Source organism: Glandiceps talaboti, chromosome 23 (assembly GCF_964340395.1).
Source record: "Glandiceps talaboti chromosome 23, keGlaTala1.1, whole genome shotgun sequence".
NCBI classification, from domain to species: domain Eukaryota; kingdom Metazoa; phylum Hemichordata; class Enteropneusta; family Spengelidae; genus Glandiceps; species Glandiceps talaboti.
In genome coordinates this window covers 8,678,576-8,822,754 of record NC_135571.1, presented here as the reverse complement: position 1 = coordinate 8,822,754, position 144,179 = coordinate 8,678,576, and the positions used below count along the sequence as shown (strand labels likewise).

General features: G+C 36.0%; 5 protein-coding genes across 5 annotated transcripts; all 5 read left to right on the top strand.

The window, feature by feature from the left end:
- Positions 1-37,632: 37,632 nt before the first annotated feature.
- Positions 37,633-40,681, top strand: LOC144452691 (tenascin-N-like). Its single transcript, XM_078143836.1, has 5 exons — positions 37,633-37,738; positions 38,340-38,591; positions 38,974-39,258; positions 39,647-39,910; positions 40,383-40,681. The coding sequence occupies exons 1-5, from the start codon at positions 37,633-37,635 to the stop codon at positions 40,679-40,681; spliced, it is 1,206 nt and encodes a 401-aa protein (XP_077999962.1).
- A 3,171-nt stretch (positions 40,682-43,852) lies between these two features.
- Positions 43,853-49,061, top strand: LOC144452690 (collagen alpha-1(XII) chain-like). The gene is made up of 4 exons (XM_078143835.1): positions 43,853-43,970; positions 44,818-45,087; positions 48,317-48,567; positions 49,044-49,061. The coding sequence occupies exons 1-4, from the start codon at positions 43,853-43,855 to the stop codon at positions 49,059-49,061; spliced, it is 657 nt and encodes a 218-aa protein (XP_077999961.1).
- A 1,129-nt stretch (positions 49,062-50,190) lies between these two features.
- LOC144452689 (fibronectin-like) lies at positions 50,191-55,197 on the top strand. The gene is made up of 7 exons (XM_078143834.1): positions 50,191-50,308; positions 51,117-51,374; positions 51,791-52,072; positions 53,207-53,470; positions 53,788-54,051; positions 55,035-55,151; positions 55,187-55,197. Exons 1-7 carry the CDS (start codon positions 50,191-50,193, stop codon positions 55,195-55,197), a joined length of 1,314 nt encoding a protein of 437 aa, XP_077999960.1.
- Positions 55,198-55,650: 453 nt separating this feature from the next.
- LOC144452688 (fibronectin-like) lies at positions 55,651-61,542 on the top strand. Its single transcript, XM_078143833.1, has 8 exons — positions 55,651-55,678; positions 55,717-55,872; positions 56,090-56,353; positions 57,666-57,947; positions 58,485-58,754; positions 59,515-59,790; positions 60,469-60,720; positions 61,229-61,542. The coding sequence occupies exons 1-8, from the start codon at positions 55,651-55,653 to the stop codon at positions 61,540-61,542; spliced, it is 1,842 nt and encodes a 613-aa protein (XP_077999959.1).
- Positions 61,543-68,991: 7,449 nt separating this feature from the next.
- Positions 68,992-137,310, top strand: LOC144452687 (uncharacterized). The gene is made up of 82 exons (XM_078143831.1): positions 68,992-69,019; positions 69,451-69,738; positions 70,119-70,379; positions 70,769-71,029; positions 71,715-71,990; positions 72,745-73,014; positions 73,442-73,708; positions 73,961-74,248; positions 74,847-75,116; positions 75,523-75,807; positions 76,473-76,733; positions 76,903-77,184; positions 77,830-78,093; positions 78,632-78,904; positions 79,453-79,725; positions 79,857-80,138; positions 80,850-81,107; positions 81,998-82,276; positions 82,665-82,925; positions 83,597-83,878; positions 84,928-85,182; positions 85,648-85,938; positions 86,493-86,750; positions 87,267-87,533; positions 87,662-87,916; positions 88,682-88,981; positions 89,241-89,495; positions 90,077-90,355; positions 91,102-91,344; positions 91,685-91,957; positions 92,506-92,772; positions 93,798-94,082; positions 94,410-94,670; positions 95,156-95,446; positions 96,206-96,463; positions 97,355-97,639; positions 98,107-98,385; positions 99,093-99,371; positions 99,521-99,790; positions 100,557-100,847; positions 101,446-101,709; positions 102,093-102,380; positions 102,735-103,028; positions 103,646-103,915; positions 108,914-109,201; positions 109,998-110,258; positions 110,749-111,018; positions 111,693-111,956; positions 112,384-112,668; positions 113,119-113,376; positions 114,198-114,473; positions 114,973-115,251; positions 115,419-115,685; positions 116,078-116,344; positions 116,761-117,030; positions 117,677-117,946; positions 118,321-118,590; positions 118,941-119,207; positions 119,437-119,706; positions 120,122-120,385; positions 120,847-121,113; positions 121,803-122,072; positions 122,353-122,625; positions 123,156-123,434; positions 123,832-124,104; positions 124,360-124,632; positions 125,294-125,424; positions 125,816-125,929; positions 126,286-126,520; positions 127,383-127,605; positions 128,116-128,186; positions 128,496-128,583; positions 129,220-129,480; positions 129,925-130,006; positions 130,483-130,573; positions 130,974-131,044; positions 131,486-131,620; positions 131,888-132,016; positions 132,296-132,444; positions 132,809-132,950; positions 133,294-133,396; positions 135,450-137,310. Exons 1-82 carry the CDS (start codon positions 68,992-68,994, stop codon positions 135,518-135,520), a joined length of 19,824 nt encoding a protein of 6,607 aa, XP_077999957.1. The 3' UTR covers positions 135,521-137,310.
- The last annotated feature ends 6,869 nt before the right edge of the window (positions 137,311-144,179 follow it).

The window sequence follows — 144,179 nt, the reverse complement described above, 5'->3', positions numbered from 1 at the left end:
GCCAACGGAGCTGATCGCTTTTAAAATTCGATAGTTATTAAGCTTTGAGTTGAAAGGTCAAATTTTCCATTTAATGCCATGACGTAGTATATGCAACATAGTCAAGTCATGCGGGAATTTTGACTATCCTCCCCCCACCCCCCCACCCCCCCACCCCCCCCACCCCCACCCCCACACACACAGGGATAGTCAAAACCCGCACACGACTTGAATATGGGCTAATGGAATTAGATCATGTTAGGTTGTGTGTGCGTTTTCCTTTATTATTATTTTTTTTATTTTTTTTTGGGGGGGGGGTATGTTTACTTGTAAGAAAAAGAATTTCCTCATTTCAAAAAAACATGATTCACTTTTACAGGTGAAGCAAGGAAATATAGGAAACTTATAAATCGGTAAAAACTGTTTATTTATGTTGACACAGAGACTGTCCGGTCCCTACTTAATAGTTTTAGGAACCCTATATTCCAACAAGGATGCTAGCCCACGTAGGAACGTGCAATATGTATGAAAATAATACGTCCGTGCAAGTTGGTACATTACTTAAACGGCCTACGCTTTTATCAGTAGGGGGTAACGTTGGTGGGGGGATCGGCACACCCGGCTTTCTGACACGTGTTAACATTACACAGTGTTAACCCTGATTGCTCTCTGCCCCAGTTTAATCATTAATGTCAAAGTAAATCAAAGTTTTTTCTGACTTTACAACTCACTGCATTTACTTGCAAATGGCACAGCTCTCAAATACAACGAAAGCTAGTTAGCCTGAAACAGAATGTGGTCTGGTTCAACCAAGATCTTGTTAACATTGCTACATTTCATTGTCTGGCTTGTCAAAAACCTTGCTACATTTTATCGTCTGGTTCAACAAGAATCTCACTAACTTTGCTACATTTTATCGTCTGGTTCAACAAGAATCACACTAACTTTGCTACATTTTATCGTCTGGCTCAACAAAAATCTTACTTATATCATTACTCTTTATTGTCGGGCTAGACAAAAATGTTACATTTTATCGTCCAGCCAGACAAAACCATAGTTGTATATACTTCGTCTATCATTTCTACTTGATTTTATCATCTGACTCAACATAAATTTTACTAATATTGCTACATTTTATCTAACTGTGGAAAAAAACTAAGTAAAATTGTTACATTTCATTTCTTTTACAGTGATGGATATTTTTGTGACGCCAAACGATAAAATGTATAGTAATATGTCAGAAAGATTTTTGTCCACCCAGATGACAAAGTGAAGTAATGTTATATTTTTTTTCTCGAGTCAGACGATGCTGAGTTTCATGTCACTTCTATTGTTAATAAAATGACTGACCCAAAGTATTTTCGATTTGTTTCTTGGAAATGTTTATTGTTTGTTGAACATTTCATTTAAGTACCCGTCAATTTGTAATTTTCCAGACACCTTCTAATTCCATTGAGTGTGGAGACAGTTTTTGTTACTCCGTACCATTAAGTGGGAATTTCCTGAAATACGAACCTTTCCCATTCATGTATGTCTTCCAACTTCCGTGTATTTATTGATTTTGCGTGACAGAATACAAGGAAGGTTTTTGTTGATCCAGACGATAAAATGTAGCACTATAGTAAGATTTGTGTACAGCCAGACTATAAAATGTAGCATTGTTCGTAAGATTTTTGTTGAGTCAGACGATAAAATGTAGCACTGTTGGTAAGATTTTTGTTGAACCAGAAGATAAAATGTAGCACTATTGGTAAGGTTTTTAAAATGTAGCACTGTTGATAAGGTTTTTGTTGAAACAGAAGATAAAATGTAGCACTATTGGTAAGAATTTGCTGAGAGATTGAACCTGTAAGTTTTACACCAACTATTGGAATCGATATCGCTTCATATTTGTAATATCTCAATTCTGACACAGACATATTAACATTGAAAGAGAGTGTTTTGCCCGAAACGTCTACAGAAACTGGTTTAACGAACTATCACTATCACAAAGAAGGAGTGGTGTAACAAAAATAGGACTGTGGTTTGATTTTAGTCTAGATGCTAATAGATAGGTTATAATGTGTAACATATGGGTTGAAACTTGAACTCAAAATGACCAGGGCGGATTGTATTACTCTGGTAATTGAGACTAATTCAGTTCACATAGACACAAACCACAACAACTGTCGCAACGTGCTGATACAACAGCGATAAACTGTTGAATGGACGTTGGTTTAATTATGGCTCTCTGAAAGCTAGTTCCATAAACTTGCAGTGTACTGTTTTGGGACTTCCAATGTTAATATTACCTTGTCACATAAAATTCGTACAACCTCATACCACTACAACAAAGGAACCAGTGTCACCCATATATTACACAAGCGGGTGACACTGGTTCCTATGTTATAGTGGTCTGAAGTGTATCCAACATCAATAGCCATATCTCAGATAAGAACAAGAAGGTATTACTACCCTACTCGGAGTGACAAGACCCCTTAGGTCACCCGTAATTTCCTTGACTGAAACAAATAGGGATAACTTAACATCGTTCATACAATTGTGTATTTGGACCAAACGTTGAAGAAACTCTTAGCAAACACTTTAAGTGAATTTATGCATACACACGTAAAAAATGCCAGCCATCCGTTTCATATTCCAAGTGATAAATTCTGACGACGTCATTAACGTAGTGTTAATCGAAATTGTCTTAACGTTATAGTAGTAATTATGTTTCATTTAATAGTAAAAAAGATGAAAAAATGTGTGCCTATTTTGGTATTGATGAAAAAATCATAATATTTCTGTTTATATTGCACTATTAAATATCATTCTGAAACTCTATAAGTATTACAAAACGACGGAAATTATTGCAAATTATGCTACAATTATCAAAATCTAACATGATTATGGGGCTATAAAAATAATGATGTGTTTAAAACGATTGCAACACATACGCCACGCTCAAAAATGTTGATACCTGGAGATAAGATTTGGTGGAAAAATTAAAGTCTTTATCAATAGCTAGCAGTTTCCGCATATTTCAATTGTATTTGTGAAAGACAGTAAAATCAGTGCAAAAATTTTTTTTCTCGTCAAGTGCATCGAAAGCACTGTAACCACACTTTAATTACCTACACAAGGAAATAAAACCGAAACTTCGTAGAGAACAGGGCAACGTTGGCTTGCCATAAATTGCGCAATTTCATCGTTAAGATATTTCATCCTGGTTTCATTTGGTGTTTACTTTCAATCGTTTTCACGTTTTAGACTCTTAAAATACCATTTGACATTTTGGCAACAAAATAGTATCTGCGCATGCGTTGCACTCGTAGGTATATACAACCCGGTCACATTACTTTAGCACCTGCTTAAACAAGCCTGCGTAAATACTATAGACTCAAAAAGTAGTCTTGGTCCAGATATCGCTGTAACATCAACAAACACTTCTTTGTGGAAATGGTAGGCTGTGTTCCACAGAGTGCAAAAAATGTCCAGACTGTCGACAATGATCACCAGAGAACAAAATATTGATTTAATCTGGGATTGAACCAGACGCAGAGTAACTTATGCTGTTACTTTATTCAAGAAAACTCAATTCCTTTCTTAGTTAAAGTCAAGAAAGAAAACTGGGGTCATTTTCCTTTTTTTAAACAGTGGTCAAAGTGATGATATCAAAATCAAGCCATTTTAGAATCCAATCCTGAATACTACTATCACGTAGGGGGAAAAGTTCATTGAAAACAAGGCACGAATTTCTTTTATAATTTCAAAAGGCCACTTTCATTTTGAGACATTTTACATGGAAGAAATTTGATTTTTAATGAAAATCTGTCTGCTAGGTGCATCCTACCTTAGAGGGGTACAGGAGTATAAGTTGAAAATATACTTGGTGGGTGGAGGGGGGGGGGTATATATGTCGATCATTAAAATACCACCTACTGAACACTCATTCTTAAAGTGGCCATATGGGTATTTATTTTGGATTTTTAACTTATAAAACAATTTTATTATGGCTTCCTACTTGAAAAATAAATGTGAAACAACATTCACAAAGTCTGTTTTTGTGACTCAATACATTGCAAAAATCTATTTAAAAAAAGAAAAAAAGAAGAAGTATAAAATGTTTGTTATGTACAATAACAAAATTTTACACACTAATGTTTTGCAATTTATTGAGTTACGAACAAGGACTGATAAAATTATTTTACGAATTAAAAATCCAAAATAAATACCCAATTCTCATATGGTCACCTTAACATGAATTGCCATAAGTACATGAACTCAAGTCCGGGTATTCAGACAACACATAAAGGATCCGATGATATAATTTAGTATGCATTTGTGTGTGTATACATATGTGTACTAACTAATATTATACTAGATGTATTAGAGGGTGTGTATTACACGAGTACTTTCCTAAGAGTATTAAAACAAGACGAAGAAAAATTGCACGACCAACTTGTGCTACTTCGACAGGGTTCATTGACATGAATATAGTATTTACAAAACGTTTGGATTTCTGCCAGTAATCTATGAACACTACTATCTACTGATACAGTTTGTTTATTAGGACCCGAAAGAAATGTCACAGTTTCGGAAATTAATAAGATTGACATCTGACTTGTAAACAGGATCGAACCATCGTCTCTTCCACTGAGTTACATCGTTGAACAAGTATTTGGATGAATGTTATTTTCGTTAATTATCCCTTGATAGTCGTTTTAGTTCAATTTACATGTAACACAGGCGATCATAAAACAACTTATAGACAGTGGGCATGACCATACTCTGTGATGTTATTTCTGTCATAAAATGAGAGTTTGCACTGAAGGAACGTAACGGATAGTACGCCGACCAACGTGCAGAAGGTGATGACTTCCAGAACCGAGGGCCCATGAACATCTATATATAGACGTAGACGACATGCCGAGTGAAAGTTTTCTGATTGGATATTGATTTCTTTGACACGATTTTCACCCTTTTAATAGATTGCAAAAAAATAAATGTCGCAATTTTGACGAAATGACGGGGTTTCCTTGTATATTGCACATTGGTAATACAACCTTTACTTGGCTGGCAACAATCTCTGATTTTTCCAGCAGGGACAATGGTCATCGGAGTCGGTTGATCTATAGAAAACTAATTTTCACTATGGCCTACCAGGACCATTCGTCGTTTACTCATTAGTCACCGCATGTTAGCACCTGCTTGTACAAGCCTTGGTAAATACTACAGACCCATAACAGACATACTAGTAAAACCAACAAACACCTCTTTGCGGTAACAGTAGGCTATGTTCCACAGAGTGTACAAAATAGTCAGGCAGGCCACATTCATGATGACGTCACTAGAGACCAAAATATTGATTCGTGGATGGTACCAGGTGCTGTGTTAACCTAGCCGTAGTATGAGATTCACAAATCAAAGTATCTTAAACTTTTGCCGTTACTTTTAGTGCAAAGAAAGTCAACCTTTGTGGGAAAATAACATCCCATAATTACGGAAATACGTTGATTGCATCATTTTTTATTTCAAGCGTGAGGACATCAATCATTTTCGAGGAACGTTAACTTTAATTAAGACAATATAAATTTGGTCGTTAAACCGATAATTTGCAAATAAAATAATTAACATTACCGGTGAGAACAAGGTCACTGGAAATCGTAAATCAGAATTTCGAGCTATAATGTAGTATTTTAAGATTTTCAATGTCATACCTGAATAATTAACTCGTTTTACATAATGTATTGTATTTGAAGTATACGTTTCTGATCTGTATACTCTCCTGCTGTGGTTGCCGTCGAGGTCGACGGTGACTTATCGTAATTCTTGTTGTTGTTGTTGTTGTTGTTGTTGTTGTTGTTATTGGTGGTGGTGGTGGTGGTGGTAATTGGTTGGTTGGTTGGTTTGTTGATTGGTATTTTTGTTATTGTTGCTGTCGTTACAATTGTCCGTTGTTGGTTGTTGTAACAATTGTTTTTGTTGTTGTTTAATACTGGTGATGGCTGGTTATTGTTGGTTGGTTGGTTGGTTGTTGATATTGAGGTTGATGTTGTTATTGTTGTTGTCGTTGGCTGTTGTTGTTGTTGTTGTTGTTATTGTTGTTGTTGTTGTTGTTGTCGCCGCCGCCGTAGTCGCTTGCTGCTGCTGTCGTTGTTGTTATTGTTATTGTTGTTGTTGTTGTTGTTGTTGTTGTCATATTATTTTATGTCTTAATATTCTAGTACCAAGTACATTGCGGTTTAGGTGGTGTTAGCAGACAATAACGCCACCTAGATCGTGCCTCCGTGCTAAATGGTCCATAGGAAACCTTATATGCCAATAACAAGAACCACAAAAAGAATTCACACAAGGGAAAAGTGACAATGGATAGTTTGTTTGTTTGTTCGTCCACTGATGGTTATCAGTATCGTGGTCATAGATAAACAGTTCGTATGTACACTTGGCAAGTTGATATGAATTTGATACGTAAATACTTGTAAGACCACTCTAGTAAATGGATTTCAAAAAGCATCCCAAGACACCAAAGTGGACTCCCGGATCGGAGTGATCTGTGTTTGATATGATTCAATTTGGACCATGTGGGTAGAATGGTAACTTTAACCAAATCAGAGTAACTTGAATCGTCGGAAGAAATGTTTTGTATCCAACTTGATCGGATATGTTTGTGTGGTACGTCGTCCACATCGAGAATATTCAATCTGTGTCACAGAAGAGCGATAATCCATAGTCGTAAAATCATTTAGGCCGTTTTACGGTAACCGTAAAACATATATTCCCAAGATCTCGATGGAATTACAATATAAGACTTAAGAGACACAAAAATAGCAGACGTGAAATATGGCACATAAAACAAAATCAAGCCATTTCCTACTGATTGCTAAATTAAAGAAAATTAAAGGACAGTCTGTGTATTTATATGTTGTCCACCGTACCGACTTGTGTCGAACAAAATCGTCGTAAAAACCCCACATACCCCTTTACGGCTACATTTACGACACGAGCCTTTATTTGTTGCATCAGTGAAAAATGTGCCCTGTTGAAAACGTGTCCTAGTTACAGACTGTGTAACTTTAATATTAAGTATAGATGTACATAACGATGAAACTTAAGACAGACCGTATACGAAACTTTAACGTCAATTTGATGTCAATAAAGCTTTGATGATGGTCATGTGAAATCATATTATGTCCTCATAACTATTGGGTAGACCAAAGGGATAGTCCAAATATGCATTCATACCATCAAAACACGGCATATCAAATAGCATGTGATATGATTTCTTTAAAAAATAAAAACACGGTGACATGGACCTAGATTGAAACCAGTTAATACTGGATTTTTCCACCTGGAACTGGAATGCGACGACTACCTGACTGAATTGAAGAGTGTCGACTCAAAAAAAGTTCTGAGTTGTTAGGTATATCTCGTCTCGGTGTTTTGAATTTGTGAACTCAATATTTCGCTGTTGATATTCCTCAACTTACCACGAATTTTGTTCATACTCTGTAATTTGCCCACACAAAATATTAGGATAATTTGTCAGTTTTGTCTTTCATTTGATTTTTTGTAAATATCAAATTCGTGAAAGACTTGAATCATTACTTTTGTCTTTTCATGGACAAGTGATTCCCTATAAATGTAGTCTGGATGCCAGCTGTGGTTTCTAACCACAGTTTATAGTTATAAGTTGTGAGTGGAGGTATAAATGGTAACGATACTGTATAGGAACTAGACTATGTGAGTGGAGGTATAAATGGTAACAATACTGTATAGGAACTAGACTATGTGAGTGGAGGTATAAATGGTAACGATACTGTATAGGAACTAGACTATGTGAGTGGAGGTATAAATGGTAACGATACTGTATAGGAACTAGACTATGTGAGTGGAGGTGTAAATGGTAACGATACTGTTTAGGAACTAGACTATGTGAGTGGAGGTGTAAATGGTAATGATACTGTATAGGAACTAGACTGTGAGTGGAGGTGTAAATGGTAACGCTACTGTATAGGAACTAGACTGTGAGTGGAGGTGTAAATGGTAACGATACTGTATAGGAACTAGACTATGTGAGTGGAGGTATAAATGGTAACGATACTGTATAGGAACTAGACTATGTGAGTGGAGGTATAAATGGTAACGATACTGTATAGGAACTAGACTATGTGAGTGGAGGTACTAGGTATAAATCGTAACGATACTGTATAGGAACTAGACTATGTGAGTGAAGGTATAAATCGTAACGATACTGTATAGGAACTAGACTAGATCTAGAGATAAATGTAACGAGATGTATGGTTCGTCCATTTGTCTTTTGTGAGATATCAGCGTTGAGAGAGAGACATATGGAAAACGTAGGAAATCAACACCCACCCCCACCCCCACCCCCGCCACCCCACCCCTTCCAAGGAACTGCCTCACAGTATTGGTGCTAATCTCTACAATCACAGAAGATTTTTAAAATAATCACTGTATTTATACTTTCCCGCCAAAATTACAACTATAAAATTCTTGTACTTTCGTCATTATTCCCAAAATTTAAACTTCAATTTAGTTTTAAATCACAGATTCAATCCGTATTTTTCTATTTGTCCGGAGGGTAGAAGGGTCAAAGGTCAACATGTCTCTGCAGATTGCTCATCATCACGAGTGCCACTGTATCGAATTGCTACACATACACATGCGTGAGGCATTGACCTTTGACCCGTCCGAAGAAATATCGGATTATATAGTTTGGTAACTGAATCATACTTTCCGGTGACCTCTACCATGACCCCTTTCATTTCTCGATGTTTTTGCTGAATTTCTTGCAGCTAACACAACTTTGAAACGTCTGGTTTTGTTGTTGCCATAAAAATACTTTTCACTCTCTTTTTTGGTGAAATTTGAGGAATTAAAACGTAACACTACTTCCCACGACCGAGTTATTGATATCGTAAATAGTTTGCAATATGACCCGGTTCTTTATTACTTTTACGACCAAACTAAAGTTAATTAATGGAATATAAGCTTACAAGTAGCGAAGAACACTAGGTTATTTATCGTTCCTAATCCTATGTACCTGTATTTGTATATTAACTGGCGGTATATATCTCCCATGTTACTATATACAATCGTCAATTTCCAACCAAAAACTCAAACCTCTTGATACGAAGGATCTATTCTAAAATCATTTTGTTCCTCAACTAATGGATCATTGCTTTCTATGTGGTTCAGAAGTCCATGGTTTAGTATTGAGCTGTATATAATAGTATGGAAGTTAGACTTTGTGAACGGGTCTTATTAAATTTGTCATTTTGTTCATATTTAGATTTACAATGATGATGAGGATGATAGTGATGATTGTGGTGGTCTGGCGGCGGTTGTTACTGCTGCTGCTGCTGTTGTGATGATGATGATGATGATGATGATGATGATGATGATGATGATGATGATGATGATGATGATGGTGGTGGTGGTGGTGGTGGTGGTGGTGGTGGTGGTGGTGGTGGTGGTGGTGGTGGTGGTGGCAGAGGCAGTGGTGGAGGCGAGGGGGGGGGCGGTGGTAAGGAGGAGGGGAGCATTGTATTCGTATTTTCATATTTTAATGTCATCCGGAGTCGTCAGTGTGAGAAAGACGATGACATAATACATATCTTTGTTTATAACAGTTCTAATCGTTTTTACTTGTCAATTATACATCAACGGCAGTACCTATATCACATGGCTTGCCAAAATGAAATCGATTTATTTCCTCTATATATATTCATTCTCTCATACACGTTATTGTTTCCTAAATCACTAAAAATAGCAATGTTCATGGAAATCCACATCAATTGAAACTGTAAGGGACCCAAAAATAGATTTTTTATTTTCTATACACGTAGTAGAAAAGTGAAACTACAAGGAACCACACGTTTTCATCCTGTCACATGTACAATACATTTTTGTCTCTACATAAACTGTCATTACTACATCACGCAAATGAAGCGGCTGATGGGGCAGCGGCAGATGACATGTCGTATAGACTAGTATACAGCATTAACTGTTTTACCCCGAACCAACATGAGAGTGCCACCACAGGTTGCAGACCAAGTTATAGAAACTTTTGTTTTTATTGAATAGTTGTATCACTCGACAACGCTCCGGGACAACGCTAGGTTGAGAAAATTAAACCCAAATCGATCCGTGAATGGAACCTACTACCCCCAACTGTTCGTCCGGCCAAGAACACCAATTCTTTCAAAACACTTCTTCAACAAGTAAACTTATAAGAACTACAAACTATAGAGCACATCAAATATTGTAAACTCATCATATCACTCCAGTACACCACACTGACCTGTGCTGATAACATCAAGATGTTTTGCACATTATCAAGAAGAAACAGAAGCAGAAGAATCGCCGGGGCGACCCCATCATCCACCTTACTGGTGTCGTCTGATAGTGATTAGAAGAGTGCCTACACCGATCTTTCAGTCTACCGACAACGCGTGTCCAGACGCTAGTTTAACGCTGGATCGAGCTCAGCACACAGCAGATGTTTTTCATTTCCTAAATCTTGTTGTAAACAGAAGTTATTGATTGCTTCCTTGTCATTTTATCAAATCGTTCATTGCTTCCTTATTATTTCTACACAATGGCGATTTTCTAAAAACTAAGCCAAATGATGCCAAGAACTATTATTTCTCGGAACAGTATTTTTCGCGGAAAAAATACAAAAAAAAAACCCCGTTGCGTGACGTATTATGCTCGACCTGAGTCTCCATCTGCTTAAACTTGAAAAGGCCCGGGGATGGTGTATAGAGGTAGCTCTTTAATATCGTGGATATAGCAATCTAAAAATCGATAAACTCCCAAAGACTAGTTGAGCGCACAATTGACAACCTTAGGACCGCGGGTCAGTATCTCGTCTCCATCTCGTTATCCCCAATTGCCAGGCTGCTCCCCTTTACTACGTGAAACTCACTCCTTTCCTCACACCACAACTTAACTAACAGTTAGTTCACTGCACGTACGCGTCACTAATGTTATGGTATTACTTTACAATGGTGGCAGTGGTGGGATATGGTAGCAATGGGATTTGGAACTGGTGGCAGCGGTGGGATCATGCCAAATTCACAAAATAATGCAAAGTTAGATTAAAAATGAGTCAATGTAAAATGTTACCCTCCTCTGATTTCCCATTTTCTAAACTATGGCCCTCCCCACGACCGATTTGCAAAAAGTGACCCCCCTTTAATTACTGACGAAGGCATCCTAATGCCTGTAAAATTATAAATGTGGTGGCAGCGGTGGACTCGAGTCCCATTTCACGTCTGACTGCATTTTAACCCGTATTTTAAAAACATTTGAACGGCGAGAACGGTCATGGTTTTGAGAAAGGAAATTGAGGGGCTTGACATGATTTTCAATGGCCCTCCCCTTTGTAATTCCTCAAGACTCCCTTATCACACTCACACTGTGTTGACTCATATCTGCTGTAAGTTTTTCGTGATATGTAAATGATTGGGTTTTGTACACTTTATTCGAAAATTGAGTCTCACTTACATACTATATGTTACTAGGTCTACATAAGAACTACTTGTAACAATGCATTCCAGTTTAGTACATGGTCCTTGACATTACTACCGCGCATATCAAGGTCATTCCATTGTCCATAATGTGACACTTCGAGACTACCTCCATTCAAGTATGTGACTCTATACGGGTCTATTATTCATGCACCCTACCCAAATACTTGGAGGACGCGTATTGTTTGTTTTAATAGGATACCTATCACAGTGCACGGAGTCCACAGTCAGGGGTTGACCGATGTGTGAGGGCGCCCGTCACGGCGTACCTACAGACTATGATTCCGAGCTAAGAGTCGATTTATGGATGTCCTAGTGGAAAATAATTGCGTAACTGAAGCTAAAAATTGAAGATAAAACTGTGCTTTAGCTGTTAAAAGTTCAAAAGTTGTTTGCTTGTCCACGTTACTGGATCTGTGACTTCGTATACCGCCAGGGCTGAGGAAAACTAGTGGTGCCGTGTAGTCATAAATGTAGCCTAAAGCAGTGATACTTAGTAATTAAGTAATTAAGTAACGAGTGAGATAAAAACAAACAAACAAACAAACAGTTATTTGGCAGAGCTAGAGAAAAAGTTAGCCCAGAACAAAATAGTAACCTCTAGCTATTTTAATCATTATGGTTCTACTGATAACAAAATACTAATGCGAGAACATGGGATTCAAACCCTGGCCTTTAATACGCTTCGGGTCGACGTTCACTTTGCTTATAGAAGTTCTACCTCCGTGATGTCCAATGTAGCAATATTTCCTACTTCGTGGAAAACGGCCCTTTCAGGGCCACATTCTTTTCAAATTGAAAAGAGACGTACCAGATATTGAATTTGGTCAACAAAGTGTTCAGTATGTATGTTGTAATTAATGGTGCATGGAAAAATAGGTTTGTTACGCGTCAAGTCATACAGTACCGTGGATGCATGTCCCCTATATACACCTATGCTAGTACTAACCGCCTTTAACTACGTATACGCATAACTTACATATACACAGGGACAGGAAGGTGTGCTTCTAAGTCGTGTATTACAGTCGAAGCCAGTTGACTTGAAACAAAATATCACCTGAAGTTAAAAAGTGAAGGAACCCCTATGCTTTAGCTGTTAAAAGTTCAAAAAGTTATTTGCCAATATAAAAATCGATGGGTTTGTGTAGCAAAACGTCTCCAAAAATGTAACTAACATTGTTACATTTTATCTTCTGACTGGACACAATCTTTTATAATACAGTGTTAAAATTAATATGTTGTCATCTTTCGATGTAACTTAAATAACAATTCGGTTATATATATTTTATTTTTGACCTTGTTGAGCCTGGTAAACTCTAAAAAGAGTTTATCTCCCTAGGGCCCTATTTTATTTACGTAAGCATGTAGGATCCTTTTCAGGGCCACAATCTTTTCAAATTGAAACGAGACGTACCAGATATTGAATTTGGTCAACAAAGTGTTCAGTATGTATGGAGGGTTCATGGCGTAATAAGCTACCATTATCATTGTATATCGTCGCAACTCTTTTTAAAAAACAACAACATAGCAGTGGATTAGAATGTAAAAATGATTTTACGTCAGTTTCTGTTGTACTAAGCGATCAGACGTAGCAATTTTATAGTAATATATTTGTAGAGCCAGACAATGTCGCAATTAATTTTAGCTTTTTGTCGTTGAATTTACAACTGAGATTCCATCGTCGCCCATGTTCTGGTTTTGAGAGAGGTGGGGTGCGGAATAAAGGGAGATCTAGAGCGACCTACATACATACATACATACATACATACACACACACACACACACACACACACACACACACACACACACACATACACACACACATACATACATACATACATACATACATACATACATACATACATACACACACACATACATACATACATACATACATACATACATACATACATACATACATACATACATACATACGTACGTACGTACGTACATACGTACGTACGTACGTACGTACGTACGTACGTACAGACAGACAGACAGACAGACAGACAGACACACTTTTTAAGGTAGTGAAATGGAAGTTCACGGTTACACTTTAAAAGAAACACGACAGCTGACTGAAGCTGATATATAGCACATTATACATGTTCTATTTTGCGTGACAATTTGTAATGTATATTTACAATATCGCACACGTACATACTAATGATACACAGCAGGTCGAAATGTCTATGGTATTTAACGCGCATGCCTTATATTCAACAGTTGGCTTCTCGTGTTACGCGAACTCGTAAACCGGGCTTTAGGACGAATGCTCGTAGACCATCGACCACGTTGCCACGAAAATACGTGTATGTATGTCAAACACCCCATTAAAATGTTTATGATTCTCATTACTGACGAGTCTCTACGACTCGGTTGTTGAAAAGAACGCATTCATTTTGTTAAAACATTGACGCCGCATAAAAATAATTAGTGAATACAGTTCGTTTGACACCTTTCTCTGGTTGAGGTGATTTCGCGCCTTTGCATGCCAAGGGCTACATGCTTTCCCTCACTCCCTCTGAATAAGATGATTTTAGGCCCGGGGTGGGAAAGGAGGAAAATTGACAAAACAAACAAACTTCAGTGAAAGTATTTGGTGACGATACATCGAGTGACTTCGTAACCCCTGTGACCTTCAACAGGTGAGATGAAAGGGTGTGGTAGTCACGTGGTATACTGAATTCCAGACCCTCTAACCTACTTCGCTTTGTGAACTCATCGAAGTGAATCATTGAAAAAAAAGACAATAGGCATAAATGCAAACTATTAAAACAATGAAATTCGGCCACAGAAGGGAAAACTGTAAATCACCGTGATATCCCACTGTGAACGTTTTATTTTTTTAAAAAACTTTTAGATTCAGAGCTATCATTTGTATAACACGATATATTCGATTCCGCCTCCACATATTTGGAGAAAGGGAAATAAAGATGGGAGTTGTCGAGTTACTCAACCTTTTGATAGGCTATGAATACTCAGATTTCATTCTTATAAGAGAGTATGAAATATGTTCTCAAAAATAATATTTTACAACTCACAAATATGTGGAAAACAGGTAGAAAGAGGCACGCCCATAACACGAGATAGGAGGGTTTTTAACCGGGTTTTAGAAAACAAAGAAAGTAAATTGGAGATATCACGAGAAATGGGCGAAGGCTTTACTTGTTATTCCGTCTAAACTTGTTTAGAGAAGTTATGTAACCCCCTGCTATTGTAGAGAGGGGTGAACAATAAAATTTGAATGGCGTGGCCCACTTCCGTTTTCGATTAAGTTAGAGGGTCTTAATGCTACCGGTGCATCATTACCCCATCGACTGGGCTACTTACGATCATCTTCGCAACAAATTACCAGTCGTTGCCGAAATTTTCCATTATTAGCGCCGATGCGCTTAAGAAGATGGTAGATTGCACACTACAGCTTTCATATAGGACATTGATTCAGTAAAAAAAAAAGCTGTTGCGATCGGTTTGTAGCTGACATACTTGTTGCAAGTGAAAGTGTTGTAACTGTAGCTACCAGCGTTCAGCCTAGGGTGGGGTCAGCGAGCTACAATCTCATCGACTCCGGGAGTCCCAAATACCATTTAAAAAATGGAGGGACGGAGACTTATTTTATCTCTACTACTCGCATCTGTACTTCTTATAAAGGTAAGTCAGTTAGATTGTGTTGAAGCATTGGTTGTTGGCAAAGTTTGACGAAACGAGTGGTAGTTGTCGTCGCCTCCCGTTTCCAATGGACACCTACCTACCTGTTGCATTTTACATAGTTTACATACCGGAACACATTTTTTAAAAACCTTTCAAAAGTTAAATGCTATGCAAGCAGATAAATCACCAGCGACATCATTGAAATGGTGTTCTTTTGAAAGTAATGAAAATGAACGTTCGTGGTTTTTTGAAAAATGTGTTCGCTACACAAATTATAGTGGGACGACATTTTACATTCAAACTTGGCGTAGTAGGTAGCCATTGGGAGCATACATGTAGGTGTGGAATGTTATCAGATTTTAAACGTAGATGTAAAATGTATTTCAATTTAAGTTGAAACGTTAATCAAACACAGTGGCAATGTATTAATACCGATTCGGTAAACATAATTAAATTTACTATTATGGGGGGGGGGGGGTAGTAATGAGAGAGGGGCAAGGCAGATATGAGAGAATTTTGAAGTGTTAAATGGTTGGTAGAACATGTTCAATGAATACACCTGAAAATGTAGATAACAGCTTTCAATAAAGCTGTCTCCTAAAATTCAAGCTTCATCTCAAGGCTTCTGAGTTGCCCCTTTAATTTCACTATAAATGGTACATACCATTGGCATATTTTTTATTGTGTTGCAAACGTCGGAGGATTGATTGGTGTTAGTTCATTTATCAAATGAAATACTTCATACATTTTTATTTTAATATAGGATGTAGCAAATTTTCCAAACATTAGTTAAAATACTCAAGTAGGCTGAAACTAGAAGAATGAAAGCAGTGTGCTCTCTAATGATAGCCAAAATATTGTTGAGGGTCAAAATGATAAAAACTGGCATTTCTTGTGAGTCACCACATACAACTGTAGTAAGAGAGAGGGGAACACCAAATTTTGGTGTGTCACTAGAAATTGTGTTTGTCAGTGGCACATCAAATTGGTTTGGAGGGCACACTGAATGAGAGAGTTGATGCACTACATAAAGTCCTAGTGACAGACATGCAGATAATAGTGACCTAAGCTGACTAAGTCCTAAACAGAGGTCAGAATTGAGACCATTATTCTTTGCATGTACCTCAGGCTGGCTGCATATTCTCATTAAAAAGGGCTAGAACTATCATGTGATGATGTTGAGGAATTTGGTGGTGTCAATCAGGTCAAATCAACTTGCTGTCTGCATGTACATGTACATATAGTTGTAGATCTGTACTCTTTTTGACAAGCACTAAACTTACGTTGTATAATCAATGACTGTTGATTGTAGGCTACTTCAAATTTAGGATTTTTTTTATATTGATATAATTTCCAGTGACTGTATTAATATGTGGGTGGAGAGGGGATTATGGTAAATGCATACAAATGTATATGTGCATTGCCAATACCTGTACCACATTTTGGTTGGAAGCGCTGTAAAAGTACTTGGAGACTCAAGTGCATTTTACCTACACTGTACTAATGCCCATTACAAAAAGAAATGGAAACACTGATGGCAAACCGTGGTTAATACTTTCCAATGGAACTGTGATGTTTCTGAATAAATACAAGTTATTTCAAAACCACTCCTTCTTATTCATCTTGTTTAAATAAAATCACAGACTTATGTTACAAGCCTTGCCTTTGCAGCTTTGCTACTTGAATACTACACAACATGTACTACCTTTCAACATTCCACAACATGAAATTCTGATCTACTTATTCTACATGTAACTACATTCGTACTACTAACAAAAGCACTGTATAACCTCCTGGTTACAGTCCTTTCCGGAACAGTGAACACGGAAATTCAATTGTCTTGTTGGCATGACTGGGAATGGATTATCTGTCTACAGGTTTGTTCCATACAAGTCTATGAACTGTGCCAATCAGCTCCCTACCCACCAATATTGCATTGCGTTAATTATGTAGTCTAGTAGACTAAGTAGATCAGAATAATATATTGTTTTTGTGAAATATTGAAAGGTCGTACATGTTGTGTAGTATTCAAGTAGCAAAGCTGCAAAGGCAAGGCTTGTAACATAAGTCTGTGATTTTATTTAAACAAGATGAATAAGAAGGAGTGGTTTTGAAATAACTTGTATTTATTCAGAAACAACACCCTTCATACATCCACCTATTGAATGATGACGAGTTCAACAAAATCATTTGAATAAGAACAGAAAATGAAGTTGGGTAACTTTATTGTGTCAGTAAGTAAGTTGGTTACATAGCAGTGAGTTACAATGTATATGTAAGTCAGTCAGTTACAAAACTTACATATAGTTGGTTACATAGCAGTGAGTTACAATGTATATGTAAGTCAGTCAGTTACAAAACTTACATGTAGTTGGTTACATAGCAGTGAGTTACAATGTATGTAAGTCAGTCAGTTATAAAACTTACATGTACATGTAGTTTATTAACTTAGAGGAAGGGGAGAAATAACACCATGGGATATGGTGGGGGGGGGGGGCTGGATAGGAGATAGGATAGCGAGAGGGGTTAAATGACATGTAGGGAGGTGGCTGGATAGCAGGTAGGAGAGGGTGAGTGGCTGAATAGCAAATGGAGTAGCCAGAGGGGATGAATGGCAGATGGAGTATGCTAGCCAGAGGGGTTGAATGGCAGATCATGGGATAGCAGAGAGGAAAGGTCACTGAATAACAGACAGTAGAATAGTGGATGGGGAGAGGCTGAATAGCATATTATGGGATAGAAGATAAGGAGACTTATTTCACCAAGGTTTTAGAACTCAACTACATTTGTACATGTAGGAAGAAGGATCTCTGGTCAAATTTAGTGTCCAGTTTTTTCACTTTTTTAAAACCCAAACAGTAGAAAGGAGGAAAGATACATGAATTTTGATCAATGTAAATTATTTTATGTTGTGTGCTGACATTCAATCATTAGTTTATAAAATGTCTGGGGTTCTGTGTTTGATGAGGCTCCTACTGTTTACACCAAAAACACTAACAAACTGTGTTGACTAATTACCAGACACTTTATATTGCAGACATTGTGCTTCACTCTTTAAAACTTACATTGTAGAAGTATCAGACTATTGATTTTGTGGCACAAGTCCCATTGTACAGTATGCTGATTTTTTATCCATGAAACTCACATTGACAGGACCTCACTCATTCAGTACACTGTGTACTATCTTGTTATCCCTTTCCAATTTTTTTTTCATGTTTGACATGATTTCTAAGGGTCACATTGTCAGGACCCCTTTTAATTATCTGAGAAGTGCATTTATCAGTTTCTCTGGGACAATTGTAATTCATGTTGTCGAGGCACTTTTCAGTCAGTAGCCGATACAAATCATTTTGTCTGCCTTTCTATTTATACATGACAATTGACATGATTTCTAATTGTCAGGACCCCTTTCAAGTATTTGCTTGTACAATATGAATAAGAGTTGTCTGCAGTCCTTCAGATTTTTAAGTGGCATGATATTAACTCACACCAATCCCTTTCATAAGTGTGTATACGATAAAATACCTATGACATGTATAATTTTAGATTGAAATTCATGTGATTGGTTCATTTCAGGCATTTGTATAATAAAAGTTGTATGACACTCAGATTGTACATGATGGGATGATATACTATATAACTCACATTGTTGACACCAACTGTACAAAACAGGGAATCACTGTTAACGAGACAACTATAAAAGTTAACAGTAGAAACTTCAGGTTGTACAGACGTAATAAAATGTAAAGTTTAATGTTTGTTTTGATCTATACTGCTGACTTTATTGCTTCCAGGTCTTGCCGATTTAACTACAACAGAAAAGGTGATGGAAATATTAAGCATCTCATGAGGAGTAAAATAAACTTTACGCAGACATGTGTATAATAATGGTGATCATAATAAAGTAAAGTTAGTAGTCATAGACTCATACACAGGAAAACAGTCTTATTTCATCCCTATGGCACTCCATATGGATGTATACGCATGTAGTTAATTTTGAAAATGGGTGGTAAAATTGGAAAAGTAGGCCATAATACCTATGACAGGGACTAATGAGGCTATCAGAATACTATGGCGTGGCATTGCAAACTACTGTGGTGAACTACTGGCATGGCGGTTGTACAAGTTACATTTGTTTCACTGTATGAGGGGTCACACAAGTTACATTTGTATCTGAATGCAGTAAATTAACCTGGCAAAACCTAGTACATATTACATACTTGGTACCCTCTGTGGAGATATTACATATATTTGTATATACCGTATGTATGTTGATTTAAGCTCATGCTTCTGGTCAAATATACTTGTACAAGTATCCAGATGTCAGTCTTCCAGATAAGGAGTGGTGAAAATACTGTAAACCTAGATAATGTCACCACTGGAAAATTTTGCGTTTTTGTAGTCTTCAGCTAGTTCTTTATATTTAGACAAATTATTACTCAGTACAGTGTGTTCATGTACAAACAGATGTTGTAGTCACTACTTATAAGTTTGTGTTTTTGTTGGCCAGTAAAATAAGTGAAAATAAGTCTTTGGCGAAAATTTCCAGGTTTTATAGTACCGTGTTCATTAGCATTCAATCTAATTTATGCAGAACTACAGGGTCAAAGGTCAAAATTAGTCATACTACCTATATAAGTCAGAACTAGTAGGTACCATCCTATGATTCATGTACTTGTACAGTATAATCAAAAACATAAAGTTCAACAATAAATCTCTATAAATATAATTTTGTTATGTAAATACAAGTTACAATTTCTATATAATTCGTTCAAACAAAGGCAGCAAATATCAAAACAGTTTAATTGCTTATATTATTTCAATATAATTATGAAACCATACTTATTAACACAAATTATTTCATATTTTGAGAGGATTGGGCCATGTAATTAGATATTTATTGAAATATGTCTTAATGCCATTAGATTATAATTTAGGTATGTTTTATAATGTCCGTACTTGTTGAAAACTTGGGGACAATGTTTTACTAGCTGCATGTTGTTTGTAAAGCTGTGCGAGTTCCTCAATATTCTTGTAAATAATCTCTGAAATTTTGATAAATACAGGTTACAGTGTTTTTACTTAGTCTACGGTCGGGGAACCATGGTAACAGAAATGGGGAAAGGGATAAAAGTTGTATAGTTTCCCGTACAATCTACCATAATTTTGTTTAGGAATCCAGGTAAACTGACTGGGGAACACTGGTAGATTTTACTTGCTTACTTCCCTTAGCAAAAACACTGGTAAGGAACCCTGGTAAAATGACTGGGGAACTCAGATAGATTTTACCTACTTACCACCCTTAACAAAAATGAGTATGGAACCTAGTAAAATGACAGGGGAACCCAGGTAAATTTTACCTACCGGTACTTACCACCCTTAGCTAGAACACTGGCAAATGATACTATTGAGTCCCACTACTTTGTAAAGACCTTCAAAAAAAAAAACCTTGTAAATGATGTCTGGTAGAGTTAAAATTGTAAACATGTATATTGTGGTATGAAGAAGGAGTACTAGAACTGACATCTATAGCTCAATTTCCTTGGCTGTTAGCCAATATGCATTGTACCCTCGGACATTGTTATTTGAAGACCTTTTATCAGACCTTGAAATGGTGCTAGATGATACCGTAGTCAACAAAAGGTTCGACAAAAGGTTCACTTGTGCCATTTCACCCTCAAGATATAAAAAAGTCAGCTATTACACTTTGCTTTGTCGATTCTGACAACCAAAACATACATGCATACCTGTATGATATGAATAAAGCTTGGCAATTTATTGTACACTGACAGCCAAAACATACATGCATACAACAGAAGTGCATGTACATGTAAGGCTTTGCAATGGCTTGTCATGTGAGCTTATATACTAATGACTATGTACATGTTATCATTCACAGACAAAGATTAAAGTGGCCTGTTTTTGTTATGGGACCAACTACACATTGTGAATCTACCGATACAGTGACTCTCTTGGTCTTTTTTCTGACACCTCCAAAATTATGAACTTTTACTAAATGTCATGACATGCTTATACACTCAGTGTTCTTAATACAATTTGTAATTACAAAAATATACTAGAATTGTTGTCTTTAGTAATAGTCAGATGCGTTATCATCAAATTATGCTACGTAATTCATCACAAGCAATTTCTAACTATCTTTGTACATTGTTCATGCCTACCAGCTTATTCAAAATTTGATTCCTAGTATTACAAGGATTAAGTAATCTCCCTAGGTATTAATAGAGTAGCAGGTAACTTTGTGAAAACAACAACAAATTCTCACATTCGAACTCTATTGTTGTCTTAAGTTTCTGTGATCATTGTACCAATTTTTTCTTAGGAGATCATTGTTGAAATCATTCCACTATTTATGAAAAGTTGGATCCAAATTGTGAAATATCCATATAATTGTAATTTCACTGAAATATAAATCATATGTATGACACCTTTAATGTTGTATACATGTAGTTTGCTAAACTTATACATTATTTGTACAATTAGATATTATTCCTCAATATTTTTTGTCGTTCAGGCATGGAAAATATGAGTGACCAAAGGAGCCTTGTCACTCGAGTTGCTAGATGAGTAATGACAAATCTGTAGGTCACAAGTATTGCCCAGCTGTTCCCTCACGATAAGTGTTGTGACCCACCTCAATAAAAATGAGAGTATATACATGTACTAGTTGTTATAACTTCAAATATAGGGTAGGTAGAAAGAGCTTAGTTATGTTATTTGGTTAGCGTGTCCTTGTAGCAACTTTTGCTGGCCATGATAAAAATTTAAAGTTCTTATCACCAAATAGAGTGTATTTACACACCTATATTACTAAATGACACTTAAATACCATTCACCTCAAGTACCTCTTAAATTGGCATAGTTTTGTAGTTGCCTACCACCAAGTACAAATGTACACTATACATAAATGTGTAAGTGGTGGAGACCTGTGGTTTTGCACCAAAATTTTAATCTTAACCTGTTGAGCCTTTAAAATGTATCCCCGTCCAGAGTTTTCCCTGCCATAAGTCAGGAGTAACGTATGGAACACAACGTACATTTCTTTGATTTCTTCCAGTTGGTGCACAGTAGTTTGAAATCTTACTACAAGAACAGGTACACATGTACTAATAGTCAGTGGAATACATGTAGATAACATAAGATATAGTTTTACTACAACTGTATAGAAAATTGACAATTCTGTTTGGGTATATAAGTTTAACAATGAAATAGGCTGATGTTAAAAGTATGTAAGTACATATAAAACAATTGTGTAGTGCATAGACAACCTGTAGTGTATAGCTAATACTCTACACAGTCCCTAGCTTGTACAATATGACTTAGTTAAAATACATCAAACAGAGTGTTTTATAGTTGCTTCCTTGAAAGTTGAAGGAATATGTCATGCAATCTCCATGGGTAGGGAAAGCTGTCAATATTCTTCTGCTTCAGTTACGCATGAATGCATGTAGTTGGGTTGCATGCTATACTGACCTCACCATTGCCAATATACAATGTAGTACAGAGACTGGAGTACTAACAAGTCACCTGCTAGCTGACCTACATGTACATGTAGTAGACTATTAAAGTACAAGCTATGAATGAAAGTTGTCTACCACCAGTGTACAAGTTAGGAATAAAAGATGTCTACCGTTAGTGTACAAGTGAAAGAAAAGGTGTCTATACATGTACATTTGTAGTTCAGTAAAAAGAGGATTATTAACATTGCCTCATAGCTGTATTTCTCTTTGTCATACATTTTATAAATCTGTTTTGCATGTTAAATCAACTACAAAAAGAGTATATAACACACATGATTACACACATGCACCACCCCATACAGCATAACTTATGTATGGCATCTCTTTTCAATAGAGACCAGGGCACATATTTCAAATACTTTATTTGCATATGCATTGTTAAACTTTAAAGATCGTGCTGTAAAAAAAGTGAAGTATAAAAAGAGGTAGTTATTTTTGTCAACGGACATTATTAACATTCTTATACAAAGTGAAAACTATTCAAGGTCTTAATTTAATGGCTGACCTGTCCAGTTTAAGAGACTTCATAACAGAAAAGTTCTTTCTGTTTTATTTTCAAATGGTACTGGTCAGTAGGGATGTGAACTTAACCTAATTGTTACTAAAGACTAACACTTCAATCCCAGGTTCTTGCATTAGTGTTATGTTATCTATATCATCAGTGAAGCTGTGAGGATTATTTCCATACATACATATATGTACTTGTAAATAAACCAATTGAAACAGTATCCATTTATAAAGGAGTTTAACACATACAGAAAGTGCTTTACTTCAGTGTTACTAGTTGTAATATGAATGCTATAAACAAGTGTAGCACATACAATGTAGAGAAAGTGCTTTACTTCAGTGTTACTAGTTGTAATATGAATGCTATAAACGAGTGGAACACATAAAAAGTGCTTGACTTCAGTGTTACTAGTTGTAATATGAATGCTACATGTATAAACGAGTGTAGCACATACAATGTAGAGAAAGTGCTTTACTTCAGTGTTACTAGTTGTATTATGAATGCTATAAACGAGTGGAACACATAAGTGCTTGACTTCAGTGTCACTTGTTGTAATATGAATGCTACATGTATAAACGAGTGTAGCACATACAATGTAGAGAAAGTGCTTTACTTCAGTGTTACTAGTTGTACTATGAATGCTATAAACGAGTGGAACACATAAAAAGTGCTTGACTTCAGTGTTACTAGTTGTTATATGAATGCTACATGTATAAACGAGTGTAGCACATACAATGTAGAGAAAGTGCTTTACTTCAGTGTTACTAGTTGTAATATGAATGCTATAAACGAGTGGAACACATAAAAAGTGCTTGACTTCAGTGTTACTAGTTGTAATATGAATGCTACATGTATAAACGAGTGTAGCACATACAATGTAGAGAAAGTGCTTTACTTCAGTGTTACTAATTGTAATATGAATGCTATAAACGAGTGGAACACATAAAAAGTGCTTGACTTCAGTGTTACTCATAAAATAGCGATACATGTCATTTAATTTTAAACTCACAGACCGACAGCAACTAAATTTTGTAAAGAAACATAATGAAAATGAAAAATTGTTCCATTATTATGTTCAGATGAATGATTCCTCAAAAGATAATACCATACTGATACTGTTCATTCCAAAATATTTGAAATATTATATATTAAAAAGTGAATAGGAATGCTAATGAAAGTACATTACTAATAAACATATTGTTCAGTTATGTTAATTAGATCACAACACATAGCATTGTTATGTTAATTAGATCACTTCATTCATGTGAGCTGTAGTCTGTTGAATTATTCAATCCCAGCTGAATTTAAAAATGAGTTTTTAAAATAGAATGAAAATACGCTATTTTAGACATTATTTATTTTTAGTTTTGACTTGTGATCATTTATGTGAATCGTACTACAAATATTATACTTACTGCATATTTATTTTGTAAGTTTTATAATATTATTTTTGACAGAGTGTAATGTATACAATAATGATATATAAATAATACAGGAATTTCAAAATATTTAAAATTCTTCATGCAATCAAAATATGTATGATGTTGATATTTTTGCAGAAGATGTCTATAAATAAGTTAAAATTATACCAATTGTATGCAGCGTTGTGCTGTCAAGTTGTATTTTTGCTTATGGTTGTCAGAATTTTTACTCTTCCTAGACTATAGAGTTCAAAATTTAATGTGAAATGACAGTAAATTACCCATTTAGATGATTTGATGTACCACTGATGGACAACAATTTAACCAAAATATGGTGTTCCCATAGGCTTATCTTTTATTATATATGTAGTGATTCACAAAAAAGTTATCTACATGTACATGTAGAGTACAGATAAACAAATACCAACAAACATAAACCTGTCAGTATAAACAATTCACAAAAACTGATGTCTTTACTAGTATAAGAGGTCAAACTGAATATCAGTAGCAATATGAAAATAGTTGTGGTTTGATGAAAAAATCAAACACCGAGATTGTGTTTGCAAATATGGCAAACTTAAAAAATTTCTAGGCATGCAAGTGTGAAATATCCAATGCAGTAACCATAATGTAAAAAAATAACATAATGTAAAAAATAACAATGTAAAAAATGGCATACTGTAAAAAAATAGAATAATGTAAAAAGTAGCTACTGTATTAGGAACATTTAAAATGCTTAGATTTTGTTTGCAAACATGATAGTTTAAATTTGTAGGCAAACCAGTATGTAGTTTGAATGACAATTTGTCTTTAAATGCTACAGAGAAAAGAGTTTTTGATAATGTACAATTATACTAGTACATGTAGTTGTAAGTTTGAAATTAAATGACATGTATCATTATTTTGATTGATGCAGTTTATTGACCTGTGTTTGTATTACATTATCTGTACTCTTTTGATACAAGCTGTCTACCAGTGAGTGTTTTTTACGAATTGTACATTTATCAGGGTGGAGTTCAGTGAATAACAAGTGAATCACTCTCTGTGTATTATACTTTGAAGTGAAAATACCAGCTTTGTTCTCTGTTGTTACTTTCTATTCAGCTAGATACCTATGATGTAAGCATCCTTTCAATAGTATGTGTAGTACCAACACAAAAAACGAAATCAAAGAGTTTGAAAACATAGCACAGAATCTGTGCCCAGGCTTAAAAGAAGATCTATGAGGCACCTTTTAGCTGCATTTACATGGATGCGTTTGACTATTTACATTAATGGTGTATGAATTGATAAAAAAGAAGTTTTTGTCCATTCATGATGTACCCGGGGTTGGGTACATGTACATACAAATGCACAACCACGCCTAAGTATTAGCATTCCTCTTGTGAATGAACAAGTAATTTGATATGCAGTATTTGAATACCATTGTGTGGGTGTTATTTATAGCCTCAGTGTTCTGTGAAGTAGGCATGTTGTAGTATGCTAGTGGTGTCACATTGAAATGCAATCCTGACATAGTATGCCAGAGGTGTCACGTTGAAAATCCTTGCTGACGTAGTATGTTTTCAGTGTCACGTTTAAATGCCAACCTGTGGCACATGTGTATGTGAGTGATGTTGCGCTGAAAGTCGTTCTTTTGATGATACACCATTGACTGATGCACGTAACAGCTGTAACAGAAGTCAAATATACAAATGTTATTTGCATTGTTTACTATGAAGTACTTAAAATAAGATTAAAAACATACATTGGCAATGTAATGTAGTCGTTAATTCGTAGTCATCCTTGGGTCTCTGTCGCGATTTAGTGCGATGAATTTCACATTTGAAATATGGAGTGATGCTATTATTGGGATACATGTATATCACGAGTAAAAAACTATGCACATATCACTTTGTGAAATAAGGAGCAAATTACCATATTTATTTTCAATTTGTTAGTACTGTTAAAATATTGTAAACAACAGACTTTAAATTAAAGAAAACTTGGAGTATTTTTCAATTGAAAAACAAAACAATTAAGCAAATTTTTTAATCTGAGTAAAGAGAGAAGCCATTCAAATGAGGCGTATGTGTATCTAATTTATTATTGATTCTAATAATAGATGGAAATGTACATTGTATGTCTAATATCAAAACCATGAAATATTATAATAAAGTATTAGGAAGTAGATTTAGAACAACCGTTATGGAACCTGTAAATGGGACTTGTTCCTGTGCTAATAAATAAATAAATGTACCAAAAATTACTAGAAGTATGCTTCTAATTACTTCCCGTTTATTTACCAGTATCGTTAATATGTTATATGTGTATATTAAAAGAAAAAATTGCCAACAATTGCGTTGAATTTGCGGGACAGTATCATGTGATATGTGTACATTTAGGGGATTATCAGAAATTGTCCAATAAAGGAATTTTTAGTAAATATAAAATTGAAAAAGAGGAATATCTAAATGACAAAGTATGGAAATATATGTAAAGGCTAACGACATAAAGTACACACAGTAATATGACACCATGCCGACATTATCAACCAGCTCTACTCTACTTCAAAATTATGTCAAAATTTTAAATGGATAGTGAAATATAAAAATATTTGACAAAATTCTTGATAATTTATAAACTACATTAGAACTAACTTATACATATTTTATCTAATCAGAAATTTAATGTTATATTTTTAATTTAGTGGGGTTTAAGCTTCTAAAGGGAAGAAATCACTTTGTATTCAGTACTGAGCCCTCAGCTCTACAATTTACAAAATGAAATTTCTGCTAAAAATTGATCACTGTAAATTTATGCAAATCAGCTATAGCAACATATGGAGTTGTGACTGTATGTTGAATAACTCAATTTATATGTTAGGCTGCAGAGTATATATAATTTATTAACAACATTGTTCTCCAAATACATAGTGTAAATATTTTAGTTTATCAAAAAGTCAACTGCAAATCTAAACAAAGCTACAGCAACCTGTGGAGTTGTGACTGTATTAAGACAGTTTGGTATGTTAAATTAATCTGATGGGTTTGCAGAGTCTACAAAAATGTATAACACACATTAAGGAGATTGCTGTCCAAATTCACATTGTGTAAATATTTCTGTTGACCAAATAGTCTGACATTTTGGTAATATTCATATTTACCATTTATGGGTTACAAATATGTAAATGTATTCATATTTAAATTATATTTACTATTTGTGGGTTACATGATGTCATTGCATATACAGGGTTATCCCCAGCCGGTATATTCAAAGGTTATTTCTGGAACACCGTATAGTCATTATGATAACAGAAACATATCACATTTTACTGGTATTGTGACTCCAAAAAACATACACATATATGTACTGTAAATCTAAATATATTTTTGCATCAAGAAAATTCTACATCATAAGCCATTGCCCTTGTTACAGTGCCATTTGAAATATACCCACCAATCATCAGAAAAATTGTACTCTGGATTACAAGAATGAGAGAATTTAGCAATTTTATTGAGGTCAACTACTCCCACAGACATTATTGTCTGTTATTGAGCATAGTCCACTGTTTTTCAGAAGATATTTTTTAACATACAATGTACATGTATGCTTATGTTTACATTCTCAGCAAAACAAGCAAACCTTTGTCTGTGGTATAAATTTGTGGGGTCACATTTAGTACATTTGTATATTTATGTGTCCATTCTCAGCGAAACAAGCAAACCTTTGTCTGTGGTATAAATTTGTAGATTTACAAATTATATTCATGGTTTCATTCTCAGCTGAACAGGCAAATATTTGTGTTTTAGCATAAATTTATAGAGTGATAGTTTTACTAGGCACTACATGTAAATTGTACCCCCCCCCCCCCCCCCCCGGCTTTGTTATTGTGTTTGTTGACAATTTAATCTATATGTAAGTTTACTTTGATTAATGTGACAACATGATTGTGTATTTAACCATTAATATTGTATGCACTATCTACATGTATATATGCTGTTATTAATGTAAATACGTAATTGTACATCATGCCCACCAGTGTGTTCTCTAATGATAGCCAGATTTTATTGTTGAGTCAAAATGAGCAAAACTGGGATTTCTTGTGAGTCACCACATAGTAAAAGATAGAGGAACACCAAATTTTGGTGGGTCACTAGAAATTGTGTGTGTCAGTGACGCATCCAATTGGCTTAGAGGGCACACTGATGCCCAACATAAAAATTACAAATTGGCAGTACATACATGTACTTATTTTATGACATTGTTCAAGACAATTCAAAATGATTGTATGTCAACAATTTTAGTTGCTTTGTATCCACAACTGACATTGTATATTACAGACTTAGTCACTACACTTTTATTAATATAAATGAATAATTGTATAACAGTTTGCCATGCCAATCATAAACATTATAATTTACAATGTTGAAGACATCATGTCAACAGATTTAATTAAATTGTACACTGAATGTATATATTACAATGTCTGTCTGCACTTTAGACATATTGTATATATTAACATGCCAATCATAATCATTATAAAATGCCAATTTATCACAGTGTTCAAAGCAATTTTGTCAAAGAATTATTTGATTTGTATGTCATATTGTAATATTTATATGCAAGTTTTATTAATATGAATAAGTAATTGTATTTGATAATCGGAATTAATCATTACATTGTAAGTTACAAGTCTGTTATTATAATATTATTGTAATTTACAATTTAGCATTACCTATTATAATAACAGGTATATTATAAATGCCATTTGAAATTAACAGAGTAACTCTGTTTTCAGTTCAGGAATATAGGACTACTGGTCACAATCCTTGGGGTATCACTTTCTGAAAGTGGTAGCCCACTAGGACTACTAAATAAAAAGCTTAATTTTGAGGTCTGGTAAATACAACCCATGCATACATTATGTATGTATCAATATCTCTTTAGGTGTGGTAATAAAGATTAATTCACATTCATATATTTCATATTGATTATGGTCTATACAAATTGTAGCCAATATTTCGTAATAGAAATGTAGTGTATTTTCTTATTTTGTTGCTATCTTATTTTCATTCTGAACTAAACATATTCTTTTCTTATTTTTGTTACAGATAACAGATTCTCAAACTACTGATGCACCAGGTATGTTTATCACATGGGGTTGATAAGTAAGGGTCAAGGGTTAAAGGTCACTGACGAGATCTCATGAGATCTCACACTGTAAGGAGTAATGATAGAAGCCATTTTAATTCAATACCAAGATCAATCTGAAATTTTATCAAATCAAAAAGTCCTTTTAGGACATAAAAACAAAATATTCAACTTGATTGAAATGTTTGTACAATTAAGCTTTGTTCAATCAATATACCAGTACTTTAAATATCAAATTTTGCCTCTTAGTAAACAAAAATTACAAAAATTACAAAAAACTACAAATGCACTTTGTGGAAATGTTTGAGAGACCTACATTTTAAATGATATATAAATCAGGAAGTTCTAAAAATACATATAAAGTAGCATATTGCAGATTACTGTTCACTCTCTCAGTTTCATACAGCAATTCAGAAACCAGTAACAAAATACACATTCTACACATTAAGATAAGAATTCCTGCTACAATTAGTTTGAATAAAATAAACCATTTAAACGTACTGTAACTACATGTAGATACAGACATACAGGTACCAATGTTTTGATGCCTGCATGGTGTCATGTTATATTTGTAGTTCATATAGTTTACATTTAGACAAAATGTAGTGAGAAACTGTATTTATAGTTCAATCTTGCTGTCTTAAAGTGTAGCATATGCAGTTTCTTACTGGTTTCAGCAGAGTGATTGTATCAAACAGACCAAGTGAACACTAACCTGCATGATGCTGTATTATAATTCAATTGTGTATGAATGTTCACTTTTACTCCAAACACTTAGCAATTGTTTGATATACATGTGTACATGTAAAGATGTTTGCACTTGTGTATGTGCAAACATACAGAATGCTTAATTTAAGTTTACCATAATTCAAGAAATACAGGTATTAACAGAATCAGCACATATGTACATTGTACATTTGTAGTTAGTGTTTGTTTTTGTATGTTATTGCACAGGTTATTGAATTTAAACTTTTTTATAGCAACAATGGAGGAAGTACAAGCAAAAACAGAATCAGTTTAACTTGATGTTTTTGTTTATTATACATTGTACACAATTTTGAATTAAACTTTACCACAGCAACTACAGAGGAAGCACAGGAAACAACAGATTCACCTGTTACCACACAGCCTGCACTGAGCACAGTAGAAACTACAGTGGCATTGACCACAGTACAGACTACAGTGGCATTGACCACAGCACAGACTACAGTGGCATTGACCACAGCTATCCGTATGTACACTTATCATGTATAGGGACAAAAGTTAAAACTGAATTGTATTCCCATAGCCAATGATTGATAGCAAATTGACCATTTGAGCTAATAACATTGTAGCCATTTAAGTCAATTGACCATTCAAACCAATTTACCATTGATGTGTTTAGCCAATTTTCTGTTGAGCCAATTATCCATTGAGTCAGTTACTAGTATATTGTAACCATTTGAGCCAAGTGGCTGTTGAATCAATTGGCCATTTTAGCCAACGGATTATTTTAGCCAACTGAGTATTTATAAATTTTTAATACAAAAGTGAGCCTTTGTGCATTATTTCTTTGTTGTGTTTGAAAATTTGACACCATTAAAGTTTACAACATTCTTAAGCACACACCGTTGAAAATTTGGGAATACATTGTACATGCAAACATTAATAGCTATGCACAATTGCAGCCTAAACTATTGGGGGTACATGTATGCCATAGCAACCATAGTAGTTTCAAAACCTGACTGCCTAAAGAAGTACATGAAGGCAAGAAAACTGTCTAACAGGCCAGCAATCAAAACTACTGTTACAGTACCAAATCAATGATTTGCACCTATGTAGCTGAGACTTTATGCTGAGTCAAAAAATTGAAAACACGTACAAAATTAAAATGCATATACACATATCAAGCATTATGCTTATTTGATGAAGTACGTCACTTAAAGTAAAATAGATGTATACAATTCATTTAGATCGTGCCAAAGTTTAATTTTGTGGGATAACATTTGCAACAGCTTGAAAATTACTACTTTTATGTAAGACAAATGACTTGTTTTATGTAACAATGTCAACTATCAATCATTGGCTTAGCATGGAATATTACCGTCATGGTCCTGTACTCCTATCATTAAAAGTAATTCCTGGTATAAAAAAAACCATCAACCCTTAACCTGAAATATCAATATACTAACTGGTATAACTCCCAACAATATTTTGTCACGTCAGTGCAGTAAGGTCATGTCTGCCTATACAATTGCATAGCAGATACAACCTTACTGCACTGGTGTGACGATTTCATAATCATGAATAACAGTTCCTGAGATTTAATACCCCAATAAATATCAAAACTTAACTAAACATTTCTTCATTTTTAGAATATATATATATATATATATACCCCAGATGTCTATTGACAGATTTTCTAACCATTAGATGTAGTTATGTATCAACTTTGTGAGTTAAAGTGGTCATATGTATGACAAATGGGTATTTAATTTTGGATTTTTAATTATTAAGACACTGTATGTTTACCTACTTGAAAAAACAACATGAAATAGCATTGACCGAGTCCATGTTTATAACTCAATAAATTACTGAAAAGTGTGTGCAAACGTTTATTATTGTACATACAATGACAATCATTTTACACATTTTGAAATAGAAATAGTGCGGTTACCTTATTGGAATCTAGTTTTGAAGTGACTTCATAGCTTTAGTACAAATCATTACGCTGATGTCAGATTGATTGATTCGGAGGAAAGCTATGTTGTCGCTTCAAAAACTTGATTCCAATAAGGTAACGTTACTGTTACTACTATAAAAATTGGAGTCAAGTATTAATTTCTATTCTAGTACATTTTAATGTTTTGCTACGTTTTGAGATACAAAAAAGGATTGAGCATATGTTGTTTTACATTGTTTTTTAACGTGTAAAAATATAGCATTGTCTTAAAAATTGAAAATCCAAAATAAATACCTGTTTGTTATCCATATGGTCACTTTAAGATAATTATACTGTGATCAATTGTTATGTGTCCGACAGTTGTATTTCATGGTTATGTAAGTTACTTGGTGTACATATGAGGGTGCTATGATGAGACCTTTGTGTTACTCCTGAGATACTCCATTTAATGTTGAAAACTCATGAAATCATAAAATCACTGTGTTTGTCATATTACATTTGTACTGCACATGGTAACTCACATATTAACACGTGTGCTTTAATTGCACCATAATATCTAACAACTCAAATTTCTAACATGTAATTCTTATAATTTGTATTAAGGCCTAGAAAAAAAAATTGTTTGGTTCTGGTTACCAGACACCACCTAGTTTTTCACTGCTGACCCTAAACAATTTTTAACGTATTATAGAAAAAAATGATAAAATCGCAACACTATGAAGTCTTAAAATCTACCTTCCCCACCTATTCTAGAATTGAGTGCAATCGGAACCGCACAATTTTTTTGCTAGGCCTAATGACAAATACCTTTGGTTTAATATAATTGTGTAATAGTGGCATTGATCAAAAATGACATTACAAATCTACAAAATCACAAACTAGACAATCGTGAAAACATTTTCTAACAAAATTGTACAAGTCGGGATAAACATCTGACTAGGTATATTCCTTCAACAGTAGAAGTGCTTTGTGTCATTGTATGATTAAAAAGTCTGTTATAGACCCTCCAATACCAAATATTAATACCAAAGTTGAATAAATTTATTGATGCAAACACTTTCCTGCTGTTTGCAATGTCAGAAATTTGTCAAGAGTTTACATATGAAAACACAAAATGTTTTTTAATTTGGTTTCAAAGTACAAATGTAACTCATCAAGATCAATGCTATTATTACCTGCTGTAAGCTGTGGGTACCACATTGCACTTTAACTGCTTTGAGTAGTGTGGGTACCACATGGCTCTTACCTGCTTTGAGTAGTGTGGGTACCACATGGCTCTTACCTGCTTTGAGCAGTGTGGGTACCATGTGGCACTAGCTTGCTTTGAGTAGTGCGGGCAGCACATTTCACTTACCTGCTTTGAGCAGTGTGAGCACCATGTGACACTTGCTTGCTTTGAGTAGTGTGGGCAGCACATTGCACTTACCTGCTTTGAGCAGTGTGGGCACCATGTGGCACTTGCCTGCTTTGAGTAGTGTAGGTACCACATGGCTCTTACCTGCTTTGGGCAGTGGGGGCAGCACATTGCACAGGCTTTAAGCAGTGGGGGCACCACATTGCAATTACCTGCTTTAAGCAGTGGGGGCACCATGTGGCACTTGTCTGCTGTAAGCAGTGGGCACCATATGACACTTACCTGCTTCGAGCAGTGTGTGCACCACATTGCACCAGCCTTAAGCAGTTGGGGCACCACATTGCACTTACATGCTTTAAGCAGTGGGGTGCCATATGGTGATTTAATGCTTTGTGCAGTTGGGGCATGTTAAGTAATGTACAAATGTAGTTGGGGCACCAAGTGGCACTTGCAACAAGAATGTGTTAAATAAACTTAAAGGCATTTGTTTGTTCTATCCTGTACATGTACATGTACTGCACCTGCATTGCAATACTAAGCTTAACTATGTACACTGTTTGTTCAATTGATTGTGAACTATCCTTGGGATGGTATTCAAGCACATTGCATTTAACATAGCACATGCAAAGTTTTACTCATTGTTGTCACTTTTTGTGTTTAGTTCAAAGTATAATCCACCATTACACTATCATTTATTATTAACAATTATGTGAAAAAGGAATAAGTAAACACAAAGTCACTTTGGAAACTGCATTTACCATAGCATTATGTGCTTTAGTACATGTACATTTATCACATATTACTTTCTGAGCTTGAGAAAGACCACAAATACATTATATTACGGCATTGCTATCGCGACATTTGGTGCATCTAGCAGTCCGCTACTCCTGTACAACTCTTGTACAATGTACAAGCATCCACCTTAGCACATTCTTGAGGCTGTAGCCATGGCAACTATTTGTTAACATTACATGGCAGTCACTAAATGCTGTAACTATGGCAACTGTTGGTTATTCATTGAATGCTGTAATAATGGTAACCATTGAGATTGTAGAGCAATCACTGAATGTTGTAACCACGGTAACTGTTGGTCATGTATTGATTGCTATGTAACCATAGTAACAGTTGGTTATGCAGTGAATGCCGCAACTATGGTAACCTGTTGAGAATGAAAGATAATCACAGCTGTAATCACGGTAACTGGTGATATTGTAAAGCAGTCACGAACTGATGTAACCATAGTTACTGTCATTGATACTTAAAAGTCAGTCATTTAAAGCTGTCATGGTGTAACCATGGTAACTTATTGAGGTTAAAGGTCATATGCTAATTCCTAAATCCTTATTTACTTTCTAGCGAGTAATATTCAGGTAAGCTCAAAGACTGAGAATCTGTTGATAATAACATGGACAGTACCAGCAGGTGTCATTGATAGTTACACTGTCGCTTACTCAACTGGTGGTGGTAGTCCTGTAACACAGTCTGTCTCATCTGCGACAAGTCTACTGCCAGGACTAACTCCAGGAGCTCTGTACACAATTACTATCTCCTCTGTGACGGGAGGTACACCGACGGTGCTGTACACTGAACAGATACGAACATGTAAGTAATTGACATCTATCTCTTAGAGGAAAAGTCCAGTCAGACTTATTTCTGCCTTTAGTACACTTGTATTGATTACTGCTATCAACTTAAAGGAAAAGTCCAGTCAGACTTATTTCTACCTTTAGTACACTTGTATTGATTACTGCTATCAACTTAAAGGAAAAGTCCAGTCAGACTTATTTCTACTTTTAGTACACTTGTATTGATTACTGCTATCAACTTAAAGGAAAACTCAAGTTAGACTTACTTCTGCCTAACACCCTTATAAGTTGGGATATCTGAATATTGCCAGTAGCTACTAGTACTATGTATAATCTACACTGTATCTTGATGTGAATTTTGCAAATCATCATTGACCATATGTTCACTTCATTATATTTTCATCACAGTGCCTTCTGCTCCAACCAATTTGCAAGCAGTGACAATAACAGGTGACAGCGTTACAGTGGAGTTTGACGCACCAACAACTGGTGAATTAGATGGTTTTGAGCTCACTTACACCCCAGCAGGTGGTAATGAATCGGATCCAATCACTATAGCCAATACAGCAACGTCATATGAGATACGAGGACTGGTGACAGATACTCAGTATACAATTAAATTGTATAGTTTTAGTGGTACTGGTGATGATAAAACCATTAGTAGTGATGTGACAACTACTGCTACTCCAAGTAAGTCATCACCACACAGTATCTTACATTCTACTCAAGTAATACCCATTCATAACTAGTAAACCATATGACAGCCCCTGGCCTCCCCATTCAAGTAATACCGGTACCCCTTCCCAGAAATTGTGGTGTGACAACATCCTAGCCATCTCACAATACCTTACATTCTACTCAAGTTCTAATGTGCCATTTCATGAGTTAACATCATAACATCATAACAACATAACAATAGTCCTTTCCAAAATATGCCATGGTGGTGCTCTACTTCCTGTCTGTGTGTACTTTGGGGGTATATATGGTATAGAATACTTGATTAATCATAGAGCACTTGCTTTCCTTGATGTCTGAACAATATGAAAAACATCCCCGATTTACACTTCTACGGAATACCAAGGGACAAAGCTCTTTAGAAACGGTACAGTGGGGTGATGATACCCCAATTTGAGTGAGGGCGCTGTATTCTCAATTTCTTGTTTGCAGTCGACAATGGCCTATTGCGAAACATAAAATTCAATCTTATTTCACATTATTGTCTTGGCAGTGGTTCAATACTTTCCTCATGGGAATTAGCAGACTGCTTTCAGCCTTAAGAAATAGTTACTTTATAACATCCCTAGGTGTAAAAGACATCTATTAATGCCCTCATAGCCAGACAATAATTGTATAATATTTATATTTGTATACTTTTTTCATTAATTTCAGCGGAAGTCATACTCACAACCTCTTCAGTAACTGAACAATTCATGGTCATTGGTTACACGACGCCTCCAGGGATTTATGATTCAGTCACTGTAACATTTGCTGCTGAAAGTGACCCTTCCAATGAGAATGACGGGGGTAACGCTGGGACTAACTCGGTGTTCGCATCTAGTTTAACTGCAGGTACTGCATATGTAGTGACTGTATACACAGTGACCAATAACGTCAGGAATTTTGTCGTCAATGAAACCTTCTATACAAGTAAGTACATTATAACCCTTGAAACGATAGTGCGTTTGCTTGAATGAAGTCAGCTAAGGAAAGAATTCACACCGAGATAAAATTAGGTAAAAACAACATTACAACTGATATAAAAACAACAGTGGGTGCCTCTGATGTAGGGTCACACAGCACTTTTATCAGTTTGTTTATATCTGTAGAAGTTGTAATGTAACAGTAACAGTTGAATTGACATTATAATGTGTAGCATTCTATTAGTAAAGAGAGTTATGGAATCCATGGCTCATGTGGTGTTTAAACCTTGATAAGTTATTGACACTTATTACATTGTATGTCTTCTTTTTCAGAACCTAATAGTCCCACATCAACCGTGGCTCCACAAGTGACGAGTAATACTGTCACAGTGACTTGGACAAATCCAGCTGGCAATTTTGAATACTACCAACTTACATATTCACCAGCCAATGGGCAGACAGATGCTGTCAGTACACTATATCCAGAAGATGGCACTACTTTTATATTACAAGGTGTAGATCCTAGTGATACATACACTATTTCAATCGTTGCCTTTGCTGGAAACCAACAAAGCAATCCCTTGACACTATCAGCAAAAACATGTAAGTTACATGTCATGTACTATCTTACTTTGCAAGAATTACAACCCATTGCGTACCTCAGTATCCTATTTCGTGTCATCAGATATCAACCACACTGTGATTACAACCCATTGCATACCTGTATCCTATTTCATGATATCAGCCACACTGATTACAATCATTGCATACCTGTATCCTATTTCATGATATCAGCCACACTGTGATTACAACTCATTGCATACCTGTATCCTATTTCATGATATCAGCCACACTGTGATTACAATCATTGCATACCTGTATCCTATTTCATGATATCAGACACACTGTGATTACAACTCATTGCATACCTGTATCCTATTTCATGATATCAGCCAAACTGTGATTACAACTCATTTCATACCTGTATCCTATTTCATATCAGCCAAACTGTGATTACAACTCATTGCATACCTGTATCCTATTTCATATCAGACACACTGTGATTACAACTCATTGCATACCTGTCATCGAACAAGAACAGACAAAATGCTAGTGGTTGTAATTAGAATATGTTGTCATTGACCAAGAACAGACTGTATTCCTGCATGGTGATATTAACAAGCACTATTGAATAGACTAAGACCATTGATAAACCATTCAACTCTTGGCTATGTTATCATGACAATGTTGTCTACTATTTTGTACCTACCTGGTGATTTTTTACAAGGATAAATAAATTATTCTGTGACATATTTTCTTATAGTGGCAGGAACACCAGGAGGCATCAATGTCAAGGAAATTACCAACAGTAGTATTCGATTTTCTTTCAATGATTATGCGGGAGCAACATCGTATAACCTATCAATAGACCCAGCAGATGCAGACATGGAAGTGTACAATGATACCACTCAACAACACACCTTTAGTGGACTCACTACTGGAAGACTTTACACTATAAGTGTTGCACCAGAAGAGGCCAGCAATCCTGCACCAATCACTACTGAAGTCCGAACAAGTATGTTTATTTTGTGGTGTTCAGTTTCTAGTTCGTTTATTAGATGCCTCCTGACAACAGTTCTTGTCTCCAAGCGTGCAGTCATTGTTATACACCTAGGACATACCACCAGAGGGCGATATTTATTGGATATGTCAACTAATTTGATTGCATCATCATTAGAATTCACAGCTGAGGGTGCTATACATATTGGAAAAATCAAGTAACCATATTGCTTCACCAGTAGAATATACCACAAGAGGGTGCTGTTTATTGTATAGAATGTGTTTTAGAGGGTACATGAAGAAAACCAATATTTGAATAGAATGCAATTTTAAACTACCTTTGGCGCACAATGTTATACTGTAACTGAATCTTTGGTTTATTACCGTTTTTTTGATAGGCTTGGATGTGCCTGGCTCAATCAGTTATAACCCATCATCAGACGTTGGTCCAAACAGTATTACGATTGGTTGGTCATTAGGAAGTGGAGATTTTGACAACTTTGAACTGACTATTGAATCAGCCACTACAACTGACACAATTGTAGTATCAAGGAAAACTCTGTCCCAAATGTTCACTGGTCTAGAACCAGAGACTGAGTACACCATTAAACTATGGGCAACAGCTGGTAGTGGTGATGACAAAGTATACAGTCCATCCTATAGTAGTGAAGTTATTTCAACGCGTAAGTACCACATAATCATATGATAGAATTAGATTCTATTCCCCAACATTTTTCTTCATTCAGCTGAGCAAAATATGAGTGACCTAAGGGGCCTTAGATTATTTGATGCAATAGCCCATAGCAAAATACCCTATAAATGCACAAGATCAACTTGATGTTTCCCTGAAATCGCAAAGAATTGTAAGTGATGTAAAATCATGAAATGAGTCTCCAGAACACATAGTCTATGAAAATGTGTCTATTTCCTGGAGTGGCCATGATTCCCCTTTATGGTAATATTATGCAGCCAGGTAAGCCTATGGCTTCATTATATCTGCTATTCCCTATTCCCATACTTTCTTACATCTCTTCTCCATCTTTTTCATTGTAAAATATCCTTTATTTCCAGTACCTACCGTGATAGAGGTATCACTACCAATTGGTGAGACTTTCCTTCTGGTTCAGTGGAAGGAACAAGCTGGTGACGTGGTGAATTATCACATACAGTACAGTCCTGATGATGGAGAACCACCATCAGGGTTTAATATGACTTTGAATCCCCGACTGAAATTGATTAGTGGTCTTTCACCTGGTCAAGAATACACTATTACTCTGTTTACTGTAAGTTCTGCTGATGTGATTACAGAGCAGGGTGAAGTGATCCAGAGAACAAGTAAGTCGACTTAAATCATCTAGTAACAGTCCAATAAAAAGCTCAAACTGAAAGTGTATGGTTTAGATGTGTTGTGGTTGAAGATTATGCAATGCATTGAGATAGATTCTGCAATATAGTGTGCTGTGATAAATGAGAGATACTGATAGCATGATTCACATGTGGGTATGTGACTGTGATGCTTTATGTGTTGACTGACATTGTGATGCCATGTGGTATTTGAGACAGTGTGATGCCATATCAGTGAGATAATGTGATTTCATATGGTATGTGAGATGTAGTGTGCTGCAATGGGAATTGAGTTTTTGGTGATAAATTGCAATACATTGGAATGTGCTGTTACGTTATATGAGATAGTGTGATGCAGTCTCGTATTCATGTTACAGAGCCAAGCAAACCAGTCCTCTAACTGTCCAATCACAGACATCGATAATGACTGTCACATTAAAATGATAAATAATTCATGTTACAGAGCCAACCAAACCAGGTCCTTTAACTGTCCAATCACAGACTGCAACCTCTGGTACAATCAGCTGGACACCTCCTTCAGCACAAGTTGTCTTTGACACGTATAAAATTACATACAGTCCATCTGATGGTCTAGAGGATAGCCCCATTGAGGTTGACCCTAGTACAACTGAACTGACTTTGAGAGGATTGACTCCAGGAACAACTTATGACATCAGTGTTGTCACTGTTAGTGGAGAGCTAGAAAGTGCTGAAGCCTCAACTGTACAGCTTGCTACATGTAAGTACACTGTTATGTATTAGCGCCCTCAGAGTTAGCCTGTGATTTCTTTCCTCTTGTTTTTACCCACAATCCTCTAGGTTCAAGAGTGGAGTATAATATTGTTGTTGGTGGCGCCCTTCATCTTATCTCCGGAGGAACATTTCACAATCTCCACACACCACTGCATCTTACAGTCTGTTAGCAGTAATATTAAGCACTCAAAGATACCATATATCGTCTTGAAATAACATCTTCAATTTTCACTTTCCAGCAACCAGTGCTCCCTTGACTATATATATCATTGAGGTGACAGTATCATCTATTTGGGTCAAATGGAGTGGTGCTTCAGATCCTACATCTGGATATGAGTTGAGTGCCCTTCCACTTGGTGGGACTTTGGTTCAATCTGGTAATCTGGATTCTTCTGCAAGGTCTTATGTATTTAATAACCTTGATGCTGGTACCAGCCATACCATATTCCTAGTAGACGATGGTAGTAGTTCTGAAGTCTATACCCAGTTTACCAGTAAGTGTAGAGTTTTTGAATGTATGGACATTACAGTAATGCAGTGTTTTAAGATAAAGTATTGAATGGCTGTGTGTGTGTGTGTGTGTGTGTGTGTGTGTGTGTGTGTGTGTGTGTGTGTGTGTGTGTGTGTGCGCGTGCGCGTGCGTGCATGCGTGTGTGTGTGTTCGTGAATGTAGTATGTGTGTGTATGTATGTATGTATGTATGTATGTATGTATGTATGCATGCTTGCTTGTGTGTTTGTTTGTTTGTTACTTTGGTCATGCTAGTCACTCCATATTGCAGGCAGTGTAAGTAACAGCAATGTGATACAACCACAGTGATGAATCTGTCGTCTAACTGTTTGTGGCCAAATAAGAAATAAGTATGAATGAGTTTAATTTTCTTCCATGACAGAACCCAATGTACCTGGTGCTATAGTTCCTGGAACACCAACAGCTGACAGCGTAACTATTGTGTGGAGTGAACCAGATGGCAACTATGATGACTTCAAGGTTACCGTCACATCAGCAGATGATGACTTCCTTGTGCAGGAGAGCACAGTCGCCAAGGGAACCGTATCATTGACAGTCACAAACTTAGTCCCTCAGACAGACTATGAGATTGAGATAGTTGCAGTAGTTGGTACCTCACCAGACTTTGTTTATAGTGATCCTGTGTCTGCCACAATAACTACAGGTAAAATTTTAATATTCAAGCCTTTCTTGAGCTTATAATAATGACAGTGATAATAATAATAATGATGCAGAACCTAGATTCGATAGCCTTATCAGTATAATACCTTTTTTCATGAGGATCGAGTTATTATTATCCCTAGCAAAGATCTACAAATCTATTCAAGGTCCCTAATTGTACAGCTGGATAGACCGGAGCACAGTCATGGTCCAAATCTTGCCCAAGGACTTTAGCCATTCAGAGATGAATAACTGCGAAGAGGTTCAAACTGCAACCTGCAGATTCAAAGCCAGCCACTCTAACCATTCACCCATCATGACTTCACTGTATATTAAAGTACAGTGGCTAAAATGCTGTGTTCTCCCCACTATAGAGAAAACATGGTGTTAATACCATCCTTGCCACCATTGTGCCCTCTAAGCCAATTTGACGCGCTACTGACACACACAATTTCTAGTGACATACCAGAATTTAGCGCTCCCCCTATATCTCTTACTATGTAGTAACTCACAAAAAATCCCAGTTCTCATTTTGACTCACAACAACAAAATTTAGCTATCATTAGAGGGCACACTGCTTGCCACCCAGGCTGCTATGCTTGGCAGGTTTCTGTCGTGCATCAAAAGGATTCTACCATCCTTGAGGTTTAGTATTCTTTGCATGACAATATTGTAATCATGCTTTCACATGAACAGAAATGGCTGATCCCAATGTCTATGTGTGTATATGTTAAATTTGTTAGTGTATGTTTCAATGTTGAAGACATGCATAGTATATGCTGATAACTATGCAAACCAATATACAAATTAGCATGTTATTGATATGTACACCATTATGCAAATTACCCACTATTCTTGCAATCTATCCTGGAGAGAACACTGAAATATCTAGTCTGACTAAAATGAAAGAACAGCTGATATGTGCACATGTGTGTATTTGTGTATTTAGTTCCACACAAACAAGGTACGTTATAGCAAGAAAATATTAGCAATACTCCTGGCAAATGCCTTGATATGTAAATGTACACCTGGTAAATATATCTCTCTAGCCAATCAGATTTCAGAATTTTTCATGGTCAGATATCCTTATAATAATTTGTAAAAGTAGTGTTTCATTTCTAATTGTATGAATATTTTATTACCAATTACAGATCGTTCTAAGGTCAACATTGTAGAATACACTCATAACTCATTGACATTAGAATGGGACGTACCAACACCCACTCCAACTGGATATGAGATTGATTTGGATCCACCAGATGGTGATAACACACCACCTATCTCTGTCTCTGGTGGCAACTCCAGTGACTATGTTGTCACCGGGTTAACAGCAGGAACAAAGTACACTGCAACTGTAAAGGAAGTTCAAAGTGGTGGCAGTAAAGTCCTTGTAGGAAATGCTGTACAACGAATTAGTAAGTAATATACTGTATACTAGGGAGTCTCATCATTTACATGATCCACTTAGGATGTTGACAATGAACACATTTGTGAATGAAAATAAGAGTAACAGCTAGAGTAACTTTGCAAGGAATGAGTACAAGAACAGGTGTTTATAACTGGCCATTATACCATACTCGAGCCAAGTTATTGTCTTTGAACAGAAAATATGGATTTACATACCTGGTTGTTCTACATCATGACAACATGTGTCTATGTCACTGTTTTTTTGTGTGCTTGAATATGAGTCAAAACGTTCCAAATTGTCACTACATTGTATTTGTCCAGATTTTTCATTCATTCATTATGCGTGAGGTATATTACAAGCAAGTAGCAAAACCGCTCAAAAAATTTTAGCGGAGAAAATATAACCGCTTTATTCTATTTAATCATACAGGGCCTAAAAATCCTGAAGACCTAATGGTAGTTGACAATACAACAACATCGCTTACAATCAGTTGGACCTACAACCCATCTGCCAGTGATGTTTATGACCATTTTGAGATTGTGTATGCTGACGTTGGTGGCAACCGCCCAGCAACAACCGTTTCACGAGCAACGTACTTACCGATGACATTGGAGTTGAGGTCACTTGTACCAGATACGACGTACAACATTACTGTGTATGCCGTAGCTGGTGATGACCCGCCACAGAGAAGTGTAGGTGAAGCCATTGTTGTAACCACAGGTACGTTATTACAGCCATTGTTGTAACCTTAGGTACATTATTGCAGCCATTGTTGTAACCACAGGTACGTTATTACAGCCATTGTTGTAACCACAGGTACGTTATTACAGCCATTGTTGTAACCACAGGTACGTTATTACAGCCATTGTTGTAACCTTAGGTACGTTATTACAGCCATTGTTGTAACCACAGGTACGTTATTACAGCCATTGTTGTAACCTCAGGTACGTTATTACAGCCATAAGTTGTTGTAACCTCAGGTTATTGCAGCCATCGTACACCAGAAATCAATATTGCATATACTTTGAATGGTCAAACCTTTCTGATGGGCATGGCATCGAACCAAGAAACATCAACAACAAAAAATGAAATTAAAATTTCAGTACCTGTAAAATTAATAACATTTTTCATACACTGAACTTTGACCTGTAGAAGCTACAAGACTCTGACTGACCTTTGAACTTAAAGTCACTGTAAAACTAATAACTTTGTTTCAGCATTTGAACTTTGACCTGCAGATATGTCAAAAGGATTTACATTTGCCTTAGTACCTGTAAGATTAATAACCTCATCTACCTTCAAATATAACCTGTAGAAACTGCAGGACAAGATTACAGAGCCTGACAATTTAAACTTTAAGTACCTGTAAAATTAATAACTTCTGCATTTGACCTTTGACCTGTAGAAGCTACAGAAGTATGTTACCTCTAATTCTAAGTACCTGTGAAACTAATAACTTTGTTTCTGTATTGACCTTTAACCTGTAAAAACTACATATTGCAATACTAATTTTCATAAGTATCTGTAAAATTAATAACTTTTTTCTTTATTGACCTTTGACCTGTAGAAGCTGCAGGACCTGAAGATATCATTATCAAGGAAGTGACAGCTACATCGATTTACATAATGTGGCAGTCACATGGCAAAGCTATTAGCTACAGTACGTCTATAGCAGATAGTGGATCTAGTACTGTACTACAAACCCGTGTCTATTCAACAGCATCAGGGACAACAGAACATACCTTCACAGGTTTAACACCAGGACAGTTATATGATATTACATTGGTGATGACAAACGTGAACCAACCAGATGGAAAGACTGTCAGTCAACGAACATGTAAGTGGCTCCCAAATATACTTATTTATTTTGAAAGTAAAGAATGATGAAATGAAAATATTGCTGGTCATTTTCAATAGTTCATAATCAATATTTAGAGTTGTGTTTGTTGAAACACGACCAAATTATTATGTTCATGTCTTTGTTTCGGTAATGTGACATGTCTTCCTCGGGACAAACTTTCGATGACTGCTGTTCACCACTAGAGGGCAGTGTTGTAAATATATTTAGGTTCATATACCAAATTTTGTTACAGATGAATACCACTGATTGAAAGAATTCCTAAGTGCATATTACTTTGAAATATATCTAATCATGAATACTTATGTTATTACATGTGCATTTTTTCTGACTCCCATGAGACAATGTCCTTATCTATGGCAAGGGCCTCCACTGAACTGTGAATGAGGAACAAGTTTCAATTATGGTTTCCTTAGTTCAATCCATTTGAAAAATCAAATTAACTGTATCCAGGACAAAGACTTCCATTGAACAATGAATGAGGTCTTTGTTACAAACGTTCAGTTTAATCGTAATCTAAACTAGTCTAAGACCTTTTAAGGGGAACACCTCTCCTGCAAATAAGTTTATTTTCGTAAACTTTGCATTCTGGAGAGTCATTTTATGGTTGTTTATCTGAAGGAAATATATCCAGTGTGTATCTAATGAATATTCATGAACTAAGTCCCATGATGCAATGGTGGTCCACTGAATGAACAATAGAGGTGAACAAGGGTTTCAATTTGATGTTTCTTGGAAAGCAAGTAAAAATTATGTGTTGTGAAATCATGAATTTCTTGAAAAGCAAGTGAAAATTATGTGATGTGAAATGATGAAATTACTCTCCAGAACCTAGAGTTTATGAAAATACCTGTATTTCCTGGAGTGATGTTCCTCTTTAACATTGAAGTATAATATATGCGAAATAACATACTAACAATATACATTGTAATTTAAACCTGTTCCAGCCCCTGTCCCACCGGGTACAGGTTAGTTTATTGTAGTACATACGTGTGTGAGAATGGCATTACTCTAGACTTTAAAGTGGTCATATGGATGAGGATTTGGTATTTATTTCGGGTTTTTGAGTTATGAAATTTTTTTATCTTAGCTTCCTACTTGAAAAATCAACATGACACAACATTGACTAAGTCTGTGTTTGTAATTTAATACATTACAAAAAACTATTTTAAAAAATGTGTAAAATATTTGTTATCGTATGTCCCCGTCATGGCATACCTAGCAGACAGGACTTGACTTAGTAATTACTTGTGTTCACAGGTCACTTCCTATAACAACTTTTCACACATTTTTAAGTTGTTATCAACGCATTGGTTACAAACATATATTATGTTGCATTACTTTTGTCATTTTTTCATTGATTGCAAATGCAAAATAGATACCCTTTTCTCATCTGTGTGACTCTCAGTACTACATACTATCAATATCACTCATTGGCATTTGCTGTGGCACTGTTTTATCATTTCTCATGTTTCTTGTTCTTTGAAATGCTGTTCTGTGTACATGACAACTCAAGAACACTTTCCGATTTAGCTAGCAAAGGGCTATCACAGTGTACACTACACTTGGCTGGCATTATGAGTACCACCTCACCAGTATATGTTAGCACCATATAGGGCTAACACAGGGTTGTTGGCACTAATACCTTACCAGTTTGTATCAGCAACTGGAACAGTTGATGTCCACAACAGTCCTATGTTAACAGCAGACAAGCTTAGTGCTGATGTTGGTACTAATACCACCAGCATTTTAGAAACTGGAAGGGTTATATGCCTTCACCAGTCATATGTTAACACCAGACTAGCTCAGTGCTGACACTTGACTGGTAGTAGTAGTAGTAGTAGTACTACAGGCATGTGCTATCAACTGGAAGGGTATCAACCCAATATATTAACCCTAGGCAAGCCCAGTATAATCAGACCGACACGTGAGTAGAAATCGGAAAGGATTTTGTGTCTTGTGTTCACATTTTTTGTGTGCTTTGATTTTTCATGGGGCATGCTGTGTTTTTACATTTTCACATCTTATGTACCTAGCTAGACTTGTTTAGAAGTAAAATTAAGTAAAGAAGTATAGTAAATACCGATAATTGTAGCGTTGCAGTCTGGATGTAATTTCTTTGTTGATAGTCATAATTTATTCTTTCTACCCATTTGGGGGATGAGCATGCTGTTTTTTAAGACATTCAGTTTCTCATCTTAATACAAGATGGTGTAGACTTTTAAAAATTAAAGCCACATTAGCTGTAACTGGAATATCTTATGAAACTGTTTTATTAGATAGAATAACTTACTCATAATATTGTACACCCTGAACAGTATTGAATCACCTATGTGTAAATGTAGCTGTGTATATGCTTTGATGCAATAAATACTATCAAATTGATTTTTAGGTCTATACCCAAAAATCAGCACCCCAATGTGATCACGATTTCAACCTTTTGATGTACTAAATATGGATAAATGTGACCTCTAATTAAAATGAACATTGTCTAATTATGATATTTTGCAATTTTCAATGAATATATTGATAAAAAAAATAATTCTCCAGTTACAGCTGGTGCAGCTTTAAAGTAAATAAGTGTAGCACATGATTATAGGGTTATAATTAATTTTGAATAAATTTGATAGATCAATTAATTTAATTGTAATTAATAAGTTAGTTTCTTTCTTGGTAGTCATAATTTTTGTAGACTTAGAGAATTCAGCATGCTGGCTTTGACTTTTTTGAAATGTTAGAATAGATATATAATTATCATTATAGTGTACATGTAAATTAAGTTGTGGTGTATTTTCTGTTTGCATGTTCCCTTATTAGTATTTGTAATTTATATTTGTGAAATCCTGGTGTGATACTGCTTGATTAGTTTAATGTACAAAGGGACTGTTTTCCAGAAGCCTCTATGTAATATATACATTAATGATGACAGCCATCATTTGACATGTTGAGGTTCTTGTTTTACTTGATATATCAGGGCTCAAAGTTAACGTTTTTTCTTTGGTAGTCCTCATGGGCTCCCAATTTCTATAAAAGTACTGTTCTTTATCAAGTAAAACAACTTCAGTTTACCATAATGATCATAGATGTGTATATTAAATATAGTCTTCTGCCGTATATCTCCCTTTACATGCTGTTGAATAAGTACAAGTACATGGTAAGAGATACTATGGAGTAACTACATAATTTTACATCTTTTCTTTCTTTGTAGACCCACTTGCACCAACTGCCATATATCTTGGTCAGATTACTGCAACTAGCATTGCATTGGCCTGGGATGCAGCATCAACAGGTGTAGTTGATGGATATGAACTCACTTACTTTCCATCGGAAGGAGTACCAGCTTCTCCAGTGACCTTTGCAGCTGATGATGAGCTTCAGTTGATCATAACAAATCTAAGACCAGAAACCACCTTCAATATTTTCATTGTCACTATTGCTGGAACTGGAGATGACCAGATGGTCAGTCCAACACGCACCTTGGTCCAACGCACAGGTACTCTAAATTTTAATTTATGCTCTCCCTCCTCATCCACCCCCCCCCCTCTCAAACTATAAACCTATTTATGACAATGTACAGTATGGTAAGGTATACAAAGCCAAAGTCAGGCATCGAAAGGTTTCCACATTAGTGTGATTTAATCACAACTTTTATTTGACTTTTTGGGGCAGATTGGCTCCAAAAGTAATTCTCAACTGCAAAGAGAAAGATATCCTTCATTCTCAGGATCTATCAGTACTAAACAACTTTAATTATTGATTAGTTTCACATCTCAGAGCTTTTTTTTTCTCAAGAAGTTTGTCAAATTAGCAATCTTTGGCATCACAACTGTCACTAGAGGGCGATATTCAGCAATCAGTGCCACCACAGTTGTCACTAGAGGGCGATATTCCTCAAATCTACATCATAAATGTATTGCTATGTGTTTCTCCTACAGGTCCATTGGATCCATTAGAAATCATAGTCAGAAGGTATACAACAGATGAAGTAAGTATTATGTGGGGTAGTGTAGACAATGATGATGGTGGAGTTTACCTTGTGACCATTGAAGAACAAGGTAGCAGCAGCCCATCAAGTGAAGCCGTATCAGCATCCAGTCCTCTTGAGAAGGCTTTCCCAGGTCTGACACCTGGTGCAATATATGATATAAAGGTGTCAATAATCATTGGAAGTGACGTATCGGAGGAATCCATATCACAAAGATTAAGTAAGTAAACCAATGTTTTTATCCATGTGCTCATATTCTTGATATCGTTACAAAACAGAACTGCTATCGTAGCAGTTTGCAAGCATGTGAAGTGCTAAAACTAGCAGTTGAACTGCTAATAAAACCATTTATAAGCATTTCAGTACAGTTCAATTCAGTACTGTAACAGAACAGGACAGTTGGATACATTACATTACAGTTGAGTACAGTGCAGTGCAGTGCAGTACAACTGTACAGTACTGGACAGTTCAGTACAGTGCACTTCAATTCAGTACTGTAACAGAACAGGACAGTTTAGTACATTACATTACAGTTGAGTACAGTACAGTGCAGTACAGCTGTACAGTACTGGACAGTTCAGTACAGTGCAGTTCAATTCAGTACTGTAACAGAACAGGACAGTTTAGTACATTACATTACATTACAGTTGAGTACAGTGCAACTACCGGACAGTTCAGTATAGTGCAGTACAAGACAGGACAGTACAGTACAGTACAGTTTAGTATAGTACAGTGCAGTACAACACAGTACAGGACAGCACAGTACAGTTCAATTCAGTACTGCAATAGCACAGTACAAAACACAACAGTACAGAATCGTATATCACCATATGGTAACAGTACATATATCATTTTATGGCCCATACTATAAGAATATAAAATCTTGAAAGAGTACATTTATTATAATTTATATCTCTCATTGTGTTCCTCCTACAGTTCCCGTAGCACCAACCAATGCAACTGCATCAGCCACAGTTTCTTCAATAATGGTAGAATGGAATGTACCCTCCAGTGGCGTCTACAGTGGTTATGTATTGTCGTATTCACCAGTTGATGGATCCACCGAATCACCATTAGAACTATCGGCATCTCAAGACATGCAGGAGATCACTGGATTATCACCAGATACATCGTATACCATTACACTGTATGCTGTATCAGGAAGTGGTGATGACCAAGAAATGAGCTCAGTTGTCACTTTGTCCGAAACTACTGGTGAGTTAATTTGTCAAACTAGTTAGTAGCAATAAAACTTGTCGAGGAAAAACGTCCTTGGTCCAAAAAAGATTTGAGAATAGCCGATGTTTCATGATTAACCCGTCAAAGAACTTAAACGCAACTAATTTCAAAAATACAGTGACTGATTTCTTTCCCGTATAATCTTAATACTGTAGTCCAACATTAGGAGATAAAAAATCTGTAATACTCTGTAAAAATCTGTAATACTTGATTTCAGAATGATTTAATTATTCAGCGATGATGTCTCTCTCTGAATATACCAACTACCATCAATAGGGGACTTGCAAACCCACCATGTTGAATGTTGCATCATGGGAAATGTGATAAGAAATACGAATCAATTAGCATTGTAAACAATATTGTTACATTGTTTGTAACCACAAATAATCAATTCATAGTCACCCTGATGTTTGTGGGAGGTTACTTTTATCAGTAGCTCCAGATTAGGTATTACGATAACCACAGATAATCCCATAGTCCTTTGCATCTGAGCATGCTCAGTTTGGATTGTAAGTTCCCTATTTAGAGGCATATTATTCCGCCAGTCCAGAGAGAGACATTAATGCTGTATAATTAAATCATTGCGTGATCAAGGTCCGCAGTTGATGGATTGAAATGTCACATTCGTTTCCAATTTACTGTTAAAAAAGTAACTATATTGTATTGTCCTATTGATTCTTGGAACCATGAACAGTATACTCTCCACCATTACTCATAACTCTATCAAATCATTTTGTTTACTATTGAACTCTGTAAATTTGATTATCAATTTTATCATTTTCAGATAATGTTGGTCCTGGAGTGATTGTTGTGAAAAACTACGACACTACATCAATTCTAATGACATGGGGAGCAGCTTATAGTGGTACCGTCTTTGATGGCTACCTTGTCAGAATTGATCCCGAAGATGATAACCTTGCATGGAAAACACCTTCTGATGACAGGATTGTAGAATTTGATGGACTGACTCCTGGCAAGGAATACACACTTCATGTACGTCTTCAAGGTGCTAACATTGAAGAGTCTGAAACTCAGCGCACAGGTATGCTTAAAATATTTTTTTTTTATTCATGAAATAAAACGTCGTTTTATACATAATTTGTATGTTTGTGTTGTCATCTATGACTGCCATGCTCATTTGCATATCTGTGATGTCATCTATGACTGCGGTGCTCATTTGCATATCTGTGATGTCATCTATGACTGCCATGCTCATTTGCAGATCTGTGTTGTCATCTATGACTGCCATGCTCATTTGCATATCTGTGATGTCATCTTTGAAATTCAAATGAGAATGCATTATATCTAATCACTCATTCTAATTTGCATATCTGTGATGTCATCCAATGAAAGTACATATCATTTGTGTTCATTGACTGTAGTGATTTTTTCCCTGTCAGTGACCAATTTTATGACCAAAGTTTATATTTCATGCTTCCCTGTACTTTCTCTCCACAGTTCCTCTTCCTGCGACATCACTGAATGTTACAGCACTAGATTCTACCAGTGTCTGTGTGAGCTGGGATGCACCCGCAGGCGTTGTGATGTACTATCTTCTCAGTTCATCTCCAGTCAATGGCTCAGAGTCTTTCCTTGATATACTAGACAGTGACAAAACTTCCTATACTTTGACTGGATTGACTCCAGGAACATCAGTTGTTGTCTATGTCTACAGCACAGTGGATGGAAACAATGGAACAGTATTGCTTAGTAGTAGTGTATCTGATTCTGCTACTACAGGTATGTTCAATAGAATGTGTAATGATTATTAGACCTGTTGTCGGTTCCAAGATGCATTGTGCGTTTCTCCATACAATCAATCAATCAATTAATCAATCAATCAAAAGAGATTTATATAGCGCCAAACTCCACTACGTAGTAATGTTCAATGGCACTGAACAAAAGTGTGGGTATATAGAGATGTCAGTAGGCTCTGCTAAATAGATAAGTCTTGATGCGCTTCTTAAAAATATCAAGGCTGAGTGACTGGCGCACTTCTAGAGGAACATTGTACCATGTATTGTGTATGCACTGAGGGGTTTGCATGTGCTACTCAGGGGGATGATTGTCACCTGACCATACCCTGAGTTCACCTGTAAAATTACTGTCTGTCATTGCTGCCCTGTTTAGTCTTTGTTCTATAAAATCACTCATAATTAAAGAGGTCAACATGTCTTACCATCATTTCCTGATGAAAATGTTATTTCAAATGTAATAAAGACAAAACAAGACTAAATCTAACAACATAAGTGACGTCATCTAACGCAGTGCATCTTGGAGTAGGAAAATGGACTATGATGACTAACACTCATTGTAAACCGCTGCCAAAATATATGTTTCAGAGTAGTTTCCATAGCAACTATTCATTATTTCATCAGATTGTAGCTCCGTCACCTCTCATATTGTCACTGATTTTATGAGTACAGCTATATCAACACTATGACTACGACCATAATCAACACTGATCTCCATGACTACCACCATAGTCAATACTGATCTCAATGACTACCACCAAAATCAATACTGATCTCCATGACTACCTCCACGTCAGCACTGATCGCCATGACTACCTCCATATTAGCAAAGATCTCCATAACTACCACCATATCAACACTGATCTCCATGACTACCTCCATATCAACACTGACTGATCTCCATGACTACCACCATATCAACAATGATCTCCATGACTACAACCATATCAACCATAATCAACTCTGATGACTACAGCTGTATCAGCACTAATCACCATGACTACCACCATACAATTGCCTATTCGTAGACTTTCCTGTATCTTAAGTTATCACTATGGCAACTGAACTAGTCAAATTAAGACAATTCTAACCAGTTGTATTTATTTTTCTTCCCTTACAGATGAAGTAGAATCCGATGTAGTTGTTATTAAATCTGTTACCATGGATACAATTGACGTTATCTGGAACACAGATCTGGCCGAGGAAAGTACAACATTCTTTTTGATCCAACTCTCACCAGCTGATGGGCTTAGCTATCCACAAGTTGTAACAAAAACAGCTGATAGTTATGCTGAATTCAGTTTTACTGGTCTCACATCAGGGCGTCTGTATTCAGTCTCAATAACTGCAGGTAGTAATGTAATATCTGAAGATGTGTATACTGGTAAGTCTGATTTCTCATCATTGACCCTTTTAAGAAACATCTTGTGGTCTTTTTTGAGACTGGGGCATACATGGTATAATAGGTTACTCAGTTAATCATAGAGCACTGCTGCTTTCCTCAATGTCTGAACAATACAAAAAACATCCCTGATTTACACTTCTACAGATTATCATGGGACAAAGCCCTTGAGAAACGATACTATGAGGTGATGATACCCCCCCCCCCCCCCATTTGAGTGAGGGTGCTGTTTTCTCAATTCCCTGTTTGCAGTCTGGAATGGCCTATTAATTAATGATTCATGTTTTGCTCTACTATAGTACCATCACCAGCCACCTCATTAACTTCCTCTACGCAAACTTCTACCAGTGTGACTCTTGGATGGACTTCTCCAGCTGGCGACGCTGATGGTTTTTACGTCTATGTTGACGACACTTTAGCTGGTACCATTGCTGATACCGAAGTATCATATGTGGTTGAGAACTTAGAACCAAAGACATCATACACATTTGAAGTGGTCACATTTGTAGGAAGTGGGGATAGTGAAAGAGTCAGCAATCCCGTCTCTCATACAGAATCAACATGTAAGTAGATGGTGCCAGGGATATACATGTAGATAAGGGCCAGTAGCCGGCAAAATGTGCCGGCTACTCTGCAATTTCTTGCCGGCTGCTTTTCAGAAATTTGTATTTAAATTTCTTTGCTTCAGTCACTATATATTCATTTTGGGGCAGATCTATAGGTCTCTCTCATAACTATTAACGCCTGCTTCTACTTTTAACTCCTATTTTTAAAATTAGCTACATCCTTTGTTGCATACAGAGTAGTATAAAACCTAATTGCCTTGACATTTTCTTATACATGTAATAAATTATATCATCAAATATTTTATTGTACGTAATATCAAGTGTAAGTTTTGTCAATTGCAAGCAAAGTTTAATAATTATATTTCAGTAATTCTAATACTATAATAATAACAGAGGAGCTCGTATCTATTCTGTTAATCTACAGTATACGTTATACTATGCATAAGTTAGGTGCAACAAAAAATATGGAATATATACTCTGGTGTTCTACGTCATGACAATGCGTGTCTGCGTCACTAGTGCTTCTGTGTTTGAAATATGACAGTCACAATGCTCAAAATTGTCTACTGTTCTCAACTCCTTGTGATGTTACTGGTGATTGTATTATTATATTATTCACCAATATTTTTCTTCACTCAGTAGGAAAATACTCTTGACCTAAGGGTTGTCACTACTTGTTTAGCAACTTGTAGTGACAAGGCCCCTTAGGTCACTCATATTTTCCTTGGCTGAATGCAGAAAAATATTGGGGAATAATATCTCATTACTCCTCAAATACCTATAAACTCAACTTGTTCCCCTTCAAATACCCACTTAGATTTCCATGGAAACCATTCAAGGTACTAGAGATTTCCATGGAAACCATTCAAGGTTCTATATCAGAGACACACAATACTCAACTCGATAAAAAGTATTTTGATAAGATCTGTGCGTGGACTTTAATTTTCTTCACTGACAAAAACTTCAATTTCATTTTACAGTGGCAGTCCCTGCAGACACTATAGTGGTGATATCGGCAACATCTGATACCATTGAGGTTATGTGGGCTGAGGTTACAGATCCTGCTATATCTGGGTACCTAGTCACTTTAGATCCAGGTGATGGTGGTAATCCTGACAGTGATAGACCACAGTACATACCTAAGGATGGCTCTCGTACCAGTGTTAGGTACACCTTTGATAATCTTGTTCCTGGTAGACTCTACACTATCAGTGTACAGTTTTCAGGACCAGAGACTGTGATAACAGAAGACCAAAGAACAAGTAAGTTTTCACTCAAAATTGTTAGTCCCAATGGTGAGCTTTGTAATGAGATCATGACCTTCCACAAAACATTTTCAAGGTGAAATGACTGAAAGTTTTCTTTCTATGTTAACTCAGGAAGTTGACTACACAAAAACTCCATTTAAAATGTCTTTATTTAATATTGTACATTTAGCTCATCATATTGAGTCATTATAGTGTCTGTTAAGAATTCGTTAAATGCCACGTAAAGGCACTCATGTCTGTATTATACTTTGATATTTTACAGAGCCGAATCCCGTCGGAAGTTTCTACCCAGGAACTATCACTTCCACAAGTATTCAACTATACTGGGATGCACCTACAGTTGGTGAATTCGATAAGTACTTGTATTCATATGCACCTCCTGATGGCCGAACAGATACACCTGCAATTGTGCCAATCAGCGGTACTCTGGGCAGTCTAACTCTAGAAGGATTGGGGCCTGATAAGGAATATACAGTCACTGTGCAGGTTCTTCGTGGAGTTGGTGCCACCAAGGGAGAAAGTGACACAAGAACATACTCCCTACGAACAGGTATGTTTTATATAGATGTATTAATTTATGACAACAGAAACCCAGCATTTAACAAAGTAATGGTACATTATATTCATGTGCCAGAAGGCATTTTAGTCACTGTTATATTTGTGTTTTTGTTTTTCAGACAAAAAAAACTTGCAGAACTTTCCAGATTTACAGTATATTTAAGGCATGTGATAGATCATAATATTTGACTGTGGTTCTTTTTTCATAGTTGCTGCAGAGCCAGCTGAGGTTGTTATTCAGGACATAGAAAGTACTCGTCTAGGTTTGACCTGGGGAGAAGTGGATGGTAGCTTTGCAGGTTACCTTGTTCAGATCAATCCAGGCCCAACAGATGGCTCCAGTAGCTCAGTTTTCAAACCTAAAAATGACCAACGCGATGTGGAATTTGACAATCTTGTTCCCGGAGAACTGTACACCTTGACTATCACTGTATCTGAACTTAGTATCACTGAAACAGCACAGCAGAGAACCAGTAAGTAATCACATATGAAGTCTTCCATTCCAGTTATGAGAAAAACAAAAGATTTTATAACTTGGCCACTAGGGGTGTTGTTCATTAGCAGAAGTTGATTGTATTCCCAACTAGTCTGAACAGTGAGGTCCATATCTTTGGTCAGTGTAATATGACTAATATCACATTGCCCCTAGCAACCGATCAACGACGTGACCTGGCTTGAGTGTATATATCACCGCGTCAGTGTAGTAAGGTCATATCTGCCTATACAATTGTATAGCAGATACAACCTTACTGCACTGACGCGACGATATGAAAGTAAGGTATGAGAGTACAGTTGTATATTAATGAATATTATAACACAATTTTACCAATCAGTGTGCCCTCTTAGCCAATTTGACGTGCCACTGACACACACAATTTCTAGTGACACACCAAAATTTGGTGTTCCCCTTTCTCTTACTATGTAATGACTCACAAGAAATCCCAGTTTTTCTCATTTTGACTCACAATAACATAATTTGACTATCATTAGAGGGCACACTGATACCAATGTTTTACTAGCACCAGTGTACATGCTTACTAGTTATATTTTTACTCTGCAGTGCAATACTGAAAACATTATTGCATACCTGTATGCAAATGAAAGCATAATTATTTGATGAACGTTGCATAGTATCATTTTTACAGAAATTTGCTGTTTTGTATTAACATAGTTGAGAATTACAGAACCCCATGCTGAATTAGTTCCAGTGCGGGACTTGGGTGGGGGGTGGGGGGTGGGGGGGTGGGGGTGGGGTATTTGTACTAATATTTGCAGTCTTTTCTGCTGCACTTGCACTTGTTACACTCAATTGACAATATATATTGTAATAGGTGGGTAAGGAAAAAATAGAATTGATTGTATTTTTTATTATTCCTTTCAAGTTAAAGTTGATAATTGTAGAGTGGGTAAGATCCCCGAGGGGGGGGGGGGGGGGTACCACTGGCCAGATCTGGGTAGGGGTATGTGGCCAATGTTGTCAACCCCAGACCCCATTTTAGACCAATTTTGACCCAAAAACAATACCTCGTTTTAGACCGGTCAACCTTTTAGAAGACCCCATTTTAGACCAATGTTAACGTAACAATACATTATGGGGTGATATCTAGACACATATACGTATACCCAATAGATGGGAGTACCCCCGGGGTAAGATCATACTCTAGTGGAAAAAGTCCTTGGCCTAGGGAGCCTTTTGCATGTAAAGTCTATGGCCTAGGGAGTCTTTTGCCTGAAAAGTGTATGGCATCTTGTACAAAACTAATAAATGGAATGTTATTTTTTCAGTTCCCAGTATGCCAGGAAGTATCTCAACAAGTGTTACTGAAACAACCATCACTGCAACTTGGGGAGCAGCTAGTGATGTCTTTGATAGTTATGACATTGTCTATGTGCGAGCAACAGACAAACAAGTCTTTGAAGCTGGTTCAGTTTCCAGTGGTGATCCACGTACCTTTACCATAACTGATCTTGGTCCCAACTCACTGTTTACTGTACAAGTATTCACTGTTTCTGGAAGTGGAGACCTCAAAGAGAGAAGTGAGCCAAGGATTACAATTGAAACAACAAGTAAGTGGAGTAAAGAAAGACAAACGTGTTTTGAAAACAAAAGTTAATTTCAGTGTATTCTTGAGGGCACTGTTTTTTGAAGCGGTTTAAACTCTTTTGGAATAATGAGGCATAGAGTACACAGTTACTATGGTTGATAATGTGTCTAGAAGCTGTGAATTCATCGAGAGAGGTGAAACAAGCATTACAGTAATGACAACAAAGGACAAATGTACTCAAAGCCAAAAGTGTTAAACACAAAAGTTTGCTTATGTTTGATGTTGAGGGCGCCCATACAATAATGTGACGAAAGCATTGATTCTGTTGTCAAATTAAATTTCATGCATACTAATTAGCCTAGACGACAATAGACAGTTTCGAATCCACCCTCTCCAGCATTGATATCACCAGTCTCATAGATCATCCTCAACCTGAACACGGGTGAGAGCGTTACGCTTGTGTGTTGATAATCCTTTTTGCCTATTTACACAGTGTAGACGTAAAGTAGTAGGACTTTTTAATGTGAATGATTGACTAACCTATTGTTATGATCTACAGGTGCCATTGCTGGGAATACTTTCCTTGTGAAGTCATACACTCAGAATTCCATTGAGGTTTTATGGGCTGTGAGTACTGATCCTAGTGATACAGGATATTTGATTAGTGTGGATCCAGCAGATGGAGGTAATCCATCAACGACTTCACCAGACTTGTTGGCTAAGGATGTCTACAATTTTGTCTTTGATAACCTGGTACCAGGCAGACAGTATTCAATTAAACTTCAGATGCTAGGATCTGGTACCGTCATCAATGGCCAACAATCAACAGGTAATGAATACATTGATTGGTTGACTACCAGGTGTAAATACATACTTTGGTTTAATACCAGGTGTACCTAGTCATGCGTATGCATATAGCCTTTAAATATTAAGAACAGGCGATGTCATCATTGGCTAGTTGCCAGGTGCATTGTTGGTAACATTAGGCAATTCATATGCTAATACTGTTGGAGAGTATGTTTTATTTCCAAGTTTTGAAATTTGCATAATATGTTTTGCCCACCCATATAGCTGCAATTTGCATATGTCTCTCGTCCCCAGGCCTAATTTACATATTCCATTTTGACCCAATGGCTGTAATAGGCCTTTCCAAAATTTGCCATGGTGGTGCTCTACTTCCTGTCTGTGTGGGGGTACACATGATATAGGTTACTTGGTTAATCATAGAGCACTGCTGCTTTCCTCAATGTCTGAACAATAAAAAACATCCCTCATTTACACTTCTACAGAATACAAAGAGACAAAGCTCTTAAGAAACAGTAGTATGAGGGGATGATACCCCCAGTATGAGTGAGGGCGCTGTATTCTCAATTTCCTGTTGACAGTCTAGAATTATCTATTCTCTACATCATATTATACTTCCTGGTTGCTATTGATATGTTTTTGACAAGGATATTCAATTTTTCTCAAAATAAAATGAGAACAAAACTTGCATGAATCTTTGACTAGTTTCACACCGCGTTGTTTCAAGTTGCTATATTGCTTCTTTGATATTTTTTGCTCATTTTTTGCCTTTCTTTTATTTATAGTTCCAAGTTCACCAGGTGCAGTTGTACAAACAGCTGAAACACCAACGTCCGTGACGTTCATTTGGGTAGCACCTGTAGGTGATGTTGACGAATACCGACTCTCATACTCCGGTGAAGGGATAAATGAAACTGAGATAGCTGTCATACCTCATGTTGACAATACTGCATTGTCGTATACTTTGGGTGATTTAGATCCTTCCACTGAGTACACCATCAGTGTTACCACCCTTAGTATGACTTATAAAAGTACACCTACAACACAAAATGTGATGACAGGTAATATGTTTTGCTGAGTGTTTGCATGATGTGATACTTTCCCAGAAGATCAAACAATCAGTCAATCAAATTTCTATAGCACCAATTTCCATCTAGCAGTGTTTGGTTCAGAAGTGCTTACTGGCTAAAGCACACCATATGATTAAGTAAATTGTGGTGGTAACCAACCACCCTGGTAATTCATTTAGATAAAGGAGAAGAATGCATCAGATGGATCATTTACACTCTCACTTCTGCCTGTGATATGACTGACAACTAATTTTATTGAAATTATGCTTTAGTCTCATTACATTTGTAAGTTACATATGATAAAATCTGACTTTAATAAGATTTCATACAGAATATAAGTAAGGACAACTGAGAAACTTCTTTTCATACTTACAAGACATATATTTTCTATTCGAAAAAAAGCTGGTGACAGTAGAAGTGAAATTCATCAAAGCAGGTTATCATAAAGACAAAAGATAATATAGTTTGGTCACTAGGGGGCGCCAACATCAGCTTTTTAGCTGTTTAGTTTGGCTGGAATCTTTTCTTTCCCTGTTGATTATAATCTCACTTGTTTTTCCTTTCCTAGAGTTAATTGTTAGTAATTTAAAGTGCTTTCCTGTTCGAAAACTTGGTTCCTTGCGATACTTACAAGACTTGTCTATTTTCTTTTTTAAATTTATTTTCTAGCCACAATACCAGCTGGTGTCATCCTCATAAGTAATCTGACAACAGACGTTATTGAAATCCTGTGGGGAAAAGTAGAGAATGCCTCAGCTTATCTGGTATACCTAGACGGTAACTTGGAGAGAGTAGTGAATTCTGATGACAGACCACACTTCTCCTTCACTGGGTTAGTTGCAGGACAGAACTATGAAATCAAGATTCAATTCCAGATGGCACATGGAAGTTTCCCAGATAGTATCGTCAATCAACGAACAAGTAAGATTAAAGTGGACTATTCCTTGATATCCCTCTCCATTGGGCTGGTGTAAAAGACAATTGACATAAGGGGTCTTATCAATTCACATAGTGTAAAAAACAAATGACATAGGGGTCTTATAATTCACTTAGTGTAACATACAAATGACATAGGGGGCCTTATTGCTTCACATTTTGTTAATGCAGTTAACATGAGGGGTCTTATCACTTCACATAGCAAAAATATAAATGACATAAGGGGTCTTACTACTTCACATAGTGTAAATACAATTACCATAATGGGCCTTATCATATATTTACATCCAAATCTCTAGTCTTAACCAATAGGATGGTAAATTTGATACAAATTAGCATATGAGACCTTCTATGTACCTGAGAAAAATACAGAAACCATTGAAATGTAGAATTATACTGGATAGTACATGTTAAATCTTGTTTATGATATAAATTGAATGAAATTCATTTGTTTTCTCTTTGTATTCCTTCATTGTTTCCTTCTTTTTTCCAGAACCAAATTCAATAGAACAGATTGTTGTGAATGCACTAAGGTCTGGACCATCCACTTTGGTGATAAATTTATTTGACCCCACTGATGTATATGATACATTCCGTTTGACCTACGACCCAGCTGATGGCGTCACAGCTTCTCCATTGGACATCGCTGTGGAAACAACACAAGCTAATTACGAAGTGATACTCCGAGGACTTACTCCTAATACAGAATATGTTATCACCATAGTAACCCTTTCTGGAAGCGGAAATAATCAGACAGAAAGTGATCCGTTCACATTTGTCCAAACAACAGGTAAATTAGAATTGTAAACATTTACTTTCTACTCGCAAAGTAACAAATTTATGAAAATTAAATTCGAAATTCACTTATTTTTGTGTATAGCATCAGGCTGAAGTTATGCTCCTTAGTTTAGTGAGGTACTCTCAATATTTTCTACTTACACAGGGTTAAAAGTATGAAAATTAAAATCATATTATACATGGCTGTACAAAGGAAAATATCGGGAAAAGTAATCATAACCCAAGGGTTTTCTTATTATTTGTTTCTATACTTGTAGTGACAAGGCCACTTAGGTTACTGGTATTATTCATGGCTGAACAAGGGAAAATCTTTGTGAATAATATCTAATTGTTGGTACTTTTTCAGAGATTTTGCAACTTTTTTTGTTCTCATCATCTTTATCTTTCATCCACAGAGGCTGCAGCACAAGCTGAGATTATTATCAAAGAGAAATCCACAGACAGTATAACCATCATTTGGGGAGAGGCAACTCAGGCCTTTGAATTTTACCTACTATCATACGACCCAGCTGATGGTGATGTAAACGAATACACTCTGTTGTTTCCTAGTGAAGACCTTCGCTTAGAGAAAAAATTTACAGGACTGACACCAGGACGACAGTACACATTCACTGTTGCCATTAGAAACAATAACCAAGATGTCGCTTCTAATACAAAACAAGAAAGAACCAGTAAGTTTGTGTTTAATATTATTATTATTATTCACTTTATTTTTATTCGAGAATAATTTTAGCGTGACTGGCCAGTCTTCCAATTTATTTGAAAGTAAAAATATACAATACCAAAAAGCCTACCAAATAACCAGCCTATTTCTAAGAACACTATTTTTGCCATTTTGTTATTTTTGCAGCGTGATTGAATTTCTTTGTATAGATATAAGGATCAAATTTATAATATATTTCTTTTCAGTTCCAATTTTTTTCGGCATTGCGTGAGTGTATAGCATCAGGCTGAAGTTATGCTCCTTATTTTAAGTCAAGTATTCTAAATATTTTCTACTCACACATGGTTAAAAATTATGAAAATTAAAATCATAATATCTTTCTTTTCAGTTCCAATTGCTCCCACATCAATCACTGAAGTTGAACGGTTATCAACAAGTATACGAATTACCTGGGCAGCTGTTACTGAGGGAGAATTTGACAACTATGAAATATCCTATGCTTTAATAAGCAGTGAAAAAGAGACTGTAGCTGGTACAGTGAGTTCGGTTGCTACCAGATTATTTACCATTAGCAGTTTAGACTCCCTCACAGACTACAATATAATCATTAGAACTGTTAGTGGAACTGGATCCCTTAGAACTGTGAGTGACCCAGTGTCTAAGACTATACAGACTAGTAAGTAATCTTCTAAATATTGACTCTTAGATGTTAGGTTTTAGTTAGAATGCATCTCTGGGACAATGTCTTAAAGTGGCACAAGCTGATTTTATAACAGACTTTTTACCAAGTGAAAATACTTAAATAAAAACACATTCCCATATAATGTTAATGTCTGTACATGTTGTCTGTAACATTACGATTGTCTTCTGACATTGTCAGAACAGTTGATGGCATAGTAGGAATTTCATGAACAGTTTTTGATACGTATGATAAATTATGTCATCGGATCGTTTATGAGTTATATCTTAATACCAGGTTTGAGTTCAGTCAATTGCAAGTAGTGGTTAAGTGTGTTTCAGTAGGTACGACAATACAAGTACTTTTTTAAATATACAGTAAAATCTACATCTAAACATGCATAACCTTGACTTGTGCCTCTTTAAAGTCACTCCAAAGTTTTATTATAAAAGCATGTGCCCAACCCTTTTGAAATGATAAACTTTTGATTCACCATCTTGTAATTCTTGATAATGACTAGATTTTTCTGTAAAACATAACTATGCTAATGACGCCCCCTAAAGCATCAGCAGGAACACCAGCTATGCTAATGAAGTAACAAAGTCTTATTTTTTGCTCACATCAGCCTTGAAGCAAAAATAAATTTGAAATCATTCTCCTGGAAACTCATTTTTTTTTTGTAATTTGCAGAGGAAGCTGTGTTAAACCTTCTGGTTAGTCAGAGTACCCTAGTAATCCTTGATTGGCAGGAACCAGCCAGTGCTGGGACTTTTGTCCAGTATCAGATAGATTACAGTCCTAATGATGGTGAACCAAAGTCTGGAGAAAGATTCAATAAAGGAGGCACTCCTACTGACAGAATACAAGGAACATTTAGTAGTCTGACACCTGGACAGGAATATACTTTTACACTTTTCACCATTTATGGTGGACAGAAGATACAAATTGACAGTGTTACCACTAAGACAAGTAAGTGTTGATAGTGAAATGTGTGTGTGTGTGTGTGTGTGTGTGTGTTTGTGTGTGTGATGGTGAAATGTGTGTGTGTGCATGCATGTGTGCGTGCGTGCGTGCATGTATACACGTATGTATGTATGTATGTATGTATGTATGTATGTATGTATGTATGTATGTGTGTGTGTGTGTGTGTGTATGTATGTATGTATGTATGTATGTATGTATGTATGTATGTATGTATGTATGTGTGTGTGTATGTATGTATGTATGTATGTATGTATGTATGTATGTATGTATGTATGTATGCATTTCACATACATTACTATAGGTGCACATGAGAATAAGTCAACCTTCTTGTTCTATTTTTACCCTCTAGCATAAGGTAAAAAAACTATTGCAGGTACCAATAATTAATGCACAAAGTCTTATTCAACAGATATTGACACTTCCAATTATAAATACACTTTTTGAAACTTTTCTTTATTTCTTTCAGAACCATTACCTCCACAAAACCTAAACTTAACTGTGACAGGACCTAACAGTATAGAAGTGTCATTTGGTATCCCTACTGATGGACTTTATGATAAGTTTGTCTTAACGTACGCTGATAACAATGGCACTGCAGACGGTATGGTAGAATCACCACTTGATCTTGCTGTTGGACAGGATGACTATGTTATTGAACTTGAGGGATTAGAGCCAGAAATGGAATATACGGTTACCGTATTGACAATGGCTGGAACTCTTGAAAGTGACCCAGTAGAGGAAACTGCTACCACAGGTAAGCTGGGTATTATGTACAGCTTTTTTTAGCTCAAACTTTTGCACAGAGGGTGGTCAAGGAATTGGTAGTCAATGCACAGAGGGTGGTCAAGGAATTGGTAGTCAATGCACAAAGGGTGGTCAAGGAATTGGTAGTCAATGCAGAGAGGGTGGTCAAGGAATTGGTAGTCAATGCACAGAGGGTAGTCAAGGAATTGGTAGTCAATGCACAGAGGGTGCTCAAGGAATTGGTAGTCAATGCACAAAGGGTGGTCAAGGAATTGGTAGTCAATGTAGAGAGGGTGGTCAAGGAATTAGTAGTCAATGCACAAAGGGTGGTCAAGGAATTGGTAGTCAATGCACAGAGGGTGGTCAAGGAATTGGTAGTCAATGCACAGAGGGTGGTCAAGGAATTGGTAGTCAATGCACAGAGGGTGGTAAAGGAATTGGTCGTCAATGCAGAGAGGGTGGGCAAGGAATGGGTATATATAAACATTAATAAATTATATATTATATTTTTCAGATGTTGGGGAGCCATCCGGAATTAACATCAAATCCGTTACAACAACATCAATAAGGATAACATGGAATTTACCTGCAGCATTGGTTAACGTTTCTCAATACATACTGGGTCTTCAAATGGATAGTGTTGAAATTAGCAATACATCATATGCTGCTGATACGAGGACTGCAACATTTGAGAATTTAACACCCGGAACAAGATACGAATTCGTGTTGATAGTTGTACCTGATGGAGGGTCATCATTTACTAAAAATAAGTTCCAATATACAAGTAAGTACGATGGGCAGATCAGACTAAGATACAATAACTTAATTATTTTAGTTTGGTGTGTGTGTGTGTGGGGGGGGGGGTGTGTGTGTGTGTGGGGGGGGGGGGGTTCAATCATTGTAGTTCTCATCCCACAAAAATGATTTTACTTTTAATGGATGTAGCTCTTTGTACCCCAAACTCAAATATATCTAAAAAAAATGACATCAAATTGAGAATGGAAGAATCTTTGCTATAATGAATGCATGGCACTAAATACAATGCATGTCATCTTCACATTACCAACCAAAAAATAATGTGTTCTAAAAATCATTAACCCTTAGTGTGAGTCATCAATGTAAATAAATTACACTATGGTTATTGACTTGTGTGTTTCTCGTTACATGAAAATAAGTATGTGTTTTAATTTCCTGTCATACAGTTTTACGTTTTAGCAATCATATAATTTGGAAAAAGAAAAAAAATTGAAGTTGGATAAAAAATGTTGGGTTCTAGTATGGTACATTAGGACCAGAGTACTCTGGTAATATACATGATTTACTTAAGAAACTTTTTTTCTTCCAGTACCCATGGCAGTGACATCGGTCAGTATAGACAGCATAACATCAGATTCCTTGGGGTTGTCATGGCAACTATCAGGGAACTGGACAGCGTTTGAGGTAACCTATGACCCCAGTAATGGTGACACTCCATCTCCGACCACTGTGACCGATCCAAGTATTAATCTGGCAGGTCTACTTGCTAAGACTCAATATGATGTAACTGTCGTTGTGCTAGCAGGAAGTGGTGAGGAAGAGACACGAAGTGAACCATATACACAGTCAATTGAAACCGGTAAGTTTGAAATAGATTAATTTAGATTAGATAAGATTAGAGTAGATCAGATAGATTGGATTAGATAAATTAGGTAGAATTAGATTGGATGGAAGGGATTGGATTAGATTAGATCAGCATGGATTAGATAGAGCAGATAGAGTAGATGGAATAGGTTGGATTTGATTGGATTAGATTGGATTAGATTAGATGAGACTAATTAGATTAAATTAGATGAGATTGATTGGATAAGATAGATTGGATAAGATAGGTTGGATAAGATACTGATAGATTAGATTGGATTAGATTGGATTGGATTAGATGAGATAGATTGGATAAGATAGGTTGGATAAGGTACTGATAGATTAGATTGGATTAGATTGGATTGGATTAGATGAGATAGATTGGATAAGATAGGTTGGATAAGATACTGATAGATTAGATTGGATTAGATTGGATTGGATTAGATGAGACTAATTAGATTAAATTAGATGAGATTGATCGGATAAGATAGATTGGATAAGATAGGTTGGATAAGATACTGATAGATTAGATTGGATTAGATTGGATTGGATTAGATGAGACTAATTAGATTAAATTAGATGAGATTGATCGGATAAGATAGATTGGATAAGATAGGTTGGATAAGATACTGATAGATTAGATTGGATTAGATTGGATTAGATTAGATGAGACTAATTAGATTAAATTAGATGAGATTGATCGGATAAGATAGATTGGATAAGATAGGTTGGATAAGATACTGATAGATTAGATTGGATTAGATTGGATTGGATTAGATGAGACTAATTAGATTAAATTAGATGAGATTGATCGGATAAGATAGATTGGATAAGATAGGTTGGATAAGATACTGATAGATTGGATTGGATTAGATTGGATTGGATTAGATGAGATAGATTGGATAAGATAGGTTGGATAAGATACTGATAGATTAGATTGGATTAGATGAGATTGATCGGATGAGATAGATTGGATAAGATAGGTTGGATAAGATACTGATAGATTAGATTGGATTAGATTAGATGAGATAGGTTGGATAAGATAGGTTGGATAAGATACTGATAGATTAGATTGGATTAGATTGGATTGGATTAGATGAGATAGATTGGATAAGATAGGTTTGACAAGATAGGTTGGATAAGATAGGTTGGATAAGATAGGTTGGATAAGATAGGTTGGATAAGATACTGATAGATTAGATTGGATTAGATTGGATTGGATTAGATGAGATTGATCGGATAAGATAGATTGGATAAGATAGGTTTGACAAGATACTGATAGATTAGATTGGATTAGATTGGATTGGATTAGATGAGATTGATCGGATAAGATAGATTGGATAAGATAGGTTTGACAAGATACTGATAGATTAGATTGGATTAGATTGGATTGGATTAGATGAGATAGATTGGATAAGATAGGTTTGACAAGATACTGATAGATTAGATTGGATTAGATTGGATTGGATTAGATGAGATAGATTGGATAAGATAGATTGGATAAGATACTGATAGATTAGATTGGATTAGATTGGATTAGATTGGATTGGATTAGATGAGATTGATTGGATAAGATAGGTTTGACAAGATACTGATAGATTAGATTGGATTAGATTGGATTGGATTAGATGAGATAGATTGGATAAGATAGATTGGATAAGATACTGATAGATTAGATTGGATTAGATTGGATTAGATTGGATTGGATTAGATGAGATTGATTGGATAAGATAGGTTTGACAAGATACTGATAGATTAGATTGGATTAGATTGGATTGGATTAGATGAGATAGATTGGATAAGATAGGTTTGACAAGATACTGATAGATTAGATTGGATTAGATTGGATTGGATTAGATAAGATAGATTGGATAAGATAGGTTTGACAAGATACTGATAGATTGGATTATATTATAAAGATTAAAGTAAAAGGATATCTTGTGAAGTCACTAGGATACCCTGTGAGCTAAACTACATTGGTTTTATTCACTTTATCTTACCAGTAAGAAGTTGGTATCAGTCTGAACTTAGGTTAAAAAGTGTCATGTGAGACTTGGTAGTCAAGTTGTGTTTAACCATAGGTCTAACACAACTATGCATACATCAACAATGTAAATGAACCTTACCATTTCAATAATAATAGAACCCATAAACAATATTATGTTTTGAAAATACAGGTAATGTTCTGATGCTGTGTTCCATTCTGTTTGCTACAAGTGATAGGGTTGAGTTTGGGTCTTAGGTCCCAGTTTTGAATCCCTGTCCAAGATCCAGGGTTCCAGATTTAGCCAACTTTTAGCCAATTCACAGTTTACCTGCAACTTACAAATGTAATAAGAAATTAAACTAACACTAGATAAATAATCAACAATATTTCTTTAATCCTTGTAGCAAAACCACCTGCTGGTGAGATTACTATTGGCACAGTCACCTCCACAAGTATTGCGATAACATGGGGCTCAAGTGATGATGTAGCTGCTGTCAGGTATAATTTGTTAGCAACTTCAGCCGATACTACTCCAGTTTTGGCCAATGTTGACATCAATGATCAACCTGCTTATGTTTTTAATGGTTTAACACCTGGTAAACTGTACACTATCAGGGTAACAATTGAAGGCACAGGAATATCCACAGAAGTTAAACAACGGACACGTAAGTACAATTAGCATATACTTAGAGGATTGATTGTAATGTAATTCAATGGAGAGTAAACCTGCATAGAATCTGCGCAATAACTTTCTGTATCATGCCCAGCACACTTTGCCCAAATATGGCAAGTGGAGAGCTCATTGATATGTGTGAGCAGTGATTTTGCTTTGTTAATTTGTTCACTATTTTTATGTTTTTGCAAATAAAATAACATTTCATTGCCAATTTAAGTGATAATGTGATTCTAATAATGTTTCCATGGCATTACACAGGATATATGATAAAACCTCTATGGCCCGGATATGTGAATTGAGAACCTCGGAAGTACAGACTATGGGCCCTCCTAAAGTCAAGCCTTCCACCTTGCAACCTTGGTCCACAAACCCATATCCAAGCCGTAAAGATTATTCTAAAGTGACATTCACACTGTACCATTTTTGAATAAAATCAGTAAACATCAATATAATTTTCATATTACGCTAGAAAAAAAATTGTTGTGTGGACAACCTGGCCTTACTTTTTCTTGTAACCAGTCAGAATGATTTTTATAAAGTGCTTCCATTTGTCTGTTTGATTGTAGCACCATTAAGTCCTGGAGCAGTGACTGTGACTGCAGGTACCATAACCCAGACAACCCTATCCTTCACATGGGTAGCAGCAGTTGGTGACTTTGACCTGTATGAGGTGTATTACAGGAGTGGAGGTGGGCAGGATGAACTTGCCGGCACTGTTGTGAAAGGCGGAAATCCTGAAATGACGCTGGAGAAACTAACACCAAATACAGAATATACCATATCTGTTAACACTGTCAAAGGTACTGGTGACTATGTAATGAGAAGTGGTCCATCAGAGGCTGTTGCCAGTACAGGTAAGTCACTACCTTAACCAATTTTGTTGCCGGTACCGAGATGAACCACGTGCCTTCCCATATTATGCAATGTGCATTTTGTACACATCAAGAGTTTTGCATGTGCTACTACTAAGATTGTGATTGTCATAGGACCATTCCATGGATTTATGTCTCAAGTTAGAACAGTCATTTTTAACAACCCTGCATATTGCAACCTTTTTGAAATCACTATAAGAATTTATTAGGCCCAAGGACTAGTGTACACTGCAGTGAGGTATTATGGTCAATAAGCGAAGTGGGGAGATCTTTTATAATCTCTTTAACCCCTGTCCGGACAACACTGAGGCTATTGAAAGATAATTCCACTAATTAATGATTAAAATAAATTTCCTTTACAGCTGAAGAGATCTTAACATTTACTCCAACTGGTACTACACTATTGGTTGAATGGGTAATACAATCTGGTGTGTTTGCAAGATATGAGTTGGGATTCGATCCTGCTCATGGTGATGATGCACCACCTGTTGTTGTCAATCAGGGCCAACAAACACAAGCACTATTACGGAATCTTATCCCTGGTACTAAGTATGACTTTACTCTGAGTACAGTTACTGCAGAAGATGTCAAAACACAGGTTATAGCTACTCCATTTACCTTACGTAAGTGAATACTTTATTTCTTATGAATATCTTCCTTGTGGTCGTTTCCTCATGCACGTTCATAACTCAATAAACTGCAAAACATTAAACAATGTGTAGAATGTTTGTTGCAATCTTTTTGCGCTGTATTGAGTTTAATATGAACATGGACTTGGTATATGTTATTTCGCATTATTTTTTCAAGTAGAAAGACATAGTGAAGCTGTTTTATTAAATAAAAATCCAAAATAAATACCAAATTCTTATCCATATGGCCACTTTAAATAGCAACCCTGGACTTATCTCCTTATAGTCCAACACATGTTAATTTTGACAAATTCTGGCAAATCAGGAATTTCAGTATTTTTTATCACCACTCACCAAGTTTTGTTCTATTTTTTTTTAAATAGCTCCTTTACCTGTGGCATCTTTAAATGTGCAGGCCGGTATTACAGACGTGATAGTCACATGGCTTCCACAGACTAATGGTGTATTTGATCATTACTTGGTGACTGTAAATAGTGAAGAAACCATATCAGTCACCCTTGGAAAAAGTGGTTGTCCTCAAGTTCATGTATATGGTATTGAAGCAAAGGCAACACACGAAGTAAATGTATACACTGTCTCCGAGAATACACAATCTTCTCCAACTACTAAACATTTCAAGACAGGTAAAGTGCACATTTTCACAGTTTTCACTCAGTTTACTTTAGTTAAGTAACCAGGGTAGAAAAGTAAGGAACAACCAGCAATGAGTATCACTGCTAAAAATGTGTTTCAATTGAAGTACAGGGATAATTTATATGTTTTTTTTGGGATGGTCTGATAGTCAAGGTTATATGCACACACTGATCGTCATTACTATTCTTTAAGAAAAATGTTCATTTACATAAACATAAATATTATGTAAATATGGAAAGGTTACTGAAACCATATTAATAATTGCACTTTAAAATGTTCCAGACATTTTGATACACTGTGATATATGTTATGTCACTCCGACATGTGAAAGGGTTGACCAATGTGTGAAGGTGTCTTGTCACAGTGTCGTTTTACGAGACTAATATTTGGTAGCTCAATGGGGTAAAATACATGTAGAGACCAGGAACAAATAGTAATGTGACAAAGTATATAGTATACAGTTAAAGATAAGCAGAATTGATATTTGAGGTGTCAAGTGTCTCCTTGACCTAGAGTTGGAAGACACTGGGATTGGTTGATGGGTGGGTGGGTGGGTTGTTGGTTGGTGGGTGGGTGGGTGATTGGTTGGTTGGCTTGTTCATTCATTGGATGAATGAATTAATTAATGAATTACTGAATGAATGATTAATTAATTGGATTGATTCTCTACCACAGGTGAGCCAGTGCCTGGAAATATGTATTTTGGTGAGATTACTGAAGTAAGCATGGAAGTATTTTGGTTTGAATATCCTGAAGAATTTCAAGAATACAACCTGGAATGGAGCAATTCAGTAACTTCTCAAGTCTTAGGGAATCAACAAGTTGCCCAAGATGCAGAGAAGAAGGTAGTACTATCAGGACTGACACCTGGTTTAGTCTACAACTTGACACTTACTACTATGAATGGCGGAATGGTTAATACAACACTGCACAGTACCACTCAGGCTACTGGTAAGTTGTATGATAGAAGCTCCTTGTAATGTGCACATAAGAGTGGCATACTTGGAGTATTTCCGTGAGTGCATTTAGTGTTCTGTTGCGGTATTATAGTATACACCCAAGCAAAAATGCTCCTGCAAAAACAATAATCATGAGACTTACCGGGGGTAGTGCCAAGAACCTACACTGTAACTCACACATCGTGAGGTTGTGTTTATCCTAAACAGAAAATTTCATTTAGAAAATGTAACTCTCTCTCATGTGACTTCATGAAAAATGAAACAAAACTGCGCTCATTTGAAAAACAGGTATATGTACAAATGCCAATATTATGTATACACTCCAATAAAACTAATCACAAGTGCAAACATAACAATAGTTACAGTTATGAGGTATAAGGTAATCATAATCATAATCATCGTTTTCAACGAAAATAGTTGATATTTATATATTTGATTGATACCATTTTTCATTATACTGAGGTACAACTCAAGAAAAAAGACCGTTGTATAATGTTCTTGCATCCAACTAGTGTATTGATCCGTCTTTTTTATAGATAGTTGACCTGTTTATTGGAATAATATGCCTGGTACAAGTGCTGGTATATTTCGTCTGCCTTGTGGCATTTACAATTACTTGATTTTGTTCTTATTTACATAGTACCAGTTTCATCTGGTATTTACAGTAACTTGATTTTGTCCTAATTTACATATTACCACTTCCACCTGGCATTTACAGTAACTTGATTTTGTTCTAATTTACATAGTACCTCTTCCACCTGGTGATATAAGCTTCACAGCTGCTTCCAATTCGTCAGTTAACATCACCTGGCCAGGAATACCAGATGGTAGATATGAAGTATGCTATGATCCTGTTGGAGCTAAAGTATCACCTATTGTACTTGATGTTGATATCAATGATGTCCATTTAGACGGTTTGGATGAAGCTGAGATTTATATTGTCAGTGTAGCAACTATTGCTGGTGATGGTGATGGAAAAAGCTACAGTGACAAGAGTACAACTTATGTACAATTGAGTAAGTAGAGTGATTTGAATCAGTTAGTAGGTTGATGATTGATTGATTGATTGATTGATTTACTTATTTACATATTTTTTTATTTTATTTTTTTATTTATTGCTTTCTTGCTTGCTTGCTTGATTGATTGAACAGGCTGGTTGATTGTGTGACTGGTTGATTGTGTGACTGGTTGGTTGGTTGGTTGGATGATTCATTTTGCATGCTTACTTGATTGATTGGTTTATTCATTGATTAATTGATTGATATATTTTACTTATTGATTGATTGATTGATTAATTGATTGATTGGACACTATTCTCTATGTGCCCAGGCCTTAGTTAAATACTTCCATTTTGATTTATCATTCATTCATTCATTCATTCATTCATTCATTCATTCATTCATTCATTCATTATTCATTCATTCATTCCATTTATTTTTACAGGTGAAGGCACTCCAGGTGACATTGAAGTAGTCACCTTTACAGAGACAACAATTGTAGTCAGTTGGCTTGGTGATGAAAACCGTGAAACTGATTACATTCTGAGTATTCAACCTTATGATCAATCATCAGTCCCAACGGAGTATACCCTACCTGCTGCTATTGATCCACTGACGTTTGTATTCACTGGTATCAATCCAGCTATTCTCTATCGTATCAAGTTAAAGCTGAAGAATACATTGACAGAGAGAACCATTACACAAAGAACAAGTAAGTCTTAGAATTGAAGTTCAACTTATAATTTTTCGTTTGTCTATTTTTGTATTCAAAGCTTTTTTACTCAGAAGATGCTATTATCTTTGTAATTTCTGTTTTATTTGTCATTGTGTTCCAAAAGTTACTGTGTTATTTATCCTCTTTTTGTTGAATGATGGTTGAGGGCGCTATTCTTATGAAATAAACTACATTATATTAAATCATACAAGAACAACATTTACAGCATGTTTTTATTTCAATTTACAGGACCCAACCGACCTGGTTTCATCAGCGTACTTCCTCCAACAGCAGTTAGTGTTACAATAGCATGGTATCCACCCACTGGTCCATTTGACAGTATCCTCATCACATATGCTGAAAACAATGTTGTTAATGCCCCAGAGACAACAGCTGGTATCGTTGATAAAACGGTAGAATCTTTCACTATTGAGGACCTAAAGCCAGATACTTCTTACCAAATTAAGTTATATGCTAGAGTTGGAACAGGTAGTCAAGCTATTGTTAGTTATGCTAGAGGAACCACAACAAGAACAGGTAGGCATTTCCACAGCTCTTCCTTCTTGCCAATTTCATTTAACAAAATAACCCAAAGATACACGAGTTGCACAGTTGTGCTACAATGCCATTGGCATTATTTTATTTGTTACCCACATCATTGACAATCAAATCATCTTACAGTATATTACATGTTCAATCATTGCCCAACCTACACTTGTGCTACAATGCCATTGGCATTATTTTTTTGTTACCCACATCATTGACTATCAAATTATCTTGGACAATGTTATAACATTGTAAGTAGTTTACCACTGTCTAAATTACAGTAATAGTAAATCCTGTACCCTCCCTCAATTTCTATTTTTGATATGTGAGCAGAAAATATGCTCCTGCATGTACGACACTCGCTCACCAATGTAACCTTATCAAGTTCTTACTCCTTACTAATTAATACTCATGTACCTGCTCACCCCTAATTAATAATCATGTACAAGCTCATGAATAGTAATCCAATGGAATAGGCAGGGTGCATGTCACGTGCAGTGATGTTTGAGTTTTGATTTCAACCTCAACAAATTAACTAGTTCGACTGCAATTTGACAATTTTTCCTTTTTTTATGTTTTCACCTTTTAGCTTTTGTGCAACCCGGTGCAGTTGTTGTTACGGAGTTTACCAACGACACAATCACTGTGGTCTGGGGAGACGTACCTACTGCTACAGGATTCTTCCTAAGCTTGACACCCCCTGACATGACATCTGTGAATTTCCCATACTTTGTGACAGCAGACAGTACAGGGTATACATTCTCAGACCTGAATGCTGGTACTCAATATCAAATCCAAGTGAGATCTGATGTGCCACCCCCTGGAACAGTGACAGATCAAACTATATCACAATACACTGGTAAGAAAGTGAAAACTTTAAACATGAACTTGCAGCCAGTGATGTTTTAAAATACAGGATGATGTAACTGGATATAACCTCTGATCATGTGTTTGATGTGTGTACAATATATTTCCTAAAGTTAGGGAACCCCGGTAACAGAAAGGGAGAAAGATGTAAATATAGAAGTGTTTCACCATAGAGTCTATGGTAATTGTGTTTGGAAACCCAAATAAAATGACATGGGAACCCCGGTAGATTTTACCTACTTACCACCCTTAGCGAAAACACTGGTGTATTTAGAATCCTGCTCAAATAATTTGAGTCAAAATTTCAAGCATTTTTCTGGTTTTTTTCTTTTAAGTCTGTGAATGTGCAAGATACTTATAAAAATGAATTTAAAAATGAATTTGTCTTGTTTCTGTAGTACCCAATGCCCCAGGAGACTTGTCTGCCAATGTTACCAGTGCACTTGCTCTGCAAATAATGTGGGGGGAAGCTGATGGACAGTTTGACCACTACGAAATTAGTTATGCTGAAACTGAAGAAGGTCCAACCGTTGTCACGGGTACAGTTGCCAGAGGAGACGAAAGATATTTTGACTTTGAAAATCTGAGTCCGATAACAAACTACACTTTCAGTGTCGTAACTGTAGTTGGTACTGGAGATGATGAGTTAAAGAGTACTGCTTCTGTATTTACTGTAAGCACAGGTAAGGAGAAAATACACTTAACAAATACAACGAGTAACACTGAAGTAAAACACTTTCTCTATGTGCTACATTCGTTTACAGCATTCATATTACAACCAGTAACACTGAAGTAAATCATTTTCTCTATGTGCTACACTCATTTATAGCATTCATATCAAGTGTGTAAAGGTATACTGTTTCAATTGGTTTATTTAGAAGCCTAGCATGTGGCCTTTCATGTGGTCAATTAGCAAATGAAACAATACAGTATACTTTTACACTTGATATGGATGCTATAAATGATTGTGGTGCCAAATGCAGAAAACACTTTACTTTGGTGTTATAGGTTGTAAATTAGTGCAGTCTTGTGAGAGAGAGTCCGTGTACACAGTGAGAGTATAAAGAAAATACACTGAAACTTGATAGCTAATTTACATACAAGAGTCTATGCAAATACGACCACTCATCAAGACTTACAACTTAAATAAAACACTGAAATAAAATTAATATGTAAATTACCACTTGAAAAGACCTTGCCATAGAGAGTTTTCCCCAACCTCAAAGATGTGCTGGTCAGTATTCAATATATAGCACAGTATTAATGCTCATTTGGTAAAGAGAACCACAATGTATTGAGCCAAATATGAAAATGAAGTTGATCTGATGTATTTTTACTTTGGTCCTAGATGCCCTGGAGGAGTTACAAGTCATAGTAATTGAGTATACTAAGACAAATATGAGCATCCTATGGGGTTCAACACAAAGACCTGGTGTTGCTGCCTACCTGATTGACCTAACTCCATCTGACGGTGCACAGTATCCTTTAGCTATCACCACAGCTGAGGAACGCAGTTTTGTATTCAATGGTTTAGTCCCTGGTCGTGAGTACACAATTGAAGTTGGTGTTACATCATACCCTGAAAAAGGAACAAAAACCCAAAGAACAAGTAAGTGGTTCAAGTTTTCAGACATAATTATTAGTCAATATTAAATGCTTATGTATGTGAAATGTATTCTTAATTTCCTGTTTGCAGTCTGCAATGGTTTATTGCTACTGCTACTCCTATGATAATAATAGTTAACATTAATAATACTTTTTTGATGATTATTTTTCAGTTCCAAACGCTGCCACTAACCTCCGTTCATCTGGACAAACCCCAACTGCTATCACAGTCCAGTGGGATGCACCATCATTTGGCGGTGATGAGACTTACATGTTGACCTATGAACCTGCCGATGGTTTGACCTCTTCACCTTTGACCCTAGCCCAATCGACAGCACAGCAAACCTTTGAAGGACTAACTCCTAGCACAGAGTATACTTTCACATTGTCTGTTGTGTCTGGTACTGGTAGTGGAAAAACTGAAAGTGATGCAGTCACTGCCACCAGTAGCACTAGTGAGTATAACTCTTTGTATTTAAGAATAGTATGCATCTCAGATTCTCTAAATGTTGTTGTTACTTTCTTCCTGAGGGTGGGGGTGCGGGTACCAGTGGCCCGCTCTGTTGTGGGGATATGCCGGCAGTGCTGCTAACCCCAGGCCCCATTTTGACTAAAAACCAATATCCAATATTTAGACCATTACATATTTTAAAAAGATCAAATTTTAAACCAAATAAATTTCCCCGAGAAGGCAGCATTTTGGGTGCAAGTAATGGCAGAGTTATGATTTGATAATGGACATGGACCACATGTTGGACTTAGCAAAATTGAAAATTATGCCGAGTGGACCCCATTTTAGACTCTTCAGCTTGAAAAAAAAGACCCCATTTTAGACCCTGAAAATGTACCCCAAAGGGGGTGGCACATATGTAGAGTCAAATAAATGGAAGTAAAATTTCTTGCTTTCCAATATTATTAAATTAGTAATGATTTTTCTCTTCCATGATGTAATAACACTGTCTTCATCTATTCTATTTCCATGGCCTTCACCAGAAATGTTCTTTCCATTGCTTTCAAAGATTGTGTATATATTTTTCTTCTCTGGTGGATTAAATTTTAATTGTATTTCAATTTAATCTTTTTTCTTCTGCCTATTATAGCTGCTGCTGCACCGGCTGCAGTTATCATTAAAACAGTGACAACAACCAGTATTGCAATCACATGGGGTGTAGTACCAGATGTTCTTCAGTTTGATGGTTATGTAATCCGACATGAGCCACCAGATGGTAGTCCAAATACCCATCCAGTCAGTAAGACAGACCCAAGACGTGTTGAGTTCACAGGCCTTAATCCTGGTACACTCTATACTATCTATGTTAATGTACAGGGCCAAGAAATTGTAGGTTCCAAAGAGCAAAGAACATGTAAGTATGACCTTTAACCTCATATGTCAAAGTTCAAAGATATGACACCTTTTATAACTAAGCAAGTAGGAATAAATTTACTTTTTTCTATCACAAATGCCCAAAAAATATAAATGAATACTCTGACCTGACCTGACTCGACCTCCACCTCCAATACAGACATTGGCATTAATATTATACTAGAATAGTTTAACTTAATAGGGAACTTGCAATCCAGACTGAGCATGCTCAGATGCAAAGAACTATGGGATTATCTGTGGTTATCATAATACCTAATCTGGAGCTACCAATAAAATAAACCTTCCACAATGGTCAGGATGACTATGAATTGATTATTTGTGGTTACAAACAATGTATCAATATTGTTTACAATAGTAATTGATTAGTATTTATTATCCCCTTTCCCCATGATGCAACATTCAACATGGTGGGTTTGCAAGTTCCCTGCTTTTGAGTAAAAAGGTTATAACTTTAACTTGTCCCACTTTGATGTATTCTCTGTAAAATTAATAAAATGCATTTGTTCTCCCCTTTCTAGTACCAAATGCTCCAGGTGACATCACTGTTTCTGATACAGAACCAACATCTATCAGCTTCTCATGGATTGCTGCTGTGGGTGACTTTGACTATTATGAAGTTTCCTACGCACTAGATGGTGGTGCTGTAATTGTTGCTGACAATGTTGACACCACATCATACACATTGGACAACCTGGCCACAGACTCTACATATGATATCATGGTTGTAAGCGTCAAGGGTAGTGGAGATGACTTAACAAAGAGTGCAGAATCAACAGCACAGAACACTACAGGTTAGGAAAATTTTTTTCCACAAAAACATTTTTTTTTGCTTCTCTCTCTCTCTCTCTCTCTCTCTCTCTCTCTCTCTCTCTCTCTCTCTCTCTCTCTCTCTCTCTCTCTCTCTCTCTCGCTCTCTCTCTCTCTCTCTCTCTCTCTCTCTCTCTCCGATTTTTGTGATATTAAAGGGTGTGCTATTTACTTGAAAGAAGTATTGGATAGTATGTTGTATAATGCAACATACCAATTAACACTACAATTTGTAGGGTGTGCAATATATATGTGATAGGTCTGTTTGAATTTTGGATAGTCTTCTGTACTATACTATTTGTTGATCTGTTGTGTACTACAGCAGGCCAACTCTAGGGTGTGCACATTGCAGTTTACTTGAAAGGTCTATTGAGTAGTCCATGATGTCTTATAGGGCAACATACCAACACTAGGGTGTGCAATTTACTGTAAAGGTCTATTTGTTTATCTGTTGTGCACTACAGCATACCAACTCCAGGGTGTGCAATTTACTTGAAATGTCCTTTAAAGTTATTTTTATCTTCATTTTTAGATGCTGTACTGCCTGAGGACATTTTCATCTTAAGTGTCACACAGGTTACCATGACAATAGAATGGGGTGAAACTGAGAATAGCGATGCAACGGCATATGCTGTCTTTGCAACGCCTGTTACAGGTGGCAATACGCTTACACATGTAGCGCAAGTCGATGAAAGCAATCAACATACGTTCACCAATTTACAGATTGGAACAGAATACAGAATCAAGTTACAAATAGTTGTACCAGGTTCAAAGGGAAATGAATCAGAAATAGCTCAATTCACACGTAAGTTTTTTTTTGTTTTTTTTTAAATCTAATCAACATACTTTTCAATGAGGTTAGAATTTTTTAGACATGATCATGTGCCATCACTGCAAATTCTTGATTCACAGAATCTTATTTGTTTCTATTTACAGAACCATCTATGCCCGGAGCAATAATCGTTGGTACTAAGACACCAACTACAATCCAAATTGGTTGGATTCCAGCACCTGGTGATTACAACCTTGATTATGAAATCTCATATGCTCCTAATGGTGGAGTTGTGACTGTTGCTGGTAGTGTTGACAAACTAACTACATCGTATGAACTGACAGGTCTGCAACCCGACACATCTTATGATATCAGTGTCAGGACTGTTGTTGGTACTGGCGTTAATCAGATCCGTAGTGATCCAAGTACTGTCACAGCTTCATCAGGTAAATATTGATTTAATAAATAAACTTGAAAATAAATGGACTGTAAAGAAAAAGAATGATTAGTTGAAGAATGATTAATTTTATCAAAGAGTTACAGTGATTGGCTACAATGTATATAACTGGTATCAAAGAATTACAGTGATTGGCTATAATGTATACAACTTGTATCAAAGAGTTACAGTGATTTGCTATAATGTATACAACTTGTATCAAAGAGTTACAGTGATTTGCTACAATGTATATAACTTGTATCAAAGAGTTACAGTGATTGGCTATAATGTATACAACTTGTATCAAAGAGTTACAGTGATTTGCTATAATGTATACAACTTGTATCAAAGAGTTACAGTGATTTGCTATAATGTATATAACTTGTATCAAAGAGTTACAGTGATTGGCTATAATGTATACAACTTGTATCAAAGAGTTACAGTGATTGGCTATAATGTATATAACTTGTATCAAAGAGTTACAGTGATTGGCTATAATGTATACAACTTGTATCAAAGAGTTACAGTGATTGGCTATAATGTATATAACTTGTATCAAAGAGTTACAGTGATTGGCTATAATGTATATAACTTGTATCAAAGAGTTACAGTGATTGGCTATAATGTATACAACTTGTATCAAAGAGTTACAGTGATTGGCTATAATGTATACAACTTGTGATATGAAGGATATACAATATATTGTTTGGTCTGTTTGCAGCAATTATCGAACCTGGTGTGATTATCCTGGACACTGTGACCACAAACTCTATTGATATTATGTGGGGTGCCCGTGATGATGCTACTGGGTACTTTATAACCCTTGACCCAGCTGATGATGGCGAGACATACCCAGACTTTGTGTTGAATACTGTGATAAGGTACAGTTTTACAGGGCTGACTGGCGGTAAAGAATATAACGTTACTTTGTCGTACTCTGGTATTGCATTGGAAAATGCTGTAAAAACAATCAGAACAGGTAAGTATATTTACAGTATAATTAGATATTAGTCCCCAATATTTATCTTTGTTCAGCCAAGGAAAATACAAGTGACCTAGGGGGCTTTGTCACTACTATTTTTGCAAGACTTATAGTGACAAACCCTTAGGTGATGAATAATTTCATGCTGAATGCAGAAAATAATAAAATTATACCTCCTCAAGCATAATGGGAAAATAATGACAATTTATAACGTTTTGACTCATATTTCGAGCACCACGAAACCAGTAATGTAGATACGGGCTGTCATGACATGGAACAAACAGTGTATATAAATCCATATTTTCTGTTCAAAGACAATAACTTGGCTTGGGTATTGTATATTACACCATAGTTCAGTTTTATCCGTATGGAAGAGTGAACACCAGATTACAGACAGGATAATGATTGAATTGTAACATTTTTGCCAACTAGCTTTCCACAAAGTAAAAAGGTTTAACTGTCATCACAGCATGGGAGGCAACTCAGTATACATCAGACTTGACGGGGAGGGGGAGGCGGACTTTGTTTTCTGTACAACATTGTCAGGGGTTACTGTGTATTCATCAAAGACTTTCGGGGGGGGGGGGGGGGGTGGCTGTATCTTCACTGCCAAGTTAGGAGGGTACTCATGTACAGTCATTGGGGAGGGAGACTTTTTGGCATCAAAGACATGTAGGTGAGGGTAGGGGCTTACTGATGATCTTTATAAAAGATATGTCAAGGGGGAGTTCATCTTTATTATAGACTTGTTGGGGAAGGGGGGTAATTGAAATAAACTTGTTTGGAGGGGAGAGGATTCACCTTACTCTTATCTAAGACCAGTGATCAACAACAACTTGGTGAACTTCATTGACATGTCACTCAATTATCTTTGGTTTACCATGCAGTTCCCAGACAACCAGGCGTCCTCACGCTGGCAAATGCTGATGCCACTGAACTTACCTTCAATTGGGGAGCAGCTTCTGATGAGTTTGATAACTACGAGATCTACTACATTAGTGGAGATGGAACTGAAGTGTTTGTTGATACAGTCACATCAGACATTACAACCTACACCATCCAAGATTTAAGTCCTGGAAATGCTTATACAGTTGAAATAGTGACAACCGTCGGCACAGGTGATGACTTGGTTAGGAGTCAGAGAAGAAGTAATACATTCAACACAGGTAAGCTAGAATGGTGTGACTGGTCAATTAACCAATGAAACAGTATACTTTTACACTTGATATAGATGCTATAAATGATTGTGGTACATACAGAAAATGCTCTACTTTGGTGTTATGGGTTGTATTTATAGCAATGAAACAGTATACTTTTACACGTGATATAGATGCTATAAATGATTGTGGTACATACAGAAAATGCTCTACTTTGGTGTTATGGGTTGTATTTATAGCAATGAAACAGTATACTTTTACACTTGATATAGATGCTATAAATGATTGTGGTACATACAGAAAATGCTCTACTTTGGTGTTATGGGTTGTAATTATAGTCGGTGCCTGTTTTCATTTCTCGATAGTTCATTTGCCATTGTTGTATTTTTATTTGTAGCTACCATACCAGCTGGTACAATTGAGGTCCGTACCGTCACAACAACCAGTATTCGTATTCTGTGGGGAAAATCCTCTGATCCATTAGCTGTAGGATATTTACTGAGTTTGGATCCAAATGAGGGCGACACATACCCAAGAGTTGAAAATGTTGACGTGGAAGATTTCACGTTTGGTAATTTGTACCCCGGAAGAACATACACAATTAGTTTGACTGTGTCTGGGTTGACTAATGTCGGAGATGAAGTAATTCAAGCTACAGGTCAGTAGAAAATTACACTAGAAATTGACTGCAAATCGTTCAATATTTATCTAATTTATTTATCTTTTCTTGTTGATGTAAGCATGCAGTCCTCCAGCAGTTGGTTAAAGGATTGTATTGTATTCACTTTATTTCTGTATGTTATTTTTGTGTGCTTTACCATGCTTGCTATGGCATGTTGTTATACAATAAAGATTGATTGATTGATTGATTGATTGATTGATTGATTGATTGATTGATATAATATGTATGGTCATTTGCTATGAAAATGAAACAAATAAATAAATAGATAAATGAATAGATTATTCCATAGATACATTTATGTGCATCGCTCCACCTACCCTAACCCATCGATTGATGCATACATATTATTAGAGACATCCTTGCACACATCGATGGATGGAGGGATTCACAATCATATCTATGGAACATTATACATGTAACAACAATACATATATATGCATATGCCTGTGTGCATATGTGCATGTGTATGTACGTATGCATCGATGGATAGGTGGGCAGACATACATACACACATACATACATAGACACGCATACGCATGCATGCACGCATACATACATGCATGCATGCATATGTACATACATACATACATACATACATACATACATACACAAAATTTACTAATTTGCAAATGTATTTTTTCTTATAGTTCCAACACCCCCAGTCAGTCTAAGTTCAAGTGCATACAGCCCTACATCTGTGACTGTCACATGGGTAGCTCCAGCCAGTGAGGTATCTTCTTACGAGGCCTTCTCTACTGACCCTCAAGGGACATCTTCACCAGCAATGAAACTTTCAAGTGACTTGTTAGAATATGAATTTACTGAGCTTGAACCTGCTACAGTATACACATTCACCTTCAAGTCCAAGGTCATGTATGATGGCAGTGAAGTGCTCCTCAGTGAAGAGACAATTTTAACACAATCCACAAGTAAGTTGTATAGCCGTGTCATGTAATCCCAAAACTAGGAGTGTAAAAAGTAACAAGTAAAACAATCACTAAGGACAAAGGCAAGGTATAACTATGTTGAAAACCTGACATAAGTATGTACTGAAAAAGAAAGATACACCACAATTTCTAATAATAAGGCCTAAAAAATAATTGTTTGGTACGGTTACCTAACCCACCTAGCTTTTCACTGCCAATCCTAAACTTTTTTTATGTATTTGAGGGGAGAAAAGTTAAATCACAAACATTGTGAAGTCTCACGAGCAGTAGTGGATGCGGAAACTGACATAGACTTAAAAAGACAAAATAAAATGGCTCTTCCGATCTGTAATGGCTGTACATCAAATAGGAAAAAAATAAACATCACAGAGACCATTTGGAAAACCTGAACTAGACACTCGCTCAGTAAAAAAAGTATAAAATAAAATAAAAAAATCTACCTACCTACCTACCTACCTACCTACCTACCTATTCTAAAACCGGAACCACAAAATTTAAAAATCACACACACCAAAAGGATCCCCAAAAGCTGCCTGAAAGATAGAATAAGTATATTTAGATGGTAGGGAATGATATCAATAATTTATTTATTCCATTGGGTTCTAATGTTCTGTGAAAATAATTTCCTTTTCCATCAAGCTCAATTGATTTTCATTACCAGAAAAGCTCACAAATTCCTTAAATGGACCTATCTGATACATTGTTGGTAATAAAATGCAGAGATACAGGATAGTTATGATCATTTTGTGCCAAACCTAATTGGAAAACGTGTAGAATTGTGTGTTAGTATTTATACATATCGTGATAGCAAAATCACTTTATTCTTTCTTGTTCAGCAGTTGGCTTTATCAAGAACCATAAAATGCTATAAACTTATTCAGAAAATGCTGTTATTATTTTTTTTCTCAAAATTAAAATATTTCATCTGTTATCCCAGAAGATGAAATTGTGGTATTTACTGTGACTACTTCCAGAATTATCTAGAATCTTTTATTTAAAAAATAATTTTTTTCTCAAAATTATTATTTTAGCTGTGATTCCAGAAGGTGATATTGTGGTGTTTGAAACGACCACTTCTAGTATTACCGTCCTGTTGGGAGAAAGTAAACGTGATGCTGTATCTGGATATCTTGTGTCAATCTCACCAGAGGATGGCAACCCTGTTGACTTCCTACAAAAGGATGTTATAAGGAAGACTTTTACCAACCTAGTTTCTGGCAGAGAGTACACCATCTCTAATCAGCTGGCTGGACCAAACACAGCAAAAACTATCACTGTCACAACCAGTAAGTTACATCATTTTTGATTGGTCAGTCTTTAACAAATTTTCACTGTAAGTCAATCAGCAGGAATATTGCATTTACAAGCGTATTGATTTGATATGATGTCATTTCTGATTGTTCAGTCTTGAATTAATTTTTGCTGTAAGCCAATCCGTAAGAACATTACATTTACAAGACAGTGTATTAATTTGATATGACGGCATTTGTGATTAGATAGCTCTGAATTAATTTTTGCTATAAGCCTATCAGCAAGAAAATTACATTTACAAGACAGTGATATGACGGCATTTGTGATTGGATATCTCTGAATTATTTTTTCACTATAAGCCAATCAGCAAGAACATTACTTTTTAAAGTATACCAATTTGATATGACGTCATTTCTTATTGGCTAGTTTTTAATCAGAACCGTAGTCCCTTAAAGTTCTACATGTTTCATAATTTGACTTACATTTGATGTTAATTCCAGAACCACGACCACCAGGTCCTATTGAAGTTCTGAGTGCCGAAAGGACATCCGTGGAAATAACCTGGAATTCTACAGCTGGAGATTTTGATGTCTTTGAAATATCTCTTGAAATGGCAGATGGTTCAATCCTAGATGTAGGAGTAATTAACAATGATGTAGGCACCTCAGAGTACACCACTACAATCACAGATCTGAAGCCTAATACCGAATATTCTATTCATATCGTTACACGTATTGGACCAGCAGATGCCTATATAAGGAGTGAACGTTCCTCGGTAACGACAACAACAGGTTAGTTTGATGTCTCTAGCAGGCTGAACAAACATCTACAAATATTCCACAAGTTTGGAAAATAGTACTACGACTAGAAGCTATGTAACAACAATATATGCATGCGTACACACGTACATGTGTGTCTGTGTGCCTGCCTGTGTGTGTATGTGTATGTAGGTATGCATCGATGGATAGGTGGTTGGATACACTGCAGTGGAAAGTGAGGTTTCCTCTACTATTAACAGTCACAAATTCAATAGTTGTTCTTCAATGTAGTAGATTACACAAGTGGGTGGTAGCAGTGCCTCAGTTGTGTGGATATGATCACCCTGTAATCAAGATAGTATGTGGCCACTTGAGAAAAACTAGCTATCAGAAATACCAGCCTACTGAGAGATTAATTATATATATATATATAAAACCGATATCAATTCAAAATATTTGATGGCTTGTCAAATTATTGCAAACATAATTCTTACATTTATGTAAATATACCCATAGTTGGGGTATGTGATCAGTGAAGACTTGTTTGAGAAAGTAACGTTTCAATTTTGATTTTTTTTTTCGTACAGAAATTATCCCAGCTGGTCAGATACAGGTAGTTGAAGTTGACATCAACAGTATTTCTATACTATGGGGAGCTACACAAGATCCAACGGCTCAAGGCTATGTTCTCTTGTTATCACCTCAAGAGGGCGGTTCATACCCGATCTACCGTGGTCTAGATATTGTGTCATATGACTTCACCGGATTGACACCTGGTAGAGAGTATACTATTACTGTACAAATAGCTGGACCAAATCTTGGCAATACTGTCCAAGCCAGAACAAGTAAGTACTCTTACAAGAGTTTCAAAGGAATCAAGTGAAATTTATGTAATATGAAATGACTCAGCACACAAAGTTAATTAAAAAACGTTACCTAGGTGATATTTTTCCTTGTATTGCATTCCTGTTTAAAGTGGCCGTATGGGTGAGGACTGAGTAGTTATTTTAGATTTTGGATTTAATAAGTTTTTTTTTTTATCAGGGCTTCCTTCAACAACATATTCTAAGTCCTTTTTTGTAACTCAATAAATAGCATAATAAATGTTCAAAGTGTTTGTTATTATACGTACAATGACAAACTTTTTATACCCGTTTTAGTTTTTTGCAATGTATTGAGTTACAAACACAGACTTAGTCAATGTTGTTTCACATTAATTTTTCAAGTAGGAAGCCATAATAAAATTGTTTTGTAAATTAAAAATCCAAAATAAATACCAAATCCTCATCTATATGGCCACTTAAAATCTGAAACAACTCGAGTACAGATTGTTATGTGTCAATGTGTGTTATTACTTTCAGAACCAAATGTACCAGGTGCGATTACCGTGGAAAAACAAACGCCAACCTCTTTGTCAATCAAATGGGAACCATCAACTGGTGAATTCAGTAACTATGAAGTGTACTATGCAGTGGAAGGTTTACAGAGACAGTTTGCCAGTTTGTTAGATGCTAGTAAAACCAACTATACCATTACCAACCTTATACCAAGTACAAGATATACAATAGAAGTCGCCTCAAAGAGTGGAACTCAGAAGAGTGATTTCTCATCAGTTGTCGGAACAACAGGTAAATAATAGACAACACTGTAAACGCAGAAATTTGCTTTACTTCAGTATTACTTGTTGTATTTGGAACAAAAGAACTTGGTTACAACTTGGCTAACAATGTCATTTCTTTTCTCCTCTCATCCATAGCAACCATCCCAACAGCAGAAGTGGCATTGACAGGTGTTACTACAAACTCTATATCTGTTATGTGGGGTGTAGCTCAGAGTAGTTCTGGTGCAACAGGGTATTTGGTATCAATCAACCCAGCTGTGTCAGGAATTAGCTATTTCCCCTTATTGACAATAGAAAACACCTTCAATAACCTAGACTCTGGTGTCTTATACACTATTACTGTGACCGTGCTTGGAAGTTCAGAAGAAGGAACACTAGAACAGAGGACAAGTAAGTTTGCATTATCAAGAAAAATATTATAAAACAACACATTTTAAGAGTACCTTTACACAGTCAGGTTACCCCCAATGTGATTTGCAGTTAATACCCTTTGTACAAAATGGTTCAACCCATTATTCTTTTAAATTAAAATTCTCAATTAATCTCCCTGTGCAAAGACCTAGAGTGGTACAATCAGTTCTACTTTTTCAAATAACCTCCCTACAAAGACCCAAAATGGTACAGCCCAGTCAAGCCAATCACCAATGTGCTTTGCAGTTATTACTCTTTGCACAGAATGGTTCAACCCAGTATACTTTCCCTATTCACCTCTCTACAAAGACCCAAACTGGTACACAACTTAATATACTTTGCTGTCACCTCAAATAATCACATCATACCAGGTACCAAGTGATACAGTTTGGTTTACAAGTAGTATAACCCATAACACCAAAGTAAGGCGTTTTCTGTATGTACCACAATCATTTTTAGCATCCATATCAAGTGTAAAAGTATACTGTTTCATTTGCTAATTGACCACATTAGAAAGGCCACATGCTAAGCTTGTAAATAAACCAATTCAAACAGTATACTTTTACACTTGATATGAATGCTATAAATGAGTGTAGCACATAGAGAAAGTGTTTTACTTCAGTGTTAGTCATTTTATTGTTCTTACCTTGCTCAAGAACTTTAGAAAGCTGAAACAAAATGAAATCTTCAACTTTTAATGGTCAAAGTTTTGATAATAATCTACTGTTTTTCCTTTAATTTCAGAGCCTACTAGTCCAGCTGGAGTAATCATTGCAGGCAATGAGACAGAGACTTCCATTGATTTATCTATTACTGGTTCTGCAACCGGTAACTTTGACAAGTATGAAATCTTCTATGGTAGAGATGTGAATGAGGCTATCCTCGCAGGGGAGATTGCAGCCGATGAAAGCACCCCACTACCCTTGGATTTCACTATTGACGGTTTAGATCCAGATACTGAGTATTCCATCAAAGTACAGACTTCTGCTGGTAGTGGTAATGATGCCATGACTAGTGATCCATTCACTCTGACAGGCTCAACAGGTAATGGGAGATAATTTTTATGGGGGTGGGGGGGGGGGGGTGATGGTGGTGACGATATGGGGGAGGGGGGGGGATCTGATGTGGACCATGGAAATAGTTCAATGGAACTTGTCTTGTCCATGGCCTAACCCTACGAACAATATCAAAATGAACAAATTAACAAATGTATACATATTTTGTAGTATTATAATTCAAATCAATACTTTACAGTAACTTTAAAAGATATATTTACCAATTTTGTTCACTTTATTTTTCTCAGCTGCCTTGGCACCAGCCAACGTAGTTGTGCTAGATGTGACTACCACAACTATTGACATAGTATGGGGACCAAGCTCAGAAGGCTCTGGATATGTTGTCATTGCAGCCAATGCAAACGAACCACCACGTTTCATTACCTTGGATATTGGAGAATCTCCAAAACATAAATTTGAAAACCTGACTCCAGGAACCATGTATTCAATTACAGTGCAAATTACAGGAACTGCTATTACTGAGAGCTTTAATCAAAGAACAAGTAAGTCCTCTTTTAAAACTTAAAGTGGCCATATGGATGAGAATTGGGTATTTATTTGGGGGTTTTAATAGGGAACTTGCAAACCCGCCATGTTGAATGTTGCATCATGGGAAATGTGATAATAAATACAGTCAATTAGTATTATGAACAATATTGTTACATTGTTTGTAACCACAAATAATCAATTCATAGTCACCCTGACCATTGTGGGGGGTTTATTTTATCAATATCTCCAGATTAGGTAATACGATAACCTCAGATAATCCCATAGTCCTTTGCGTCTGAGCATGCTCAGTCTGGATTGCAAGTTCCCTATTGATAAAACAACTTTAGTATGTTTTTCTACTTTGAAAAAACAATGTGAAATAACAAATACCAAATACTTGTTTGTTACTCTATTAATTGCAAAAAGATGTAAACCGTGTAAAAAGTTTGTTATTGTACGTACAATAACAAACATTTTACACATATTTTTAACCAACTAGTCGAAGTCACAATAGGGTGTTTTTATGTAGAAATATTATCTCACAAAATCACTTTTGTTTGAGTTTGTATCACACCTCTACATTGCTGTCTTACAGGACCACAAGCTCCATCTAACATTGCTGTTGGTGCTACTACAACAACAAGTATCACTGTTGTATGGACTTCACCACTTGGTGATTTCGATAACTATGAAGTTTCTTATCGTGATCCAAGCGACGTTGATCATTTCGTGCAAGTAGTTGAAGCAGGAACAAATCAGCTGACTATTGAAGGACTCGACCATTCAACAACATACACTGTATTTGTTGTGTCCAAGATTGGAAGTGGTAATGACGAGGTGAAGAGCACACCAACAAGTGTTGATGTTACTACTGGTAAGATACTTTGATATGCTATAAACATGTAAATTTTGCTTAGAAAAATTCCTCCTCACAAAGTCAAAAGATGTTTTAGAAGTTAATCCTAAATCTCATCGGTGTCATCAAGGATGTCCTATTAATGGCTATTTTAGGAATTTGGAATTTGCTTCCGAGATATTTCATATCAACTTTAAAAGTATTCTCTCAATTCTTGGTACTGATACAGAATATTACTGCCTACATAGATCACAAAATAATGAACATTCTTGGTCAACACCGTAACTTCTGCTCCACCCGCTTCAGATGTATTATCATAGGTGCTCATGAGAATAAGTCAACCTTTTTTGTTCTATTTTGACCCTCTAGCATGAAATGTTATTTCAGATACTGAGAATTACTTAAACTATCAGCCCAGTATGTGGCCTTTCTAATGTTGAAATGCTGATGCTACTGTTGTTAAGTTATATGTTGTTGTTGTTGTTGTTTCTCTGTTCAAAATAGATGCCATGTAGCCTGGTGAAATCATAGAACAACAATATTGATTCTGCTATTGTTGTTGTTGTTGTTGTTGTTGTTGTTGTTGTAGTTGCTGTTCTTTCTTGAGTCTTAATTTCTCTATTCACTTCGCAATAGATGCCATCTAACCTGATGAAATCATAGGACAAAAATGTTGATGCTGCTGAAGTTGTTAAGATAGTTGTTGTTGTTGTTGTTGTTGTTGTTGTTGTTCTGACATGTTTTTATTTCTCTGTTCACAATAGATGCCATCCAACCTGGTGAGATCATTATACAAGATGTGACCACCACCACAATCCAAATACTATGGGGTCCGTATCAAGAACAAACTGTTGGGTACCTCATCCAGTATGATTCACAAATCACTCCAATTTTCACAGTGTCAACAGAATACACATTTACAGGTCTTGTCCCAGGCAGACTGTATGAGATCGTTATCTCACCAGCAGATAACACTGATGTCAAATACACAAAATCACAGAGAACTAGTAAGTGGTTTATTTTGTACTAAGTAACTTGAGGGGCACAGGCTTATTTTGTTTTGTCATTTGCTTATTTACTTTGTTGGGGGGGGGGGGGTGTTGCTGCTTTTAAAATGTACCAGAACTTGTCTGTTCACTGAAATATGAGTAACTATCACTTGCTGTTAACAGAATTGGATGAGAAAACTTGTCTAGCCTAGGACTGAGAGTGACTTCTTCACCTGTAGCATGACCTTTATAAGTCCTATACTTCTTGGGGGAGAAGGGTTTTAAAAAAAAAACTGTCCTGCCTTGAGAATGTGCTTCAAGATATAAACTTAACACACTATGTTCATTTTCTTAACAGAACCAATGCAACCTGGAGCTGTGACTGTAGATGTCACTAATATAACACCAACTGTTATACCAATATCCTGGGTTCTTGCAACTGGTGACGTTGATGGATATGATATCGTCTACAATACTGCTACTATTCCAGACACGTTGGCTGGAAGTGTTGATGACCAGACTCTATCATTCAGCATCACCGGACTTCAACCAGGGGCAACATACGTGATTATGGTTTACACAAGAGTTAATGGGGTGCGAAGTGAGGCTCAAACTGACTCAGCAGCAACTGGTAATCATATTTTTAATATTCACAATATGTTTAAGAATTGGAATATAAAACATTGTAAAGACTACACATTGTTGAAATTTTTCAAAAGTGAAACTAAACCTTCTGTTTACACCTGATGACTTCCATTCACAAAATGTCAACAATGTGTACTGCTTCAATGGTTTGAATACACAATTAACCAATCAAAAACAATGAGGCAATTTGTCTGTATCTAGAACTTTTGCATATCAATTAGGTAATTTGCATTGTGAATTTACTCACATTATCTAACCAATCAAAAACAATGAGGCAATTTGTATGTATCTAGAACTTTTGCATATCAATTAGGCAATTTGTATTGTGAATTTACTCACATTATCTAGCCAATCAAAAACAATGAGGCAATTTGTATGTATCTAGAACTTATGAATGTTTTTATATAAATTAGGCAATTTGTAATGTCTACAGTTTATGAAAGGCTTGCATATATATGTGACAATTTGCATAATTAATTACAATCACTTTCAGCCACATTATCTAACTTTGAGGTTTCACATGTTTTCTTACAGTTGCTTTGCAACCAGGGGAGATTGCTGTTGTTGACTACAGTGAACATGCTGTCTCTATTACATGGGGACCAACAACAGATGTAACAGCTGAGAACTATGTTGTGATTGCGTCTGCTGGTGCTGATACAAAGGCTGTTACAATAGCAGTTGGGAACCCCACACTTCATGAGTTTGATGGGCTCTACGCTGGTCGTCTTTACACTATTTCTGTTAAAGTAACAGGCAGTAATGGTGATATTACTGAGCAATCAATTGAACAGAGGACTAGTAAGTTTTTTTGTTTTGTTCAAACTACACTAGCTGTAGCTAGAGTATTATTTTTTTGATGAGACAACCAACAATATATTCACTGAAAACACAATAATTAAAAAATAGGGAACTTGCAAATCCGCCATGTTGAATGTGGCATCATGGGAAATGTGATAATAAATACTTATCAATTAGCATTGTAAACAATAATGTTCCATTTGCAACCACAAATAATCAGTTCATAGTTACCCTGACCATTGTGGGAGGTTTATTTTATCAGTAGCTCCAGATTAGGTATTACGATAACCACAGATAATCCCATAGTCCTTTGCATCTGAGCATGCTCAGTCTGGATTGCAAGTTCCCTATTTGTGCATGTTAATTAGAGATTGTACTCTATGCTTGCACAGCTACCTGATAGAATGATATGCCATGTGTTAAGTAAATAATCTAATCACCGGCATTTGTTTGTGTTTTTGTTTACATCCGAATAATTCCTGAATACAAAGTACGTCTTTCTATCAGCTAACTGTGTAAACATAGAGTACAACATTTAACATTTATTTATTTTTTATATCACCCTTTCTATTATAAAAATATTCAAAAGATCTGAACAATAGTAATTTAAAAATTAAAAGCATTGGGAAATGAAATAAAATAAAATACTGATTTGTTTTCATCCATTTTTTGTGCAAAATAGATATTTCCCATCAATTAATTGTAGCCAATTTAAGTAACCATACAGTAAGAAATGTTGACAGCTAATATTTTTTTACACAAAGTTCGTTCTCTTTCAAACACTGAATGTGTATTTTTCTATCAGTTTTGTGTTGTTGATATAATCAACCGTAGAATACATATTCTCCTTTACTTATTCCATTCCCCTGTGAACACTGAATATATATTTTCATAGTTATAGCTAGATTAAAAACCAGAATGGACAAGGTTTTTATAAATTGTTATAAATTTTATAAATAAAAATTTAAATAAATACAAATAAAAGTGGACAAAATCTTGATTGCCAAAATTTCTTTCTCTTTCAGTTCCCCTGCGAACACAGAATATATATTTCCTGTCGGCAACATCTACAAGTATTACTATCTCATGGGATACACCACTTGTCACTGACTATGATGGATTTGAAATTGCTTACATGGCTGATGGTGCATCTAAACCCACTGTGGCTGCCAAAGTACCAAAGGAAACTGAAACTTACACCATAGATAGTCTTACTGAAGACACTACATATGCTCTTGATGTCATTACGGTTTCTGGTTCTGGAGACAATTTGATGAAGAGTGATGCAAGAAGCACTCGACAAGCTACAAGTAGGTTTATTTATATATACAAGTGTAATATAATGATAATTGGATGTTATTCCCCAATAGTTTTGTTTGTTCAGTCAAGGAAAATATGAGTAACCTAAGGGGCCTTTGTCACTACTAGTGACAACCCTTAGGTCACGAGTATTTTCTGGCCGAATGGAGAAAAGTATTGGAGAATAATATAATTTTACCAGTGTCCGTAATATCAATATTGATATGTAAATTTTCTTTCTTTTCGACCTCTGGCAAATTACTAAATATACAAGAACATCTTATTTTATATTATTTATTATATTTAATACATTGTTTATGTTCTTTTTATATTTACAGAGGCAACTGTGATGCGCATCATTACCACAACAAGCAACTTCATCTTTGTGCAGTGGGCGGCACAGACCACGACCTTTGACACTTACACATTGACCTATGACCCCAACGATGGCTCACCAGCCTCTCCAATTACAGGAATTCTTCAAACCCAGCTGACTCAAAACATTGTAGGATTGACCCCAGGTCAAGAATACAGCCTGGCTTTAAGTGTTGTAGCTAGTGGTACAGCCACTGAAATTGATTCTGTGAAAACCAGGACAAGTGAGTTTTTTGATTGGAATATCTTTCACTGTAAAGCAGACAGAAGTGAAACTATTTTAATTATGTAAACTAGGATAAGGGAATAATAATGTAAATATTTGCTTGAATATTGTAAAATCGTAATAAACTGCGTAAATTATGTAGAAGGATTGAATGAGCCTTTGCTGAACTTCATTATTTGAAATATTATACTTATTTTAGACTTTGTTGAAAAGAAATCCACAGAAATTGATTCTATATATTTAAATACCTTGGGTCATAACTTAAACTTAAAGTGTGTGCAATTGGTGATTTTTTATGTACAAGAAGGCATTTTAGTCACTACATATTTGTACTAATTTCCAGACTGGTACATTGTGTACACGTACAAGAAGCCATTTTAGTTGTTCCTTATGTGCAAATGGACCTAAAGATCAGGTATAATTTTAGGATGATAGCTATAAGAGGTAGTTTGTAACTAAACCCTTAACTTTTTATTTCATCAGATCCATCTAAACCTGCATCTGTGACAGTTGATGACTTTGGTTCAAGTTTCATCGAAGTCAGCTGGACAGCGCCATCTGACAACTCTATATATGATCACTTCCTTGTTGAGTATACCCCAACAGCAGGATCTACACCACAGCCAATCATAGTAAATGCTGTAAAGGAGAAAACCGTCAGAATTAACGGACTTGATTCATCTACTCTCTACACCATCTCTGTAAAAACTGTCTCTGGCTCTGGTGCTTTTAGGAAGGAGAGTACATCAGTGGCAGTTGCAACACAAATAACAGGTTTGGGTTTTTTTTTGGATAAATGCTGATATGTTAATTCTCTGGCAACTGAGATATCAGTTTACTGAGATAGATAGAAATTACTACTCTGGCAACTGAGATATCAGTTTACTATTAAGATAGATAGAAATTACTACTCTGGCAACTGAGATATCAGTTTACTAAGATAGATAGAACTACTTCTCTGGCAACTGAGATATCAGTTTACTAAGATAGATAGAAATTACTACTCTGGCAACTGAGGTATCAGTTTACTATGATAGATAGAAACTATTACTCTGGCAACTGAGGTATCAGTTTACTATGATAAATAGAAACTACTACTCTGGCAACTGAGGTATCAGTTTACTATGATAGATAGAAACTACTACTCTGGCAACTGAGGTATCAGTTTACTATGATAGATTGAAGCTAAAACTATTTGTATCCATTCTTAGTTCAAATCAAGAAAGAAAATGAAGAGTCGCCACACAAAGACAAACTTTTGTAATAGAAGTCAAAATTATATCAAAATTACTCCATTTTAGAATCCAATATGGCCACCATCCAATATGGCCGCCAATGACTGTGTTTAAATCATTGGGAAAATAGCAGATTGTCGATTTTCCTGAAATGATGAAACTCATATTTGATATTTATTCTTTCAAAAGGACTAACAACAAGAAAGCTATCATAAGATTTTAAGAGCTTTGAGTGTGAGGGAAATGAGTTTCTGAGACACATTTTACCTTTACATGTATGTTCTCACTTTCCATACAGCTGCAAGAGCAGAGGGTGAAATCACGGTGACTGAAGTAACACACGACAGAATAACATTGGAATGGGAGCGTGTCAGTGGCTCTTCTGTTAACTATACCATTGAGTACGGACTTGTTGGCCCAGAAAATAATGTGACAACTATAACAATATATACACTCCAGAAGACATTCAGTAATCTCATCGCAGGACGAGAGTACACGTTTACGATTACAGCTTCAGGCACTACTGATGTAGTAAATACTATCAGACAATTCACAAGTGAGTCGTATTTTCTATATGCAACCATTAGACCTATTACATGCACAACTTCAAGTTCCAATCCAACTTGTTAAAAAAAAATAATGGAAATTTTGTATGTGCAGTCTCAAATACCAATGTAAGTTTCTAAAACACTAATAAGCTAACAGCCTCATTTCTAAACATCTGACGTTATTTTGACATCAGAGCTGTAAAATATATCCAACTCAGATCTCTTAAAAAAGAAGGGAAAAAACATCAAAGATTTTAAATTCAAATATAAAAAAAATTATTTTTTTACATGCTCAACTTTGTCATGTGTATGTGTTACCAAATTTTGACATAAGAGGATTAAAGTGGCCATATGGATGTTAAATTAGTATTTATTTCTGAATTTTTATTCATATCACAGCTCTACTATGTTTATGTACTGAAATAAACTGTGATACAACATATACATAATTGTGATGAAATAAATTGCAAAATATTAAAAATGTGTAAAGTGTTTGTAATGTATCATAGACCCTACAATTCCCTTTCATGTAGGGTTTATGATTGTACGTACAAAAACAAACTTTTTACACTCTTTAAGCTTTTTGCAATGTATTGAGTTACAATTTTAGACATATTTGAATGATGCTGGTTCACGTTATATTTCAAGTAGGAAAGCTTGGTAGAGTTGTCTCAAGAATTAAAAAAATCAAAATATCTATTTGTCATTCATATGACCATTTTAACAATGTTCAGTTCAACGCCAATTTTTCAAAACCAGTCAGTGCCGTTAAAGGCATGTATCGACATTAATTATACTGGTATACAATGGTTTTATGTGTTATTTTCATTCCAGTGTGTTAGCTTTTATAAACTCGTGTCATTAAACAAAAACCTAATTCCTCCTTGTTTTATTTACAGTTCCTTATGGGCCTAGCAACTTGGAAGTTCAGTTGGTTGCTTCTAGAAGTCTTCGACTGACTTGGGATGCACCGACAGATGGATTCTTTGATTCCTACCAAGTGACCTACTATCCAGCCAATGGTGAGACTGAATCACCAAGCTATGTTGTACCGCAAGCTAACCCTCAAGTTGTTCTAGAAGGACTCATCCCTGAAACGAAATACACCATCTTTGTGTCGACAGTCAGTGGCAGTGGTAACTATAGAGTTAGCAGTGATGAACTCATGGCTGAAGCTACCACAGGTTTGTTGTTTATTTTTTGACCCTTCACCTCTCACCCTTCACCTCTCACCAATATCAAGAGGCAGTGTGAAGCTCTTATAAGGTTGCCACTGATTGGAAAACATACTTTATCACTCATTAACAATGCAACCAATAGATATGCTTGTTTCCTTTGTTTTCTAACCAATCAGAATAAACCTTATAAAAGTGCTTCTTATCTGAATATCAAGTATTATCTTTCTATCAGTGGTTTGCTTTGTAGCTTTTGACCTCTGACCCATCATAAAATACAACATCATTTTGATGATATTCGAAACTAGTTTGTTGGGATATGTAGATTGAAATTTCACAAAAAAAATGAGAAATTGTGTAAAACCTTTCGGTAGTTGGTGAACTCTGTGCATATAAGTGAGACAAAACTGAAAAGAATGTAGCAAGTGAACCAGTATCAAGTGTCTAACTTACTTTCACTTTCCTTTAATCTTCAGAACCACCTGCAGCAGCTGAGATTAATATCGACCGAGTTGAGGATACCTATATTAGTTTCAGTTGGGGAGCATCTCAGGACCCCTCAGCTGTGTATTATAGCGTGAGAGTATCTCAAGGTGTTACAATAGTGAATACCCACCAAATTCTTGTTACATCTGGAACAACAAATCATGATTTCACTTCCCTGATACCCGGTACACTATACACAATCTCTGTAACAGTCTACACTGGTGCCTCAGTTTCAACAGGTGAAACTGACAGTGTCGTACAACGTACAAGTAAGTCTATATTCACTTTTCATACATTTTGAAATGAGAATGAAGATGGTTAATTTAATTTCTAACAAGTGTAATACAAATTGCTATTATAGTATTGTCGTGAAATCGAGATAGTGCCCTCAGTGACTGATCTGGTCTGTGGGTTGCCTTTGGTTGAAGCAGGCCATGTGTGGCACATTGTGACCACATGAGGGGTGGGTGGCCCACAGACAGATCATGTGATCCTGGTCCTGAGGGGTGGTTCCCTGTTCGACACAGCAGTCTCCATCCTACCTTTGCACTGTTTGGTTGACTCATCAGCATTGTCTGTTTTTCCTGTGGACCCCATCCTTAGATCGTGTTTTTGAGGGACAAGAGTTCACACTAACAGTGTTGGCTGCTGTACTTTTAGTATGTCTAGAAATTATTAGAGAGCCAGAGGTCATCGTTTAGCCGGGTTTTGGGGCGACACCCCCAATTCCACTACATTGGTGGCAGCAGGACGTGGGTTCAATTCCAACACATGTCACTTATCATTCCTCATTTATAAGAAATTCAAAATTACTTTATGGTGAGTTTCTGTCATTTATAGCAAACCCAATAACAAATTAGTTTATGTACAATGAGAAACTCCTCGAGAGTTCACTGCACAGAGATCAATATTATCCTGGGGACTCTGAAATACCTGGAAAATGACAACATGTATTTTGTTAATTTGTTTGTTGTAGGACCCAGCAGACCAGGAGCTATTGATGTTACCAAGGTTACTCAATCAATAATGTCATTTACATGGATTGCTTCCACTGGTAACTTTGACCTATATGAGATATCATATTCCACCACCAGGGGTGATGTCGTAGCTGGAACTGTCAATAGAGGAGAAGAATTGACATATACATTGTACGATTTACACCCTGTGACTGCTCATACGATATCTATCGTTACAAGAATCGGTAGTGGTGACGATTTAATGATTAGTCAAGCAAGTGTCACCACTCAGGCAACAAGTAAGAATTTATTTAATAATTAATTGCATTTTTTTTTAAATTTTATTTCTGTATAATTTGGTGTTTGTACACCTTTTGTACATTACAGAGTTGATAAAAAAATCCAAAGTCATGAACTTGATGTTTGTTTTTAAATTTGTTATTTTCAGCTACTACTGTAATCACTGTCGTTAAGACTGCTGCAGACTCACTCGATGTGAGTTGGATACCACAAGGTGGTTCATTTACCAATTACGAGTTCACATACACACCCACTGATGGCAGTCTACAGTCTCCTGTTGAAGTCGGTAAAAGTGGTAATCCAGGCGTTTCACTTCAATCATTGACGCCAGGAACACAGTACCTTCTGACTGTATTCATTGTACAAGATGACCAGGCACAGACCAGACAAGAGATTGGCCAGACTACATTCGCACTAGGTAGGTACAGATTAACTGTAAGATTAGATTAGATTAGATTAGGTTAGGTTAGATTAGATTAGATTAGATTATTTCAATCAATCAACAAAAAGGACAGAACATAGATATTCAAAATAAAGCTAGTACAAAGTTTTGAATTACCAATAACTACACAGACTACATTTGCACGAGGTACATTTAGGTACAGGTTAACTATTAGATTAGATTAGATTAGATTAGATTAGATTAGATTAGATAATTTCAGTAAATCAACAAAATGGACCGAACATACCGTACAATATATACACAAGTTGTTGAATTACTGATAATAACTCTACAGACTACATTTGCACTAGACAGGTTAACTATTACATTACATTACATTAGATTACATCACATCACATCACATCACATCACATCACATCACATCACATCACATTACATTACATTAGGTCATTTCAGTAAATCAACAAAATGGACAGAATAGATTCAAAAAAATTTATACAGAAAAAAAACTAGTACAAGTTGTTGAATTACTGTGAGTTAAAGACTTGTTTCCAGTGGAGTCCCTGAAGTGATTTCATAGTGGCGGAATTAGCAAAGGTGTATATTAAACTACTTGAGATGAGATAGAATGAAAGATATTGGGAACATATGGAGGCATGCAAACTATTAACTATCAATGTTTATGTCTTATCTCTTCTATAAATCTACACAAATTTTTCAAAAGTTTGCATAATTTAAAAAAAAAGAATAATGAAACACCATTATCTATTTATATCTTCAGAACCCTTCGCACCAACTGACTTAACAGTGTCTGACATTGGTTCATCCGGTGCAACACTGACATTCACATCCCCATCCACCGGTAACTATGACAACCTGAGGATTATGGTAGAACCCCAAGCATCAGGAGCGGGAACCGGAAACCCAGAAGTTATTGAGATTATTCTCCCCAATGATGCCTGTCCTGAAGTCAAACTAATGGGTCTACAACCAGATACTGAGTATCTGGTCACCATCAGATCCACTACAGGAACATCTGAAAGTGCTCCAGCAACGACTACATTCACAACAGGTAAATGAGACACACACAGCCAAATTAACATAGAAACAGATTTAATGCAGATAAGGGTGAAAGGTCAATTCAAATTGTAGGCTTACCTGCAGTTTTCTTCAGAATTCTAAACCCTCATTCAGAAACCTACAGATCTCTACTTCGTATTCATGTGTATAACACTGGTGAGTTTATGTGTGAGCACACTCAGCATTATGGTGTTTCAAGGTGTTTTCAGAAACCTGCAGTTGAATTGAACTTTGACCTTAACAAATTACAATAACACAAATAGCAAAATATGGTGGATTAACAGTATGGAGGTTGTGGTGAAGGAATGAGGTGTGACAGGAATTACAGATTATGAGAAATAAGTATGCAGTAACAAATTACATAACTGGTAGGGGTGCATTCATTCCTGTGTCATCAAACACTTTATGTGTGAAATTTTACATAAAACTGAGACATCTTTCAAAACAGGCAAATTTTAGTTGGAACAGAGTGAATAATCATGACATGACGCATCAAGTTTGTCAACAGTCAAAAAAGTGCTTGCTTTAAATGTACATGTGTATCATACAACCACTGAAGTTTAATTTATGTATTTTCTTATTTTTATTAGGTTCTGCTGGAGAAGGTGAAGTTCAGATTGTAGAGGTCACATCCACTATATTGAAGGTCAGATGGACCGAGGTCACCAGTGACTTTAACCAATATTCATTAAGTTTGACAGGAGATGATGGCAAAAATGCCAACAATATCATCTCTAGAAGTGGTGTCCGTGAGAAACTTTATGAAGACCTTACCCCTGGTGTTTTGTATACTGTTGTTGTGACAACGATCGGGGCTGCTACTCCTATCTCAAACTATGCACAGACAAGAACAGGTAGGTCTGGTTATACCACTATCCATAGGGGTGATTTCTGTCTAATGTTCTGCTTTAAAACAGTTATGTTTAGTATGCAAGAGTGAATGTTTATGGACTCTTGGTTCGGAGTTGCAAATGAAAATTAATACTCCCCGATTTAAAAGATTGTTTGAAGCTAAATCCTAAATTCAAGATGTCAGCAAATGTTTTGGATTCACTTCCAAGAAATTTGTTGACTTTGAGTTGAAATTTTCATTGTTGACATGCAATATGTCTGTCTGACTCAGTGAAATACTATGATTCAAATGACCCATCATTTTTTAATCAGATTAATGACCTTATGACCTTTGACTCTAAGCCATGACCTCTGACTGATACATTGTGTGTGTTTTCTTTTGCAGTACCTTTGCCACCAGGACCAGCGAGTATTGTTGCAGTAACTGATGTAACTGTGATCATGAGCTGGCAGAGTGCGACTGGAGATTACGATTCTTATGAAATATGCTACAACCCAGTACCTGAGAGGGCTACACCATCACCCATTACTGTATCTAAGACTTCACCACTTATGGTCACCCTTAATGACTTGGACCCAGAAACTGACTACATCATCAGTGTTGCAGCTGTCAAGGGTGATGACAACTCTAACAAGATGTTGAGTGCCAAGGAATCAGTCAGAGTAACAACAGGTACATTCTTTTCATCTGACTTTTTTAAAAATTTCATATTTGTAGCTTAATTTATTGTTACAAATTACACAAAACGAAGTACATACACTGATAGCGTACATACTACCATATCATCTTTCTTTCGTCCAATCAGGTCTAAGCTTTTAAACTACCATATCATCTTTTTTTTGTCCAATCAGGTCTAAGCTTGTAACTACCATATCTTTCTTTCGTCCAATCAGGTCTAAGCTTTTAAACTACCATATCATCTTTTTTTTGTCCAATCAGGTCTAAGCTTGTAACTACCATATCTTTCTTTCGTCCAATCAAGTCTAAGCTTTTAAAATACCATGTCATCTTTTTTTGTTCAATCAGGTCTAAGCACCAAACCACCTCAACCAGGTGCAATCGCCGTAACAGCATTGACTACAACTACAATGACAGTATCATGGGTAGCTCCAGAATCTGACAATTTCCTGACATACGAAGTGACATATACACCACTAATTGGATCACCAGACCAACCTATCATGGTAGAGAAGGGCACCACAATGGTGTCTTTCACCAGTTTGATACCCGGAACCGATTACACAATCACCGTGGTAACAGTTGCTGGAAGTGGAGAAGATGTCAGGAGAAGTGACCCACAAACTTCAACCATCACAACAAGTAATAAAATCACCTCGATACCTTATGGTGGCAACAATTTATTTTTTTATATAAGGAAGGATATTAGATTTTTAAAAATGATTGATCTTTGTTGCAAGTGAAATGTTAAATGACTTTTATATTGACATATTGTGTCCTTCCCATGCTTTTTTGAACATGATACATTTGCCATCACAGTTTTTATACACATTGCAGCCATCTTGATTTTACAAGATTATGCATTATTATTACTCTACTAGTATTGCCTTCAGTTTACTAAGATAGACACAAACTAAAACTATAGTCACAACATGTTGATACAACTGTGATAAACTATTGAATGGATGTTGGTTTAATTACAGTCTTAGTCTAAGGAGATAAAAAATTCCATAAACTTGTAGTATAGTGTTTTGGGACTTCCAATGTTTACATTATCTTGATCACAGGGTGATTAGAATCAGACAACAGAGGCACTGCTATCACACAGTTGTGTAATCTACCTCATTGATGAACAATATTTGTGGCTATCTTAGAAATCTGAAGACTTGATTACCAGTGACACACCAGTGTTGATGACAGTTAAGGCTCACATCTCAAAAATATGCATTCTGAGACATTTCTTTTGTATTTTTTTATAGCAACCGGTACAGCAGGTCACATTGACATTGCTTCGGTTACCGACAGCACTATCACAATTACATGGAACCCACCAACTGACAACTTCACTGATTCGTATGTACAGTACACGCCATCAGATGGTGATGCAGCACCTCTTACTCTGGTACCCGGTGAAGAGCCAAGACACTTTGAATTTACTGGACTCACAGCTGGGCAGGAGTACACTATTACAGTACAAACTAAGGATGTTAATACAGTCGTTACAACTGATACAATCACACAGTCAACAAGTGAGTCTGATTTAATGACGTTGGTGTTCTTCTTGGTCCAAAGTGTATGCCATGTTCAATATCATGAAAGGGGCATAAGCTGAGATTATAAGTTTTTTGGAGTAAATGTGCAACATATTGTCAAATCACCAATGTTGGGATAAATAGATTATGTTATCATGATAATAAATATAGTGCCGTATATCCAATTAACATTCATAGATGTTTACCTGGAACTATTAAAAAAATCATTAAAAAATCAGAAAAATAGTTAAAAAATGATACATATACATATTGATTTCATATCAAAAAGTATTCACAGTACAGTGGGCCCTCGCTAACTCGCGCCTCGGTAAGTCGCGGATTCGGCTAAGTCGCGGGTGTCACCTTGGATCCCATTTTTTCTTTAGTTTTCCTATTGTTTTCGGAACTCCTCTTTGTGTATTTTTTTAAACAAATGGCACGCCTGCCAATTTCAAACTCGATGGTGTTTCGATGAAGAGGTGTCGCGGTTTGACTTTGATGTTAGCAATCGCCTTCTATTTATTCGGACTGCCTCACAAGTTCCTTTAGCACTTCTCGGCTAGTCAACAAACATGTCGACCATTTTCGTCTGGCTGGTGTACGGTGCATTGATCGTGTTAGATTCGAGTCGCAGGATTCGTCAGTCGAATTCGAACATTGTCCACAAAAACAAATTAAAAACTAAAGCTTGTCTCGCATTAATATATTGTTTGATTTGATTGATTTGATTGATTCACTTACAGAAACTTTGACACCACTTGCTAATGGCAAATTTCACCCATATTCAGACATAATTTGTATACTTTGTGCAGATATAAGATATAATTTGACATGTTGACAGACATAAAAAAAGGGCTGAAACCCCTTGGTATATACCATTAACTATGCTAACATCACCAATTCCACTGTCATCAATGGCATCCATCGACATTGACGTTATACTTGTAACAAGGTTTTTTGTTACAGCGATATATTTTACTTGAGCAAAAAATATACTTATAAACTCAGCTTATTCTACTCTAGAGTTGAAGGGACTTCAATTGTCACATTTTGCATCACTTCATTATTTTCCTATACATATCCACCATATCCCTTCCTATCCCCTACATTCCAACCTTGAATGGTTCAACCTCTGTTATCCATACCAGACAGACCATACCATATTACACACAATAGGGGTGTTAACCTGTATTTGGGATAAAACACGGTGGTAATGCAATGATTGAGTTTGTTATTTCTAGTGTGTAGCTCTTCTAAAAACACAAAACAACAATTTTGTTATGATAATGCACAGTTTCTTTATTTTTTACATTTATTTTTTATGTTTTACTTATTTTTCATCCTATGATAACTAATTTTTTATTAAATAATAATAATAATAATACTAGTACTAATACAACAAACAGAACTAAAACTGCAGAACAAGTATGTTCAAATTCTTAGTTTAAATGAAAATTTCCAAATTACTTTTTCAAGAAGCAATGTTTTGGAGACCATTTTGAAGCATAATTTAGATAAATTTCTAGATCATTTGTAGAAAAAAATTATGCATGCTGTCCCCTCATTATCCTTCTCCTTTTTAACTGAGACAAAGTTTTCGTGAACAAAGTGACAGCGAAAGTTTAAGTATTGAACATTACTGAAGTTGAACACTCTACTGCAGTTTGATAATTTCTGTAAACTTAAGGAGTACTGTTCTCACCAACACTTCCTGATTTACACCCCCTAACTGCAGGTCTTCTACCTCCTTGGAGTAAGTAGGCTGAAAATGTTATATTTGCAGCTTGCATTCGCAAACAATTCTTTGCTTAAGTACACCTCTTGGTACTAGTAGAGCATCCTGCATCACAGATTCACATGTCAGTGCGCCCTCTCTGTTCTTATCCTTATATGAGTCTATGACCTTTGACCCAAACATTCTAATCACCCAAACTATGACGTGACATTGTCAGTAGTTCTATGTTTATACACTCCACAGTATATAACAAAGATTCAATTTGTCAAATTTAGCTTCAAAATCCATATTTGTTCCATTTGAATTTATTTCTGTCAAAAAACTTTATTTTGACCTGATAAAAAAAGAAACAAACAAAAGATTTTGCAAGTATGACTATGAAATATCAGCAAAGGAAATGAACTATGACATTGTCTATAGAGGGCACACTGACAACATTGTAACAATGGCAACAGGGTATACAAGGTCTTATTGCGTACATTTCTTCTTCTACAACTCTTGGCACTTTGTTTATTTCCGTCCCTGCTTAGCATGGCATATATTGATAACAAAAAACCCAAAAAAGCTATGGCCAACACGGTGTAAAGTTAACATCAACTACTGCTTGTTATCCGGAATACTATGGACAGTTTGAACTCATTTTTTTTGTTCTTACTAAGTTTACTTGTTATTTTGATTTGCTGGAGGGTTTTATCATTTGTCAGTGCAAATCGTACATGTTCTCTGGTGATGTTTGTGTAATGTATATTTTTGCTGGTGTGCGCTTTCACTGTCACTATCGCCTATCATCTCTATGTGTCCACTTCATCTTCTTGGTGCTATGTTGCTCTGTGTTATACTTCTAATGTACAGTACTATTGTAGAACAGTGGTCATGTAGTTGGGGATGAGAGAAATCAACTTTAGGTTAAGGAGTCTTGCCCTACTCTATCCCTAACCTTACCACAGCCCTGACTCCCTAACTCAGATAATGTGAAGCCCTTTATCAGGTTCATTCTGATAGTTAAAAACAAAGGAAACAAGAAAATCTGTTGGCAAAGTATATATATATATGTTTTCCAATAAGTAGTAACCTTGTTATAGCTTCACATTGCCCCCCCCCCCCCAAAAAAAAAAAAAAAAAAAAAAAGACAAATAGCAGGTGTTTCAGGACACAGGAAGTCATCATATTTCTTGAAGGACTAATTTTCAATCCCAGGTCAGTATCTTGACACTTCCCAACATGTACATGTATAAGCCAACATTTTCATAAAAAGAGTTGCCAAAACACGACTATTTTCAATAAGACAGCAAAAGATTTCTTTCCCTAAAATGAGAGGTTCATAGGTGCTCTGTAAGCGTTTTACAAGGTCAAAGTCATAGGTAAATGAGTGTCATCTTAATCTGACCACTATGTATATGCAGAGCTAAGGCCTTTAAATGGTTTGGGGTAGATGTTATTTTTATATCTATTGCAGAGTCTCTCCACTCATCTACATTCCTGTTACTAATAGAACTTGAACTAATAGTTTAACCCTATCATGTTAGGGAGTCAAACACTATCTTGTTAGGCAGCTGAGCTGTATTTTGTCCCCATCTCAACCCTAACATAACTCCCTAGCTTGAATACAAATATGTGTCTCATGTGGAGTCAGTCCACTTTCTACAAATAAGCTTTATGTTAGGGCGTCTAGTCGTATTTCATCCTTAACCTAACCATAACAGTAACTCCCTAGCTTGAATACAAATATGTGTCTATTGTAGCATCAGTCCACTGTTCTACATGTATATACCCTCCAGCACCAGCCTCCAGTCGAGTGTAGTATTTTATACCCATGTGTCATTCATTTTTTCAACAAAACAGGAACACAGTTTAACAAATACATTTTAAATTAGTATCACTACATTACATATATAATATTCTGGATAACATTAACAAGCAAGAAGTTTGAAATAATTGTTAATGTTATGATATGTTGGCAGTAGTTTGGGTTATTTTGTTCCAGCCAATTGTGAACACCAGGACATTGAATGGCTTAGTGGTTCTCTGTATGACAACCTAGTAATAATTTGCATGAATATTTTAGACAATATTTAATAACTGATATTATTAACATTATGGTAAATTTGATAATTAACTGCTCCATTTATGCATGCAATTTTTTTAAACATCTTAATAACGTCATATATCTGATATGATTTTAAAACTTTGTAAGTCAGTTCTCCATGTTTCTCATGAAGGAAACTTTATGCATGTATAGTTCAAACATTTCAGTAACTTTCCTACATTAGTTTGATTCTAAATGTAGTTAATCAGTTCTTCATGTTTCCAAATAAGAAAAGTTAAAGTAATGCCACTGAAAAATGACTAGTTGACAATTTGCATGGGCTAAAGTATTATTTGAATTATCTTATTTGTTGTTAGACTTTACAAAGATAATGCATGATTTGATTGGCAGATGATTGATTTTGTTATAATTCTAGCTATATTTATTACTAATGCATGCATCCTGTGTTTAGTAAATTCATATTTAAAAAATCATATAAATTATGATTACCAGCATGATGTAGAATAATTTGAATTTATAGAAAGTTATGGCAGTTAACAACCATAAAATATCATCATTCTGCAACATTGTTCGTATTATTTTGGAACTAGAATAATAATGCAAGAAGGGGTTGCATTTGTGTAGAATAATATTCCTAATATAAATTTAAAATTTTCAGTTTTCAAAAATAGTAAAACTGCTGTGCTGAAAATTTGTTTTTAAGCCAATTTGACACAACTAGTATTATGGTATATGAAGACAGATATCCACAGATGTTGTATCATGTCCAAAAAAAGTTTATCACAGGTTGAAAGTTTCCACGATTAAAAGGTAGAAGTTTTGTTCATGAATTAATGTGAATCATGTCTCTAAGTTAAAACATAGATTTATCATGAGGTGAAAGTTCTCTTGATGAATAAGTGTAAATTTTTGTTCGTGGATTGATACGAACAATGTCACAGCATGCTAAAACAAGTTTATCGTGAATTGAAAGTTTATAAACTTGATGGTTAAATACAAATTTTGTTCATAATTTGAATGCAAAATCATACTGCAGAATTAATTCACATATAGATTTTTTAATGGATGGAAAGTTTACTGAATGAAAAAGTGTCAATTTTCTTCATGTATTAATGCAAACCATGTCTCTGAGACTTTGGAATTCCGATACTAGAAAAGAAGGAAAAGGCAGGGACATGCATGCAAGTATGGTTTATTGTGTTTTAATACCCAGGTGTTGGAGCACCACCAATGCCAGTTATTCAAGGTATTACAGCAACAGGAGCCGTGATAGTCTTCACTGTACCTGACTATGCCTATGAAAGCTTCCAAGTGGTCATAGAACCAAAGGCTAGTGGAGCTGGGGCTGGCACACCATTGAATCAAATTATTGAAGTACCTAAATCTGGTTGTCCTACCTACACTGTCAGAGGTTTAACATCTGAAACTGAGTACGATGTTAGTGTCAGTACTAAAAATGGACCAGCTATCAGTGCAGCTGTCATGCAGTCATTCTCTACCAGTAAGTTTATCTTGATGAATAATTCAATTTATTGTATTGATATCTTTAAACAAAGAAGTGTTTTTCAACAGCCATGCAGTTGTTTAGTATATGTAAGTTTGTTGGATAGCAGAAAGAGTTATCTGTCCATTCAGTTATTTACTACATGTAAGTTTGTTGGACAGGATCAATAGTTATCTAGCCATGGCCCTTGCAGTCATTTTGTATTTCAGTTTGACATTCAGTTGTTTACAATTTGGATATCAGATAAGTTTGTTGAACAGGATCAATATTATCTCGCAATGCAGCTGTTTATTACAGGTACAGGGTAAGTGTGCCAGATAAGACAATAGTTACATAGCAATGCAGCGCTCTCATTCTGTCAGATCCAGTTAGGCACTGAAGGAGAACAAGTTATTTGTTCAAAACATGTCTGTTTCAAAATCAAAAGTGGAAGAAGAGAACTTGTGTATGAATCATAGTTTTTCCATGATGAACATACATAGTGTTATAGCAATGCAGTTATTTACTACAGGTAATGAGTAAATGTGCCAGACAGAACAATAGTTATTACAATGCACTCATTTACTGTAGGATAAGGAATCATTGAATTAAATGCCTAAATCTATTTGAATATTGTCAAAGAAGTTGTAAATATTCACAGCAGCCATGCTTTCTTTTCATGTAGGTCAAGGCAGGTATAAATTTTTAAAAGAGAAATAATACATTTTTGGAGCTTTGTTAAAGCCTGACTAGATTTTTCCTACTTGTTGATATACAGAATTTATTGAAGTAACTGCATATTTCCTTCCTACAGCTGCTATGGATGCATTGGAGATTGCCGTAGCTGATGTTACCACGACAACAATGGATGTATTATGGGGTGAAGGCGAAGGAGACTTTACATCCTATTTCATCTATTATCAGCCAGTTGGTACAACCAGTAACAGTTTCCTTGTCAGCAAAGGTGATGACAGGGAATTTGCAATGACTGGACTTACAGCAGGAACACAGTATACAATTACTTTACAACAAACTGGTAATAATGTTCAATCTAGGAGTGCCACACAGTATACACGTGAGTAACTTAATTTATCTATAAAAACCCATATTGAAGAAGACTTGTGATTGGCTGGAAATTCTATTTATGTTGTGTTTTTTGCATACCTGTCCACTTGGATGAGTTCTTTTAGAGGGGAACAAAGGTGAGGCTGATTTTTTCTAGCAGCATTTATTTATACTTCAGGACCCAGTAGTCACATATTCTGTATCACAAGACTGCTCTAAAACAGAGTTGCAAAATTTTGAAACATTGCATATCTGGCTGAGAAGGGGCCTTCTCTACACTGGAACAAGGCATTCTGGTTTCGCAACTTTTTCAAAAAGGTTGCCAAGATGCAAAGTTTGTGAAAATTTGCAGAATGAAATCAGCCTCGCCTTTGGTTCACTTGTAGTATATGCCATCAAACTCTGCATTACTGTCCAGTCAGATTAGATGACCGAGTCCCCTTAAGAGATAAGATAACCAGTAATCATTTACAATGTGATATGTTTCATTTTGAACACAGGTCCCAACAACCTAGGACCTATTAACCAAGAATCAGCTGATAAGACTGAGATTTCCATCAGCTGGGCAGGATCTAATGGCAACATTGATGGTTATGAAATCTGCTATTACCCAGCTGATGGTGTGTCATCACCATTTACGGTTGACAGCACGAGCGCAACACTGACAGGACTCGTCACTGATCAAGACTACGTCATTAGTGTGGCTGCATACGTAGGAAGTGGCAGTGAACGTGTATACAGTGACAAGAGTACAGCCACACTGGCAACATGTAAGTGTTCATGAGGAATTTAAATGATAATTAAGTAAAGGAAATATACCAAGGCGTGTCAGTGCTGAGTTGTATTTCCTACTAATACCACATCTCCCTTTTTGGTTACAACTTGACACTGCAAATGTAATATACAACTGAATCCTCATTTTTTATTTTCACATAATACACTCGCATTTATCAAATATTCAGACCTGGTCGGTTGTCGAGGGCAATGTGGTATTAATTTGGGTATTGATAGGTTGTATGTGATGAAGGTAAAGTTAGTGTATCTTGTTCTTGAGAAGTTTAATTAAGGTTGGTTTTGGGTCAGAGACACTCAAAATTGACCTACATTTAGAGATGATTTAAGTTGGCCTAGTTTTAGGGATGTTGTTTCAGAGAAGACCTTGTTTCAGGGACATTATAACTTGACCTTATTTTAGAGATCTAGAATTGATCTTGTTTCAGGGTCTTTAGACATTGATATTTCAGGAACACCAGAACTTGTTTCAGGGACACCCGAGCGAAGAGTGAGAAAAGAGTACATAAAAGTGCTTGTTTCTTAAATTCTCTTGGATATAGTTTTAGATTTTATCAAGAGAGGGCGCTGTCTGCTTTCTTTCACACTTCAGTGTACTTGCAACATCATGTACCAGTGTGTAAATTTACCCTTTTTTTGGTATCTACTACAGCTTTGGGTAATCCTGGTGATATTGTGATTAGTGACTATACCGATACTGAGATCTCCATACAGTGGGTAGCCACTCCTAACAGTGTACGTTATACTGTGGCCCACCAGCCTGCTGATTTGTCATCTGCTGCGGTAACTTCCTCAACAACGTCATTGGAGTACACCTTTTCTGGTCTTCTACCAGGTGTGCTTTACGATGTGAGCGTTACACCTGTACCATCGAGTGGTGGAACTGGTCAGACAAACACAGTACAACAAAGAACAAGTAAGTCAATTAAACAGAGCCAGAGTGATTCTGATGTATGTGCCAAAGTTTTACATGAAACCATTCTGATTAGCGTATTTACCTAGCTTTTTGTGTTGATGATATTCCATGTGTAAACAATCATGAACAAGTTACCGAACGTTTGTTAGTTTGTCAACAGTCATATATTTGGGGGAAGCTGATAGCATTTTGTGTTGATGATATTTCATACACTGACTTGATGTCCATGTGTAAACAATCAGGAACAGGGTACTAAATGTTTCTAGTTCCAACAATCATACATTTGTGGAAAGCAGATACTGTTTAATCTCTACACATTTTTTTCAAGTCTGACATAAATAAGTCAAACATGAAATTAGAACAAAAATATTTTTGAAATTCCTGAATCAGCTACTGGGGCCTTAATCATTCATTTGTTTAATTTCAGAACCAAGTACTCCAGGCAATTTGGTCATGGTTGATGTCGATTACAGATCTGTAACTGTGAGATGGACAGCGCCCTCTAGTAACAACTTTGACAGATACATATTGTCATACACTCCAGGAGATGGCATACCAACATCACCCATCAACGTTGCTAAGAATGAACAGTTAGAGTTTGTAATTTCATCTTTGGAGCATAGCACTCAATATTTCTTTGAAGTTGTTACTATTATTGGTTCTGGTGATACGGAAGAAACAAGTGAAGCTAGCCAGGCAGATGTCTTCACAAGTAAGTTCACCGAGTGGAAAAGGATTTATAGTGTGCATAGCAGGTTCACTGGCTCTGTTTGATACAACCATGCAGAAATCAATAAGGAACTGTACATTCTGTACTTCAACATAGCAAGATGAGAAATGGCACTAAAATACATAAAAATACAGTCAATAAAAGGGCATTTTTCTCAATAAATACAGGCTTTATATTCCAAGTACTTCATACTGATTTGAAATTGATTGTATTGTCTGAAATACTTATCAATTTAGGTCAATTAAGTTGGGGAGGGGGGGGGGGGTGCATGTCTGAGACCTTATTAAAAGAATTTAGTTATTTTTATCCTGCATTGAATTATTGATATTGACCTTTATATCTCTCGTATTTTTCTCGATTGAACAAGGAAACATACTGGCATGTAATATCAAATTGTGTAATATGTGATTCACCTTTTGTTTTGATTTGCAGGCCCAGCTGAACCAGGTGCAATATCAGTGGAAGAAGTCCTGACAACCAGTATCAGGATTTCATGGGTTCCACATGATGGTACTGTAAACCATTACATAGCACGGTACAGAGTTACTGGCTCTGGTGCTTATTCTGACAGGACCATTGCTGGATCTGCGACAGAGTATACCCTGACAAGCCTACTACCAGGTACTCTGTTTGACATCACCATCTTAGCAGTGGGACCAGGAACACAAGAATCAGTTACTCAACGAACATGTAAGTAAATAATCCTTTCTTTACTAATGAGTAGCTAATAATAGGGAACTTGCAATTCAGACTGTGGTTATCGTATTACCTAATCTGGAGCTACTGATAAAAGTAACCTCCCACAATGGTCAGGGTAAATATGAATTGATCATTCGTGGTTACAAACAATGTATCAACATTGTTTACAATACCAATTCATTAGTATTTATTATCACATTTCCCATGATGCAACATTCAGCATGGCGGGTTTGCAAGTTCCCTATTGATCATGCTGTCTGAAATAGTTATCAATTTTGGTCTGAGGCCTAATCCTCTCATATCCTATCTTGTCATACCATTGATCATATCACCTCTAAGTCAGTAACACTAACTTCCACCTCATCATTTGTACATGATTTTTTAGTTGGTTGTGACAGAAAACATCGTTTTTTTTCCTGTTTTTTGTTGACCGTCACCCAACTTCTCCAGCAGCCTTTTAACTGAGGGGAACCCAAAATTATCATGCACCATCTGGTTGTTGTTGTTGTTATCCTGATTCTAAGTCAAATGTTCAGTGCACAAATTTTGTTTGAAAACTCTAGCTGTGATGAACACCATCACCTGAAACTTTACAAAACTTACAAAAGGACCGTATCAGTGACGAAGAGTCTGCCTCTGACACTTTAAGTAATTATGTACATTTAATGACTTGCCCAATCAAGAAGTGAATAGGTGCTGAAAGAGTTTTTAAAAAACGCAAATAGGAGCAACATACTTTTTCAATTTCTTCTCTCCGACTTCCAACTTTAAATCTTCTCTCTCACTAATCTTCTCCCTCGTGTTTTTTACAGACCCTGCTGCACCAGATTCCATACAGGTAGTATCATACACTACAAGTACTATCACAGCAGCATGGACAGTGGTAACCTTAGGAACCTTTGAAACCTATGAAATCTACTACAAAGAACTACCAAGTGGTGGTTTGTTATATTTCAGTAGTGTTGCCCGTGGCCAGTCACCACAAGTATCAATTTCCAGCTTGACCCCTGACACTGAATATGAGATCACTGTCTACACCAAGAGTGGAACGTTGAAAAGTGAAGTCGCTACCGTCACACAGCTAACAAGTAAGATTTAAAAAAAAAAAAAAAATTTTCTCGATCAGATATACATTATGTCCACTGCACATTTTTTTCAGTACTCTTTCATTTTTTTGTCACAGAAAATAATTAAAATTAGACAATTAATTAATTAATTATTAAAAATATTTATAATTTAAGATTTATATTGTCACAAACAAGTGGAATTCTAGATATAAGCCAAATATTGTGTTAATCCTCTTTCTCCTTAGGGAGTATTTGTTCATACCCAACTAAGTAAAAGTTGTTAAGAAAAAGGGAATTTTTAATAATCTATTGGAAAATTAAAGATTGTTAATGTCCTTGCATGACAGATGGTGAACCACCAAATTTCTATAAGTTTGGAGAGTTTAGAATAAAATTGATTTCCATGGAAATTGTTCCCATGGAAACTCCCATACCTTAAAAAGAATTTATTACATTTGGGAATCAGCATTTTTTTACTACAGTTGATGGATTTTGTTTCTATTTTTTTTTAATATTACAGAGGCTAATGCTCCAGCTCCTGGACAGCTGACTGTTACAGCCTACACTTCTGACCAAGTAACAGTTAGTTGGGTTGCACCAACATCAGATGATCTATTCGATGCCTATGAATTGGTCTATTCACCAGCTGATGGAACTCAGGATGAGACTCTGACGATCGCAAACACCGTAACGTCTCAAACGTACACCGAACTGCAGCCAGGTGTGCTGTACACGTTTAGCGTCTACACAACAGTTGAAGGTTTGAGGAGCAACCCATCAAGTGTGCAACAGAGAACAGGTTTGTAAAATTTTGATGTTTTTGAGTTTATTGATATCACCATTCCATACAGACACATTTCTTCATTCAGCTGACAAGTCTCATGACTTACAGAGATTATATTGCACAACTTGATGTGAAAACACTTTTTAAAATGCACTCACACATCCAAATCAAATTGATTTCAGCACCTGAGTTGCCTGGTGAAATCACTGTGGATACAGTGGGTACAATTGCCATGGAGCTGAGTTGGGGACATGCTACTGGTACTTTTAATAACTATGAAATCATATACACACCAGCTGGTGGAGTGCCTTCAGCTCCTGTCTTAGTTTCCAGCAGCGCTTCATCTTACACTCTGCTAGGCCTAACACCTGGTACTGTTTATAGCATCGACATCCGTACCGTGAGCGGAAATGAAAAGAGTGACCCAAGGAGTGTTGAACAAGCCACAAGTAAGAATCATTATTTGTTACTGAATTTTTCTGAAAACACTATGGATGACTTAGAAAACTAACACATTTGGGACCACAAAAAAAAGCTAATTAGTCACCCAGGGCAATTATTTGGAAGAATTTATCTTTCCATCTTTTTTTAAATTTAACAAGTCACAAGGAACAATTGTGTAATTTTGTTTCTATATTCAATATATACTATGTGTAATTATTGTACAGTATTATTATCTGTATGGCATATTTCATATCAAATTTCATCCAGTCCATCAAATATGATCATTGTACTAATAAGGTATTTGTGTCTATAAAATAACTGCAGTTGAACAAAAGAGGATTAATACCTTGATAACTACATTTTCATAATGCTTCTCAAAATATATTCATACTTTCAGGGGGACAAATGCCAGGAACAATTTCAGTGGTACAGTACTCTACGACAACAATTAAAATCTCATGGGTGCAAGCTTCTGGTCAATTTGATCAATATGTTGTGACATATACACCAAATGATGGCAATCGTGCACAAGAGACTTTGGTATCACAAGCTGTTTTGGAATTAGAATTCCGTGATCTGACTCCAGGACAAGAATATGAATTTGGTGTTGCTACAAAGTCAGGAGCACTAACAAGTTCACCTTCTACCAAGACACAGAGAACTAGTAAGTTAATTCTATCCTATGCTCATTGGTTCATTTCAATCATGTGACGATTTTGAAAGTCTGTCCTGCCATTCACATTGGTTATTTAAATCATGTGACTGTTTTGAAATTCTATCCTGCCATACTCGCATTACAATAGTGTCCATTCTAAAATTCCATCCTACCATGCTCTTTGGTTCATTACAATCATGTGACTCTTTTGAAATTTTATCCTGCCACTTATTGGTTCATTTCAGTCATGTGACCATTAAAGCAATCAAATCACAGACCTGCTACAGTAGTAATGCAATCTGATGCTATCCTTGGACATTATTTTCTGACATGCAGAAATGTTACTGATGTCATTCAGTATGTGCAATTTCATTGGTTATTTTTATTAGAAGTTCTTATTGTGTCTCTCTGTCTTTCTTCTATAGAACCAATGTCTGTATCCTCTCTGACAATCAACTCGGCCACAGCAACTGATCTGGCATTCTCGTGGGTAGCGCCCTCTAGTGGTGTGGTTGATAGTTATGAGATTAAATACAACCCAGCTAGTGGATTTATCCCATCACCAATTATTGTGGATGATTCTGTGTCGTCATACACATTAGCTGGATTGATACCGGATACTTTGTACACAGTGGAAATTATCGCACTTAGCGGTAACGAGAGAAGCGATGCCCAGAGTAGAGTGGAAAGAACAAGTAAGTCAATGTTTATTTCTTGTATTTAAGTGATTTCTTGCTATATAAAATACTCAATATCATTTGTATCATATGAAATCCTCACTAATTTTGTCATATTTCTCATATGTCTGAAATTTCAAGCAATCGCTGTTTGTTTCTCCACTGCTCAGTGTCAATCAATGGCCATGAATTTCTAAAGTTACAAGAGAAATGAAATTGACTTTGGTTATTTCAACCATGGGATGAAATGTTTTTAACACAAAGATAGACACAATTCAACTCTAGACTGACAATAACAGAGACGTCACCACACAAAAGGATCCTTTGCCCAATCACATTGAACAGTGGTAAACATTGCTATTCTTGCACAGTGCAGTGAAAACAGGCTTCTGCTGAAAATATTACACATCGAGTTGATGATCTTAATGGCTTCAATTATTTACACTGATAACGAACATGGTAACTTGTCTACTTCTACATCCCCACTGTGTGCTGCACCTAAATAATTATTTACTTTGCGTTTAAAGTTGTCTCTGTGTGTAAAAAACACTGTGTCTCATATAAAAGTCACTCAGGCATCTTCATTTTTCCTGTATATTGCTTATAAAAACTATCATTAAGAAATTATTTATTAACTTTTTTTTAAATTTTGTTTTTCAACCAGGCCAAACCAGTGGTTTAGATCTGTACTTTACCGATGTACAGACCAATAGATTGACAGTGCGATGGACACCACCAACTGGGACATTCAGTACCTACCAAATAACATACAATCCACTTGGTGGCACTGCTAGTCCTACTAACCACAACGCTGATGCCACAGAGCTTGTTTTGACAGGCTTGACTGGTGGCCGGCTGTATACTGTCGTAATAAGTGCCTACACAGACCAAGGTGTCCAAGTTGGTACTAATGTACAGAAATCACAGAGAACATGTAAGTTAATAGGATACTAGTGTTAGCCTGCCATTTCTGTTTACAGTGTGATGTCGTTATCTGCTTCATTCAGTCTTTGATGTACACAGGTAGTCTTGGCAAATATCTGACAATTCAGATCATGATGTACACAGGTAGTCTTGGCAAATATCTGACAATTCAGATCAATTCAGGGGCACTGTTTGTTATAGAGCTCATCAGCACGCCTCTTTTGTATTGTTAATTGAATTTTTCTAGTATACAGAACGATGACAAACTGCTTTCTTGTCATGGAAAGGTTATTATACCTAGAGCAAGATGTCATCACGTTTAAAGAAACCTGTGGTAATGATTCCTAAACTAATACATTATTTGTATTTTTATTACCATTACAGTACCAAATCCACCATCAAGTCTAACAATTGGTAGTTACACAAGTACCTCCATTCCTATCAGTTGGTCACAACCCAGTGTTGGTGATCATGATGGTTACACAATCTACTACTCCCCAGCTGATGGTGCATCAAGTGCTGTTACTAACATTGGCTCTTCATCTACATCATATTCATTATCTGGACTTACAGCTGGTAGAGAGTACTTTATATCTGTAGTGACTAGAAGTGCTAATATGAGGAGTGCTAGAGTAAGCGAGACTCAGATTACAAGTAAGGAAAATTAAATTTATTTTCATCTTCAAACTGTTTGTATGACCCCTCTCTCTCTGTCTGTCTGTCTGTCTGTCTGTCTGTCTGTCTGTCTCTGTCTCTCTCTCCTTCTGTCTATGTCACACACACACACACTCTCTCTCTCTCTCTCTCTCTCTCTCTCTCTCTCTCTCTCTCTCTCTCTCTCTCTCTCTCCCTCTCTCTCTCTCTCTCTCTCTCTCTCTCTCTCATATCAGAAAAACACCAATCGCATTGCTCATGGCAACTGATTTCTATATTAGTGTTGTAAAGACTTACATTTTACCAGATCAACGTCTTGACATTAAACATTTCTTCATTTCCTTTGATAGAACCAAGTACTGTAGCTACTATCAATGTTGTGGAAGTTGCATCTGATAGTATATCCATCACATGGGAAACTCCTGATGGTGACCACGATGGTTTTGTTGTATCCTATGGCCAGCTTTCTGAAACTCCAACAGAACAGATATATGAATTGGATGATGCGAGAGAACTTCTCATGAGTGGCTTGACCTCTGGCACAGCCTACCAGATTACCATAGTAACAACAAGTGGTGATGAAGAAAGTGATGCTGCTACACAAGATGTTATAACAAGTACGTTTGCCTATATTGTGTGTGTGTCTGTGTGTCTGTGTGTGTATTTGTGTGTGTGTATGTATGTGTGTGTGTGTGTGTGTGTGTGTGTGTGTGTGTGTGTGTGTGTGGATATGAGTATGTAGGGGGTTAGGGTATATGTGAGTGTGACAGGGTTTTGACGTAAATGGATGTGTGTGGGCATGTTGATATATTTATGTTAATTTGTTGTTGTTTATTAATTTTTCAGTCCCAGAGACACCAACAAACCTAGCTGTCACAAATTATGATACCAACTCAATCACTGTCACCTGGACAGGACCAGTGGCTCAAGAATATGATGAATATACACTATCCTGGTCACCAGCTAATACAAATGGTGACACCGAGGCAACTGTTGCAAAGGGTGTCACTGAATATGTACTGTCGCAACTAACACCCGGTCAGCTGTATTCCGTAACATTGGTTACTAAACGGTCTACTGCCACCAGTGATCCAGAGTCCATTACTCAGAGAACTGGTAAGTTGTTGAAAAAGAAATAGTTTGTAAATATGTTTAGGTCAATATCATATCTATGCATTATTAGGTTTTAGTGAATGATTACACCCCACTAATGCCATAGACGCCGTCATTGGCTACAATAGGAGCATGTGACATTCTTTAAAAAGTGATGTTGCATGGTATGTTTTGATGTTGCCCTGTCTAGTGCTGTGATGTTGGCCTATGATGTCAAATTGAACATCTGCACATGTACTCCAAAGCATTTGTAATAATAAATGATTTTCATACACATTCAGGTGAAAAACTCTTTCACCTCATAAATGTCGCAGTGTCTTTTTTATGTTTAGTTTCTCTGCATGCATTGTGTAGTGTGCTTATATATAAATATAGAGTGGGTTTGAAAATTCTATTCTTGTTTTTTTTTTTCACACAGTACCAACTGACCCTGGAACAGTCACTGTTGCATCTGCCACAACAGACTCATTGACAGTATCATGGGTAGCAGCTGTTAATGTGTTTGATGTGTATGAAGTAGTGTACACACCGGTAGGAACGACAGCATCACCTAGTGATGTTGCAGCTGGTACTAATCAAATTGTACTGGAAGGTCTTGAAACTGGTGAAACATACACAGTCACCATCAAGACCAAATCTGGTGATGAAGTCAGCGGTGAAGTCTCTGTAACAGATAATACAGGTAGGAGATTTAAAAAAAAGTGTCAATGTGATTTGTAACTGATTACTCAATTTGTAGTAAGTTGATGTAGAAAATGCACATACAAAACAAACACTATTTTTGGACTAAATCACAGACTGTTGTTTCCCCACCAAAGTTCACTCTTACTCCAACAAATGCACTTTTTATAATTTTCTGTGGTGCTTACATAAATATGGTGTCTATGGGGCACCTGGCTTTCACCTCAATTTGAGTTTAGTGCAAGTTTGTATGTTAGAGTATAGGTAAGACCATTAATTAACCACTTTGCATAAAATTTGGCTTTGAAAGTCACATGACAAAATGAAATTGCACATATTATACCGACTGAAGTATGAATGCAGACACTGTGACCAGTCATTTTATTTTTTAACTTTCGAGTCCTCTGTGTAGTAAAAAATAAGCATGGTATCTTATCATTGTTCATCTGTACTCTCTAACAGTGCCAGGAAGACCAGGTGAGATAACTCTGGACCAGGTCCATGCTACATACATCGAAGTGTCATTCGGTGCAGCTGATGGTGTCATTGACGAGTATAAATTGACATATACACCTACAAATGGAGATATACCATCACCTAAGACAATAGCATCTGATACACGTAATATCATTCTGACTGGATTGACGCCCATTGTTGAGTACACCATCAGAATATATACGGTTACTGGATCCCGAGAAAGCACGTTCCGAGAAACAGTTGTGTCGACACGTAAGTGAAATATTCTCTTGACAAATCTTCCAGCATCTGGTTCGGGAAATATACACATTTGATATGAGTTTACAAATTTAGGACCTTCTTATCACACTCATTGCCACTTGAGGGCAGTGTTTAAGTACATGCAAGTGCTAGATATAAGTTTACATATTTGTGATATTACAGTGAATTAGGAGTGTTTTATCATATCTGTTGCCACTTGAGGGCAGTGTTTAAGTACATGCAAGTTCACAAACGAATTTTGATTTTTTTTTGCCTATACTAATTTCCCTTTAAAGGGACACAAGCCAAGAGTATTCATATTTGGGCGTAATTTATGCTGCATATTTAAAAAATACTCTCAGTATTATACTTACTGAAGCATACTTAAACATTACCTGAAATTGACTGCATTCAAACCGGTATTTAGATATAACACATAAACGATCCGATGACGTAATTTATTATATATATCAAAAAATGTGTAGGAAATTCCTACAATGCAATTAACTGTTCTAACAGCAAAAAGACAACCATAATGTTATAGGAGACATCCATTGACATTAACGTTATACTGGAATGTGGTATTTTCACTTAAGTAAAATGCTTATAAACTCAGCTTATGCCCCTTTAAGGCCCGGATATCCTCATTTCAATCGTGTTCCATCGTTTAACTTTCAGTTTTCTTTTCTTTTTCATTACAGCTGATGAACCAATAACCTTAGAAATAACAGTACAAAGTTACACAGAAGACACCATTGCATTACAATGGACTGAACCTACTGGTTCATTCACACATTATCATGTAACCCATGTACCTTCCGATGGTTTAACACACTCACCTGTTATTGTAGACAGGGAGTCACAAACACTGACTGGTTTAACACCTGGTGAGGAGTATGTCATCACCGTTCAGACATCCATTGGTTCAACTCTGACTGAGGATGGATTAGATGTCTTAACACAGAGAACAAGTAAGAATTTGATATAATTGCTTCAGTTAAAGCCCAATAATTCAATCCCAGGTTCTCACATTAGCATTTTCTTATCTGTAGAGTTGTAAAAATTAGATAATATCAAATCATTTTTTTGAAACTAAGAAATAAGAAATAGACATGGAATCAATAAAAAATGACAGGAATTATTTTTAACTGATTGATTATTGATTATTGATTGATTGAATGTCATTCTGTGGATGAGATGTACTTTAAAAAGTATTTTTGTAACATCAAATTTGTGTTTTCCACCCCATAGAACCAGCTTCCCCAGGCCAAGTTATCATTAACTCAATAGATATCACAGAAGACAGCATTCACCTGTCATGGACACGTTCTGAAGGTGTTCTTACCAGCTATGAGGTCATCTACAGTCCTGAAAATGGTGACTTTAACTCTCCGACGTCCGTTACCAGTGACGTATTAGACTTTACGTTAACAGGCCTGGCACCTGCTACAGAGTATACCATCAGTGTCAAGGCTGTGGCTGGCCAGGAATCAAGTGTTGCAAGACAGGTTTCAAGATATACAAGTAAGCATTATTGGCTGTTGTACCACTTTTTAAAAAAATCTATGTTTTCTTTTAAAGTTAGAACACGGTCAAAAATTTCAATGTTGTAAAGTATTGATAAGGTTTTGGTCTAGCCAGATCTACTGTCATCTGAACGGATGTATGCTAGTATCAGCTGACCTCGAGTTGCAATGTTATAGCTGAACACTAGGTGGCAGTGTTTGCTTGTTAAATCTCGCCACTAGGTGGCAGTGTTGATTGTTACAGTTCACCACTAGATGTTAGTGTTTGCTAGTTTCAGGTAACAACTAGCTCGTAATTTTTTGCTAGTTACAGCTCACCACTTGGTGGCAGTGTTTGCTCATAAAATCTCACCACTAGGTGGCAGTGTGATCATCAGATTGTAGAATTGCCTGTGATCAAAATTTAGTCTTCATATAATCTAAATGCTTGTGTGCAAGAAGTCTTTCAAGCACCTGAGTTCCCAAGCTAACAATTTTACATATAAATGGAAACTGTAACTCATACCTTTTGCTACATTATTTTACCAGAACCACCAGCACCTACTTTGAGTATCGCCAACTATGACACAACCAGTATTTCATTGGAGTGGGTGCCACCAAGTGGTGCCAACATTGCCAAGTACAAAGTGACATTGGACCCAGCACGTGCTGACAGCACCACTGAGTTTGAAGTGAGTGAGACTGCTACATCGTACACCATCAACCAGTTGACACCAGGTAGAGTTTATACAGTTGGAATCATGACTGTGTCCACTGTAGGAGGTACTGATGTCAACAGTGATGCTGATACAGCTGTACAAAGAACAGGTATGCATATTGATTGAAAGCAGCTCTTAACAGTTATTGAGAGAAAACAGTGCCCCCAGTGTTTAATGCTAACATTTAAGCCAGTGAAACAGTGCCCTCAGTGTTCAACATCAATTTCATCTGTTCATAGTGGTAAATACTCAATTTCTGCAGCTGTTACCTTAAACAACACTTCAGTGTTCAACACTCATTTTACATCATTTTTAATTGTAAATAACATTCCAAGTGTTCAGTACACCAGTCAACTTTCCTGAACTGTGGAATAGTGCCTTCCAACTGCAGCTTTAGGTTGGCTATGACTGTATTGAAGGTTCCTTTGACTTTGATTTGGTATGCATATTGTCAGATATGCTTTTGTTTTGCATAAATGTGAGTTTCTTCTGTTATTCCTTTCTAGTGCCAACACCACCACTCACAATCAATGTCCCAACTGATACAATTGGTTCTACATCTGTTACTGTCACATGGACAGCATCAGCTGGTGATGTGTCCGAGTACAGGATATCTTACACTCCAACCACAAGTCAACAACAACCAATAGTTGTACTTCCATCAGAAACATCACAAGATATCGCTGGACTCACCAATGGACAGTCATATACATTTAGCATTATTTCAGTCAGTGGAGCTCTACTCAGTAGTGCCATCACTAGTTCTGCTGTTTCTACACGTAAGTCTCGTTCATTTTCATTATTTGTTACAGCATAAAAGCAAAAAGCAGCACTTTGTTTTCAGGTTTTCAAATGCTAGGAACTGAATTGGAGGGGTTACACATACCTCACATCCTGTTTGTAGATAACATGAGTATTAAGAGGAGGGGGTGCAGGGGGGGGGGGGTCAGAATCTGATGAAAATTACTTGCCTGTTATTACACCTGGTCTCTCAATCACTCAATATTTTACTGTTCAATATTTTTTCCTGCCAGGACCCTTCAAACCTGGGCCAATCACTGTCGATGACGTCACTAAGAACTCTATTGACATTAGTTGGGTGGCTGCACCAGGAACTGGTATTTCCTACCAAGTTGGTTACAAAGCATCAGATGAGGACGGTGCAGAGACAACATTTACTACTCCTTCTACCACCTACCAGATTACCGGACTGGATTCATTTGTTACCTATACACTGACCGTTAGAACTGTTATCGGATCACTAACAAGTGAACCAGTGGAATATCAACAAAGAACTTTTGGAGACAGTAAGTATATCTTTTTCTGTAAGTTTGCAAATTTGAAGTTGTGTATGTTGAAAAGACAAGACTGAAAAATGCAGACCTAATATATGTATTATTTATTCCCCAATTGGTTTTTGTGACCAATAAATACAAGGGATTTCGGTATTAGTGATGCTGCATTTACATGATAACTTTTTTCCACTAAAAATGCTAAAATCAATATTCCTATTCACTTTAATGCATTTTAATGTGTATACTCGATAATGACAAATGATTTTGACTTTACGCGGAAACACAAAAGATGGACAAATTGAAAATGTTGCACACATGTAAATATAGCACAGCAGTGAGTAGCATGCGGATAAGTACGTCCACAGTAGTGTCATATCGGAGGTCAAACTTGTACATTTTTTAATTATTGCATTTTTGGTCATTTACATAACAGTGTTTTCATCTCCATGTAAACAGTAAGTGCAAACACACTAAAATAGTTGGATTTTTATATGAAAATAATAATAATGGGACCTTAGTAATGTCAGAATACACTGCACTGCAGTGTTGATAAAATGGTTGTCAGAGGTGTTATCCAATGCAATATTGTTAGCATATCAAATATTAGGACAAGTGCTTCTTAGCTGTGTCATTCAGCTGTATATTTATTAACTTGATGTTTTTACCTCTCCAGTTCCAAGTGCAGTCCGTCAGTTCACAGTGGCCTTACAAGACCCATTCCAGGTTCTTGCTTCATTCACACAACCACAGTCTCCTAACGGAGTCATTGATATATATGAAGTAACAGTGAGAGGTACACTTCAGGTAGGTCATGTCCAAGTCTTCATGTAAATACAAAGACAAATGGTCTTGCAGGCAGCACCACTCTTTATGGAACAGTTTACCACCTGAACTTCATTCATCACCCACTGTCAGTAAATTTAAGAAGGATATGAAGTTGTATCTGTTTGCAAGAGCTTTCTAACTTTTTACAATGATCTACTGTTGTTTCTGTTCAGCGCCATAGAACAATATGTCATTTTGGATTTTGGCGCTATATAAATTCTTTTGATTGATTAAGTGTGTTAGGGGATCTTAACATATCTTAATCTGTTACTGACCACTGACTTAAACTCCCTAGCTTGAACAATTTGAGTAAATTTATGAGTATGGCTTCCTGAGCTGCATTCAACACTATGTTTTCTTCTACCAACAGGGTAATGCACAGCATGGCCCCTTCACTGTGGAAGTTATTGCTGATAATGGTCAGACCGTGTATGAAAATGAAAACCTTGGTGTCTTCAGACCAGGATATACGTATACTTTTACTGTAAGTATCTCAAGTACAAAGATTCTGATTGGATGTCCATGAACCTATGACACTAACAAAGATTCTGATTGGATGTCCATGAACCTCATGATACTAACAAAGATTCTGATTGGATGTCCATGAACCTCATAATACAAAGATTTTGATTTGGTTGTCTATGAACCTCATGATACTAACCAAGATTCTGATTGGCTGATACAAACAAATGTTCTGATTGGCTCTCCATAAATTGCATAATGTAAACAATGACTCTGATTGGCTGTGTTTTATTTTCAATGCATCACATGGTAAATACAGAATTCTGATTACCGGTAGTTTAAATTCTCATCCATGTTTTCTTTTTTGCAAAATTACAGATCAAAGCCAGAAATAGTTTTGGTTTAAGTGAAAATGCCGTGGCTTCAGTACCATCTGCGTTAACTATGCCATTAGCATCACCAAGACCCCTACCATTAACTAGTGCTGAAATAAAACGTAAAATGAATCCAGGTGTCACACATGATACAATCACTATTATCCTATCAGATGATCTGTTTGATGACCAGTACAACGTTATCCAAGCATATGGCATCTTAGTTGCTGAAGCTAGTGGTAAGTCATTAGTTAAAAGATTCTGATTGGCTATTCTGAAACCTCATGATACAAAGAAAGATTCTGATTGGATGTGTGCTGCTTTCAACAAAATTCTCGTGCAAGACTTATGATGGTGATGTTTTTTCAAACTAGACTCTTAAACATGGAATTTCTGCTGTAACTGGACAAAAAATAAACTTCAATTCTGGATATTTGTGAGATCAAATTGAAGACACATCTGTGCAAACATGTGTTGATGTGGGTTAATTATTTCAGTGTCAATGATCATAATATTGGGTTGATGGGTTGGTTGGTTGGTTGGTTGGTCAGTCGATCAGTTGGCTGGTCAGTTGTTTGGTTGGTGGGTTAATGGGTTGATTGGTTGGTTGGTTTGTTGGTTGGTTGTCAATTTACAATAATCCTGATTGTTTGGAGCCAACTTCTATAAGTCTGCTAGGCAGACAGCTGTGTTTCACACCCAATTCAATTCAAATGCAATACACACACACACACACACACACACACACACACACACACACACACACACACACACACACACACTGTATATACTCAGTATATGTAAAATGTCTATGCTGGCATAAACAGTGCTCAATACATATATATGTAGAGTGGTATAAATAACACAGTATCAAGTAAGATACACAGGAGCCGTTACACAGTGTTTCAGACTGTCACAATCATCAAACAACTAACAGTATAGTTCTATGAAGTTCCAAATTCAAAGTTCAAAAATTCCATTTCATGTGATATGGGTGCCACTTTGAGATCAATTCTGAATATTTATTTAATAAATAAATTTTAAAAAATAACTAAATATTATATATATATCTGACAATTTTGCAATAATTCTCACTTACAGGTTCACCAGGTACTGTCGGTGCATCACCACCAGGTTACAATGATGTGAAGGACTTCAGTCCTATACCTGCATACCAGACAAGTGAAGCTGTCAACTACTTTGCTGTCATAGGTAACCGACGAAAACGAGCCAGCTCATTAGAATACACTATCGGTAATGAAGATTGTACAAGTGATACGTCAACTTATTGTAACGGTCCATTGAAACCACTGACTCGTTATATGTAAGTAATTGTATATAGTATACCATCATTAACTGGAAGTATTGTATGGCACACCTCCAAATTTGTCTTAAAGGAAAAGTCCAGTCAGACTTATTTCTGTCTTTAGTATACTTGTATTGATTACTGAAGTCTGGTCAGTGTTATTTCTGCCTTTAGTACACTTGTATTGATTACTGCTATCAACTTAAAGGAAAAGTCCAGTCAGACTTATTTCTGCCTTTAGTACACTTGGCATGTGTTCAGCCTTTTCAAGTTGTGGCATTGCATGTAAGGATTTATGTGAAAATCACTTGTTATGACATCATAGCTGCCCTGATCACTGTTTTGACAAATAAAAAAGAATGTCAAGACAAAGATATTGTCAGTAATCAGGAATGCTAAAAAACCAGACTGCAGTGGTAAAAGACACACAAGCTAGCTGCTCAATCAAGAACAACCCCCACCCCCACCCCAAGAAAAAATGTAAGTCTCTCACAAAGTAACTTTATTTTCATATTTCTATATTTTCAGGATCAAGATTAGAGCTTACGCCTCTGATGATGTGTACAATGACACAGCTTGGAGTTCTTCCATTAGCACAAGTAAGTACCAAAATGTTGTATTTCAATAATTTCCCCAAATAAAATCATATCTTTAAGTCAGATGTGTTGTATGGGAGGGAATCATTATTGTGTCGATGTACTTTGATTTGAGAAAACCTGAAAGACGGGTAAAGGCATCATTTGTGATGTAGAAAGGGTTTTGGAATACTAGTATTACAATGAGTGTGGGTAGTGATTAAGATTTATATAAGGCCTCCTGATAGGTCAATCAATCATCAAGATAAGTATTTGGCTCATGATGCACCAATCAAAAAGATCAATATATTTATGTTTTTTTCTCTTCAACAGAATACGACATATGGTGGTTTGGCTATGCTATCATTGGTATTGTTGTATTGGCAATATTTGTGATTTGTCTCATAATCATCTGCAGATGGTAAGTTTACTAAAAATATTTCTGTAGTAATTCTGTGTTTTTTGTTCTGTAATTGTGTATTTTTACTGTACATTAGGAAAGAAATGACACAAACACTTTAAAATGTCAGTCCCTATATTATTAGGTGTGACATTGCTGGATTAAAATTTAGCAAAATAACTAGTTATCACTAGTTATCACAACTAATCACTAGTTATCCAACAGATTACCCCCTGGACCCCGTTATCACTCTTAGAAGCTTACACACCAAATGAAACAAGAAAAACAAACAATAAGAAAGCAAAACTCGACAAGACAAGACAAGACAAGACAAGACAAGAAACAAACCAAACAATTTCAAACAAACAGTTACATTTATCGGTGTCTCTGATGTCACATTTGCCGTATATATATTCCATATGAGGAGTTCGAGATGATGTTGTTGTTGTTGTTGTTGTTGTTGTTGTTATTGTTTCACATTATTGTGAGTAGTCAACATGTCAGAAGTTTTAGCAAATAAACTTCGAGTCGTAATCAAAAAGTTTGAGCATCCTTCTCAAAGTTTTCAGGTCTGGTTCCAAAATATACCTGGTGCTATAGTTGGATTGATTCTTGTTTTTATAACAAATTGATTTCATTTTGTTATCTTTTGAACAGTTGTTGTGTTAAACGTCGAAGAGACAATGATTATCTATACAGACGTGATTCAGATCAACATCTTGTTGGTCTAGAGAACCCAGCATACGTCCGTAATGACGTTAGACCTCCTAGTCCACGGTATGTAATGAAAGAATCAAGACCACGATCACCATCACCATCACCACCATTACCACAACCACAACCAGTTGTAGTCCAACAAGCACCACAGATTGTACAACTGCCAAGTGTGAAGGAAAGCAGACAAACAGGACTGGCAAGGTATGATCAATCAATCAATCAATCAATCAATCAGTCAACCAATCAATTAATCAACCAATCACTAAATTATCACAGAATTTAAAATGGCACTAACACGCAATATGATTAATCCAGAGATGATTGACTCCCTGCCATATCATGATAGCTTTCCATAATAACATACACACAAACACTACCACACACGTGCATTACTGGCATATGTTTTAACCAATTTCAAAACTTCGCTCTGTTGTGTTGGTGGAATCCTAACCCCTACTACTACTAAAAGTGAGAATGTTGTATATCTTAAATTTATCAGCAGTAGATGATAAACGTATTTTCAATGGTACAGTATTCTGAAAACAGAAAAAAGAGTACTGATTGGTTAATGCAGAAGTATCCACCAATAACATGTCTTACCTTATTTTATCAACCAATAATGAATGGTGTTACTTTTATTTCCAGACCTGTCCAGATTAGTAAATTTGCAGAGCATTACCGCCAAATGGCAGCTGATTCTGAATATAAATTCCAGGAAGAGTATGATGTAAGTTATCTACTTTGAAGAAATTTGACAAAAACGTAATTTTCTAATTACAGTATTATTCAGGGAACTTGTTTGTTTTAATCATGCTAGCAACTTGATTCCATAATGTTTAATTTTTAAACAATGTTAGTTTCTATACAAGTCAATGATATATTATTAAACCAGTTTTAACCAGTTTTATCTGGTTTTAACCCATTTCAAACTAGTTTTAACCAGTTTTATCTGGTTTCAACCCATTTCAAACTAGTTTTAACCAGTTTTCACCTGTTTAATTTGTTAGTTTTCAAGTAGTTTTAACCAGTTTTATCAGGTTTTCACCAGTGTTGTACAAGTTTTAATTTGTTTCAAACCAGTTTTAACCAGTTTTAAATTAGCATGTTTATGAATCCCTTTTTAATCAGAGTTGAAGGTAAGCCACCCTTCTTGCCTAATTCTTAATGTTAACAAATTAATTATATATAATTATTTCTGAACAGGATTTGCGACCAATTGGCACCAACTTTTCAACACGCGTTGCTGATCTTCCAGAGAATAAACCCAAGAATAGATATACAAATATCTTGCCATGTAAGTATACTTTCCAAATATTACACTTCGTTTACGTCACTGGTTCTGCTGTGTTCGAAATATTCAAAATTGTCGCTACTTTCCATGATTTTTCTTTGATATTACTGGCACTGGTGTAATCATATTATTCTCCAATATTGTTTCTTCATTCAGCCGAATAATACTCGTGACCTAAGGAGTCTTGTCACTAATCGTCCAGCTACTTGTAGTGTCAAAGCCCCTTAGGTCACTTGAATTTTCTTTCAAATTTAAACACCTGTGTGTTGTTGATCAAGTTTACAATACTTCCAAATGATCTGATACCATGTCCATGTTAGTATGAGTTATTTCTGGGATCATGAATTTGACAAAGTCACATTATAAAATCATGTCTTCATTGTGTTTATATGTTTTATTACAGACGACCACACTAGAGTCAAGTTGAAAGAATCAGATGATGGCAACGACTACATCAATGCCAACTACATTGCTGTAAGTTTTCATCTCATGTTGTTTTTTTATTAATGTTCGTGCTATCATAGCTATTTTCATTGCAACATAGTCTTCAAAAGGTCCAGAATGTTTATGAACATTTTACTCATTCACCATATTTGGTCAAGGCATGCCCATATTAGGTTATCTCATGTAAATTATTAGTTGAAATTTACCTTATTTGGTCACATATTACCATATTTAGTCATATTTTACATTTGTAATCACATTTTGCAGTATTAGTCACATTTTAACACATTTGGTTACATATTACCATATTTGGTCATATTGTAGATTCTTAGTCACATTTTACCATATATGTTACTTTATTTGGTTACATTTTACCATACTTTATAACATTTTACCTTATATGGTCATACTGTGAGAATAAATATACCTTATTTGGTAATACTTGACACAAGTCATCCTAATTATTTGCAGGGCTACAACTCACCTCGTGAGTATATTGCTACACAAGGACCACTCCCTACAACCAAGGATGATTTCTGGAGAATGGTATGGGAACAAAATGTATCAACGGTTGTCATGATCACACAGTGTGTGGAGAAAGGAAGGGTGAGTTCCCCAAACATACAAACAACAGTTTAGGTAGTATTTCAAGAGAATGAATCATAGAACGACCAGAGTATATATTCCATATTTTTTGTTCTAAATGGCTCTTGCTTGGCGTATAATGAATGGAGTGGAAGTGATGGTACTGTCCAAGAAATCAAAAATATTTCTATGATGTGCCTACAGGGTAAATAACAATTTGAGGTAATCCATTTTGAAGTACTGTCTGGAAATTTGCACTAAAATATATTTCTTCTTTGTGTATTTTAGGTTAAATGTGACCACTATTGGCCATTTGATTCTGACCCTACCGATTACGGTAACATCACCGTTACCATGTCATCAGAATCTATCCTGCCCGAATGGATTGTGAGTGACTTTACCTTGGAGATGGTCAAGGTATGTAAAGCTCCTGGTTTACTATAAGTTGTTTTCAAGTTTCAGTTTAACTTAAGTGTTACCTTTTTTAATGCAAAATGTCAAAGTTAATGAGAAGATTTAGAATTAAGTAAAATGTTGTGCATCAATTCCTAAGTATTTGTTCCATTTTGAGGTTTTTCATGAATTTTCAAATTGTTTGGGAAAACATGTTGTAAGAGAACAGAATGTTGGATATCGTTGAGAGAATGGTAGTTATTCATAAACCTTACAATCAATTATGTAAATTTATTTTTTCAGACCCGTGAAGTTCGTGCTGTACGTCACTTCCAATTCACTGCCTGGCCAGATCATGGTGTCCCGGAGACATCTGATGCTTTACTGAGATTTGTGCGTACTGTACGTGGACAGATACCAAAGAACAGTGGACCAGCTGTCATACACTGCAGGTAAAGTACCAGTTCTACCAAAAAAATGTATCAATTTTTTTTACATTCCTTGAAAAATGACTGTCATTTAGGAGACTGGACTCAAAACACCCCTCCCCAACCCCACCTCTAGGACTCAGAACACCCCTCCCAACCCCACCCCTAGATACTTGCCAATCTAGTATAATATATGTTACTATGTGTGTATATTTGTGAATCATTTTAGTCGGCCAGTTTTACACTTAGTCCCTCAATGCGTGCTGTTATTTTCTTTAATTTATTACAATTTTAAACTTCAGTCTGTACATTGTGCTGAGACACACATGTAGCACGTTTTCTTACAAGAAATAAAATAATAATGATAATAATAATATTTGTATTGCAGTGCTGGTGTTGGTAGATCTGGTACATACATGAGTCTTGACTTCCTCCTACAACATCTAGCCAGAAAGGAAAATAAATACATAGATGTCTTCCGTTTGGTTGCCAACATGAGACAAAAGAGATGCTTTATGGTACAAACTGAGGTAAGCAAAACTATATCATGTTAAACCCTATGTCACATATTGCAAAGACAATATTTCTATCTCAAACTCATTCGTATACAAGTTGATGTAGCGCTTTCCAATGTTTTATTACTGATAGCATATTAAATTTACCTTCAAATTGCATATACTATCATGTGGACAGGTTGGCATTCCATATATCTATACATTGTATATGGTTTTTTCTTCTCGTTTTTATTACCGACAGCATATTAAATTAACCTTCACTTTGCATATTATACTATGTGTGGACAGGTTGGCATTCCATAATTCTATGTATGTTTTTTTCTTCTCATTTTTGGTACCTTTGTTTATTTGTACACAGGCACAGTATGTATTCATACACAGGGCTGTACTGGATGTTTTACAAGGACGTGTCAGTGATAGTAATTGGTTGCTGTCACCTTCAGGTTCTCAAGCTATTCAGTGTAAGTAATCATGTAGTATATTCATTGACTTTTCACTCACACAACACAAAAATGCATACAAACATCATCTATCTCTTTCTATTTCAAATGGTTATTCTCTCTCTCTCCCTCCCTCCCTCCCTCCCTCTCTCTCTCTCTCTCTCTCTCTCTCTCTCTCTCTCTCTCTCTCTCTCTCTCTCTCTCTCTCTCTCTCTCTCTCTCTCTCTCTCCATCCACACTTTATGTTCTCTCTCTCTCTCACTCTTTCACTCTTTCATACTCAATCTCTCTCTTTCCTACTCTCTTATTTCTGTCTCTCCTCTTTCATCCTTTCTCAGCCACACATTCACAAACACAAACAGATGAAAGTAGATACGTAACAATCACAATGTTTTTATCCTTGGTTAGTTCCACCTTTTTTTCTCTGTGAGAAGACCAGAAGGATATGAAACAATTTTTAGATAGTTTTCATTTGTCAAATAATGACAATGAACATGTTATTACTGGGCATAGGGTTAGCTAGAGTTTAGTTATGAAGTTTAGAATCTGTTGTGTATCTGTCTGTCTGTCTGTCTGTCTGTCTGTCTGTCTGTCTGTCTGTCTGTCTGTCTGTCTGTCTGTCTGTCTGTCTGTCTGTCTTTGTAGCCCTTTGAACTTCTTATCCCTAGGGTGGCATGTTGTTGTCATCGACATTTCTACAATGGTTCTTGCTTGACTGAAAGTACAGGAGGTGTGCATATTCTCATTGGCAATGCTGCTATCTCATTTGCACAGATTATTGCATGCATAATTGCTGTACACTGGGTAACAGAACAATGAGAAGCATGTACGCAACACACACAAAACAAACGAGTCACACACACATGTCTCAGTGGTTTGGCTTCCAAAGGAGGTGCTTTAATAACCAGCAAAACACGCAACATTTGCACTTTTTAAATTTTTTCCGCTATTTGCAATTTGTATCTGTAGAACTGATGAATTGTGGTTTAAAGAATGCAATAGGTAATAGCCAAGCATCTTTTTGCAAAATCTGCACATGCTAGTTAGCTTCATTTGCACATGTTAAAATCTAAAGAATGTCTAACTTCTAAACTTTCATAAAATTAAAATGTAATGGTAACATGCTAAATACCATAAGAGGCATTTTCAAACCATAACACATTTTCTTTGTTTTAATGTTTTCATGTAATATGTATAAAAGTGAAATTATAATATATATTGTAGTTCTTAACATAAAAACAAAGTTATCATCTTTCAGAAAAAGTAATCAGTGATATGATATATACTTATTGCCTGGCTATGAAGGCATTTATAGTTAACGTCTGTTACCCCAGGGGCTGTTATTTGGCAACTATTTCTAGAGGCTGAAAGCTGAGGGAAATACAATCATAGGTGCTAAATAGCAGCATGAGGGGTAATATGACGTCTACTAGTGCCCGAATAAGGCAAGGCAATAAGTGTTTTATAACACATCTCATTTTCAGGCAGAGTCAAACAATTCACCAGAAGGACATGCTATATTGCCCTCAGGAAAATAGAAAATGAATATTACCCCCTATGCAAATTGAGGTCACTAGTCCATACCACATGACACTGTCTAAGCCAATCACTGAAAATGATGTGTTATAATAGTAATTAGTATTCACATATCCAAATGTACCAGTATATCTTATTTAAAGAAAGATGTTCCAAATAATGCATGCATTTAACTCATGACATCCTAATATATTAGATCATGTATGCCAAATAAGGACATATTATATGCAAATCAGTAAGCCACATATGGGTATCTACCAAATAAGGGCATGTAAATCAGTGATTCCAAATAAGCGTTCTAAATAAGTGCATACAAATCAGTAAGCCCCTAAAGCTGTATACATGTAGGCATTTGCCAAATAAGGGCATGTAGATCTGGATGCCAAATAAGGGCATGTAGATCTGGATGCCAAATAAGGGCATATTGAAAGTGATGAGGGATATAACTTTATTTTGGATAACCATGAAAGGTTTTTCTTAAAATTGAATTGAATAATATGAAAATTTAACGTTGTTTTTGTATATATTTTTTTCTCAGATCCCTCCAAGAAGGTTGATCCCGATGAGATCGAAAATCTGGATCCAAATGATAAAATGGTTGAGCTGTAAAAAAATAAAATTTGCGATGTCGAACACATTGATAATTTTGCTCACAATTATCAAAGAATGAAAAAGAAATTTTAACCAAATGCAAAATCAAAACAATTTTCCTTGAGCAGAAGGTCAAAATTTTCAAAAACCTTCCCAAAAGATATAATTTTTTTAATGATTACCCAAACTTTTCAAAGCATTGTATTATCTTCAGTATTTTATCTCAGACATATCATAACATTTTTTTTATTTCTGTAAGTTAATGGGTTTTCATTTTGACAAAAAAAAAAGTAATTACGTGGTCCTCAGCTCAACTAGTGCAAAATAAAAAAAAGAGACCATGTTAAAAACAAAAACATTTTTTTACATTATAACCTTGATGTTGACTAACAATTTACATAAACTTAGTGTTTTAGAAATTCTTTTTTAGAGCTGTTAGATTGATTTTAGAAAATTTTAGCTTTTAGTATTTTATTTTGGGTTGGAATATTGTTAAAAACTTTACATAGAAGGTCATCAAATTCTTCCTTTAAAGAAATTTTACAAAATTGTATGTCTGTAATTTTTGTCTTCCTTCAAAATCATGATCTATCTTACCTCTTATCTCTGTAATGGTGGACAGTGCCCGTATTCCAAATAAGGGCAGATCAAACCATTGTGCCAGAGGGGTGGAGAGACCATAAGTATTATAAATATATCATGATGATAATTTTAGATGAGAAAGTATTGTTCTAAGATTAACAAATGCAGGTAAATTGAAATTAAAATTTATTTTTAAAGTTTCCAAATTTTCCTCAACACTTCCTTTGCAGCATTATTAAAATATGTAAATAATTCCAGTATGAGAAGGTTTCCCTAATAAGGGCATGCTCTGAGTATGTTCATGTATTTGTATTCCAAATTAGGGCATCTTTTGCCTGTTTATGTACAGTATTCCAAATAAGGGAATGTAGGGGTTTAATACCATATATGGCATTCCTCATTTGCATTTGTTATACAGTTCTTCTTATCTTAGATGTCTTCTAATTGGACACTACTCAAAGTTTGACATTTTTTTTCTGAAAAAAAAACCTTACACATTATTTGCATTATTGAACTTCAGCATTTTATTTCTTAATATTGTAAAGTACATTTCAATTACTACCTGAATTTTAAAAGTCACCTTGTATGGTTGGCTGATGCTAGCTTATTCATTTAATTTTGAATATTTTAGCCAATCAGAAAAGCCTTTTCAAAGGTGCAAGGCCACCCATTACATTTTAGCAATAAGAAACAGACTCCAGAAATGAAGAAATTAGGAAGCTCTTCCAATATACACTGCAATATTTCGACTTCAAAAGAACTTTTTCTTGTGCAAAAAAATTTGCTTTTTTATACAAGAGTTTTGTGATGTTTTGTAATTTTTTATACTAACTTATTTTATTCAGGCAATATCTGTATATTTATGGTCACTTTATTATGTTTTCGTCTATGGGGGCTATTTTTTATAAAAAATATGCATGTTATTTTTTACTCAGGACATTATTTTAGAAACTATGGCATATTTTTATATATTTGAAGCATGACAAAGGATTCCTGAATATCTTTGTAAAACAAATTATGATTGGACAATGTCTTTGTAAAATTGATTTTAATTGGACAATATCCTTGTAAATTGGATTATAATTGGACAATAACTTGATATGCAAATGTATGCAAATATCTAGTGATTGACAGGAATATTTAAATCATGAAGAGAACAGAATTTGGGTGATTTAATATATACATGTGACTGACCCCATTTTTATCATGTAAATGGAATTTTTTGACTGGTGTAAAATAAATAATAAAGAAAAACTATTTAATACAAAAAAATCGCGTTATGGACATTTAAAATTTTTTTTAATGAGTTGTATAATCTGACTATGATGTTAAAACTTAAATGTGAACTCAAAAACAAAACGTGCAACTTTTCCAGACGTAGGTGTAGCATGCAAAATCATAAATGTATAGCGCCCTCAAGAGGGTGTTTGAATACTACATGCTTTAACATGAAGTGTATGCCAAGTTGGGTTCTGTTGTTTTTTTTCGAAAATGTCTGATATTTTGAAGACACGGACATGCGGGAACCAATGTTTTGATGTCTGAAGTTAATGTGTGCATGCTGGCAGGTCAGTTCATTTCATTTAGACAAAATGTTGTATGGAATTTAACCCGGGGAATTTAATAGTTAGTCAATCTTGTCATCTCAAAATGTAAGCTAATTTACATATCGTGTAGCTAGATTTGTATCGTTTTTTTTTGCATGGTTGTATCAAACAGACCTCCTGAACGGTATTATGAAATCCGCTGTATGGACATACATACATGCACTTGTAATATTGCTATGGAAATTTATATTTTTCAAAAAAAGTATACAAACTATATAGACTGTAAATTACGTCATGTCGTTCCGCCGACCGCCCTCACCGGAGTTGGCCGATGTGATACTAGGGCGCCCTGCATGTCACGGCGTACCTTTACAGACTACTTGACTAATGTACCGGTGGCCAGCTCTGGTGGGGGTGTGTGGCCAATGCTGGAAACCCCAGGCCCCATTTTAGACCCACTTTGACCAAAAATCAATATCCCATTTTAGACCATTACTGGTTTTTAAAAGATGAAAATTTAGACCAAAATACATTTTCCTCTAAAGGAGACAACATTTTGGGCAAGTATGGTTTGGTAAAGGGCCGTGTGCAGTGGACCACATTTTAGACCAAGCAAAATCGAAAATACTGCAAAGAGGACCCCGTCTTAGACTCATCTCGAAAAACGCAGACCCCATTTTAGACCAAAGGGCTAGAAAACGCACCCCAAAGGGCGGCGCGCATACGTTTGCTTAAATAAGGGGAGTAGCGCCCCCCCCCCCCCTTCCCGGACTAATTTGGACAGTACAGTACAGTATAGGAAACGGATGAAACAGAAGCTCGGATGAACTCGTGGTGATTTTACTAATAGGGAGTGATTATCTCCAACCTATGCACCCTTTCCCAAAAAAATAGCATTTGATAGGCTTTTTGAATTAAAAATAAATGAGTTCGTTAATTTCGTCCTGTCCACAAATAACCAGTTCCATAAAACTGAGGGGTACGAGAGATGGAGTCTTGTAACAATTTAGAGAAAAGTAGTCGCTTGTTGTTTAATTAATAACAAAGTTCAACAGAGTTCAACACAAGGTCATGGCGAGTTCAATGCACGTAGGAAAAACTCAACTCAAACACGTAGCAAACACGTTCACTAATGTAATGAACCCGGTCGACTGTGACGTAGACCTAGGTGAATTCAATCATCAGTAAGTATGGCTTGAGAGAAAACAATACTATTATTTCATTCGAGTAACTATAAGTGCATTGTCACGACCCAAGCTCTGCACTTAAATCAGAATACTTCCCGATACATAGGCATGTTTTGTGTATATATGACACTACACAGTATCATATAACCCCCCCCTCCCCTCTCACTCCAAGCAATCAATACCCCAGCATGGACGTTTAAAGTTTGACCGAAAGCCATTTCCCGCGGCCACATCATCACATGCTCAAAACATCACTTTTCCAATAATAAGTTTGTTGATGACTTATACCACAGACCCTCCACCGTGGAGCGTCTACGGTTCATCAGATTTCATCACACTGCACTGCCCTCCCGTAGTATACGTGCATTCGTGTACCACTGAGCGTTTATTGTTAAATGTAAGTAGCGCCAACAAGGGTCATAGTGTGGTTATATGGACAAAACCATTTGATGTACGGACTTCGATATGCTATTTTCCTCGCACGACCTGACCTCGACTAAAAAATAGTATTTGTCGCCATTACCACGAAAATGGACTGTTCGTTTCTGAGAAAATGATGACAGATTGATTGACAGACAGACAGACAGACAGACAGACAGACAGACAGACAGACAGACAGACAGACAGACAGACAGACAGACAGACAGACAGACAGATAGCAGACAGACAGATAGATAGATATATACTAGATAAATACTTTTAGATAGATAGATAGATAGATAGATAGATAGATAGATAGATAGATAGATAGATAGATAGATAGATAGATAGATAGATAGATAGATAGATAGATAGATAGATAGATAAGATTGTTAATTTGCGCTGCAACGCTTTTGCATTGGCACGAATTTTTGTAAGACCGAGTTAGTTGGCCTGGTTGTTCAGCTGAAAATAGGTTGTCGTAATTTTGACAGTCTACAGAGTAAAATAAAAATTGCATCTCTTCTATGGTTTTAGTGACGTCTAGAGTTGAACTTTCAATTTGTAATCGCATGCAGCTTTCGTGATACCGTACTAGTATTTATATCCGTTTTTAGATATAATTACATCCCCACAAACTATACCATCTCGGTACATGTGGGTTTATCATATCCATGTCGACGTCTCCAGCGGTCGGGTTCATGGCGAGGACGTACGTGCAAAGCCTCAAGAATCGGGGCTTTTTTCGTATGACCTCTGTTAAACTTACCTTGAGCTCACCTTGACTTCATGTAACCAGATGCTAACGTGCACTGAAACGAAGAACAAAGGATATGTTCACTCTAATTTTTACAGGAATTTGCAATATTTTCTTTAATAAGGCCGTCTCATTTTGATGTGAAATGGTCGACTTTTATAATTTATGTGATTTACGGCCCATATTTCTTTAGTCGTGACACAATTTAATGGAATCGTGACACAATTTAACGGAAATTTTCAATTAACATATTTTTTGTCGATTTAATCGAGAGGCAATCTTCCGGCGAACCTTTTAAATATTTCTTATTTAAAATGACTGATTTTAACAATTTATTTTGAACTTTTGCCTAGTACATCATAGACAAAAGCAAATTTCGAAAATTTCGCAATTTTGAGCTCAAAATGCTATTTTGGCGGGAAAACGTCAGGTCGTCAGAAACTTGAAAGCTCGTTAAACGATACATGATAAATGTACAATCAATGACCCTGGCCGAGAGATCTGACGCCAAAAGGCGAACCGTAAAAGAACAATCTACCCCGTTGTCCTCAACCTATGACGTGCTTTCCATAATTATGATGATAAATGAATATATTATGTATTTTTAGGCCACATTTACCTACATATTACTCATAATTTATTATTCAGGGCGCCATATGGTATCATTTATGGTGAAGTTTTTGGTTTGCTCAATAAATTATATGTTTACGTGGATGACGTTAATTTTACCCACTGCTGCGGAAACCGAGGTGTACGCTTAAAACAAAGAATATGGCCCTCGTGTATTGTTGTTCGATCGAAGAGGAAGTATAGATTACAGGATGACAGCAGTGCCTTTGTTAATTATCCTGTGATGAAGAAAGTATAAACACTGGACCCCCCCCCCAAAAAAAAAAATAAATAAAAAAAATTAAAAAAAAAATTAAATAAATAAATAAATAAATAAATAAATAAATAAATAAATAAATAAATAAATAAATAAATAAAAATAAAAAAAGTTTAAAAAAATCGAAAAAATAAAAAAATATTCTCACTTCAAGATCATGGAATTCATCAGAAACTCCGCCATATGTGAGTACAATTAAACCAAGTCAATTTAGAAACATATGTCAACATGTCATGACAATAGTTTTAGTTTTAGTTTGTGTTATTTCATGGATATATGGCCTGTTTGTAATTTCTTTGCCGGAAGTTTGGTTTCCATTGTCGTATTACGTTACATGTAAATACGTATCGGCTGGCACCATTCTGTCCGTAATTAGTCCTGCTTACATGACGGTGCACGAGTCTGTATTACTGACTTGGGAGGGGGAGGGACAATTGTCAGAATCGAGTCCCGAATTCCTCCGTATGCAAGCAGGACTAGTCCGTAATAAACAGTAAAAAAAAGCTTAGCGTTTATAATCACATTCCTAAAATCTCGCCCGCTGGACACTGAGTACAGTTATAAGTCATCCAAGGGAATGCTGTAAAAGAATTAAATCTGCCGAGTTTCGAGGATGACACAAAAAGTTTTAACAACTGATTTCCACTGTGGTCCTTTCACATTAAAAGAACAATGAAGAACAACACATAACTGATAACAGACACAATATACTAAAAAGACCAGAGATGACCCGACTACATATGGATGAAAATGAAAGTAGAACGAGGCCAGACTAGTATCGGAAATAAACGAACTCATTTTCTTCTAATTCAGATAATTTCTCATACATTTCTCAAGCAAGCAAGCAAGCAAGCAAGCAAACAAACAAACAAACAAACAAACAGACAGACAGACAAACACATGTCAACATTGACAGACATGCCATCTGAACAATATGTGATTACGTATGTTTACGTAACGAAAATTATAATACGTTTTCACCAGTTTCTATATATATATGCATTGTCATGCAAATTGTTAGGTGTGACCATTTATATAAATAAAAAACCCAACAACAACAACAACAACAACAACAACAACAACAACAACAACAACAACAAACTGTACTCTGATGAAAACCACAGCTGCGTCAGAAATAGACTTGTTACCGCGTAGTTCTGTTCAAACGTGGGTCTCTTTGCTCTGTTGTGCATTGTTTATATTTTCTTCAATGTATAAAGCTGTGCAACTGGGACGTCTTTTGAAACTGTTTTGTAATGATGACTTAAAAATTAACATTGTAACATTGTACACCCTGAACAGTATTGAATCACCTGTGGGTAAATGTATTTGTGTAGTAAAATTGTACAAAAAACTGTTATGACAGCAACCGCAGACAACTTTTACCATTTCTGGGATGGAGAGTTCGACAAACTTTGAAGTCTCGCAGTGTATCATACTTGTTTGCATGATCTCGCATAGAGCGAGAATAATTCAAACCCTAAAATGGCGAGAGTGGGGACTCACTGAATGTGAAATCGCGAAGTAACGTAAGTATTTCCGTTCTCTGGTTATGTGTAGTCACTTTTTAGACGTAAAAATAGATCTTTAGTTTCTCATGTTTGTCACAGACGAGTTCTAGACGAAAATTATTGCTTTAATTTTTGACAAGGTCACAGAATTTCGATTGAGTCACATTGTGAGTTCAGTGTCAATATTGGGCCTGTCTGCTTTCGCGATCTGCTGAGCCGAGGACAACGCAGCACTACTCGTGGTTCCAACAAATACTCCAAAATCTGCGAAAATGACACGTAAGTACATTACTAGGTGACTTGCTCACCTTGTAACGCAACTGTTAAGAGTGGTAATCAGTCGAAATATGCATAAATTTTTGTACAACGACGGTCACATTTTCAAGGTCGATCGCTTGTTGTTTTGTAAATTGTATGGTTCCGTACGTATGTACTATAATGACGTGAGCTAAACAGTAATGTTTTTTAACTGTTCACATCACCTCCCATCCATCGGAAGCTATTCTAAACGAAGATAGCCCACAATATCGTCAAGTAATTTGTTCCGGAAACAGCTAAAACCTCGACCTAGCTGAGGTAAGGAAAGCTAGCTGAGGTCAACGTCGCGTCGTACCGTACTTACTGCTCCTCGGTGTCAATAGACACCCGTTTGTTGGCACGGCGGTGCTAATGAACGCGAGGTCAAACGGCTTCTGCATAAGACCTCAACGAAACAGCCATCCGATTGCTTAGTACGCCGCACTACTATCTAAATAAGACCCTCGAGTCTATTTTTTGTTTTAATTACAACCACAATATGACCGTTTATATGTTTTATGTGTGTTTTTATTATTCGGTTAAAATATGAAAATTCTTTGCCAAGATTGGTTTTCAGGCGTACACCAACATGGCCGAAGCGTTCTTGATTTCACCCGCATTGCTTTGAGCCGTATGTAGGTCACAATGTATAACATATAAATTGAATGTGTTTGATTTAATGTATCGAAATGCATAGGACAATAATAACATATGGACGTCAATTGTATAAAAATTGCTATTTTTAAGGTCTTTTGTTTGGAGAGATTCGTAGTTTTATGGTGATCCAGGTATTCAGGATTTCTCTAAACCTGTTACAATCACTTGTGAATTTTTAAGTGACATGTCGACAGACTGATTAATTTCAAACAATCAAAATTAACATATCAAAATAGTTCCATGAATATAGCTGTCAGAAGTGATAATTTCTTGTAGAAAGACTTGCCTGCCAATATTACATTATCAAAATGAGATTATTCAAACAAGTTACATGAAGTTCCTCGTACACTGCTTAGATGCTGACAAGATGTTAAACAAGTGCCATTAATTTTCCAAAATAAATTGGGTCATGTGATGTAATATTTTGATTAATAACTTTACAGAATCCATAAACATTCATTCTTGCAAGATTTTAACTTTGGGTTATTTTATTTATTTATTTATTTATTTATTTATTTATTTATTTATTTATTTATTTATTTATTTATTTATTTATTTATTTATTCATTCATTTGATGTGTTTGTGTGTGCACATGTATGCATACCTGCCTGCCTGTCTGTCTGTATTTATTTATTTGTTTATTTATTTATTTCTGGGTTGTAAGTATATATGAAATGTCCTCATTTAAGTAGACTCATGTATTTCGAGGATTCATGGTTTTGCACACCATTGGTTCTGTTTTGAAAAAGGTAGCCACCAAAATAGTTCTTTCAAATGTACTTTGTACAAGCCAAGTTGAATGTGTTTGAACAGAATATACCAGTAGGAGATG

Excerpts from the sequence above, each read along its gene's own strand:
- LOC144452691 (XM_078143836.1), top strand. The coding sequence starts at position 37,633 with ATGTACTATCTTACTTTGCAAGAATTACAACCCATTGCGTACCTCAGT. Across the intron at positions 39,259-39,646 it reads TAGTGAAGTTATTTCAACGC|TACCTACCGTGATAGAGGTA; the intron begins GTAAGTACCACA and ends CTTTATTTCCAG. Across the intron at positions 39,911-40,382 it reads TGAAGTGATCCAGAGAACAA|AGCCAACCAAACCAGGTCCT; the intron begins GTAAGTCGACTT and ends TTCATGTTACAG.
- LOC144452690 (XM_078143835.1), top strand. The coding sequence starts at position 43,853 with ATGACATTGGAGTTGAGGTCACTTGTACCAGATACGACGTACAACATT. Across the intron at positions 43,971-44,817 it reads AGCCATTGTTGTAACCACAG|AAGCTGCAGGACCTGAAGAT; the intron begins GTACGTTATTAC and ends TTTGACCTGTAG. Across the intron at positions 45,088-48,316 it reads GACTGTCAGTCAACGAACAT|ACCCACTTGCACCAACTGCC; the intron begins GTAAGTGGCTCC and ends CTTTCTTTGTAG.
- LOC144452689 (XM_078143834.1), top strand. The coding sequence starts at position 50,191 with ATGCAGGAGATCACTGGATTATCACCAGATACATCGTATACCATTACA. Across the intron at positions 50,309-51,116 it reads CACTTTGTCCGAAACTACTG|ATAATGTTGGTCCTGGAGTG; the intron begins GTGAGTTAATTT and ends TATCATTTTCAG. Across the intron at positions 51,375-51,790 it reads GTCTGAAACTCAGCGCACAG|TTCCTCTTCCTGCGACATCA; the intron begins GTATGCTTAAAA and ends TTCTCTCCACAG.
- LOC144452688 (XM_078143833.1), top strand. The coding sequence starts at position 55,651 with ATGCACCTACAGTTGGTGAATTCGATAA. Across the intron at positions 55,873-56,089 it reads AACATACTCCCTACGAACAG|TTGCTGCAGAGCCAGCTGAG; the intron begins GTATGTTTTATA and ends CTTTTTTCATAG. Across the intron at positions 59,791-60,468 it reads AACACAAAATGTGATGACAG|CCACAATACCAGCTGGTGTC; the intron begins GTAATATGTTTT and ends TTTATTTTCTAG.
- LOC144452687 (XM_078143831.1), top strand. The coding sequence starts at position 68,992 with ATGGCAAGTGGAGAGCTCATTGATATGT. Across the intron at positions 85,939-86,492 it reads CTCGGTAACGACAACAACAG|AAATTATCCCAGCTGGTCAG; the intron begins GTTAGTTTGATG and ends TTTTTCGTACAG. Across the intron at positions 111,957-112,383 it reads CACAGTACAACAAAGAACAA|AACCAAGTACTCCAGGCAAT; the intron begins GTAAGTCAATTA and ends GTTTAATTTCAG.